This window comes from Poecile atricapillus, chromosome Z (genome assembly GCF_030490865.1).
Source record: "Poecile atricapillus isolate bPoeAtr1 chromosome Z, bPoeAtr1.hap1, whole genome shotgun sequence".
Lineage (NCBI taxonomy): Eukaryota > Metazoa > Chordata > Aves > Passeriformes > Paridae > Poecile > Poecile atricapillus.
Genome location: NC_081289.1, coordinates 100,487,362 through 100,630,262, shown reverse-complemented (window position 1 = coordinate 100,630,262; position 142,901 = coordinate 100,487,362). Strand labels below are relative to the sequence as shown.

Below are 142,901 nucleotides of genomic sequence, written 5' to 3'. Positions count from 1 at the left end.
TCACTCCTGGTGAAGCACTGGGAGATTTTTACAGAGCTATTTCCAGCAGGCAGTTGTGTGGACTCTGCACTGTCAGGAGGCACAGAGACTCGGCTCCGTCTCAAGTCTGCATTCACACGGACACAGTAGAAATGGGAAGGAGGGCAGGGAGGGCTTCCTCATGGTAGGAAGGTGCCAAGGAAAACCAAGGACTAAAATGACTCTTGTTGTGCAAAACCTTGCCCCTGTACTTGCAGAGCCTGTTCATTTGTTCCACGTGTTTCACCGCTGCTGAAACAACTGCGTGGGTGCACTTGAAAGAGTTCAGTTCAGTCAGCCTCCTGGAGGGCTCCCGTCAGCCCTTTCTGAGCCTGCTGTGCTGAGTGCCTGCGTGCTCCTTGGCTGACACAAAGGCAGGAATTTTCATCCCTGAGTTCCTAGCACTTCACGTTACACCGGTCTCCTAAACGGAGCTCACGCAGCGTGGAATAGGCACGGTAGCCCAGACGAGTGGGCCGCAGCAGCCGTGTGCATTCCCTGGGCAGGGCCGGCAGTCCTGGAAGCAGCAGGGCCCTGCGCTGCCCGCCTCCTGCCACGGCGGGGAGCTGGGACAGCGGCCACGGCGCTGCTGCGCAAAGGCACGGAGCGGGCAAAGCACCTCCGCTCCGCCCGACAGCGGGCGAAAGGAGGAGGAGGAGGAGAAGAAGGTGGAGGAGGAAAGTGGAGACTGTGCTAGGGCACTGCGGGAGAGATGAAGGCAGTGGGATGTAGCGCAGCTCCTGTCGGAAAAGGGTGCGTGGAGGAGGAGGGATGGATTAGAGGGGAAAAGGGCGGTCAGGGAGAAGGTGAATGGGTTTTGCGTGGTGTGGCCGGTAAGCAAGCCAGGAGGAAGACGGAGGAGGGCGGACAGAATGTGTGGACAGATGGACGGTTGCCTGCAAACTGTTCCATCTGGCACATGGAAATGTCTGGTGCTGCACAAATTGCTGGTGAGCTGGCTAAAAACAGCTCTGTTCTTGCCCAGTGAAGATGCACATTTTGAGAAGCTGCTAGTGAGGGGAGGCGTCTGCTGCTGGCGAGAACTGAGATCAGAAGGGACCTGAGAAGTGCCAGGGCAAAGATGAGATTCCAGGAGTTCTGTCCTTTCCCACCCCATTTTTGCTTCAGAAACTGTCCCTTACCTCCTAAGGGCAGGTGTTCATCTCTTGGCTTCCTGTGTCATGCCAAATGGTACAAGATGGATTCAGTCCTCCCTTGGGAGCTCTGGGGAGCCTGGCTCTGTCACAAGTTCTGGCACTCCAGGTGGGCTTTCCTTGGCTTCTGGCATATTACCTGCAGGGACCAGGGAAGCTGAGATGGGTTTGGGAGGCAGAAGACACATCTACCTGAAACATGTCTCTTGTTCCATAGCACTGTCTTACCTTTCTTTTCTTCTTCCTGGAGCAAACAAACCCAGGGGTACAGCAAACTCTATTTTGCCTCTTGGTTTTGGAAGCAAAGCCTCACAGTTCTGGTTCAGAGCATCTCCTATCTATGTCCTTCCTCTTCACCATCCTTCTCACTTTAATCCAGGTTTCCCACCCTCTGATTGCCAGCCAGCTCTGTCACCTCCTGGAATCTCTGTTTTCCATGCTTGACTGCATGATGCCTTCAGCATGGCTTAGGACTGTCCATCATAACCCTGAATTTTCAGTTGTTGCTAGCATTAACCATGTGGGCTCAAACTGATGGATTTGTGCCTCTAGGTAGATTTCTCTTTTTCTTTTTCTGGGTGTTTTTGCTGCCTAGAGGGTGAGGCCCAGCTCCATTGTTGTTTGTGCCCAGGCAGTACCTGGCTCTTTGCAGCCTGGAACTGCAGCCTCATATTAATTCCAAATCCCATGTAACCTATGGAAAAGCAAAGATATTTTCTCAAAAGAGGATAGTCACTCAAGTGCTGCCACAAGCTGCCTGCTAATTAATTTGCTATCACAGGGTGGGTGCATCTCATGCTTCATGGTCCATCTGGCAAAATGGAGTATTCATGCATACCTTCCTTTCCAAAATGCTGGAGTGCACAGCTGCATAAAGAGCAGAAAACAACAGGCAAACAGAATTTCATTCTCCAATACTCTCCTCTGGATATCTGATAACTCTGGAAGCCAATGACCAGGCAAACCTGGGTCTTACCTCTAGGCAGTGGGTGATACTTCCCTCTAAGCAACTATCATGTAGTAGCAAAAAGCCTGCTCTTGTAGACAGATAATAAATTAACTCCATTGCCTCAAGGCAGCATGCTAAAGCCCTGTGAAAAACAAGTGTCTCTCATATTGTCTAACAGAGCAATGCCTGAATGCAATCCCAGGCAGTAACTACAATCAGAGGTGTCAGTGGGCAAAGACTTGCAGTCATGAAGCAAAATGATGGATGATGTCTGAGGATGCTGAGTCCTGTACAGGACCACAAACATGATGGAAAGTATGGGGTAATCTGCAGACAGCATTTTAAAGGGGTAATCTTTAAAAAGATTAAAAAAACCCCATTTGTATCAGGCAGAATTATTGTGTTTAGTCACCACTCAGCTTTGTGGCAGACTCAGCAGTGAATGACTGCTGTTCTCTTGAAGATGGTATAAAAAGAGGAGCTTTCCTGTGTACCTCAAGAAGTTGTGTGCTTTTGCCTGGTGTCGATCTAATAGGGAAACTGAGAAGTTACAGCAGCTGGTGTTGAAAGTACACTTCAGTGAAGATGGTCTTTTGGTAGCACTCTTGTTTTTGCATGGCTTTCTGCATCTGAGATGAGGAAAGGTGCAAAAGAAGCCTGCTGCTCCTCTAGTCCTGCTGGGTGACCAGGGGGAGAACTGCAGAGCTAGGAATGGCCCTTGTAGATTTCTGGTGTGTAGTACAGTAGTGGAAAAAGCAAACTTGCTGAGTTGCTGCCAGTGGCCTGCCTGACAGCTAGGGATGAGGTAGGTTGCAAGGCCATAGAAGGATGAGTAAGTGGATAGGACATTACAAGAATGTTACCTGCAGCAGCAATGTGACTTTGAACCATACTTAAATGGCAACTTTTTCATTACAGGAAGCTGAATAATCTGGTAAGATTGTAGCTGCCAGTTATCAATCCTCTGTGAGGACTTTAGATAAGGCAAATCTGAATCACAAAACTTGTTACTGTACCAAAATCTGGGCCTCTGCAAGAAGTGTACCTTGTGTTGCGGCAAAAAAAAACCTAGGCTTCCCATATAAAAGTCAGCAAGCAATTGATTAGCCAGCAAGAAATAATCAAAGCAGGAAGAGTTTGGGGTCTGGGGACAAACTAAAATAATTTTGCCTGCCTCTTCCTTGAACTTGAGAACTTCAGGGGAAAACCTTCTCTTTGGAGAGATATGCCAAAGTAACTCTTATTTGAGAAGAAAACAGAGAAGATCCCAATATCCTTCAGCAGAGGAGTGTCAGGGGGATGGGAAAAGAGGAACCTGCATCCCTTTTGATTATCATCAATTTCTGGTGGTTTCTGAAAGGAGCCTTATATGAGGTGTTACTGGGGAGGACTGACAGAGGTCTGGCTACAGAGAAACTGGCTAAATAATCCTCACTCCCACTGCTAAACACAAGACCCTGGGGCAGCATTCTCTGTTAAGCTGTGCCAGTGGATAGTACTGTGCAAGCATTTCTGTGCTGCTGTCTGTGATGTTTTGTGTATGAGATACAAATTTAGCAATCAGCATCGTTTTCCCACTTGCATCTTGCTGGGCTTTTTTTTTTGTCCCCGAATCCATTTTATGGCTCCAGAATAGCAAGTGTAGCATGAAAAATGAATAAGCTAAGTTAGGTCTATAGAGAGTCTGTCTCTATTATTGGACCAACCAATGCAGCTGGAGCAAACAGATAATCTTGAAGGCATCTGATTTATCTTTGGATCTCAACTGCAGCCTGTTGGTTTGTTGTTTTTTTTTTTTTTTGAGCTGTAATTAGCAGTATCATAAAATATATTTTTCCTCCATAAAAGACTTTCCTCTTGCATACTCCTAGACTGCAGTGCTTATAGCCCTCTAAATACTGCCACAAAGAGAGATCAGTCAGAATTTAGGACCCAGAGTCCTGTTTAAGGCTTACAGGATGAGACAGCTGACTGAAAATCAATGAAGTGTGATTTACCAGGCATCATAATGAGGGCAAGATAAGGCTAGAAAGGTGCTGCCTTGCCTTGCAGACTCAACAGTCTACTTCGATTTTTAACTAGATTGTTTTAGTCCCTGCAAAGATGAGACCAATTTGCATATGAAAAGAGAAGATCAGATTTAAAGGAAAAGCCACGGTGGTGCTCATGCTTTGCCTAGTGCTCTTTGCGCTGTGTCTGAGCCGCTCAGGTAGGTGTGATTTCTTCTTCTTCCAAGCTGAGCTGCAGGTGTTAAAGTTTTTTTTTTCTGCTGGCCAGTTAGCTTCTGTTTTCTGGGATACGGTGAATGCTGGCTTCCCTGGGTCATCCTTTGAACACTGTGTGAGTAGCAGAAGAGGGTTATATCAGTTGCTGCCTTTGTATTGCAGCCATGGTCAGTTTGACAGCTAGGTTCTAATAACTGGTGGTGGGGCAATTGCCGGCTAGAAATTAACAAAAAATCCTAAGCTTGATTTTTGGCTGCTAAATGGAATTAAGAGAAAATTTCTATCACCAAGAGAAAAACTGAAATGCTTCAGATGAATTGATAAAGGGCTAAGTGTCTTGTCTGTACTTATTGGGGTGTTTTGTGCATTTGTTTAGCAGACTTTCCGCCCCAGAACTCCTGCACCCATGGGAAACTGCTACTTGGATAGATCATAGAGAGAGGCAGGAGCTGGAAGGACGGGGGAGATGGCAGATAGTGCTTGACTACTCAAATGCATGTTAACCTGCCAGGGAGCTCCCTAGTTTTTGCCTCTCAGTGTATCATATGGTACATTCAGGGATGTATCTGTCCTATGGCTGCTTCTCCATTTTTTTCCAAGGCAGTGCTACTTAGTTCAATGTTTTCTCCATGGTTTTATCTAGCGTAATCAAAAAGTGGGGCTTGGTCAAAGGATCTGTTAGGCTATTTTCCCATGTGATATTTCTTATTTTCTCATTAATAACTTCTGCTTTTAAACTATCTTTGTACATGTATTGATGCCGTCTTATAGAGGCAACAATTTTCTTCCTTCTGGCTTTCTTCCTTGTGAGACTCCTCAAGTCTTTTTCATGTTTTTGTGGCTTCCTCAGCAGATGAGATTCAACATATCCAGCCCCAAACCCAGCTTTAGTACCTATCTTCTATACCAACTTGGAGCACTAGGTACCTGAACTTTATGTGAGATGTGGGCTGTGAAATGGCACCATTTTCTTTTGAGGGAGGCCATACACACCCACAGACATAGAGGGTGTGTGGCTGCGTATTTGTGTGCAGGATGTTGTACAGAAATAAAAACAGAGCAATGTATTCTGGTATTAAGACAGAGCTGATTTTGATCCTGTGTATTTTGGGGTTATGGATTTTTCTATTCAATGGCTTTTCTGTTAAATTTCCTTTTTTTAACAATCATACACGCCTATGAATCTCTTAAAGGGAAAGCAAAATATCTAGGAGATGAAGTCTCTGCAAAGACTCCTACATGTCAGGGGGTTGGACCTCTGAGGTTATGGGTAGTGAAGTGGGAGAAATATGTTCTTTCTCTTCCTTTGGTTCCAGAGGCAATACCCATCTGCTATGTGTGGAAGCCAATCTAGTTTCCTAGAACAGACCACACTGTCCTTCATTTGCTGTGGCACAGCTAGGGTCAGCTCTGGCATGAGAATAAACCCTGGAACAAGCAGAAGGGACATTTGTGGAAACAGCAGACCTCAAGGGCTTGTGACAAAGTGACAAGACAGAGTGTGGCCTCAGGACCACTGTCAACTGTGCTGACAGCTTCATGAGCCATGCCTGGCTATGGGATGGAGAAGGTGTGGAAAGGAGTGTGAAAGCTCCTTCTGACCAGCCAGTCTCTACCTGCCCAGGGCTTGGTAACCTCACCATACCTCACCACACCTGTATTTCAGCTACAGAGGACAAACACAACTTGTGCTAGAACATCTGACAGTAAAGTTGTTAACCTGTGAGTGAAGCACTAGGTTTCAGAGTTTATAGCTCCTCAAACAGGAGCATCTTGCTGTGGCTAGAAGTGAGGAATAACAGTGTTGCTTGGACCTTGTGCTATCCTGAGAGGATTCAGACAGCATTAAAGAATGATTTTGTCCCATGGAAAGCTCTGTTATGAGAGCAGGTTTTTGCTTTGGGCAGTTCTTCAGCTGTGTTGCTTGCTGCCCTGTCTGCAGCCTCAGACAGACCCTGACCAAGGTGGAGGAGGTTGCACAGTCTGTTGTGCTCAGCAGCTGCTGGGGAAGAGGACATGGGCAGAGATAGTGGTCCATGGTCACATCCTTTCCTCCATATAGGGGCAGAGCACACCCCTCTGCCTCCAGTTTTCTCGCTGGAGGGGCTGCTGAGTTTGAATGCCCTTTTTCTCCATGTGGCACAGAGACCCTGCTGGGGGCTGCCTTGACTCTGATCACTGATGCACATGGTGTATTGACTGTGCCCTCCAGGGCTCTCCCATTGTCAGGTCCTGGCACCATCCATGGGCCATGATGCTCTGCCTGCAGACCCTCCCTGCATTTAATACTTGGCAATCCAGGCACAGATATTCTGCTCCCCCTGGGGCTGGCAGGGCACAAGCTGGGCCCTGGACAGTGGCCTGGGAGGTCCCTATTGCTGCTGACACAGCAATATCAGCTGTGATCCCTGCTGTGTAGGGCCAGTCTTTTTTCCTCCTTGGTGGCTTTGAAGAGAGGCAAAATCCTTCTCACCCTTGACTGCTATGTATGTGCACATGGGAAGAGATGGAGGTCATGTCAGAACTTCAGAATCACTTCAGAATGTGGGGCTGAAGTTTGGGAAAGGATGGAGTGTCTGAACTGCCCCTTTGTGGTGGCAAGGGGAAAGGGGAGCATGGTGTCAGTGATTGTGCAAGTCACAAGTTGTGCAGGAACAGACCATGATGGCTCTGTGCTTGCCTATCACATCTATCCCTGACTCCATCATCCAGCTCCTACTGCTGCCAGATGGGCTCTTTTTGCTTTGACAAAAAGGCCATAGCAAACGTAAACCTAGTACAAAGTCATCATTTCTCTGCTCTGATGATTTTTTTTTTTTTTAATGTGAGTTGGGCTTGGGCTCTATTGCCTTTCCATTCACTTCCCTTGGTTCTGCTGAGAGTCTGTGCATCTGAATTTCTGCAGAATTTGCTGTACAAGACAAGACCTGCCCAGAGGTGAATTTTCCTCACATCATTGCTCTGGCTCACTTCTTCAGGTCATGGCATTTTCTGTGTCTGCTTTCTGTCAGTGCCTCCACTCTGTTGCTCTCTTCCAGATGTGAATGCCTTCAGTTCAGTTGCTGAAAATGAGGATGCACTCCTCAAGCACTTATTTGAAGGCTATCAGAAATGGGTCCGCCCTGTGGAAAGCTCCAATGACACCATCAAAGTCCTTTTTGGGCTAAAGATATCACAGCTTGTGGATGTGGTAAGCAGTGTTCAGTAAAACATCACTTTTATAGATAGTCGTGCCTCCACCTGGGAGGACTGGTAATGTAATTAGAGTTTGCCTCCTGACACAAGAAATGTGCAGTGATGGCTGGGCAGCAAAACACTGAGCATGAAATGGAGATGGTGATAGGAACTTCTTCCCTCATCCCCAACATGGACTGTAGGACTCACTTGTTTTGGAGAAAACCTGAAGGTCCTTTTTTCCCTGCTGTTCTCAGGGAATAAGGTGTAATTTCCATAAGGTTTTAATCAAACAACCCATGCAAGACAGTCTTTGACATCTATGTTGTGATTTAATGACAAGACAGCTACAGGAGAGGACTGAGAAAGAGTAAGAGCTGGTTGTACATTATTCACTCCAAGAAAGCTTGCATTGAGGCCAAAGGTAGTTTAAGTCTTAACCCAGCTGGTCACTAAGATAAAACTCTAGAGTCAAAATAGATAATCCTGTGTTTCTGTCCATGTGGAAGTTTTCCCTTCTCTTTCCACTGCAGTGCACAGTGGAATTTGCACAATGCCCAGAGGTACCCACACAACATATAAGTGTGCTCCTTATATTCCCCAGCCCCTGGTAATGTCCCCTTGTGCTGTGGAAGGCACACTCTAATTTTGTGCTTTATTTAAATATTTAGGACAATATTTGAGCTTGTATCTTTCCAAACTCACTCCAGGTCCAGCAGTGCAGGGAGATGAGCATGCTGAGCCCACAACTCAACTTGCTGGCTGAGCCCTGCTGCATCCTGGGTCTTTGGCATATGATTCCTATGAAATGCCAGACCTCAGTTTTCCAGCCTCAGGGGCTCCCAGTGGTAGCAGGGACAGCACCTAGAAAGTCAGTCGGTTTTCCTCAATGGTGACTGAACAGCCCAAGCCCATGGGGAAGCAGGACCATAGGGATCTCCTCATCTCAGCACAGGGTTGGACTCATAGGGTCTGTTTCTAATGGCTGCTTTGGTATTTCAATCCTCTCTCCCTTCTGTCATTCTAGGATGAGAAGAATCAGCTGATGACAACCAATGTGTGGCTGAAACAGGTAAATTAGAGCATATCAGACCTCCCTTTTCCTCACGTGGAACTGCTGAGCTGAGTGGCCATCTCAGTCTGCTGCCCACTGTGCCACCCATCCCATTTTATGATGCTGAGTGACCAGCACCAAGACACCTAACCTGAAGTTTTTACTTCACTCTTCTCACTTCAGCAAATGTATAGATTCAGAAAGGTGGGCAGATAGGCCTTTAGACCTATCTAGAGGGTACCCTCTTCTCCTGACCTGCACCCCAGCTGTGTGCCCAAGCCAGCTGTATTTCAGGGAGGTGACACAGCTGGTACTGCAGTGGCTGTCCCTGGGATGTTTTATGTACCCTGAGGGACTATCTTGTGTCAGACTTAAAGGTCACACAAGTACTGTCTCCCTTGCCTGAGCCAAGAGTGGTGCCTCAGATAGATTTCTTCATTCCTCAGCATATGTAAAGAGAACGAACAGGCCGGTATGTTACACACACACATACACACACACACCACAGACCTTTTCCCATTAAAAGATGTAGCAAATGAATCTGATTCCTCTATCATAATTGCTTCTGGAACTAACAGTGATTTATGCAAACACAGGACAAGTACAAGTTGAACTGTTAGGTCTCCTTACTTCTTCTTCACTCCTGAAGAACTGTTTTTGGTTTATGTTACATTGCACCAGTTTATTGACCTTGTGACAATTATTTTAAGTCTCTCAGCCTTGTGAGTATCTGTAAAGATGTCAGCTGATCCCAGGCAGAGGACATAAAAAACAAACCGTACTTGAAATCATGCCATGGGGAAAGGTTCTTGGGGGTCACTGGGCTGGTGGATGACAGTGACTCAATTTTTTTCTCAGTCTGGGTCTTGTACTGCTGCAGTGAGATTCTGGCCGGAGCAAGACCTCTAACATCAAAATGGATATTGTGTGTAAAGATGATCTCTCCCTTGAAGAGGGAAAAGCTCAGACTTCCCCTCACTGTGGGGAGATACGATTTTTCCCTTTTGTTGGAGAAATTTCTCTTTGTTCCAAATACAGCTGCTGGGAGCCTGCCCTGAATTATTACAACTTCCCCACCTTCAGCTGCAACTGTAGAGCCCCTTTTGTGTACAAGGCCACATCTTGGCTCCCTTTGAGTATCCACTTGGGCAGACAGCAGAGCCCTTCTGTAAATGGCCCTTATCTGTCCTCTCCCCATTCCAACCCACTCTCCTTACAGGCTGTAGCACCCACCTTCACCTCCAGGTTCAAGCCCTGTGTACTGTAGACACACTGATTTCTCTGGAAGCCTTTGGAACCCTCAGATTTTAGCCAGAGCAGCTCCTCAGCGAAACTCAGGACTGTGATTTCCCAGAACTGGGGTCTCTGGAGTTATTACCATTTCTAATACTGCTTCTCCATCTGATGGGCTGAGAACATCAAGGCACAAGGTAATGCAAAGGGAGTAGAAAATGAGGTACAGGCTGTGGTTTTCACACATGTAAGTGCCCTCAGGAGCTCAGGATGAGCACTAAATACCTGTGCCTGACCCAGGTGTCCTGCTGTGGAAGTTGTGTGGTAATCATTAAGTTTAGCTCCCTCAGCTTTTCCTTGTAAGAGAGATGTAAGAGAGATGCTCCAGTCCCCCCATCATCTTTGCTACCCTCTGCTGGACCTGCTCCAGGAGCTTCATGTCTTCTTTGTCCTGAGGAGCCTAAAACTGTACACAGTATTCCTGATGTGCCTCACCAGGGTGGAGTAGAGGGGCAGGATCACCTCCCTTGACCTGCAGGCAGTGCTCTTCCTAATGCACCGCAGGATCCCATTGGCCTTCTTGGCCCCCAGGACACACTGCTGGCTCATGGACAGCTTGCTGTCCACCAGGACACCCAGGTCCTTCTCCACAGAGCTGCTTCCCAGCAGGTCACCCCCAGCCTCTGATGGTGCCTGGGGTTGTTCCTCCCCAGGTGCAGGATCATGCACCTGTTGAATTTCAGAAGTTTCTTCTCTTCCCATCCCTCCAGCCTGTCAAGTCCTTCTGAAGGGCTGCACAGCCCTCCAGGGTGTTGGTCACTCCTCTGAACTTTGTGTCATCAGTAAACTTGCTGAGGAGGCATCTGCCCCTTCATCCAAGTCTTTGGTGAATAAGTTAAACAACACTGGGCCCAGTATGGAAACTTGGAGGACACCAGAAGTGATAGGCCTCTAACTTGACCCTGTGACACTGATTACAAACTCTTTACGATCTGCCATTCTGCCAGGTCTCCATCCACTCACCCAGTCCAAATGTCCCGAGTTTGCCTACGAGGATATTGTGAGAGAGACAGTGTTGAAAGCCTTGCATGTAGTCAAGGTAGACAACATCTAGTGCTCTCCCCCTGTCCATCCAAGGAGTTGTTTCATTTAGAAGGCAGTCAGGTTGGTCAAGCATGATTTACTTTTAGTGAATTCATGCTGATCGCTCCTGATCAGCTTCATAATTTCTCAGCAAGAGTCTTGCTTCTCTTGGACAAACAAAGCTTAAACCATAAAGCTTTTTTGGTTTTGGTTTTGTTTTTTTTGTTAACTTCAAACATCCTGATGCTTAAGATGGTGGGACTTGATACACAAAGTTCAGAGGAGCCTTTAGTGGTTGCTGAGAGTCTGGATTCAGGCAAGCTATGGGGTCTACTAGCAAGGGTCAAGAATCTGGGTCTAGTGTTTTTTGTTTCACTAGCAGTAGGTTAAACTCTTCAGTGACAGCACAGAAATGAGAATTTGGCAGAGCTGGAGGAAGGAGAGAGTGATTGCAATGTCTAGAGCAACTTGGAAGAAAAGGAGAAGAAAGAGCCTTATGCATCTGCTGCTAGAGTTTGTATTGGCATAGCCCACAGGGAGATTCCTGTTTTAAACTGCTCATCTTCGAAGTTGCACACAGCCTATTTTCTGCTCTAGTAAGAAGACACAACCATTTGCCTTGCAGACACAAAAGAGCACTTTAGATGGGAAAGAAATCAATGCAGGGCAGGGGGAAAGTGAGGAGTATTGCAGATGGAGCAAATAACCCAGGCCAAGGGGCTGATCCAATTCAACTTCAGAGGGATGATTCTATCTCCAGGTGGCTCAGAGGGTACTTGCTGCTCTTGTGTTAATGGAGGCTACAAGGTGACTGTGTTGGTTGCCACTCAGCCCCACTAACTGTCCCCTTGCACAATGTATGTTTCCAGCCTAAGCCCCATTGTACCTATTACAGGAAGTGTCCAGGACATAGGTGAGACTGTGACTGCTTAACAGCCTAGCTTGCTGGGGGCATCTGTTAGATACACATCCTCAGGGAAAAGTTAATGCTAGAAGTGGTATTCTCTGTCCCTGATGCTGAGGCTATGAACAGCAATGGCCCCTCTTGTCTTTCCACACCTGAACAATAACGAATGTCTCTAGGCATAGCTGTGAAAATAGCTATATTCTCTCTCTCTCAGACACAGACAGACAGACAGACAGACAGACACACACACACACACGCACATATTCACTATATTTAGCTTTGATTCCACATGTATAGCATGTGGAATCAAAGAAATGAGAAGGGAACAATATGGAGAATTAATAGACAGTATTTCTATTTTGGTTCATCCTTAAATCATGGAGGAAATTGCCCAGTGGAGGCCGAGACATCCACATCCTTGGAGACCTCTTAGTGCTGCAGTTTCATGGAAACTGGTTCATCTTCCACTTCTTGGTATTGACCACAGTCTACAGCTCTTGCATCATGTTGCTGGTATTTCTGTGGACAAACGAATATCCTCATCAATAATGAACAAAGATCAGAGAGCTGATTTTCCATTGCTTTTCCGTGGAAATCTCCAGGTTGTTGGAGCCACTTTGTTATGATCTCCTTATCTGAAAATCCAAAAAAGGAAAGAAAAATTATTCTAGAGTTCAGCATGATGAAAATGGAGAGGACTCTTCCGTGCTTTTGTAACCTAATTCTTTACAATATCATCATATTCTTTTTCATGCAATAGTCTGCAGGTCTTTCTAATGAAAGATCAATTTTTTTTTTTTTAAATTTTTTTTTATTTTCCAAGTACAGTGTACAGATACTAGGTGTTGTGTTCCATTCACTGAAAAAAGACAGGTCTCCACTGGAACGTGAATTAAAGCCACTTCTACTCATTTGAGTGCTAGTATCCACACCACCTAGTGTCCATGGGGTCTTCCATGGGATCTGTGACAGCCAATATGAGCTTGGGCTGGTTCTCAGAGGGAAAGAGAATTGCTGCACTGAAGGGAAGTGGCTCCTTCCTTCTAGACTACTCTCAGGTGGGCTGTGCAGGGTGGTGAGTGAAGTGAGAATCAAGTGCTTTGCAGGGGTGCTGGCCTTGGGATTGCCAGCCTAGGTATGTGTTCTTGGGTGTCACCTGTGTCTGGAGGAGCAGTGCTTGTGGGGGTTGACACCTCCCAGCCATGCCTGTCTGGCACCCTCTCTGCAGCTGAGCAGCCTCATGCCAGGCTCAGCGCACTGTGCATGCAGTTGTTGAGGCACATGGAGGGGTGAGGAAAGAGGCTTCTGCATATGAGTGGGCAGAGGACTCTGCTGTTCTGTTATAGGAATGGATTGACCACAAGCTCTCCTGGAATCCAGATGAATATGGTGGGATCACTGCTATCCGGGTCCCCTCTGAGTCTCTGTGGCTTCCAGACATCGTTTTGTTTGAAAAGTGAGTAGCATGGCTCCTTGCTCTGGGCTTAGGCCAGAGCTTGGGCAAGGCATGTCAGCTACCAGGAGGCTTGTGTGGGCTTTCAGAAGGCTGCTTCTTTAGGCAGTGTGAATGTTGTGCACCTTGTGCTCCAGGTGAGGGATAGAAAGCAGAGCTGAAATGGGGTAGGACTGGGGCAAACATAGTCTTGAACTTGGTACTGTTTCTTCCTGTGCAATTCCCAGTGCTGACGGACGTTTTGAGGGATCCCTGATGACCAAAGCCATAGTGAAGTACAATGGAGTGGTGACCTGGACACCACCGGCCAGTTATAAGAGCTCCTGCACAATGGATGTGACCTTCTTCCCCTTCGACAGGCAGAACTGCTCCATGAAGTTTGGGTCGTGGACGTATGATGGCAATATGGTGGACTTGATTTTAGTGGATGAAAATGTAGACAGGAAAGACTTCTTTGATAATGGGGAGTGGGAGATCTTAAACGCCAAAGGTATGAAAGGCAACAGGAAGGATGGGCTGTACTCTTACCCATTTGTCACTTATTCCTTTGTTTTGAGGCGCCTTCCATTGTTTTACACTCTTTTCTTAATAATCCCTTGCCTGGGATTATCTTTTCTAACTGTCCTGGTGTTTTACCTACCATCAGATGAAGGAGAAAAGCTTTCATTATCGACATCAGTTCTAGTCTCCCTCACTGTTTTCCTTTTAGTGATTGAGGAAATAATCCCTTCTTCTTCCAAAGTCATCCCTCTGATCGGTGAGTATCTGCTCTTCATCATGATTTTTGTGACCCTCTCTATCATCGTGACTGTGTTTGTTATCAATGTCCACCACCGATCCTCAGCAACTTACCATCCCATGGCTCCCTGGGTTAAAAGGCTCTTTCTCCAGAAGTTGCCTCGTCTGCTCTGCATGAAGGGCCATGTAGATCGCTACTCGTTCTCAGAGACTGAAGAAAAGGGAACCACCTCGAAATCAAAGTTTCTGGGGAAGCAGAAATACAAGCAAGCAAAAGATGGAGAAAAAATTGTTATTGCCTTTCTGGAAAAGGCAGCTGACTCCATTCGGTACATTTCCAGGCACGTTAAAAAGGAGCATTTCATCAGACAGGTAGGTGGAGGGAGGGGAAGGAGGGAATCATAGTTTCCTTCACACCAGTGGCTTCCAAGCTCTTTCCTTTTCTGCATGCTTTTCCCTTTGCCTCTTCCTCCTGCTCTCCTCTGAGACATACTCTTCCTCAGACCTTGAGAAATAATGCATTTTTTGAGACAACAGATAGCTTCAAGGAGAACTGTATTGTTCTGTGGGAGTCTCTGCTCTTCACAGATGCAAGACTCCAGGAGACTCTCCTGGAGAATTCCTGGTTTGGGATTATTTGAATAACCTTGTCCTGTGTAAGTTTGGTATACACATGAATCTAGAAGCCTCTAAACTGTCATATGCTCAAAAAATAAAACTTTTACACTTTAATGCAAGCTCTACGGCATTTGCTAGGTGTCAGTCCTGGCCTCCGAGCACATATTGTGCACTGCATAGCTGCTCTGTTTTGAGTGAATGTCTTCCAGATTTTCACAAAAACCTGTTTAGATTAGCTCCCAGCTGCTATCTTTCACCTCTCAATGAGCCTCCTGGCTTTTAAAATGGCAAATTGCTTTGTTTGCAAACAATGCATCTCATGCAAGGGTAGGACAGCAGAGCAATGCAGCTAGCAGCATTTGGAAAACTTCTGTTAGCACCCTCCTGTCAAGAGCTAGGGCTTTGATCAAACTGCTGAGAGGACTACAGCAGAAAGAAGAGCAGTAAATCAAACATGTAGTATGTGTACACATATTGTGCATGACTGAAACCTGTTTGAAGCTAAAATAATTTTAAGAAAAAAAGGTCCCTTGAATCACCTCAATAAATAGCACTTTTATGTGTGCATTGTTGTGCCAACTTGTCAAAATTCAAAAATTAAAAATTCACAATTCAGAATTTCTCTCCTGAGTGTAGCCAATCTTAGCCAAAAAATCACTTAAGCAAACACAAGTAAATGAAACTGCTTGTACTGGAATCAATGCCTGTGTCCAAGTGCTGTGCCAGAGCTTCATCCTGGCATTTAGAGGGAAATGCAGGTCTGTAAGAAGAAATCTAGTTCACTGTAAAGCCATCTTCAAGGCTAAGTCTGTAAATTTTCATATATGCACTTCACTAAAAGCTTTTGTGCGGGCTGAGGAAGTCTCATCACCATGTGCAGAGAACTGTGGAATTGTTTTGGAGGTTTGAGCGATTTGCAGCTATGAGTGCTGAAAATGTGATCTCTGTTAGTTTTAGGCTACCACATACTACAAATACCTAATTTTAAAACCAGATTTGGGGAGCTGAAATATATGTAGCAGTATACAGGCTTCTTACTAGTGTTTATCCTCCCTCTGTCCTTCCCAGGTTGTACAAGACTGGAAATTTGTAGCTCAAGTCCTGGATCGGATCTTCCTGTGGTTATTTCTGGTGGTGTCGGTGACAGGTTCAGTTCTCATCTTCACCCCTGCATTACGGATGTGGTTGAACAACACTTTGTAGAAGACACTCGCACAGTAAATTACAAGAACAGTGCCAAGGGACAGTGGTGCCTTGGAGCTTGGTCTCTGCTGCACAAGAGGAGAAGCAGCAGTACAAATAAGGAAAGGTGATAGTAACAGTGGGCATTTATTAGTGCTTTCAATCTTCATAATAACTCTACTAGTTACAGATTTTGCTGAAATCAGAGAAGAGCTTGGTGCACAGCCAAGGCATAAAGTGAGCTGGGCTTGCACAACTGGGTTATAATTATTTTATTGTTAGCTTGGTTGTATTACTATAAAAGCCAAGATTATTAGTTAAAATTGGAAATAGAAGGTCTTGTACAATCATTATACTAAAAAGGCTTATCTGTCAGTTAAAATGCTACATTGTAAAAGAAGTTACTGTAGGAACACAAATCTTTAGTCAGTTTATCTGTGTTTACAAGTAAAAACCACTGTCTACATGCTTTATGCATGTGTCAGAACTGGCAATTGCATAGCATGTGCATTAGAAAAAGTATAAATTATTCTTAGATGGGATACTCAAAACCTTGACCCTCTAGCTTCTCTTTGCTGCAGGATCCGCTCAACAAGGGCAGAACCTACCACTGCCCATCTGCTACCAGCCTTTATGGCATGCACAATTTGTCTCTCACCTCAGCCATCAGGAAGCTACAACGTATTGCCCACGTTTCAGTATTACTTGCAGTTTTGCTTGCTGCTCTGTAAGGTACCAGAAAGCTGACAAAGCAAGGATTTTTCCCCATGCTCCACATTTAGAAACTATTATTCCTTCACCTGCTTGTTCACAAGTGGAAGATCACCTAAGCAAAGGTGGCTGTGCTGCTCCATAAGGCAACAGTGATATTCCTGAAGTGTTCAGCTGGAGGGAAGCTGCAGACCTGTCTTTTGGCAGATGAAAATTGTGGTTGTTGCAAGAGTGGGGTTTCTCTGGGTGTCAGGAAGGTACATTTTTGGATATTGGCTTGTCCATGTTTCCTAGGCAGTTCAGAATTTCATTCCTTCAATTCATTTATTATGGGATCCTTTTGCATGATTAGAAACAGCTCTTGAAAGTGTTAAATAAGTGAGATGTGACAGAAAACACCCAGGTGAAACTCTCACAGAAATGAAACTCTTGCCATTTTTGCTGGGGCAGTGTTTTCCAACATGGAAATATTGGAAATCAGATTAGAAAATCCTATTCAGAACTTGCAAGTATTTCCAAGGTTAGCAAGGGTTTTGGAGATCCAACTTTTGACAATCTAAGTATCTGTTAAAGTTTTAGCTAGCCTTGAAACTGTCTCCCTAGAGATGGAGGTTAGAAAGTGTTAAAAATACATAGGGGTGTTCTTATGCTTGGATTGTGCCACCAGACCTCCATGAGTTAATGTAATCTCACCAAGTTGTGTCAATGCAGAAACTTCTGTTCACTTGTGTAATTACTATTAATAAAGATGTATTTAGTAAATGATTCCTGGGGTGTCCATACACTAGGCTTTGCTGTTGATTTGTTGTCAACAAAGCTACACTGTAGCCCATTTTAAAAGTTTTATCCCAAATCTATTCAAACAGAGGGGTTGGCATATTCTTGGAAAGTCCTCATTACTTTTTAGCTCTGTGTGGTGGTTTCACGTTGATTGACATTTGGGAAAAAAGTAAGAAATCACCCATGGAAGTGATTTATTTGATAGAAGCTGCAGGGAGCTTCCTCAGTGCCTGAGATAGGCCAATAGCTGGCTAGTCCTGAGAACTGATAACATTTTGCACCATTGAAAATTAGATCTGCCTCTGTGAGATCCCCATTTTAAAATCCACCAGCCTGGGAAATCTCTCTGCTTCCAGCCTTGAAAGGTAGTGGAGCTCTGGTGAGGCCATGCTCCCCCGTGGCCTGTGCGCCCCGAGGGAGGCAGGGCCGGACCCCAGTGGCTCGCAGGGGGGAATTGGAGGCTGTGGGACCCCAGCCCCAGGCTGGGCCAGGCCACAGCTGCTGACATCTCACTGATACTAAAACCCCTGCGCCCCCAGTCCGCACAGACGACTCCAGGCCAAGCCGGGACACTTTGGCCCCCAGCAGCTGCCGGGTGGAGGGAGGCACCCATCATGGCCTGAAATCCAACACTGTGACTGCTGTGGCCACCAGGCAAGATTTAACCCTTCTGCTAAACAGATGAGACCTGCAGACCTTGCTCCTCTCTCCAGGGAGAGAAAAGGAATGACAACACATAGAAAGACAACATGAAAACACCAAGGTCAGTAAAAGAAGGAGTCAAGCCTCAGATGGAAGGAGAATGAGAAGATGCTCTAATAGGCTGAAATATTCTTTTGGTAGGGCCATGGAGATGGACAATGATACACTGAAATATCTCCTTTAATTCATAAGAGAGTATGGGGGGATAAAGTATTCAAACTGTAGATGTGAGCAGAGGCATCCATTGATGAAACCAAGCAGATGTTGGAGTAGCTGTGATCCCATGAGATGCTTGAACAGAGAGATGAGAGCTGATGAAGACCCTTTGCTCTCAGGGAGAGAAGAAGAAAACCTCTGTTCTCAGAGATGATCACAGAGACAGATGGAGAGAGCCTTTACCATTGAACAACTCATCCTTAAAATAATGCCTCTTGAGTTCATGGCCCATGGACACACCTCTAGGAGGTGTGTGAAATTGGAGGAATTTCATGATACAGAGCTTTTTTGCCTGGGCAGCTGCTAGTCATGGAAATGAAAAGCCATGAGAAAACTATTTCTTGTGGAGAAGTCTCCATGTCATGACAAGAGAAAATTCCTTTCCCTACAAAGACTGATGAAAAGACTATTGTATAGTTGGTACTGCTTTAACATCCCAGGTTTTGTCTCTACGTGGCCATTTGGGAAAGGAAAAAAGTTGGGCAGGGGGAGGAAAGGTGTTCTGGAGGTGTTATTCTGATGCTTCTTGTAGTTCTGTTAATAAAGTTTCTTTATTCATTTTAAGTTTTAAGCCTGTTTTGCCCTTCTACAAATCTGTATCTCACAGCAAGGAATGAGTAAGTGCCCTGGTGATTTGAGGCAGTGCTAAAACCCACTGCACTCTGTATATGAGTCTGAGCAAGAAGCATTCAGATGTGGTTACTATATTGCTGGAATAAACCCATTTAGTTTAGCATATACAGATAGATGCCTTAGCATAAGATACTGGCATAAAACTCATACACATTGACCATTCTATCAGTTGCTCCTCTCGTCTTGCGCAAAGTGCGTTTGTTGCCCTGGACACTACTGTGAAATGTCTGGAACAGATCCAGGCAGCTCCTCTTTCCACTACATCCAGGCTCTTGAGCTCCAGTGAACACTGCTTCCAGGAGGCTGCCTGTTAGCCATGACAGATGACTACCTCCTCTCCTGGGCAACTGACTCAGGTGTCCATCTGACAGATGGTCCTGTCTCCACTATGCAACACTTTGGTTGCCCACCCACAGGCAGCACATGGCTCTGTCTCACACATCTATGTCTGGTGCCAAGCTGCTTTATCTGGCTTATGCTGGTGAAGATCAGCAGAACTCACGTGTTGGAGATGTATGAAAATTGCTCAGGTATGGCTTCTGGCCTCGAGTCTTCCTAGCATTGCATTTGCTACTGCTACATCTGTAGACTCACTACTCATTCCCTTGTGCTGCCTGATCCTGAGCTTCTCTAAATCTCTTTGCTGCTGGCCCACAAAAGCATTCAATGTGTTTCCCACAAAGGTCTGCCACTAAAAACACAACTAGGGAGGACATGTGGGCAGACAGTCTTCCAATGGGGCCTTCCCTCTGCTCCACCTGCTCTGCCTGTGGATGACAACATTGCAAATCACAAATCTTAAAAAAACAGTAACCCTCTGCCTTAATACCGTCTCAAGCTGTACTGCCTCAGTTTCTAGGCACTGGTTTGCTAAGACATTGACACTACTTGGCAAGACCACAAATATCACCCACTCACCAAAAGGTAAATATTAAAAGGTCTTCTGAGCCTTTCAGTGGAGGCATGCTGGAAGAATGGTCTCCCTTGGAAAGAGAATGTAAAGAGATACTGAGCTGTTGAATTGCTTCTGTGCTTTAAAAATTAATTCATAGATGCCATCACTCCCAAGAGGAGGAGAATTCCTGCTGCCAGTGGCACACTCATCACTGAGACAAATTAATAAAGGGGTGTTGCTGATGTGACTTTGGAGGTAGTGGGGTGAGAATAGACCTCTCCTGTGGCTGTGCACAATGTATGACCCAAGTCAACATCTGGGATGGCACCAGCTGTAGTTGTAATTTTTCTTGTTATTTCATTTAGAAAGTCCCCCAATCTTCAACAAGAATTGGAGCAAGCAAAAATGTCATTTTTGTGGGGGCTCTTTCATGTCTGCTTGCAGGGGCACCGCAACTGCAGTCTTGTTCAAGGTGACATGCTGATATGCTTCTTGTATCCCCCATCTCCACTCCATAATCAGTTAAGTACTTTCACAAAACTGGCAGCAGTACATTAGGCTCTCAGTATTGGATGTGCCAAACATGGCTGAGAATCGCGAAAGATGGCTCCAAAAGTTACTGAGTTGGAGAAAGGAAGGGTAAATAGTACACTAAAAAGAGCCAGAAGATGACTTTGTAACTCAGGGATTTTGCTGGTTATTGACCATGGGGTTGTTGTAGCTGTCATGCCTAAAACACCAATGTAACGCACCTTCAGCCACAATAATTTCATGATTTGGATGGTAATAGAGTGTAACAGTGAATGCTGGCAATCAGATGTCTTTTCTGTAGAAAGTTTTGAGGTTTTTAGGCTCAGAATTCAGCTCTCCTCTTCAAATTTCCTTTCTTTCCCCTCACTTTCTTTTTGATTAAAGAGCCAGTATAGTAAATATAATTTAGTAGCATCTATAAACACATTTCACAACAGTAAATCTAAAAAAATACCCAAACCACAAATTCTTCAAGAAGGTGTATCTCAGGAGTGACATTTAATTGACAGGCTGACAAAATAAACCATGCTTTTTCATACAACTGTCAGTCACTACATAATTGAACAACATTCAGGGGGATTACAAAAAATAATCGTTTTCTTCTACTTGTTCTTCTACAATCATGACTGGATAGGTTAAGACAGTTATATTCTTGTCATTCCACCTTTATCTCTAGCATATACACTAGTTCATTCCTATTCTCTTTATTATGAAACATCAGAAAAGAGTAAAAGGCCAGTCAGTGACTTCAGGAACACGGAGTCTTACATTCCAAGGATTGGTGATGTTCAGAGCAGGGACTGATGCATGGCAGACACTGAAAACACTGCATTGACACTGTACAGTTAAATTTAGAGGCTCTTACAAGACAGAAGGGCTTTGTATTCTTGGAACCATTTGGTTTAATTGTAGTGGTGCCTTTTAAAGAAGAACCTTTCAGCACAAAACTTACAGGAATATAAACAAATGATGGACTTAAGGGCAAACCATCCACATTTTATAGAAACTACATCAGGAACATGTCTGCTAAGTGTTTCAGGAGGAAGCACACTAGGACTGGGACCTGGTTACAGAGCAGCAACCTCAGCCCCAAAGGACATGGCCTTACAGTTACAGGTTTGCACACACAGCACAGACCCACAAGGAGCCAGGAAACAGCACCGCTGAACAGCTGTTTGAAACAAGATGCTCAGCTTTGCACAGGAATCATGGTATCCAGCCTTCTTCTGCTAGGATGTGCATAATCTAGGTTGGTCTTGGGTTTTAAAAACACAAAACCTCTGATCAATCCAGTGCTGTCAAACTAATTCTGTCTATGACAAGTAGTTACTCAGGGACAAACCCTTCTCTGCTGGGTTTATGTCCAAGCATAAGCAAGCAAGAGTTTTCAGAGCAGAACCTGTGGACTAGGACCACTGTTAACCTGACGAGAGATGTGGTTTGGAAATCCTACTGAAGCTCATCAAGGTCTTGGTACTCACTATCAGGCCGTAAAGGGGACTTTGGTCCCATGGAAAGGTAAGTGCCCGATCAAACTAATTTTAAAAGATTTTAGAAGCACATAGTTTTCAAATGTGTATGCCTCACATGGTAACCACGTTCTAAAGTTTAGTCTGTTTGTCTTCAAATATGATTAAATGCTTAAGGTCTGTCTGATTTCAAACATAAATGTAAACACATACTTTATTGTTCTGGGACCCTCTGTGGCTGAGTGCTGACAAGGTGGTGAGCAGAGGAGTTATGTTAGAGGAGAGAAATAGATGGTAAATTTCTGAAACGAAACTGAAACAAGAGCAAAAGCAATGGATTGAGTTACATCTCTGCCATTAGTGGCTGGATAAAGAGCCCTACAGTCCCAAACACACAAAGGATTATAAACACCCAGAGAAATACTCTGTCTATCACCATAGCTACGTATTTCCAATCATCTTCCACCTGCAAGAGAATAAAAAAAGAGAAGGATAAATTACATGTAATGTCACATACAAATGTGAGTTGACATTGTGCCATAGAAATGCCCCTTGTGCTTTTGAATGTGAGGAAGAACACACATGCAAGTCAGGAATGTTGCTTGTCATGTTTATAGTTGCTGCAGTTTTCAAATCTCTTCAGAGAGGGCTGATTTCCTAATGGTGTTTTACCACTTTTGGCTGAGAACATATAACACTGTCCTTGTTTGCTGAATTATTCTAAATATTTGAATCTGAGGGCAGCCCATCCAGGGCTGTGATGCTGATATTAACAAATAAGACCTGATCATGGATGCAGAGTGGAGTGGTTTAACAGCAGGCGCAGACATCATGGCTACACATTACTAAACCCTGTTGAAGGATTCATCCTGACAGCCCGCACAAGACAGAGTTTGCTATTCTGGTCTGATTTGAAACACTGTCTCCCCAATCAAGCCCCACTGATTTCAGGAAACTGGACACATGGACTATGGCAAAGCAAAGGTTCCAACTGAGCAAATGTCTTGTGCTAAGCAGGACAGAGTGGATTTTGTATGGCTGAGAGACAGACCTTAGAACAACATTCAGTGAAGTTGCTGTCCTTTAAACCATACCTTTAAACGTGTACTGCACAGGAAACACTGCCTCGAAATGTTCACTCATATAAACTAGTGATTAGTTAAGAGCTCTCTGCTGAGGAATCTTCCACTTGTTTTCCCAACTTGATTATATTTTGTTCCAAGAAAATATTAGATTTAGGATTTTGATTGTGTTTAGGGTGAGGAATTCAGCAGCGGATATTGGGGAGAATAAGCAAAATTTAATAGGGTAGTGTGAAGTTGCAAACTGTGATAATGGCAACTCAGCCCAGGTGGGAAACAGACAAATAAGGTAAGACTTTTCAAGTTAGATAGTATTTTGTTTAATTCTATCTAACCTCCCAGGGCTACTGAGAGGATAGTTGTAATAGTCATTAGTGTAGGGTTGAGTGATAGGGATGTTATGAAAAAGAGGGCGGTCATGATAATAACATGACCATGGAGAGGAACATGCTGGTAGTTAGGGAGGAACCTTGGAGGACTTCTGAAAATCAGAAATGGAAGCTGTACTTTTCATGAAAGGACATGCAGGAAGAACTCCCAACAGCTGTAAATGTTTCTACGATTTTTAAAGGGCTTTTATTTATATAAGACTAGTACATAATACCACCCATATTGCTTTGTGTATCTGGCTGAAGCCGAAGCAGCCTCTAGAATAGTTTTTCTCAGTGCTTGCCTGAGAACAAATCCTGTTTTTTCCCTGAAAAGAGGATTTTTGTAAATGAAAAATCATGCTTCCCATCTCCAGTATGTTCTGAAAGGTAAGATACAAAGCTGCTCATGAACACAGTGGACTAAGAATAAAATTTCATGTGTCAGGAGAGATTTGCAAAATGCAAACCAGCAAAACTAGCACAGGAGGACTTCTCCTGAACTGTATAATCAAGACAGCAAGTTATTTGGATGACTGCATGCAAAACTTATTTTGGGAGGAGCATCAGAGAAAACAGCTGAATCAGTACATCGGTATGTTTTATGCAGCTGGTGTGATAATGAAAGCAGGGCTGAAATGTTTGGTTTAAGCAAAGCACTAAGGCCATAGGTACTAAGCAGGGCTCAGCTTAATCCCCATCCTCCTCCACGGTGATAGAGTCCTGTCTTTTGCTTCAGGCTGGCATGTACTATATGCTCACTCTATGAATTCAGCTTAACTCTACTCCTTTATTCAGAAATCTATAGATTTTGCTTTCAGATTAAAATTTTCTGTAGGGCATAAATAAAGGGGGAATTATGGTGATCTTTAGGTTTTTCGAAGTTGTATGAATTTCAACAAAATATTCTGATAGAAAGCAGGCATTCCAACATTTCCCTTATAAAGTTTTTGTGACTTTCAATATAAATACAGCAGTATTTAGTTTTAAAATGGATTTAACCATCATAGAACATCTAAAAAAACTTCAAAACCAAAACCAAAAATTCCATGACAGATCAAAGATATATGTTTCATTAGGTTCACTTCTAAAAATGTCTTGAAGTGTCAGAGAATTTCTGCTCCTTGTGAGTTCTTGGTGTCAGAAAATACTTTTGTGGCTTTTTTAGTTGCTTGTGTTCACACATGAAGATGTGGCAACAGTATCCTTTAAATTCCAATATGCACCATTTTCTAAGACAGCAATCCCAAATAGGAAAAAAAATTATGACTTCACACGAGCAAGTGGTCTTCTTCCCCAGCAACTTATCTTACTGCTTCTTTACCTTTAGGATTTCCTTCTTAAACCACATCCAGCCTTCATGGATTCCTTTGACCTTCAGGCTTCACTCCAAAGGGAGCCTGGCAATCGATTTCCTAAACAGGACAAAGCCTAGCTGCTGGAGATCTAGTTCTGCTGGCACCCCTCATAACTTTACCCCAAATTGAAAACTCTACCACTCTGTGGTTGCTGTGCCAATGGCCTCCAGCTGTCACATCTCCCACTAGCCCTTCTCTGCTCACAAACAATGAGGCCAGTGGGGCACCTTCCCTGGTTGGCTTGCTTCCTGTGTCAGGAAATTATCTTCCACACACTCCATAAACCTCCTAGACTGATTCTTCTCTGCTTAGAAGTGTTACACTTCCAGCAGCTTCCTGGCAAGTTGAAGTCCCTCATGAAAACAAGGGCTGGTGATCATGATACTTCTTCCAGCCTACTGTACCCATCATCCATCATATCCTCCATCATCTGCCTGTTCATCCTGCCTAGGTGGTCTCTAACAGACTCCTACCAGTGTTCTGCTAATCTAGTCCCTGATCTTTACACAGGCCCTCCACCTTGTCATCACCAATTATTTCAATACAATCAAAACAAGCCCTAATGGGATGGTTTCTCCCTTACCTCTTTGGTTTCATTTTGAGATCTCATGTTCTCTGCAATGAACTGGACATTGCTAATGACATCCTTCACCTCTGGGGAGTACTCCATGTGCTCTGCCATCCATTTCAGTGACTGATGGCTCAGCTGTCTTTTGGTAGTAGAGAGTTCAGTTGCCTTATCACAGTGACTGCAGCGCTTCTCCTTGTGCAATTTGGTGTCTTTGTGTTTGCTGTGCTTTGACTTTCCCAACTTACTGTCTGATATTTTCTTGTTTTTTCTGGAAGTGGTTTTTTTCAGCTGTTCTAGTGGCCTCTGCATCAACAGGACTTTGGGGAGCAGGCTAAGAAAGACAGTTTTTACCCATTTGGGCATTGTGTGTGTCGTTGGAGTCCTGTAATGTATATTGAGGACAAACACTGTGATAACAATTGACAGAGTCACAAATATCATTGTGAAGAGTAAATATTCACCAACTAGGGGAATTACTAAAGAGGTGGATGGGATTGTTTCTGTGATCACCAGTAAAAATACAGTCAAAGAAAGAAGCACAGAGATGCAAAGAGTAACTTTCTCTCCACAGTCAGATGGCAGGTAAAAAACTAACACAGTCAGGAAGGAGATGAAAAGACAGGGAATGATCAGATTTATGGTGTAGAACATTGGCAGCCTTCGAATATAAAAGGAATATGTTATGTCTGTGTAGATCTCTTCACAGCAGTTATATTTGATATCATGTTTGTAGCCAGAAGCATCAACTATTTCCCATTCACTATTTTCCCAAAAGTCATTCATATCTACTTTGGATCCAATGATCAGAAGATCAATTTTGGCTTTGTCATAGGTCCATGAGCCAAATTTGAGTGAACAGTTCTGATGATCAAATGGGAAAAAGGTAATATCCATTGGACAGGAGCTTTTAAAAATAGCTGGTGGGGTCCAGGTGATCATTCCATCGTAGCGAAGGAGCGCTTTGGTCTTGCCTTCAACTTGAAAATCTCCCACAGCACTGGAAAGACAAATTAGGCAAAGACAAAACACTTACCATGAAAGTAAAATGTAATGGGTGATTTCATAGGTGCTGCAAGGGGATATTTTTGAGAGAAAGGTTTAAAAGAATCAGTAAAATGGGTAAAATGAATCATCATACTTATTATACAAGACAATATCTGGTTTCCAAATTTTATCTGCTGGTACCCGAACAAATTCAATGCCATCATATTGTCTGGGATCCCATCGTAGTTTGTAGTCATTCCAAATCTGGAAGAAGAATGGATAAATATTATAGAACCTTAAATTATCAACAAATATCTGTTTCTCAGATCTTCCTGTAAAATGACAGACTGTGATAAAGGGTAGCATGTGGAGAAGGGGACAATGTTCCAAAAGACAGCAAGGCCATGACCTGGACGAACACTGGATGTGTGTGAATACTGCTGCCACTGACTTCTGTGATGGGATGGGGTGCCAATTGCTATGAACTGCTGGCATGCTGAGATCTCCTCTCTCTTGTGACATCAGCAGGGAGCCTTGTCTGTGAAAGGTTACCCCCCACTGCTGAGAGAAAATAGGGGCCTTGCTGCAGCACCCCACAGGTGAGAAGAGGACAGAACCCTATGTTTGGCCCGCCTGCACACGAACAGGCAGCTGCTGCCAGAAGATAGTATTGGTTCCACAGGAGTACTGAAGTACCAGGTCAGGGCAGCAAGGGATGTACAGCAGCTCCCTTGCATTGCTGTCTATTGCTCTATCATGGGGCCATGCCCCATGGTCTCTCACCTATCGTAAGTACAGTATCTTTTACAGATTGTGTGGACCACAATCAGTGCCTGAAAAAAATGGTGGAAGTTAGCTATATTTTCTCAGCAGTTTAGGTCCTCTAAGGATCCTTATCTATGTAAAACCACTAAAACTATCAGTAATAATGGAGGCATGTTCTTTTTCCTAATAAATATTTTGGTGAGGATGACCTGGCACTACAGAGCTGCATATTTAATCACCCTTTGAGGAGTACATCCAGCTAGATTTTTCAGAAGAAAACAAATCATCATGAAGCTGGAGAAGAATGTATCCCACAGGAAAGAAAGAAGACGTAACTTCTAGGTAAAAAGAACAAAGAAATTACTTTTTCAATTGTGGAGCTTCTCCTTATTAATTTTTAAAAATCCTTGTTATAACCCAAAAACTTAACTTATAGATGTAACTTACAAGTAAAACACATTTTATCATTTTGATGCAAAATGCATGAGAAATGCAACACAGTCACTTACGTGTCTTAGCCACAAATTTGTTTCCATAATTTGATTGACCTCATCCTATAAAGAAACACAGGCATAAATCATTATAGCATCCAGAGATGGCTAAAAACATAGCCCATAAAACTGGAAAATAGGATTTCACATTCACTGATAGCAGATTTTTTCTAGCATCTTTCAAGAGGTTTACACATTGTACACTGTTGTGTACAACCCTACTGAAAAAATTTAATAAAACTTTACTGAAAAATCATGCTCCATAAATATCAGATACACAGAAAGCTGCACTGTTTTGCCAGGCATTTGAGTATCTGGAGAGTACATAACCTAGAATTGCTCTGACCTGTACCAGAGGAATAAGGTTCTTCTTGTGGCTGTGTATTTTGTTGGATTCAGTGCTTAAAAAGTGCTGATTACACAGTACAGAACTGGTTGTGATTCAAGGAAAATGGCATGTGTATCACAGTGTTTTGAATTTCTGTGCAAACCTCTAGAGCAGATGCACTTGACCAGCACTAAATTAGGTAACTGTTATACAGAGACCTTATTTTTGCAGTCACTTATTGGAATTGACAATCAGTCATGAATCAGAAAGGTGACGTTTTACTTCTCCACATTGCCTCTGTCCTGCCCAGCATGTTTGCCCCACACCTGTTTGCATTCCAAAACACGCAACATTCATTCATCCCCACCTCCATGCCTTACAGCACCACTCTTCCACTTGCCACACTTTCCCCTTTACGTCATTTTGAAACAAATAGATTGGAAAAAAAAACCCAAAAAACCAACACATGCAAAAAAGGAGATTTTTTTCCCCTCAGGACTACTGGGAAATGACAGTAGTCCCACAGGTCACATGCTACACACAACATGGACACACCAGGTGTCTCTGGAGTGGGCTATCCCTGTGAAGAGTGGGTTTGAACATCCAGTACTTCTGCCCTGGACTCTGGAGGCTGCTACTTGAAGCAGAAGGTTTGATGCTACGGAGTAAGGAAATTAATCTGTGTCATTCAAACCACTTGTTCAAGCAACTGGAACAACTCAACTAACTGAGAGAACAGCAAAGGTCTCAGCATGTGCACTTAGATACACATGAAATGAAAGGTAAGAGAGTTGTGGGTGTGTGCAGCCATCACAATCACATCTCCGGCTTCAGTGATTTGCATGTGTTTACAACCATCCCCAAAGCTCAGCAATGTTCTGTAGTGAGTCTTACCACATTTGTAAGCTGGGTAATGGCCAGTTCAAAATACACTGTTACAGGATCAGACACATTTTCCACCGGCCTAATGAACTGGTTGTACTGGGAGAAGAGTTTGTGAAATAGCCGTTCCTCTGATTCACAGGCTGTGGTATCTGTATTGGTAAAGATAAAGAACAGCTAAGCCAGAGGTAAGAAGAAGGGGAAAAGGGCGCTGGAAAACATACTAGTTTGTGTTATATTTCTGGATCATGTGCTTGTGACCATGTTTAAAGCCACCATAGCACAGAGAGGAGAGGTTGCCAGAATGCTGTCAGTTGAAAGCATCCTCCTGCAGAATGTTGGTGCTCCTTGTTTCCTCAAATAGTAAGGTAATGGCTACAGTGGTTGTGTCCCCTAAGCTGGATTTAGCCTTTGAGCCTCCATTTGGCCCACCCTGGTATCACACAAAAGTAGAATAAGGTGGTGTGAAATATGAGAAGTAGAAATGTGACAGATTTAATCTTTGTGAGTCTTCATGGTAAAACAAGGTGTTTATGAAAAGCATAGCTACTTAGGAATTAAAAGCTCAAGGCTACAAACTACTCAAATCAAAATCTCTATCAGGTGATTAGTAGACAGCAATGATGCCTCCTAATCTTAAACATTATAGCTGCATTTTATCCTCAAAATTGATATTTCCACTCATTAGATAGCACAATTTTTCTTTGCAGAAAGTTCATTTATTAAGTTCTATGGACAAGAAAACAGTGGAAATATTAACATTTCTTACAGAATAGCACACATCTATGTAATACAGAACTGTTCTTTGGGAACAAGCAGATCACAGCTGTAACCCCTCATTAATGAAGAACAAACCAGATGGCTTAGAAGAAACAAGGTATGTGACAGGCATTGAGCTGACTCACTGCAGAGTTAAGAAGAATGCTCCTAACCTGTTACACATAGTCTAAACTTGAAACAGTTATTTTCACAGTGGTAAAGGCTATACACTTTGATTTCAAAAGGAAAATATTAAATTTTATTTGCTCTGGTAACATCAGATCAGAAGAACAATTTTCTTGAATAACTTTGCTATAACAATACATTACGGTACTTCACCACCTAAAATAGAAATACTTTATAAGGCCAAGATTTAGAATTCCTTTCTCATGCTGTACACAGCTGTGTTACTAAAACTATATGATGATCCTAAAAATATTACTGATACAACTGAGAAAACATTGTTTCCAGACTCATTGTCGTAAGTTTTTTGCATTAGTCTCAGACTGCACTAGAACACATCAGACAAGCAACCATGATAGGCCTTTATGATTGCAAATATTAAACCTAGAAGAGGTTTGTGCTAGGTAGCATGGTCTCTGGCACAGCACAGGACATAAATTTACAATTTACATATCCTTCAGTGAACACAAGGGCCTGTGGATGTGCAGGGAGACATTTGGTCTCAGTACGCTGCACTTTCATGATTTTACTCTCCTTCCCCTGCTGTTGAAAAAGACATTTCACCTCTAAGGTGATACAAAGCATCCTGAAATTTCAGGGGATTATCATTACTGCAAGATAAAATGTTGGCTACTGGTCACTTCCATGTATGGAAAGAAAGTAAAATTCAAAAACTTGATGTTTTATTTCATCGTTTCAGCATCATTCAGAGAAGACACATGGATGTCTATAAAGTTTGGATGCATTTATATTACGTATTGTTCCATTCAAAAAAGAACTAAAAAAATTCTTTTCAAATTTCATCATTACCACCCATAGCATTGTGATTAGAAGTACACTACTGTGGGAACATGAAGTCTAATGACTAAAGTAAATGCATCTAAAATCATGTTTCATTTGAGATTTTTCCACTTGCTTCTTAATAGACACATGCTTTAAAATAAAGTAACAAAACCAAGTATTTAGGTCTTATCTCATGGTGCTGCTTTAAGATAATTTCTTATGCTTTGCTAAGACAAGCACTATATTTAATACATATCTTGATCATCCACAGAAGTGAGACGTTCAAAATAAATGTGTCCTAAAAGCAAAAAATCCTACTAAACTCAGTGAGAGTTGTGAACAGAAATGACTGTGGCATATTTAAAACACAGATCATAAACAACAGTGAAGAACAATAGATTAAGTTCTCACTTTTGAAAGTGTGAGTACTGACCACACACATCCATAGCCTGCATTATTTAAATATTTGCAAATTCAAGCACCAAATGAAATTACTAGGACCTCTAATCCATTTCTATTGTTTTCTAGAAACAGTTCTTCATTAGTTATCAAACAAAAATGAAGAGTTTTACGTTGTAAATCTAGTAATGCTTTAGCTCTTTTCAAATACTGTTGAAATGTTAAAGATTTCAGGTTAGAAATAGCTGGTGGAAGCTTTACATTGAGTTTATTCAAGAAAATAGAAGCAGAGACAGTAACTAGAAAGTATTCTAGAAACTGGTATCAAAGAGAGCCTACCTTTAATCAAGGGTGCGAACACGAATGCCCACACACAGAAAGCAGGGCAACATAGCCACGTCTCAGGATGCATTGCTAGCAGCAGAATAGAACTTCCTTTTCAGAACAGAGGTTTGAGGGGAGAAATAAGATGCAAGAAGACATATAAACCTCCTGATGGTAAATAGGCTGTTGAAGGATGGATTTCTGTTTTGCATGTGCAGCAAACTCTGCAGCCTGCTGAGCAGAGCAAAGCCTTGCAGAGTTTCTTTCACTACCACTAGGCAAGGAGAGCTTATGCCGTGCAGAGCAGAGGGAGTCAGGCAGCATCCTATCAGGTGGCTTCACATCTCCAGTCACCCGCACCCCTGCCTCGGGGAATGTGTAAGAGCGCAGGAGAGAGAGGGAAGGCAAGACACAGGACAGCCATCATGGAGCAGGGGGAGCATTCACTCAGCTCTTCACCCAAGGGTTAACAACTCTCATCATGCTAAAGCAGCTGCTTTAGTTATTGTCCAGTAATTACCTGAGTGAGTCACTCAGAATAGGCAGAGGTGAAAGAGCTTCAGTTTCTTAGCTGAGGACTGATTCTTCAGGTGATAGGAATGGAAGTTATATGGTTTTAACACGTCTACCAGAAGCCATACAAACCTTGAAATAAGCACAGCATCAAGTGATAGAATTGCTTGATAGTATTCTCAGTGAATGAATCCAAGACAAATAGACTTATTATTGCCATCTGACAGGAGCAACAAAGCATGCTAAGTTCTTTCCTGACAGTCAAATCAGCTTACAACATCAATTCTTCTAACTTTTTTTTGCCTTGTGTGTGCAGTCTCCTGTACCAGTATGCTAGTGTGGAAATGGAGGAGCAGAATAAAGAAAAAAACCCACCAGGTACTGTTACAGGCCAAGTTCTCTGCAACAGGGTGTTATTTTTGATCACAGAATTTTAAAAAAAACTGATCTCATGATCCTTTAGCAGTTGATGCATGCTCCCTCCTCAGGTGTTCAGTACGCATGTCCTTGCAACAGGAATGCCTGAAAAGAATCTGTAGGAAAAGGATCTGAGAAACTGAGGGTCCTGTTTAGCTGCAGTGGGGTGGAAGGCACCACAGGGTACTTGGTACCATCCGGTCCCCAAGAAAGCAGCTCAGACAGGGACTCTGCTTTATGTGTGCTCAATCCAGCATGAACAAGTCCGAGTGACTGCATGAATGATTTGATCAAAACAGAAATGCTGCTGCATTTTCAGGCACTGATGTCATTGTGTAAGTGTAGAGAGAAGAAAAAAAAAGCCAGAAAATGAAAAAAGGATGCCCTTCATACTACAAAATGCAGAGGCAAAGCTGCAATGTAGAATAAGAAAGTAATTTGTCATTTATACAAATTGTTAAAGTATGGATAGGATGGAAGAGGACAGTCTGGAAGAAAAAGACTTAGGAATGAGTTGACTGTATAAGGAAAATCCCTGAAGTGGGCCAAGGTGCCAATGACAAGTTTTGAGGGATGAAAAGTAAATCTTGAAGGATTACAGGCACCAGCCTTACTCCAGAGCTCACTAGAGAGATGGTGCCTTCTGCACAGAGATGAGAAAGCAAAAGAAACAAAACTGTGAGTATTTGGAAGTCTGGGAGTCATTTTACCCTCTCAAAAGCAGCAGTGTAAATGTAGACCACAAGGCATGGCTATGAGGCTTCTCTAAACTGAAGTTAGATATGAATTCTCCTTACAAATAATTTTAAGATGAAAATGTGGGTTTCAGCATGGTGATTTTTCTTTTAAATTTCCATTTTGGCAACATTTTCCTGGGAGAAAAGTAAAAACCACAAAAAAAATCTGCTTTATGCCAGATTTTCCCAAGATGCAATGTTTATTAGAATGGTGTTAACATAAACTTGTTGTTTCCTCACCTTACCAAATGAAGTTCATGCTTTCTTCTTGAGCTGATGTGGCTGTGGTGCCCTTGGCTAACAGAGTTTCACAGCCATACCGCATCAAAGGACGCCTGTGGCTGGCTGCAGTCATGGCATATGTACTCCTGTTAAAGTCCAGCCCTTCTAGAAGGATGACATACGATAAGATAGTCAGATATGATTTGAAAAAAAATTCACCCCAGCTTAAAATGCTTTGACATTTTCAAACTTTTTGTTCTTTCAAAAAATGTACCAGGCCAGGGAATCAGGCGGTAGAAGTTACCAGATCTGCACATGCATGTCTGCAGACTGAAAGGTCTTCAGAGGTGAGGGCAATGAGTGTGCTTCCCCTCCAGAGAGACGGAGAGCAAGGCCAGCTGGCAAAGATGATCCTTATTGCCACACTTGCAGGAAAGAAGTCCTTTGTTATGGGGAGCAAGGAACTGGGGAAGGAGGCTGAATTTGGAGGCAGTACGAGTCATTCAGTTAGCAGATGGCAGGAGGGATTGTGCTACTGAGACCCTGCTAGAGTGGGTGCTACCTTTGGGAAAGTCTGAAGAGGAAGGCAAAGTTCAAACTGAGCTGAAGTGGCTGATGAGTCATCCAGATGGAGAATGCAGAGAGACCAGCTGAGCTACTGCCCCAGCACAAGGATGCCAGCTGGAAGCAGAGCAAAAAGTTGTGAATCATTGCTGCTTTGGAAGGTACCTAGTTTAATCTAATATGAACTGGCCAAAAGAGGTGTCAAAATGGCTCAAAAAGAAAACATATATTCACAGGCTTTCATCTTTCTTTCGCCCTCTAAATGTGGGAGAAGAGGCTGATTTAGTCCTTTCACATGTACTTTTACCCTCCAAGCATATATTCACCCAGGAGAAAAACTCTGGTTTCTTTTCTTCAGGTAAAGTGGCTCAGGAAAAAGAGGGCAAGCTACTTGAAGGGAAGCACAAAATGTGCCCACCAGAAAGGTTTCTAGCACATAGATGCACTCCACAACTGGAGCTTGATGTTGTAAAAGCTGCATGGTATTGATAGTGAAAAAAAACCAAGAGGACCCATTTGAAGGGTTGCCTATGCACCCAGGAGCTGAAGGCATGCACCCTGCTGTTATGTGCAATCTTACTGACAGATCATTTGGAGTCAGGCTCAGGTTTGAATGACTGATTTCCTCCTCTAGAGTCAAGCAGTCCTTTGTTGAAGAGCTGTATCTGAATTGTTTATAGGATTTGACAATGCAGTGTCTTAACCGGCAGTGGGACAGTTAGAAACAGCTCTGTGACAAACACCTTCTCAATCATGAGACACTCAGGTCCTGATCATCTAATGAGAAGCCCCTGCATCCGTTGGAGAAGTTCACAGTCTGTCAACTCTTTGCTAACTACCACTAGCCAAGTGACTTTGCACTAGGGGCACTTTTCACCCTTTGCTGCTATGGAAGCACTGGGGGGATCTGAGCTGGTTTCTTGCTCAGGGCCACCTAAACATTTGCTTGTGGTGCCTGCCCTGAGACTGCTGAGTGGGAGCCCAGCAGCATTTAATTTTATGTCAACTCTGCTACTTACTGGTTCTGCAAGCAGACAGCTACTAAGGAATCAACCAACTCTCCTAGAGCTTGGTCCTCTTCACATATTCACACACAGTGCTTCCTTGAGCATGGGACACCTTCTGCTAGTGAAAAGGGACACCAGCAGAAGGAAACTGTAATGGAATACTGAAAGAATCAGTCAAGTCCTGCCATCTGACTGACAGTACTGTAGTCAGCCTTGGATAGCTTGTGCATTAGCTAAATTAAGGTAAACAGGAAACTCACTAAAGCTCACAGTGTGGAGATTTCTGAGAATGGGAGATAGTTAAATTGGGGAGGCAATTGAAGGAAAATCTCTAAAGGCTGGAACATGAAGCTCCTTAGGTTCTGAGCGATGTCAGAATAGTTTAGTTTAAAAAGTTTATATGGACTAGTGCTTTTTCCATGTCTGTGCTGCATGGGCAATTCATCAGCATAATGAAACTGATATTTTACCTTTAAATGCTGTGTTCTAATTCATGGCATTTGGATACCATCACGTTCCAGATCTTTCAAGACAGTTGACTGTAGAAATAAAGCAGATCAGTCAAGGCTTTGCATTAAGCAGGGAGAAAGAGACCACCTGCGACAACCCTCTGAAGGAAGTGTTTGATCTCAGCAAGCACTGGGCTCAAAGTAGGACTCCCCAAGAGACATTTTTCACACAAGTAGATGGGCAAAAGGGTCACAAAGATTTACACCTTCTGGAGGCAAAATCAGAATTCTATTCTTTTGTGTTTTCAGAGTTATCCTTCACTAACAAGTGTGCATCTATTATGAAGACAGAAAAAAATCTATGTTCTCCCATCTGACATCACCCAGACACTTTCTCAGCTGTTTTTCTTGGTTAGTCCTGCTCTGTTTCTGAACTGCATTCTCCCAGTCCTATCCCTTCTCTCCCACTTCACTAGGCAAATGATTTTCTGATGGGCTCTTGGTCTATGCTCCTCTCGTTTCCCTCACACAGTATCATTTCCTACAGCTTCATAGAAGCAATACTGACAGCAGCTGTACCTGCCTCATATGTGACAACTGCAGTCTCATACAGGTAAAATATTGCTGTTAATCTGTGTTAGCCCTGCTGCTGTTGGGATCCACTGTTTTGTTTCAACTTCTGGTATTACTACAATAAATCAGGCTAATAAAGCATTCATCAGAAAAATATTAGGAATCCAGCTATCACTGCCTTGTTGGAAGCCATTCAACTACCACATAAGCCCCTCAAGGACACTATCCTTTGCTAAAGCGTTATTACAGTCAAGCTTGCCTAGTGTCACACGCTGAGCTGTATGTTCACACACCCTGCAGCAAAAACTAGATCTCACTTGTGTAATTCCTGGCCTTTGGCCTCTCTCCTGCTCTGGGACCTTATATGCCAACAATGTTTGCTCTCTGACCCACCAGACACTGACCAGTGACTTCCAGTGTGCAGGAGATGTGAAGCATGAGTGAAGACAGAACTTCAATGGCTACTGTATGCAGAATACTGTGCTCATGCTTCAGGATCTTTTAATTTAAAGTCTTTTCGGTTTTTTTTCAGTAGTCAGATTTTAGATGATGTGTGGGAAGAGGCCTTGAAGCTTGCGTTGATTAGGGCATTTCCACAAACCGAGCACAGGATTTCTTCAGTTCAGTAACTTGCTTTGCAATGAAATCCTTTCTTAATTTTTCTTTTCTATTAAAGAGATTGAACCACAGCATCTCTATGAGTCTGCCCCTGCTGCCCCAGCTATGAAGTGGGCAGTCAGTAAGTCAGGCAGTCAATATGCACGGAGTAGCCAAGCACAAGAACGGGAATGCCTATTCCCCTGATCCTGTCTGCTAAGCAGATTCAGTAATCAGAGTAATACACAAAGATTCATCTTTTATAAGCTAAAGCGTCACTGGTAGCAACATCCCCAAAGCACCATCCATTATACTAACAGCATCATTTATTTTTACCCTCACTGATCTTCAACTCTTTTTGTAACTTGATGAAGATTATATAGGCTGAAAAAACCTCATCCATTTCAAGGAACTAAACTTCAAACCAATCACCTCTGTTCAGCTTTTTAGAAATTCTCTACTAAAGCACACAGTTCACAGGAGTAGGTTTTGAACATGTAATATATGTTTCTATACTTCCCTAATGTAAATACCTTTCTTTGCTGCAAGCATACTTTGACGCTGTAGGGAGGGTGCATTGGATATTTATGTACCCTCTTTTGAGCTCCTCGCCATAGATACCATTTTCTCCTCAATCCCAAAATGGGATCAACTCTAAAGAGCTATAACAGAGAGAGGCTGGCAGAAATCTCTAGCTTTATGCACACAGTTGTGCTAGAAGACCACACAAGCTTGAATAGAATCTTGTGGAAGCCACCAAATTCTATACTGACATATGCATAGCCTCTAGGGATGCTAGTATAGCCAACATTTTATTTCTAAGACATTTAGCATTTCTTAAGTAGGAAAATAACCAAATCAAGCAGAAGTGTAAATACAAATGCTTAAAGGGATGCTATTGATGCCTTGAGAAGGCTGACCTAGAACAGAGACTAGACAGAGTTAAGAATAAAGTAGGTATTTATTGAAAGGCCTTAAAGGATACACCTTGGGCAGTACAAGAGCCTAACCAGGGCTACACTCAGGGACCTAAAACCGGTCACAAAAATGGACAACTGGTCATGAAGTCTCACATTTTTGTAAGTCTTGGTCCATCTGCATATTGAGGTTAATTGTCCAGTCACTGCTTCAGGTTATGAAGTCCCACCCTTCTTGTTTTCTCTCTTCAGTCCACCGTTGTTTATGCTTTTGGAACTGAAACTTGTAATGATTGTCCTTGCCATCAAGCCAGAAAAGGAATTGTTTTGTCTACCTCCTCTGTGAAGAGAGCTCACTAACAATATGAAGCCCACAACTATACACATAGGGAAAAATATGAAAGCTTAAACTTAAGCACATCGCTATGAGGTAATACTATAATACTATATAATACTATAATAAATAATCTTGAAAATGTTGGATACAGTGACTGTGGATGGGGGGGTCTCCTCATGTCCTTTTCCTGTAGTGAAAGTGTAGTGAGGATAATGGATGTAGCAGCAATATTGTTAGGGAAAATACAATAGCAATGAGTGTGGTACATGGAAAGAATAGGGATCTTTAACAAAAGGTACAGGGCCAGACTGAGCTAGTGAATGATGGGAATACGATTGTAGTAAAGAGCTCTAGACTGAATGTCTGAAGCTGCCTAACCTAAAAGGGACTAGGATGCAAATGCCCAGTTTTAGCCTGTATGAAATAACAAACCATTGGAAAGAGCAAGTAACTTAAGCATCATGTGAATAGAGCACACTTAACAGTGCTCTTGTTTATCTGACAGTTCAGGCTGTGATCATACCCTGGCTGAATAACTACTCTGAGGCTGTGTTCTAGTGGACTGAGATTTAACCTTAACAACATTTTAGCAAATCTGTGGGTGTGTTCTAAAGAAATAATAAAATCCATGGAGAACTTGGTGGTTGGGGAAAGAAAAAAATGAGGAGGGGGGGAAGAGTCTTTACTTTGTGTGGAAAAAATCCAACATTTGAAAAAGAAGAACCATAGTTGTCATTAGAGAAATGGGCTGGTCAATGAGCTGGAGGAGTGATGGAACCTTATTTTTGTATATGCATCTTTTCCCTCCAAACTTCCAGTATCTCAACAGCTCTTGCTCAGTTTTAGATCCCTAAGGAGTACAAAGCAATATGTGTAGAAGCTAGGCAGGAGCTATATGTATGTATGGTGATTAGTGAACTAATATATATATGCTGACTAACCATGTGACTTCTACCAGATGAAATATATAGTCTCTCTGTTGTTTCTTCAGATGGGACAAATCTCATTTGAGTTGTTCCCTTAATGCAGTTTTTGACTCACAACAAATTTACAGAAACTTTATTTGTTTTAAAATTTGTTAAAAATTGACCTTTGGAAGGGTCAGCAAGTAGACAGAAAAATATGTGGTGAAAAAATATTGTTTGAGCAGGAAGCAGGGGTGGAATAAAGAACAGTTCTATTCTTGCTTTACTCATTAACAACATATATAGAAAACAAAACCATCAGACGGGAAATAAGTTAAATACAGTACCTGTCCTAATTTTTATCCAAAATCTGGAGTAGGAAGAACACCAGCTTGAAGACGAAGGATAAATCTTTTCAAAGAAGGTTTATCCCCTGGAATATTTTGGGCCCCAACATATCCAAGAGCAGCAGAAATAACAAATGTTTGACAGCATGGTGATAAACACTGTATCCATTTATATAATTAAATGTCAGATTCTACCTGGGATAAAAACCTCAGAAACACACCATGTCTAGACCAGGAAACTTGACATTCTTCTGTCACTACTCTTCTGTCAGAGGACAGAACTTAAGAGAAGCTACGGGGGAAGGGTTTGTCACGTTGGATAATGAAGTAAACCCGTTTACCTTGCTGATGATGGAGGAAAGCCTTAGCAATGTGTTGGTAATCTGAAAGTTGAGCTCACAGCAGGCACCCCATCCAGTAAAAAAAAACTGTACCGTTTGAGAGAATTTGTAAACATACAAGGTAAATAATCCAAGCCTGTAGGAATTCTGTTCATGTCTCAGATTTCCCCTGTATGAAACTAATTAATATTCCTTTGAAAATATCTATGGTACCTTGGACTGAAATCTGAAACACTTTCCCAGAGGATGAAAAGGTTGAAGGACACAGCTTCTACACATATCAAAAAGAGGTTGAAACCTTTGTTTGAAACTTCTCAGGACTTCAGCCCTTACTCTATATTTTGGAACATTGAAATGATCTACTAAGGTTTCTCTTAAAAATTCTTCATATCTAAATCTCCAACATTTCCCAGGACACTACCACGTTTTATGGACACTGCAAGGATGTTTGCACATGGCAAAAAGGACTCAATATGTTCAAGACATAGTCAAAATTTTGTGTGGGAACTTGCCTTATTAAATGCAAACAAATGGGAGAAAAACTGAATTGGGGCTGGGAGTTTAAGTAATCCTGTTCATTTCAGAGTCTGGGAGATGCTTTTATCCTTAGTGTCCTGTAGATTTTGAAGAAAAAGTCTTGTTTGGGATTATCTGTGCTTGGTTTTGTCAGTAGTGTCAATCCGTTGTGATTGGTGAGCTTGTTACTCTTATTAACTTAGCTTATTCCGTTTTTTGCTCCTGAAGTCTGTATCAGCACTTTGGAACAAGAAAAGTAGTAGTAAAAATGATTGTGTCTGACAGAACCCAGTATTTCCCTGTTCTCTGCCTGTTTTCCCAACCTATCCCAAAGGTTTCTGGAGTTCCTTAATGCCAGTGGGAAGTGAGGATGTAGTCATGTAATGGCTGGGCAGCCAAATTTCAGTGTCAAAAAAGTTCCGATGTCAAAAAGATTTACTTTGCAAGAGCTCTGCACAAACACACTGACAGGCAGACAATCTTCAGAGATGTCAATTTCTAAACTGGCATGAGAGGCAAGGCAAGGAGGAAAGCAGGAGCTCAGCGGTCACATGAACAACTGGAACAGTCAGCACTGAGCAATCAGGGGAGTTGACAAAAATTGAATATGAAAATGTGGGCTTCAATGCACTAACCACTTACAGATACTTTCTGGACAATCAGACATATTCACAATCATAACTTCATCTGAAAATAAACCTATTTTTCTGTTTTTCATCAGATTTCACTGGAAATTGGTCAGGGGGAACCCTTCTGGCAAAAATTATAGACACAAGTTCTTGAAAAATTTTAGAGCAAAATCAACAACAGAAACAGGCAGGAACTTAGTCAGTCAGAACTCAATAGTCCTGCAAAGATTCCATGTGGAACTGTGAAACTGTGTAAATGTTTTTCTTTAGACTCTGTGAAAACCAGTCATAGCACAAAGATTTAGAGCAGCACTGATATCAGATCCTTAACATGCAATAAAGCACATAAAGTGTGCTTGGATTTCCCACCAGCTGAGACTTTTGTCAGAATTCTTCACAAAGGACATCTTTCCCCTCCAGAAGGAACTGGTGCAATTCTCTGAAGAATTTTGATCTCTTTGAAAAAGAAAATTGTTATCTCAGTGCTAAAAATAAGTCTGTACTGTGCCATAGGACTTGTACTCAGATTGTGCCGACATGCCTTAGTAGTGCGGTTTTAAATAACCCCAAACTACTTACCTGAGCCATCCTACAGTTTTTAAGAAAATCATGCAGATTCTCACAAGAAATTTTAATTTCCTTTTAGGCAAATTGCAAAAAATTAACTAAAGGAGTATTTGACCAAACCTAAACTTCCCCAACAGAGCTTCTGGTGAGGGGAAGCATGCTATGACTGCAGTGACATACAAGACTCTCAGAAGAGCAAGCAGCCAAGTGACATCTCCCATGAAATCTCATCATGACATATCGCCTCTGCAAAATATTTCAACTGCCAGTTAATTTATATGAGGGACAGGGAGTGGACTCTTTTATCCTTAGAAAATGGTGCCATCCTTCTATAAGAAGAACCAGTCAGACAAAAAAACCATTTCCTTAGCAGAGAATAATTTTAATCCTTTTAAAAACTAATTTCTGAACCCCTTAACTCTCATCCTTCTTAACTCATGGCTCTCAAATGAAGTATGCTGAGGAAAAGACTGCTATGGGACTGACAGAATTTTAATCAGCAGCAGCATAAAGAACAAAGACACTGCAGTATAAGTGACCAAAGCTCCAGAGGTCCTGAAACACAATTTTTTAACCTTTCAGGGCTGGCTTAAGTTTGCATCTGGAAGGAGAGCACTTCAAGTCTGCCAAAGGAGACTAGCAGCCCATTCCAATTTAAATGGATAATGAATTAAGATCCAAACCTTCTGGTAATTCAGAAAGAAAAAAGTAACACCTCTTCCTCTGTTATGTAAAGAGAAATCCTGCTAAGAAAACAGTAATTTTGTAACTGAAGGCACAAATGGAAGCATTTAAATTAACAAGAGCTAAGTGGCAAGATTCTGCCTCTGGTAGGTCAGTGGACTCGTCCATCTCTCCTTATGGATAATTTTGAATTAGTGAAGGAGGCAGGAGGCCATCAGCAAAGTTGACTGACTCTTCTTTATATAGCAAAGCTTTATTTTTGTTCAATTACTGTCTGACAGCTACAGAGTTCCGTACACTTCATTTAATGCATGGCTTTGTGAACTTCATGCGTTCTGACATTTCTGGGACAGGCTAAGCCATCAATACCTCTTCTGCCTCTGGCCAAAAAGTGTAAGAGAAAGCCTGATGTCATTATGGTCAGAAACCATCTTTTCTTTTGTGCTCTGTCTGAAAAAGCTTTTGGAAGGAATATCAGCAACATCATAATTGGAATTGTGACTGAGAGAGGGAGAAGATGGAAAAATTAATTTAAAACATAATCTGCTTTAGTTACAGAAATATTGCCACTGGATATTATCCCGAAAGGCTGTGCCTAAAGGGGAAAGGCCTCAAGTTTTGTATACAGCCTTAGGATTAGACCAGGAGTGTTTGGTGATCTGATGCCAATGCACAGTCTTTGTGACAAAATTTTAGGTTTAGGCAGAGCTGAGATATTCCTGCCTTTGCTTCAGGCAGAAGTAGATCATCTGATTAATGGGGATTCATTCCATCTAGCTCTAGCTGTACAGAAATGAGGCATCCATTTCAAGGCTTTCTTTGCTATCAGTAGAAGATTTGCTGCTGCAGAGACTTCAAAGACATCTCAGAGCCTGTTCTGCAGGGACTAGCTAACTCTGCCTTCTGGACGGTTCAGGTTGGGCTAGCTAGATTCCATCCTTTTTACCCTCATTTTTTCACGTGGCACAAGAAGATAACTAAGTTTTGCATCTCAAATCTTCTCTAGGCTCTGAGAATGGCACAGAATCCATTCTCTGTATGCTTGTACCACCCAACACCCTCTAAAATTTGAAACGTAGGCAGTAACAAGAAAGATGTTCAGATGGATAATGATCAGGGTAGACTTACATGAATAATGAGAATAATATGCTTGATTTTATGGACAAAATTGGGTGACAGAAGTGAGGAAAAAAAATGACAATTCCTTTGCAGGCCTCCAGAGGCTGTGCAGCAGGTTCTATGTCAACTTTATATGACAGATGCCTTAAGGCATTGTACCAGTAATACTGTACATCTATGGTGTTTGAGGTCATGACTCATCTATATCAGTATCTCATGAAGCAAAACTGGTGCAAAATATATGATAACAATCACCAATAGAGTTGGGCAGCTGAGTGCTGAAACTAAGTATTGGGATTTGTTTTTTGTCAGAGCACACAGTAATACATTATTAAAAGCATCTTAAATCATCCTGCATTACCTGCTTAAGGAAGGATGCAAATATGAAGATATAATTGAAGCCAGAGCATGTGTTGAGATGGAATGTGCATAAAAAGGCAAGTTTCAACTGTCATTCATTTGTACTGTGGAACATGAAGCAGTTTTGAATCAAAAGTGGAGAAGGTAAATGAAAATTGGCAGGACACCCCTTGGATTCAGGGTGCAAATTCAGTTAAAATGTTCCAGGGCCATAAAGGCGAACATTAGAGGGAAGGCATGATGAAGAGGAAAAACTGACACACAGTGTCAACTGGGCATCACAGCATGTTGGTGCCATGTCAAACATCAGCACCAAGACAAGCAAGAGTGGGTCACTGATTGTCTGACATATTTACATTGTCATTGAGCTGCAGCTTGACAAGGAAGAGCAAAGGGTGAAATTCCCTGAGCAGACCATGAGAAGTGAGCAGCAATGACAGCTAACATCTGCTGGAACTAAAGTGTTGATAGCTCAGCCAACAGGATCCCATTGTTTAGAGATGGCTAGAAGCCTTGCAATTCAGAAAAGATCAAAGTTTGCAAGATGGCAGAAAATTTAATGAAACACATTTTTTGCAAAGAGCACCTAATTTTTCTTGGTTACCTCTGTGGCCAGCAGAAATTTTTCAGATAAAATAATTTGCGTTTAAATTCTAATTTGATGGGTTTTTTGAAGTTAGATCTCTTTAAAAGAAAAGTTTGGTTTAGGAAGGGAAAACTATTAAAATTCAAAGCCACAGATAAACACCCTCTAGATTTTACTGCCTTGGTAGTCTGTACCCACAGAATACTTTGTTACTTCTTACATAATTAGCAATCAAAGATATTTATCAGTTCTATTTTGTTTCTCTTGTTACTATAGTTTGTTTCATCCTTCCACATTCAACCAAAAAAATCCAACAACTGTGAAGAAATTTTTATCAGTATGGTGGAAGTTTGCAAAACAAAAGTGAAAGAAGAGGATCTGGTTTGGAAAATAAAAGGTTTAGTCAGATGGAAACCTGGGAGCAGCAAAATATACCTCATAAAGGAAAATGAAGCCACCATGTAGAAAAAGGATAATGTAGGATGTCACCACTCTAAGGAGACCTGTTTGCAGACAGTAACCGCTCATTGACAGGAAGCTGAGAGTTGACTCTCTTGGTAAGAGTTTTGTGTTTGTGTCTCTGCATGCATATACATTTTTACATGTATCATTTTGATAGATAGAGAAGGTTAAGTGTGAGGACTACTTGAAATGGATGCACTGTGTTAATCCCATCCCTCCAGTAGTGCTGTTCTCTCCAGATCAGGCTGCACCACAGAATGTAATGGTACAGATGCATATATCCATAAAATTCCAAATGAGTGTGCAATGCTCATATCTGCTGAGCTGCTAAATGTGCTTTGGGCTCTGGAGGAAAGCAGTTATGCTCCAGTTCAATGAGTTTACTAGTCCATTTTCAGAAAGAGGTAAAACTAGGAATTCTAACTGTGCAGAACAATTCACATTTCTGTGTGGGAAGCAGCTGCAAAGCCCTGAAGCTGAATGACCTTGTGGTCTCCTTTATTATGTTGTGTGATCTTCAAAACCAGCCTATTTTAACATGCATTATTTTAAGAGTTCTTTTCTCTGAAAAAAAAAAAAAAATACTCAGTTAACTTAAGCACACCCACTCCGCCACTGTGCAAATGTGAAAACCTTACATGGGAAGATTTCCCATTAATTATCTACCCACAATTATAACCTACACCTTCTCCTTGAATGGAAACGCGTGGGCAAACACAGCAACAATCTTTCAAGCCATGCAACAAGTCCACCTTACTTTAGCTTGGGTACCATTGTGCCCACATAATTTCAGGATTACTTGTTTTGTCACTCTGCATCAGGCTAAGCATGGCCATAAGGCTGAGGTACAAACCCTGGGGTTTTCACATGACAGTACTGTGCGCTTTAGCAGACTCCTGCCATTACAGAAAGCCTGTAGGAAGCACTGCATAAAATAGTGAAGCAGCTGGCAAGAGGGTGTTGCCCTGGGACTGGTCATTGCTCCTGTAGAAGAATGGGCTTCATGGGGAAGCTGTATGAAACTCTGGCCATGAATATTCTGCACTATCATTTGCAATGGCAATGAAATGGGAGTGTTAGCACAAACTGTCACCATTTATTAACGGCTCATGTAAAACTGTGAGCACAGATAAATTGATCAATATACGAGGTCTGTTATGAGTCTAAGACAGGTAGTGCAGGGGAGGATATATACCAAAGAATCAAGTACCTAAAGGAGATGCAAAGCCATATCACAGACAGCTTGAGATTGCCCAGCTCTGGAGGGCTTAGGTCACAGATTTGTTCTGGTACTGCAAGGCAATGCACCTGCAGAGTTGCCCAACAGCTGAAGTTGTTAACGTCTCTTCCTTTCTCCCTTCTGGTGCCTTATTGATGCCCCAAACACTGGGAGAGCACAGAAAGGGTTTTACCAGCCTCTCACAGCACACTGCCAAGGCCACGCTAAGACCGCAGAGATATCTGTCATCCTGTAGACACCTTCAGAGACCTGACAGTTAGTGCTACTTCTTGATGGAGAGAACTGTGTAAACCCATGGAACAAAAATATTGCAAGTTCTGCACTGCTGAGAAGATATCTCTGAAGCACAGCTCCTCTTCTACTACACTAGCATTAAACCTTTGCAAAACAACTAAAACGACTTAACAAATTATTAGGAAAAGTATTTCCAGTGGCTTTCCTGAACTTTATTCCTTCAGTTCCTAAGTATCACTTAGTGGCCTGTTCCCCTGCTCTGTTCTGCAGTTCACGACTAAAATAGAAAGGCTGCAAAGCTACAGGGAAGATACTGATGGACAGCACTGCAAATTGTTCCAGCTGAACCATAAAACTGTCAAACAAATGATACATATTAGTTGTGATGGCCCCGTGCCTCCCAGAAATAAAGTGAATCCTTAATGGAAGACTTTAGTAAGGAATTAAACATTAATTAGGGCTTATATGAGATAGACATAAAAGGGATTAGAGACAAACCACAGGTTTGCTGTAGCTCTGGTAGAATGAAAGAGCCCTTCTTTCTGAACTTTGGTGGACTGGTTATAAGCAATAAAGCTGAGAAGGCAGAGGAAAACATCTTTAGTCCTTGTTTCGAAAGGGGTAGTGCCCCAATGCCTTTAGTTTTCTTCACCTGCTTCACAAGCACAGTGCTGCAAAAGTACTTATGTTCTCAGTTATTGGCATGGTTCATAACTATAAAAGCTTCTAATAGGTTGACTCACAAGCTCATGTCTTAGCCACAGGAAGTCTAATATAGAAATCATGGCTAGACTTGGTGTCAAAGTGGCAAATAGCTTTGTAAAGGAGATATAATTTTAACTGAGTACATCTGAGTTGGCTTGATTTGACAAAAGTGCCAACTTAAGCTTTCCGGAGGACTCAGAGAGTGCCCATTCTGATTTTTCTAGAGATTTGTTATTATTTTTGCCTCTGCCTCTCCACAGCCCACACAAAACATCAGTTACAATCCATGTCCTATGGAACAAACAAGTCAGGATGTGTACATCCTGTGCTTTTCCATTTTGGGGGCAGACTTCCAAACGAGTATTTATTAATTGTTGACTGGCATCTAACCTGTTCCATCCATGAGTCATCCTTTCTACTAGCACAACAAGCATCACAGATTTCCAAAACTTGCTTTTAGACTGAATACAGAGGATAAAAAAAAAAGGAAGTCTCTTGGATTCTATTTACAGAGCATTATGGTAAATGATAAGTTAAGTGATCAACTAAAACAAGATATATAAATAATAAATATTCCCATCTGGACCAGCTGCAAAATAAAAGCTGGCATGCATGGCTTGTAGCATTTGGGAGTACCTGAAAACTGTAACCATAGATGCTCCAGCTACCAGTGGCTGATCACAACCTCACTTTACCATGAAGTATAATGTCTCTAAGAAAGCGTTAAAATGGCTAATGTTCTTTGCATGGTAGTTGCTGAACCACTGAATTTGAAAGTTTCCCTTCTGGTGTTCAGCTATTCCCAATTATGAAGAAGAAAGGTGCTGGGATAGGATATAATAAAGGTGCTGATATAGGATAAAATAGATCCACTAGCCCTTCTCATCCAGACCCAGTGCACATAAGGTATCAGAGAGTTGCAGGCAGTGTATACCCTTGATCTTTGAGAAGCCATGGTGATCAGGAGAGCTGTCTGAGGACCGGAAGAAAGGAAATGTCACCTCAGTCCTCATAAAGAGCTAGAAGAAGAACCCAGGGAACTACTGACCAGTCAGCCTTACCTCAGTCCCTGAAAAGGTGATGGAGAGCACCTCATTCAGAAATGAGGCCATCTCTATCCACATGTATGACAAGAAGGTGGTCAGGAGTAGTCAGCATGGATTCACTAAAGGGAAATCATGCTTGACCAACCTGACTGCCTTCAGCAATGAATGGATGAACAAGGGAAGAGCAGTTGATGTTGTCTACCTTGGCTTCTTTTGAAATGAGCTTGGCAGAGCAAGCCGTGGAAATCAACTCCCCATGCTCTGTCCACTGATGCCACTTCTAGTAGCAAAGACAGTATCAAAGACTATTGGGGTTTGAGGGACAAATCTGTTCTTCCCTCCACAATCAGCCTCCCTTCCTCAAAACAAGAGGTGGAACATGCTCTGGCCATAGGTAAATACATGCAACTCTTCATTCCATCCAGGGACCTAAAGGAGTTGTAAAATAAATTATTATGTAGGGTGCCACACAAATACATGGCAATTTTTACCGGGTGGAGCTGATGCAGCCAAAGAGGGAACTGAGGAGAAAAGGTGGCTTGTTAGAAGGATGCAAGGCAGTGTATCACCCTCAACTAACCAACATAGTGCTGCCTTGCTTCTACCTGACTCCATTCATAACAGATATGATTGCCATTAACATCAATGCCATTCTCTCTGGTATCTCAACAATGCTCTTCCTACATTCTAAAATGAATTTTGCTATGGGCAAAAGGGAATACAGATTATACATGGAGCTCAGAATTTATTATTAGTTTAATTAGGGTCTCCACAGTCTAACTAAAATACAGGAGGTCACTATCTTTGTTTCAGTTACAGTAAAACCAACACTATGAAAATAAGAGTGAGACTGATACAAATTAAATTCCTACTATCTATCCTTTTTCTCTATCCTTAAGTTTAGCCCGCCATTGTCTTTCTGAGTCCTCAAACTTAGGGAGGACACAAGCTCTCCCCAGGCAGAAAGTGGGTATCACACAGAGTCCTTGGCATGCCAATTTCTTCATCAAATGTAGGCTCTTGGTCATTGTAGTGTGGTTGCCTGAGCCCCATTTAGGGCTATTTTGGATGTTTTGTTAATAAAATCTGTTCTGCTTTCAGCAGTTCCCATCTAAACTTTGACACTCAGTGTTCCTCTTTATTCAGGGACAGTGGAGGAAATCCAGAACTTTACAACTTGTAGTAAAATATTTCAGATTTATTTCCCCCCAAGTTAAGTGTAGATGCAATACATACTAGTCTCAAGCCCAATGCCCCAATCCTCCTGAAGGGGAGGAGCTGGTACTTAACCCATTATAGGAAGAACACTGCAACTTTACGGTAGTCCTTTCTATCTATGAGAACTAAATACTGTCATTGTTTGCAACACAACCTTTCCCTTTCAGCCCAGAAGCCCCATCCCAGAGGGGTTTAAACCCCTATCCAAGCTATTTTGCACAAGTGCTGATCTCAGCACTGCCTACACCTGGCCACAGATCTTTGATCTAGACTGACTGATTCATAGACTGACTTCTCAGCTTGGCTCCAGACTTGTCCTGTTACAATACTTGCCTGGTCCAATTTAATGACCTGGCCTCTGGGCTGACCCCATTTGTCATTCAGCCCCTGCCTTGCTCCTCAGTTCAGAAGCAGTGGATGGGGCTGGTGATAAGGATCCAGTTTCCTCTGGCAGGGGATAAGCTAGCCCTTGCTGAGGCCTGTCACATTTTACCCTGGATGCTATTCACTGAGCCAAGCTGAAAAAATTTAGGAAGCAGTCACACAACTATAAAACAGTCCTTACCACAGCTAAAACAATCTCAGGCCAAGACAAGCCCTAAGACTTGTCAGGCTGATGTGAAGCCCTCAGCCTAACAGTCATAATGTCAGAATTAGATGTCTGATGCCAAAAATAGTTGTACAGTGCAGCAAAACAACGCCCTTGAGTCATGTTCAAACATGGTGGAATGGAAGGTGACATCTGGGTGATAAGGTACATGTCCCTGGAAAAATGAGAGAGCATTTAACAAATAACCCTAGGCTACATGCACTGGATGAAGTATACTGAGGTATCATAAAAGCAAGGAGATGTCAAATCCTGGCCTTGAATGTAGCCAGCTTTGGGACATTAGAGCTATGTACATGGATGGTGTCTAGAATTTCAAGTATTCACATAATAATTGTTAAATTTGTTGTATTCAGCAGAGGTGATAAGAAGACTTCCTAATCACCTCTTAGGCAAACTAAGTATGATGAGGAAAGCACTTGTAAAGAGCTGCAAAGTATTTTCATCACTCTGAGTCTGTTTGCATCTTCCCAGACTATGTTGTATACCAGCACTTGGTCTCCTCAGGGCACAGAACAACTCTGCCTTAGCTATGAAGCCTAGAAAGTCCACTGAAAAACCCATGAAGCACTTCTTAACTTGTCAGAATTGTATCTAGACCAAAAGTGGGAGTTGGAAAAAAAAATAGATGGCATCACACCAGGAAAGAAGCAGAAACTAAAAAATCTGAAGCCTTTGGGAGCAAACAGCACACCACACTGTACAACAGAGTAACGCACCCTCTTTCTCTCCTATACAACTGATCAACCCTCAGTAATCCCATGCAACTCTACCATGATATGTCCCGGGAACCTTCAAGCATTCAAGCTCCCTCAGTAGTGCACCCCTGTGCCTCTTCTGTCTGGGGCTGACCACTGCAAGAAAAGCAAGTCCAGCACAGGCAATCACCACCATGGAGCAGGTATTATGTCTGTCTGCAACTTGCACAGCCTGAAACTGTGGCAGAAACTTAGTGCTAGAGGTACTGCATGTCTCGAGGCAGCATAGCACTGCCCCACCAAGGGGAAAGGCAACAGATAGCTGCAGGCCACATCCAGTTCAACAACATCCCAAAGGCTGGAAATAAATGGAGGAAGTAGGAAATCTTGAGGCTCACAAAGGCCACCAGATCATAGGTAAAAGCTGCAACATTGTCATAAGCTGAGCTTTGAAAACAAGCTGTCCATAAGAAAAGCAGGACTAAGATCCATGCCATGTTGCTGGTAAGACTCCCAATGTGAGATATGTATGTCTCATACCTTTAGTATGTTACAGAAATATTATGAATGCAGCAGCAGTTTGGTGATTGAGATGGGTGTATCGAACTGCTAGGCTCCTGCAAGAAACAGGATCATTTCAGAGTTACATTTTACAAGGCTGACCATTCTGTGGAAGCCATGAAGATGCAAGAGTTGGAGCACAATTTCATACTATGCCTTCTCTAGCCTATCAGCAGGCAGTTCAGTCAGGGCCAGTCTCATTCTCTCCTGCCTCTGTCCCTGTGCTTCCTCTGTCATGGACTACCAAGCTTCATGGTGTCATGTCTCTGCAGTTTACCAGAAAAAAAACAGTGCACCAGAAAACAAACCGACTCAAAAAAAGGAGATGCTGCCTAGGCAGTCAGCTGGATGAATTATCCTCCTTGGAGCTTCCTTGGTATTGGACCTGACATATGGGAAACAGCAGAACAGGCAAGCAGTGGCAGGGAAGAAGAGCAGGACAGAAGTCCCAATTACACTGGATTAGATGTAACATGAAACTTGAGACTATTCAGCCAAGTGCATCTGCCCAAAGACCAGCTGCTACCATGTGGGAATGTGTAGTCATTAAAGAAGCAAGGGCTGTCATAAACCTTGGAAGGCCTCACCAGTACTTAGTTACTTACAACAGCAGTTAGTCATTACAAAAATATCCAGATAACTCCAGATGATTTTCTAGACTTCAAGTTTCATATGCTACAGTAAAAGTCTTGTTCCTGCCACGTGGCATGAGATGGCTGTGTTACAAAGCCATCTTGGCATTTGCAGGGATGGTCTTTAAAGCCAAGCTTGTAATTCAATTAGGTACTAAATTAGCTGGAGGCATCTGAACAGAAAAGCACACACACACATTCACAACTCACACACACACACAACACACCTCAACACATACACCCAAATTTCCAGTGCATAGTGCAGGTATCTCTTCACAAAGAAAGAAAATGCAGCAGGAAGTTACCAACTCCTTGACATGTCTGAAGGAGCCTGGAACATCTATATTCTCAGAACATCTGCAGGGATGCTGCAGGGAGAGCTGATGGGACTAAATGCCTTAAGCACTCTTTCTCAGAGGAATGACTCAGCTCAGGAGTAACAGATTTTACATCTCTCATCTACCCAGTTTGAGACACTGGATTTTAAGCTGGCCAGACAGCTGGGAAGGGTCAGCCTCAATAGACTGGAAAGGGCTAGTGAAGAGTGCTGCTCTCCATTCCCAGTACCTGTGTGCCTCCTCAGGAATGCCTCAGTACAGGAAGAGCTCTCACTCAGTCTTTGCAGGGAGATGGGAAGAGGCTGTGGTAAAATCCTCTGTGTACTTTGGGAGGGAGTGTCAGGTGTGGGAAAACTCCCTGGTAAAATGCTACACAGAAAAAACTGCTGCTGGACACTTCCCAGCCCTTGGAGGAGCAGAAAGTCAAAGGAAAAAGGAGAATGTCCCCTTGACCAAGGTTCTTATCATGGCTCTGCCTGATAATCTCTAGAACCATGCTCACAGAAACCTAAGCATACAGGTTTAACACTGAATCAGATTTTTAAACCTGGCAAACTGTTTTTTTACCTCAGATTACCTCCTGTTACTCAGGAGGTAATCTGAGGTAGTCTTGGCATCTGTGCTGCCCCTGGAAGAAGAGGACTGGGAGGATTGCAGAACAGACAACTGAGCTTCACCAGCATAGTCTGGCATCTGACCTGCAAATGCTGCCAGAACATGTTGATCCAGTTAACTATCTTGATTGGGAAAAAACAAGCCATACGCTCCCAGCTGCTCTCTCTGTAGCAGCCTTCAGATGTTTTAGGAACAGAGGTGTATTGGGCTCCTTCATGGGGTAAAGATGACTCTGATAGATTTTCCTTCTCTGGCAGGAGGCACCAGAGCAGCTGTGGTTCTCTCTGTGAGAAAAGATTTCCTCTGGGCAATTGCAGTTCTTCAGAAGTACCTTAAAAAATCTTGTTAGCTGCTTTTTTAGACATGGAAGAGAAACCTGTGGGTGATAGAGCCTTTTGTTGAGTCTCTCCTCTAGCAGGGGTTTTGACTTCTCTTTTGTCTACCAAGTTCAGGCCTGGTGTGGCTGGTGTGCTACATGTAGGACTTTCCCATCCATTGGGATAAGCTGCATAAACCAAGGGAGGCATTCTCTTTAGCCCCTACCCCAATCTCTGAGAAGTGCTCTGGAGGTCATGTTCTTGTCAGACTCCCAGGGAAGAGACTTTCATGGAGCTCTGAGAGAGACTTCTCTGAAATAGTAATGGAGCACCATTTTACATCCATTGCTCTGTGGTGTTTCAGGACTTTCTACAACATGCCTGAGGACAGACAAAGTTTCCTGGCCAAAAAGAAGTTTTGGTATTGGTTTTGGTTTCACACCTTGTCTTCCAGATGGGACATCAAAATCAGCCAAGCTGAATGCAACAGTTCTGTTTTAGCAGTCTCTGAGGAAAAGTCAGCTTGGTCTCCAAGGGTCAAGCCTTCCTGATGTCAGTGGGAATGGTCTGTGGTAGAACCTCGGGGAATTCAGGAGAATTCTCCCTTGAAAACAACTTTTTGCTGAAATTTGTGGACAAGTCTTTGACGGGGGTCTGAGCTGTTGGCTCCTCTGCAAAGGATAGTTTCCATGTTCATCACAGCTAGGTGCTGGAACTGCTGGCATCTTGTGCTGGCACTATAATGAACCTTCCACACTTAAAGACAGAGAGGTTCAGGGCTGGTGTTAGTAAGGCAAAGATCACAGTATGGTGTTTGGTTGTCAGATGTTCATCTCCTCCAATCTAGCCCTCTGAAGGGAAAGCTAACAAAAGAGGTGGCTTAAGTTGGTGCAAGGTCCTTCTCTCACAGATTGCCCTCTCCAACTGGCAAAATGCCATCAGCCCTCACTGAAGCCCAAGCAGCAGAAGTCACCCAAAGGCAGCTGTTGTCCCAACTCAGGGTGCAGCTAGTGTAGAACTGGACTCCCTGCCTGGAAGCCTTGACAAGATTCCTGAAGGCACAGCAACAGGTAAACAAGAATGATCCTGAAGACAAGAGTGACACCCGATGGAAAACCAACTCCTCAGGTATTCATGGTAACAAACAAGCATTTAGAGAATCAAGCTGCAGGCTGTGTGTGATAAAACACATTTAAAGCTCTCCATAAAGTCATGGTATTACATAGAATGTTAAAGTTTGGAAGGGACCTTCGGGATCATCTAGTCCAAACATCCCCTTGCCATGGGCAGAGACACATCACTCTAGACTGGGTTGCTCAAGACCTTATCCAGCCTGGGGGCATCCACAACCTCCCTGGGCAACCTGCTCCAACATCTCATCACCTCCACAGTAAAGAACTTCTTCCCAATAACTAAGCTACACTTTTCTTTCAGTTTGTATCCGTTATTCTCTAGGACTGAACAGCCCCGACTTTCTTAGCCTGTCTTTGTAGGGGAAGTTCTTTCAGTCCCCTTATAAACTTCACGGCCCTTTTCTGGAGTTGCTCCAACACGTCCACGTCCTTCCTGTAGTGGATCCCAGAGCCGGATGCAGGGTTCCAGGTGGGGGTCTCACCAGAGCAGAGCAGAGGGGCAGAATTCCCTCCCTCGCCCTGCTGCCCACACTGCTTTGCATGCAGACCAGCATGCGGTTGCCTTTCTGGGCTGGGAGTGCACGCTCCTCTTTGACAAGCTGAGATCAATAAATTGGTTAACACGTAGCCAGCGGACACAGCTCCCACCCTGTCCCTACGCTTTTCCGGGGAAGGAGGGCGGTTCCGCTCCGTCAGTGCGGCCTTCCCGGCCTGGCAGAGGGAGCGCGGGCGTGGCGGTGCGCACCGCCCCCGTGTGGGGCGCGGGAGAGCCGCAGCCGCTGCCGCCCGCCCCGCGGCACCGCCGGGGGGAGAGTCCCGGCAGCCGGCGGCGCCGGGGCAGCGGTCACAGCGCTGCGAGTCGTGAGCAGCGCGGCGGGCAAGCGGTCCCCCTCGGCCGCGGGGCTCCGGGGGCGGGGGCCCCTCGGCCCCTGGGCGTGCCCTGGCGCGTCGGCAGCGGACGGCGGTGGGGCCCCGCTCCCCGGCCCCGCGGCCCTCGCGGCGCCATGGGGCCGCTGCTGTGGCTGCTGCTGGTGCCGCTGGGCGCGGGCTCTGCGGCGTACGAGGTGTACGTGGATGCCCGGCGAGCCGAGCGGCCCCTGCAGCACTTTTGGAAGAGCACTGGCTTCTGGTAAGCGCGCACCGCCCGGTCCCGGGCCCCCAGCCGCTGGGCAGAGGCTCTTCGGCCCTCGCCTCGGCTGCGTCCCGCCCTTTCGATCCCCAGGGCGTGCGGACGCTGCCTTCCCGGAGGAACCGAGGCTCTCCCGGCCTTGCTGCTATGGGATCAGAGAACCCTTGCTGCCTCTTGCTGCTTAGCCTGGTGTTGGACCAGCTCCACAGTGTAGGGTGGGATGTGGGATGTGGTCAGTTAATATGAACTGGCCAAAAAAATAGGCCTAATCGACATTCCTTCCCCTTCTCTGACTTGCTTACTTGCCCCTTCGAACATACAAAGTCCATCTTCTTTCCCAGCACAGTACATATGTTCATACTCAGAACTAATTTCCCTGTACTTTTCAGTGTTTCCATTGCCAAGGCCCCTAAAGGGCCCCAGGAAAAAGTTCTGATAGTTCTAGTACTACCAAACAAAAGACTGATAGTTTTAGGAATTTGTTCTTCTCGACAGACGTTTTCCAGATGCACCACCGGATACAGCCAGTGGGTCAAGCTGACCCAAGTTTGGGGGAAGGCAGTGACCATGCAGAAATCCCTGTATTCTGGTCATGCCTTCCTGGAGAAAGCCTGGTCTTGCTCAGCTAACTGGGGTTGGAAGAGCCTTTAAGTTTTGTGAGACTACTGAAAGCTTCTAGCAGGCTTGAAAGCAAGAGATAGTATATTCCACTGCTATGCTTGTATCTTACTTTAAAGTGATTATGATCTCCATTTAGGCATACAGTGGGTTAAATAACACTTACATGGAAAAGACTTGCAATAGGGATGGAATGAGCGTGTGCTTTGGAAAAAGGAATGTGTGCACTTTTTTTGTATAATGCATAAAAGTCCCCTAAAAAAAAAAAAACTTGCAAGATTTTTCTTTCGTTTTCTTGGTGGGGAGGTGGGGAACAAAACAGGATTAAAATACATTCTGATGAAGAGAAGTGTTTGGGCATTCAGGTTTGGTTTTGGTTTTTTGTTTGTGTTTTTTATTTCGTTTTTTTTGTCTTGTTTGTTTGTTTTTGTTTTGTTTTAAATTTTTCTTGCAATATTAGGAAACAGTAATGAAAATCTGCTTTAAATAAAGTCCATATAAAGAGTTTAGTCCATTTAAACTGCAGCCTATGAAGCAGTCCTAGTTTTAATCGTGTGACAAACTTTGGAAAGCTGCAAACATGAAAGATGTGTAAAGGAAAGATGGAGGAACAGGAGCAGAAGCAGAGGCTATCCCTGGGTCAGCAGCTACTCTTTTATAACACCTGGCCATCACTAGGGATTTCTGAAAATCCCTTGAAAGCTCATGCAGTGGCACAACTGAGTTCCAGCTGCTAAAGCTTCTTTTCTGGGCAAGTGCCCAGCTGTGGATCGGCAGCTGAGAAAAGCTGGGACAAGGCTTGAAGTTCTCTTGGATGGGCACTTTGCACTCGGAACAGGAAAGGATGGATACTGATAGCACCACTAACAAAACCCGCTGTTCTGTCAGCTTTTTTTTTGTATCCCGTCATGATTTCTGTAAGATTTCTCTTAGAAGGTGTGAATTTCAGAGTATTTATTCAGCGTGGACTAAGGAAAAATAATTGTCTTTGCCACTGTTGAATGGAAGCCAGTTTGAATTTCAGAGTAGTAGTAAAGCACTCTATCAGATCTGATCGTTACCATTGTCCTTTTTCACTGGAACAATTAAAAAGACCCAAATGGCCGATACATTTTTAGTATGAGTGTAGCTGATAATTTCTCAATGTCACTTGAATGACTTGAATCTATTTTATGGAGATGGTTTTCAAGTGCCTTGTATGCTGGTGAAACTGCAGAGAGGGGCTCACATATATCGGCTGATTTGTCATAGGCGTTACAAAGTGGTTTGTGGAAAGACTTGAACTTTCAGGTAAGGATACAGGAGATGGGGTAATAGATAGGCAGCCTCAGCTGTGTCAAGTTCTTGTCCAGGTGGGGTCAGGTGTTTCTCCCTTTGTAGACAGATGGTTATACAGTAGCAGATTCATTGGGCAGGGCCCTTGGTGGCAGAATGATTATATAGATGGGTACAGAGTAAACAAGGATGACATAAATTACTCCTCCCAGCAGAGGAACAGTCAGCAAAAATCTGGCCAACATCATAGGAGTCAGACTACAACAGGCAAGGCATAGACTGGAACAGTTCTTAACAGTTTGTATATAGTATGTAGTTAGAGCACAAGTCGTCTCTTGCTGCAGTGTAAAGACATTTGGATGTATTTTACTAAGTCTGAGGGACAGTGTTGTTTTATCCTTCTTGTCATACAAATGTTTATCATTCATAGTGTGCTTGATACGAGGAGGCTTAATCAAAGTCCTTAAGGATGCCCAGACCCAGTGAACTGTGCAGCATTCTAAGTTGCTGACTTGTGAAGGCTGGAATTGAAATCTCCATCTTGCAGTATTTTTCTGTGGAGATAGGAACGACAGAATTTTGCCACAGTGTAATGTTAATTTCAGTGGAATAAGTAGACATCAAAGTTGATATGATTGTTGCTGTATAGGCATGAGCCTGTTAAACTGTTTGCAGAATCAAGCATAGAAACCTCAAACTGCACATTCCTGTGCTTTCTAATGCTTAAGAGCTAGCTGAACATGGCTGAAGAATGTGAAGGCTCTAATTCTGCTTCTAAAAAGTGTAGTAGCTTCCACAGCAGAGAAAGAATTGATGTCATTACATGAATTTCAGCAGGAAGGTCAAGCCCACCTTCTTACTGCAAATGTCAGCAAGTCTGACTGCCACTGTAAAGCCTGAAAGACAGTGAACTCATTTATGATTAGTTACTCAGAGACAAGGCAATTGTCACTATTAGGTTTCATCTGGCTGCTGTTAGATAAGATCATTGTCTGTGCAGCAGTGACTGCTGGCAAGGTTTTCCTTTGAGCGTGGCACTGAGGTTAGCGTTCTACTTTGCCAAACAACAATGTATAGCCAGTTGGCCTCAAATAATCTGCAACTCCATTTTGCTTTCATCTCATTGTAGGCAGTGCTCCTCATGCCATGTAGGAACATGTGGTGGTGTATGGATGTAACATAGGCATATTTGCATGCCCAGAGGAGCTGTTATTTAATATTTCAATGTGTTTCTTTTCTGTCCATGTTTTCCTGAAGCCCTCCTTTACCTCACAGCCGTGCTGACCTGTTTGACCTGAGCAAAGATCAAGAGCTGAACCTTGCCTACATTTCTTCTGTTCCACATGGAGGCATTGAACAAGTTCGGATTCACTGGTTACTGGAATTAGTTGCTCTTAGGTAAGCAAACACCTCAAGCTGAGGTCTAGGAAAATGTGACACATTAAAGGGTCCAACAGATGCTCACTTTGATGTTTATCTTAGCTGAATTGCAAGCTGGGCATATCTTTGCTCCTGTAGAAGTCAGCTAAGTTCCAACAGATGGGAGTCATTCTGAAATTTTAAGAGATGAAGAAAGACACTGTTTCTACTGAGAAGCTGAGGGACTTGAAAGGTGGCTTACTTTTTAGTTCTTTAATGTAGGAAACATGATACAGAAAAAAAAGTCCAACAAAGGTAGACACAAGCCTGAGAGGTCCAAATGAAAGCTGCCACTACTCCTGCCTATATTAGGAATTACTTTTTGCTTCCTGAAGCCACCTGTGCACTGCATTAATTGACAGGTAGTGAGAATTAAAACAGGGTGGATTCAGGTAATACCAGTTAATACCCTGTTCCAAAAGGTTTCATATACAAAAACTTTTAGTTTTAGGGAAATATGTGTCAGGGTTTAGGAGAAAACTTAGAATTCATTGCCTTTCAAGTCCCTTTTAACTCATCTTGAACACACTCTTATTAAGATGCCCAGTGGAAACAGCCAAATAGCCAGATGCCTAGAGGAGGAGCAATTGGTCTATGAAGCAAGACAAACAATAAAAACCCCATGAAAAATTGTAATAGCTCTTGAAAGTTCTGCCTGGCTTAGGCTCTTGCTGAGCTGAGCATATTTACAATCCACATCATTGTTGCATCTACTATCCCAGACACAGAAGAATGGGAATTTACCACCGTGGGGAAGCAACAGGGAAGGAGAGCTCAGGCTCTGAAAATGGCGTGTGAGCAGAGGAGTAGGGAATTTCATAATGTGCATTAAGAACAGAACTTTTCTTTCTCAGTATTAAGATATGCCTGTGTATGTCAGTTTTTTAGGAAGGTGGTCATAAGTCCTGCATCAGTACTCTAGGATGGCCTCTGATAGTCCATCTGTGAATATAGCAGGTAACAGAGCTCCTCACTCTCGTATTTCCCTGTGGAAGTTTCCATTAAACACCCTTTCCTCTCTATGTTTCCCTCTTTTACTGGGCTGTGGAATATGTACTCTTGGAGTGAACCAGTGTCAGGGACAACTGTCACTGCTCACCACTTCCAGAGTCTCTGTCTTAGAGATTTCTCCTGGGAGATGTATTGAGTCTTCCAGATTTCTGTAACCAACTCACTTAGGGAAAATCAGTAAGTACCTTTGGAAAGAAAGCAGCCACACCTACACTTGGAGCCCAGAATCCCTTCTGGCAGCCTGTCTTAGCTGTGCCATTGTGTTGAATTGGGCTTTCCACATGACTGAGGGAGAGGAATGCATCTGTCATGGATTCTGCTTAGCCTTTGTGGACACTGAGCCACGGAGTCTTTTAAAAAAAGTGGGATACAATCCTTGATATGATCAAAATTCCAGGACTGTGGAAATATAGCAACCAATCAAGAAGTCCCCAAAAAAGCTGTAGTGTTTCAAAGGTAGGATGCTAAACTACTAATCTCAATCTTTAGCCCATCTTTGACATGTAAAAATTAGAAACTGGTGCTGTTTGGAACTGAGCTAAAATGTCTCATTTTGTGAAAAAAATGTGCATTTGTCAAGGACAAGAAGACATTTAAGTTGTGGGAGAGCAACCAGTGCACTAAGTGTCAGCAGTTTTGAAAGGGGAAGGAGCATGGAGCCTGCAGACAAACACTGGGACTGAAAAAAACAATAGGAGTGGGAATGCAAGTCTGAGCAGAGTTCAGTGCTGATGCTTAATTTTGTGCATGTATAAATCTCTTTCTGAACCAGTGATTTCCAAAAGGATGTAAAGAGGCTTTGAGTGCAACCATCTGATTGCAGTACTGGATTATATCATGGGGTTGGTGAGTAGAGAACAATCCTTGGAATGTGGAGATGGGCACTTGACTGAGGAAGAGAACTTAGAAAAAACAGAGGACCTCTGTGAAAATCTAACAGAGGCTTTGCTTTTCTTCATAGTTGCTTCTGTCTGTAAAAAAGGTGACACAAATGCTTCTGCCAAGTAGATGTGCTCAAATAAAAGACTGCCACCTTCCCCTTCTCATTTCTGTCATGGTCTTTCTCATTGTTTTCTAATCCCCCAATATCAAGTGCATCTCTTTATTTTAACATTTCCTAGTAAGAAAGTGTCCCTCTTTGTCTTTATTCAGAGTCAGCCCATTATTTTGCCACCTGTGAAAGGATACCATAAGGCAAACTGTTTCCAAAGAACTCCTAGTTTTATTTTCCAGCCAATAGCACGCATTTGTCTCTTAGTCTTGGTCTTGTGACACAGGAATATTCATGATTGTGGGGAAATCCAGGGTGTCATTCATAGACTGGACAGTTCCCAGTAAATAGAGCTATTTTGACACTTAGACCACACATTCTGGCCATGCTTCACTAGTCAACAAGACGGACACTTTGAGCTGAAAACTCTGGCTCTTTGCCAAGTTCCAATGGACACACACAGTCCACAAGTTAAGAATTCTTTCCCATTCTTATGTAGCATTACTAAGATCTGTTGGATACATGATACATGGTAAATCACAAGGCATCACAGTGAACAAAAATAGTCAACCTACATGAAGCATTTAACATTTCCTAAAAGGCATATAATGGTTTTTACTTCAATATTAGTATTAACCTAGTTGGAATTACAAGCCTATGCCCAGCTCCTTTCCAAGACATGATAGCTAATTTCTGATGGATTAGGAGAGAAGAGAATCAGCAGTTTTTGTTAATTTTCAATCTTTGTATCTTTAATCTTAGTATAACTCAGTATAGCAAACATAGAGGTACCAGAAAAAGGCTTGCTTTTTTAGTTACCTTTTACATACTCCTTAGAAATAATTCAGTCTGCCAACATCCCTACATCATAGTGCTGAAGCTGTTTCCATGCTTTGTTCGACAATGTCCAACACAGTAGATGGTGAACCAGCTCTGCCAGTAAAACCAAAACAGGAAACTGTTCTTACAGTTTCTTCTGACCGATAGTTTCTTTCTTCATAGTGTAAGTTCTAAAGTTTACCTTCTGTCTTATGTGTAGTTAAGTTTCTTTACTTAGGTATCCTTTGCTACCACACTTAAAATAAGTATGGTGAAAAGGAGACTTCCCACTCTTACTTTCTTATCCTCTTCATTATTCTCCAGAGACTCTTGCAAGGATACACCTTCCATTGGAATTTCTCTTTTTTTTTTTTTTCTTTTTTGTCTTTTAAAATGAGATTAATCTAGAGTTAAGGTTATCTTTCCTGGTTTTTTCTTTGTGTTGTATGTTGGTAGCTGGATCCATAAAGCTAAAAAAAAGTGTAGATTGGTAGGGTGTTTCGTTTGACTTCCAATGACAACTTGCTTTAGCACAGTGGCCAAAGAGTGTCTATATTGAATACTGTCTGGTTGTAACCCTTCTAAACCCACTTGTCTTGCTAGCCCAAACAGGACCTTAAAAGAGGTATTCCCTGATCAAGGAATGGTTACAAACAAAAGCAGGTACAAAGCAGTTTTTGTCCTTGGGCCCCACTCACTTCCTTTTACAACTGAAAGAAGCTAATCATACCAATTCAGCAATTTAAATAGTAATGTGGATTGTTTTATGACAGGAAAATACTGCTAATGATCAATCCTTTAATCTCATGTCAGATGTTGCTGTCAGGTTTTGCTGCTTTTAGCCTAACAGTGTGCAGCTGATAGGCTTCTTTTGTAATGAGAGCATGAGGCATCAGCCTTGAATAACCTAATACTGTGCTAGTCCTAGTCCCTGTGAAGATACTTTTTGTCTTTTAGAAGTGCACTGCTTTTCCTCTAAGAAAATATTTGTTTCTGAGAGCCAGATGGGACACTTGGAGAACCTCAGTTTGTTTATTCTTTCATTCAGTGACCTAAAAAGTTGAAATGAGCAAGTCATATGATGTGTTGACTTCATTTTTTTTTTTTTTAAATGGGACAAGAAATGGCTTCTGCATATATGGAACATGTTTCTAGAGTCTGTTAGTTGTGAGATACAGCTGTGATAGAATTTCCTTCCGTGCTTGGTGATGTCTGAACCTGACGTGAAAAAGGAGAGAGAGTGAGCACAGCTGTCTTACCTTCTGTGCAGGTAATTATAAACTTGAGTATGAAACAGAACATTCTGCCCATGCCATGGGCCAGAACAGTGAATACTGCATTACAATCAAAACCCAAGTATATTCTTTTTTGTGAAGAGAGATACGCATATACAGCAATACAATTGATGACATAAAGCATAATGAACAGCAGTTAATGCAAATTATTATAGAAAGTAACCAGTCCCAGAAAATATGGTCTAGTAGACCTCAAACCAGAGATTAATATGATAGGAAAAAAATGCCAAACAAACAAAACCCACACAACATCTGTAGTATGTACAATCAGTGGTGAAAGTTTTTCAGCATAGAGGGATACACAAGTTACAAAGCATTGCTCCATTTACTTGACCCATGTATGTTACTTGTAATACTTTATTAGCATTGCGTCAGAGAAGACCAGCCAGGCAGTTCTGACTGATCCATCAATCCCCTTCAAGAAAACTCAACAGATTTACCTTCCCACCCTACCCTTATTTTCTCTTGTTTTTCTTTGAACTCAGGCAGGCATTTGTAGGAAGATAGTGATGTGCTGCATCACAGCTCTGAGGTTTTATGTTTGATGGTCCTTACGTATCCCTGAATTAGAGTTGCATCTGCCCACCAGAGGCAACTTATTTTACAGGGTGGTACAACTAGCTAGATAGCTGCCAGTTGAAGCCATTCATTTTTCTTAATCCTGTTTATCCTTTTACTAGTTAAAAAGTTGTGCATCAGAGTCATATTTATTCCAGCATAATTAGGGGTATTACAGTAACTAATTACGACAGATTTAATCCAGTAGAACAGATGACTCCTGTGACTCCAAAGCCAGCAATTTTTGGAAATGGTAATTTTGAGAGGAACCTGAAATGGATCATGTTTTCTTCTCCTGTGGCAGGTTATACTGTTAGGCTTGTGTGATCAAGGAGGGGAGATATTCTACATTCCACAATATTTTATACATTTTATTTTTATGCTAACAGTGGGGACTTGTTTTGGTGTACACCTAGAATGATTGGAAGGGGCAGGGCCTTGCAAGCCACAGTTTAAACCATTATGTGTCCAGAATGCCATATTGATTGCATTTTCATGGAAGTGGCTTAGCCTTCTTACTACAAACCAGACATTAAATCACTGGGAGAGCAACTGGGAGAGCAGGCCTTCCACCACAACAATTCCCTGACATCCGTGCTGGGTCACAAATGATCATGGTATCATGGACAAGTTAATCCAAACTGCCTTTGCCTGCATTTTAAAGTGAAGGTGGAAGTCTAACCTTTCCATGCTTGTCCTAGGCTGCCTCCCCAGTGGCTGCTCTTCATGGCATATGATATAAAGTGGAACACTTCGCGGGGAATGGCTTTACAAAGCCAACAGTATGTCTGATAATTTACTTGTTGCAAACTACCCCTCTCCATCTGTCACTTTGTAGTGAATCATACCAGAAGACACAGGGTTAAACTGAACAGTCTGCTGGAAGCTTTTGGTCTTTTGCAAACAGCACAGCATTATGTATACTGTAGAATAGCATTTCCTGCATACATCCAAAATCCTTTCCAAAGTAACCTCCCCTTTTCAGAGAGTCTATCACTGAGGGATTGCAGCAAGCCAAGAGAACAGAAATGTTTAAATTCTTGTAGTCTTTCAGGATTTCCTTTAAAGTATTAACTCCAGTGGTGTCCAAAAATGAGATGGAAGAGCAATCTACAACAAGGGCTTGGAACTCAATTTGCTTAGGAACTAGTTGCAAAGTGGTTTCTCCGATGCCCAGTCCGTTAGGAGTCCTGTGATTTCCCTTTTTCAGATGCTGCTTTTCTTTCTTCTCATATTTCTTCCTCCTAGCAGCTTCTAGGTTAGGATCTAAATTGGTCAATCTGTATAGAGACTTCAGGAAGTAATTTCTATTTGCATAGTAAAGTGGGGCCTCAAACCGAAATATTTTTACCTTTGGAACAGTAGAGAGATTTTCATATTCTAAGTCATCCTCATAAAAGCTTGTGTCTTGGATCTGAGCAAGCAGGGCTGTCCGTGGCCGCTGAGTCCGAACAATGATGCATAGCATGGAGAAAACAATGCCAACCAACAGCCCTATTTCTGTGCTGACCAAGGCAGAGGCAGACATGGTAACTACCCAAACAAGTGTGTCCACCTTATTCACATGGTATCGTGCTGGCACATCTCGGAACTTCCTCAGGGCTCCCCGAAGGCTGACAATGATAATACAAGCCAGGACACACTTCTGCAAGGAGTAGAAGAGAGGTGCCAGGAAGAGCAGCACCAACAAAACCACCATTGCACTAATTACTCCAGAGATTTGAGTCTGGCAGCCTGTAGATGTTTTGACGAGTGTTTTTGCCAGAGCTGCACTGGTTGCAAAAGAGTGGAAGAAAGAAGGAATGATGTTGCAGAACCCCACAGCAAACATTTCCTGATTGGCTCGGATGGTGTAAGCATATTTCTTTGCAAACATTTCAGAAAGGGATACAGTGAAGACAAAACTGACTATGGCAAGAGGCAAAGCATCTAGAGCAACTCGGAGCATTAAGTTGAACTCTGGTACCTTTGGAGGGATAAATCCTGTTGGAATAGCTCCAGAAACACTGGATGCATACACTTCATTTAGCTTACCATAGTGTGACACTAACGTTGCCACAACAATAACTACCAGCTCTGTGGGAAGAGGAAATTTCAGTTTATGCTTATACCGATCTCCGAGTTCCTTAGCAGTGACCAGCACTACAATACAAATGGCACTTGTGATGACATCACAAAGGTTAGCCTGAGAAATGTTCCGGAAAATGTTAATCCAGGTAATAACAAGCATCCCATGCCCTTGGCTACGTGGAATTTTTATTCCAATCAGATACTTCACTTGAGCTGTTAAAATGGTTAAGGAAGCACCAGTTGCAAAGCCATCTAGTACGGACTCAGATAGGTACATAGATACGAAACCCAGACGGAAGATCCCCATTAGAACCTGAGGAAACAGAAGAGGAAAAATAAACCATAAGCTGTAACCATTATTGCAAATAATTAGGTTCAGATGGGGGAGAACTAGCTGAAAGCCAATATTGGCTAATGGCTATTTCTTGAAACAGGAATTATCATTTTTTGTTTCCAGTCTGTTTTAAAAAGTGATGCCTTTTACTGTTGTGGAATGCTACAAACCCAAGAGGTGAATGAGGAGTTTGAGATAGGGTGGTCAATGAAACATATGTCTGGAGTGATTCACTGAATTGGCTTGCCTGATTTTTATTCCCCATGCAAAAAAAGAGTGGGTCCAAAATACTTCTGTTATACCAAAGTCAATTTTCATTTTTTTCTGTCTTAAAGTGAATAAAGTTAAAATGTATGGCCCATTCTGTGTAAACAAAACTTGAGTGACAACAAATAAGATTCCTACTTTAGCTTTTGTATTAAAGAGCTTTTAATTTGAGCCCTGTGGACAGAGGGAAGAATGGAGCACAGATGGTCTTTGTGGCATGCATAAGATCAGAAATGGCATAACAGCCCACAAAGTCCACAATTTTTTCCTTAACTAGTTGATTCCCCTTCCTTAGGTGGCTTTGAAGAACCCAGCTTCACAAGGGGATTTTTTGTTCCTATATGTAACCTGAAATTTCTTACTACAACAGGGAGATAGCTAGCTCTTTCTGCATTCATACGTACATACATACACACAGAGTTAATAGATAAGTATGTTCATGATGCTTCCCTCTGTGCTCTCTTGATACCGTTGTGATGGCAGCATGTTGATAAGTGTCAAGCACAGCCATTTTCTGAAAAGTAGGTTAGTCGGTCTATTTCTCGTCCTTTCTTCAAATTATCTTTAGGACAGTAGTTAGCACCCCCTAGCAAAACACTGAACCACATATTCTGAACATGTAGAAGTAGTTGAGTAAGTGTACACCTCTATTAAAATATTAAGGGAAAGAGAGATGTTTCTTCATTGTTAAGGTCAAAGCTGCATGGGAATTTCCTACATCTGTATTGGGCCTCATTGTCCCATGAAAGCAACAAGGCCAAGAAGCGGAAGAGTATCAAAACAATGTTAATGTTTTTTCCAAAGACTCGTTTTACCTGTGTTTGCTAGCAACTAAGAAAACTGCATGCCTTACGCTGTCTCTGAGTTGCCTACAGTTAGACTTCCTGGAGAAAATATGTCCAAGGTACATTCAAATTAACTAATGATGTATCTCATTGAAAGACAGTCAAAGCTTAGGACATGCAAAAAAGCTTTAGGAGCTTCATACCTTGCCTCTGGATGTCAGCAACCACTTACCTGATACACTCCAGCCATGAATGTCAAGGCTGTAGCAATGCCAATAGCGTAGCACTCTTTCCCACACTCGGCATTTATCCCCACAATGGTAAGGTTGAAGGCAGTTGTGTTGGACAGATTGTCATTCTGCAGTGAACCATCACCTGAGGCTGGTGAGGCATCATCATTCAAGTCAAATCCAGCCAAGAGAAGTTCTCGGTCCACAACTTGTCCCACCATTAAGCTTATCAGGCTGAAAATGCCAACTGAGACATGACGGGATGTGCCCATTAAGAAGTAGATGATGTTGGCAAAGAATGATGTGTAAAGGCTATAAATGGGCTTCAGACCTGCCAGCAGTGAATATGCTATTGCTTGAGGCACCAAAATGATCCCAATAACTAACCCAGACATAACATCCCCCCAAATGTACTCTTTGCATCGGTACTTGGGAAGCCACCGTAAAACGGGAAAGAAGTCCATAAGAAAGTTCTTCAGCTTCTGTGGTGTGCAGGTGCAGCTCTTTCTCAGCTTAGCTAGCATGACTTCTTTCCGGTTAGTCTTGACATGAGTCTTTCTTTCCATGAGAAAGCAGGGTGAAGTGTTGTTTTCCATTCTGGTAGCCTCAAGTGGTCTTTCCATTTACCCAGTGTTTACTTCATTTATGTGTTCCTGCAAAGTGAAGAGAATCTCCATCAGTCTGCAGTTCATGAAGGTTTTTTTAGCACAGTTCCTTAACACTAAAAGTTTGTCACCTGATTTTGCTCTTAAGGGAGCATCATCCAACAAAACACTCTCACAGGGCTCCATAAGGCATCACATCCATAAGTGATGCATAAGGCTAAAAAATAAATCTGCCCTTTCTTGCACACATTAAGGAGTACTTTCAATTGAATCCAGTTCGTTCTAATAAAGAAAAATGGGGTTAAATTAGTAATTTTTTTTGTATGACAAAGATTTCTGTCATCTGTTCTAAATGTTCTGTCATAAAGGTCTTTTTGACCAGAGGCAGCGCTTGATGGTGTGCAATAAACATGCACTAGTGAGGTAGGCTGTAATGTTTTTGTATAGCGAGTACATCTTGTAGTCATTGATTAGTAACTCTCATGGGGTATAATGATCTGTCACTGCAGTTGTCATCAGTGCAAAGGAGAAAAATGTTTCTGGTAGGACCTGTAAAGCAGAGTTTTCTGGAGAGCAACAGTTTAGTCATACACAAAAGATATGTACATAAACCATTGATGGACTCTTTGTACCTGCTGTGTAACATGAACTTGTTTGTAGATTCTGGATTGTTTTGATGTGCAGCTTCTGGTAGTTACAAATACCACCATATTGGCAACATACGGACCGAGCACCATGACATTACCACGTTGGAAGAGTGCTACATGCTATTATTTTCAGGTTTAAACCCATAGTTACCCAACTTTGTTATCCCAATAATGAGATATAACAAATAATTATATGTACAGCAGAACAAACACAGCAGTGTTTCCTATGGTTCTCCTAATTGTTTTCTAATATCTGATGGATGAGGTTATTTGTATTCCCCTGATGGGGGTGCTTTTGATGTCTCTTGCCTCAATGGACACAACTGTTTTCACCAAACTCGACATTAACAGCCAGGGTCTCTGCATCAGAGCTGTTTGGTGCCAGGAGTGGCACTGCAATAGTGTCAAAGCTTGTCTTCACTTAAAAGTAAAGCTTTTTTTTTTTACTTAAAAGTAAAAGCTGTTTCTTTCCTCTTTCAGTGTTTAGAGGCAGACTCTGTACCCATCAGTTTCATAAAACTTGAAGTAAACTTACTGGCACAGTATTCTGTTGGTAAATTTTATTGGATTTAGCAGTTAATACACAGTTTAGGTGCTGCTGACAGAATTCTCTGTAAATTTCATAGGATTTTTTTGTTGTTAAGAAGAACGTTTTGATTTGTTAATGTTTGGTCACAGCCTGTTAAGGTGTAAAATTCTGAATTTAAAAAAAAGCATTAATGAATCCAACCTGGAAACATAATTTAAAAGCAAAAGAACAGATTATCAATAGCCTGTAAGCTTTTGACCTGGAGCAGTCCAAACAGAGAGTGGCCTACTAGAAAGTCTTTCGCCTATCCTGCTTAGAAGGAGTTTTCAAGATTTTAATAATTGTGTTTTGCCACCAGATTGAAAATAAGAAGATATGTATCTGTAATTAGTGCAGAACTTTAAAACAAGTTCCCAGGTATTATGATACAGCATACAGATAAGTGATACAGCATGATTTCAAAGGCTATTCAAAGTTTAACCACAATTCAAAGCAGCATTTTCATGTGTTATAGGTAATTTATAATGTGGTAAAAGGCAGAGCAGAGATTCTTGTCAGAAAGGACCTGCATAGTAGTCCAAATATATTTTAAAAAATCAATAGATTTTTATCCATCCCAATTACATAAACCCATTTTTAGCTCCCATTATATACATTTTTTTGTGTGCGTAAGTAAGGTTTATTTTCATCAAAAGGGAACACTAATTGCAATTTAATGTTATTATTTATAAAGATCCATGTCTATTTTTTTATCAGTGCTAAGTTTGCTTTAGACCCTAATATACTGCATAGTTATGCTAATCAAGATCTGCTTGGACAGGAAAATAGATTGGATCTAGTCTTTGTTAGAATGCAAAGGTGACAGAAAAGATAAATGAAGTTGCAGCACCAGGTGAAGTACTTAAGAGCATATTAATAAAGTTTACCAAATACAGAATGCTAGCAAGTTTAATAAAGACACTAATTTTTAAAAGGCAAAATCCCAGTACTTCCTGTCTTACCTAAATTAGTTTGGAGAATGAGAGAATTGTAGTATTGTGCATGAGGACAGCAAGTCTTTATTCAAATGCCACTCACTTCTTACAGCCAAGTGAATTCAGCCAGCCAGGAAATAAATATTGTGCCCTTGCTCTTCCTACTTAAAAGCTAGTGGGCAGTGCAATATCCAATAAGTGCTTTTTATAGGCTACATCAAAGAGATTGCATCAGCTTCTGTACACTAGGCTCATATATTTAATAGCATAGTTGCTGTTCTCTAATCTCATACAATTTACCTGGAAGTAATTTGCTATTTACCAAAAAAACCCCATTACAATTCAGATGTGTGTATTGTTTGTGCAACTCCCTGAGGGATAGTAGAGATTTTTAATGCATAGAATGATTGGAACATAATTTCTTCGGAAATCTATTAAGAGATCTTGTGTTTGAATAATAGTTTAGTAATATATATATAGCTGTGCTGGCTTACTGGATAATCAAAATAATAGTTTTTTGTAAAAAACAACTAAGCCTCCCTGCCTCCCCCCACTCCTCCCCAAAAAAAAAAAAAAAAAAAAAAAAAGAAGTACAGTAAAGTATGTCTCTTCTGTGTTCAAACTGATAGGAAGTAATTTTCTTCAGGTTTTTTTTTTCCTGAACATAAGGGTTTCCTTCATGTAACTTACTGTTTATTCTGCTATATGTGCTTTCAAATTCCATGTCAAATGAACATGGTAGCTATTAAGCAGTCAGCTCTCAACCTAGATTGGTATGCAGATGCTGTTAATATTTAAAGTTTCCTTGTTGCTTTTAGAATGCCGTAAAGCCACACCAGATAAGGGAAGGGGCATTGTTATCAACAAGCCATTTTTCAGCTGTGTAACCCAGTAATTGTCAGGCTGTGACGCCTGTAATTCATTGCTTCACCTGAAGGAAGTGGGGTTCCACCCCAGATGTGTGCTATCCCCTTACACAGCCTAACAGAGCTTGGAGCTTCCAGGGTTCTTGCTATCTCCAAAGACAGAATGGAGGAGAGATCTGTCTGCTGTTGTGCATGTGAGCAGACTCCAGCCTTCTGCTTCTGGCACTGAGAGACAACACCATCCTTCCAAAGTGGTAATACTTTAGCAGTATGCAGGAGCCCTAGCGGGGTCAGGTTACTGGTTCACCAAATGACCCATTTACAGCTTAGGCTACACTAACAAATGGAAACCCACTGTTCCTCCCTTTCTTCCTCCAGAGCTCCACAGAGCATAATGTTTGCATTTTGTTCAAGTCATCATTTGCTGAAAGAGCTGTTCTTAACAGGGCTGCACAGATGAAGCAACACATAGCAAAAACATGTTAGCTTGTTGCATTTGACTTCAGTATTGGAACAACTGTTTAAAACAAGTGAAAGTTTACTTGTGTGCACATTCGTGTATATGTGTAACATTCACATAATTACAACAGAAAGTAGTCTTGGTTATTTTTAATTGTACTTCTATGTTTGAAATCTTCACAGTGAAATTTTTTCAAGTTTCCCTTGACTATGTAAGCAAATGTAATTCAGCAGAAACTTGTCTGAACCATTTATTCTTCCAGGTTAAATGAACTGACTCATTTTATTTTGTGAAAAAGAGAAACAAGGGAAGGAGCCATTCAAGCCAAACAAACTGCTGACTTGCCTTAGTCCCACCTTCCTGTCTTTCCATCATGCCTGTCGCCTGACAAAATGTCTCTTTAGGGGAAGAAACATTCATCACAGTATGTTCATGTGGAGTTTCTCTTTGCAGATTCTTCAGCCGCAGATTGCTGCTGCTGTTGCCTGTATCACCATTCTGGATGGATGAATTGTTCTTTGTGAAACAGCACAACCCCCAAAAACTTTATTCTTTTGCATCCTTTTGCCTCCCCATCCTGACTGTCCACCAAAAAGTCTGAAGCTGTATCTCTAAAAAGCCCAGGAGGAGTAGCAAGGGTGAGCCTGTCTCCCTCTGCTGAGATATTTTAAATGCTTTATTTAGAGCAGAAGTCAGATGGTATCACAGCTCTGCAGTGAAATTGCTCGCTTGCTGAAATAGTGATTTCAAGTGTAAGTTAGGATAGAGACATTTAAAGAGTTTGAGCCAAGTGATGTTTGCTGTTTTCTTCACATTTGAACTATGAAAAATCCACTAAAAGCTAATATGGTTAGGGTGGATTTTGAATTTATTTGTTGCATAACTCACTAAAAAACATGAGAGACATCAGTCTCGTTAAACATTTGATTGGAAACACAGATGTTGAAACAAATTAAATTGTTCATATTGCTCATCTTTCATATCAGACACCTTTTCTGTCTCATAGAAACCTTTCTTGGCTCTAATGGCTATGATTACATTGCTGTTCTGGTTCTGAGCAATGACACAGTTTTGAAAAAGCTCCTTGGTTAGTCTCATGGTGCATAGATTCAATGTACAGGGGTGTGTTATTCTTGTAAACTGGGGTTTTTTTCAGAGGGAGGTACCTAGAAACTATGCCCCAGTGCTCTTTGACCCTTTATGGTGGCATAAAAACCTAAGCCAGCAATTGGTGCTTTGGACATATTTGAACAGATGTGGGGAGTACATTTAGTTTGTGAGAACTGACTAGTCTGAAATAAAGTCCACTGAGCTGCATGTACTATAAGGCAATACTGCTTTAGCACCTACTGCTTTGATTTATTAATCTGCTTTTGTTTGCAGGGTTTCTTAGATATGTCAATATAACCTAAAAGTTTTAGAAGTCATGAGGTGCTAAAACAGAACAAGTGAGATGTATATTTCTTTCTATCTTGCAATAACTATTGTATTTTTGTCTTTAGAACTAAGATATACTTGGAAGCAGAGTTAAGCAAGGTGCCAACAACCAAAACCATTTATTTACACAATGACCTAGCAAGCTGTCAAAATACAGGCACAGAACATGGCAATGCCTTTTAGGAAAATCATGTGAAACTTGATAGGCTTGGTTAGTTTTTCACTATGTTGGGATAAAATATTGTTGCTTCAAAGCGTTTTTATGTTGAGTTTCAGTGTTACACTAAATCAAATGTGAAAGAGGAAATAGGATTCCAGCTTAGTGGTTTCTACAAGTGAGGAAAGCCAGATCATGTCCTCTACAAATTAAACTGCTATACTAAGGAGAGTTTTATTCTGAGAGTCTTTTAGATTTGTGTATTTCAAATTAAAATCTCCAATTCATAATTTTTATTTCCAACTGTAAATTGGTTTAGGATTTTCCAGGCAAGTTATCTCTTTATTAAATGCCTGCATTCACCAGCAGCTGTGGTTCAAGTCTTGTTTTCCCAAGGATTCTCAGTTCCATATTCCAGTGAGTAAGTTGACAGCCACTGACAGGTAACAATCCTAGAACTGATAAGCAGGCTGGAGCAGTGGAACTCATACAGTCAGCCAGCACCTGTTCTTAAGGCTAGCCCATCAAGATCATCTTTGGGAATGATCATACATGCAAATACAGATCAAGTAGTTTAACTCGTTCTGCAGAGACAGATTTTGTTCAAGGATTCCAGAACATGCTGGTCTAACTATTGACATGCTCTTGAAGGCAAGACAGCATTATTCTTCTGGAGAGTCCTAGGACATGACCACTAAAAAGGCATTTCCTGTGGATTCAAAAAACATTCCTGAAAATCTGATTCCATGTTTTTGGGAAAGTAGCTGTTTCAAAGTGAAAGTCTGTTATTTAAATAAAAAGTCTTTCAAGATAGCTTTTCAGGACCCTAGTCATCATTCATAAAGTTGAATACTAAGCTCTGTTTTGTGCCCTGTGATTTTGCTGGGCATTGTATAGCCATACTAAGCTGTCACAGAGAAAACCAAATTGATAGTCCGTTCTCATGGTTTTTCCTGTTGTTTTCTGTGGCATCTTGTGTTTACTACATGCAATAAAGATAGTATTTTGGAAACACTCTTTTTTTGGGAAAGACTGTATATAAGCCCTAAGAAAGTGCTCTCAGTTTCAATATCAATGTAGTACTTTAAGAAACAATGTAGTACTTTAAGATAAGCCTAGTATATGCCATTTTCTTAAATCGAAATAAAAACTAACCAAATGGTTGAACTCCTGGTTGAGGGTCTCAGGAAAGATAATTGCTGTACCATTTACAGCTGACTATATGTTTTACAGACTTTTGCTCAGTGTCTACCTTATAAGCAATACTTATGAACAACAACATAATGATAAACCAAAAAACAATAGCATTAGCAAATAAGTGAAAAGAGGCAATTTTGCGTCTTTGAAAACAGGCAAAGAACAAATTAACCTGAATTCAGAGGCACAGGAAGGGAGACAAATCTCTTACCTGGATAGCTTTTAGACAGGAATGTACCAGCTCTGTTTTTGCACGTTGGAATGAATGGAAGTCTTCAGCCAGACATTTCTCTATTTGCATAAAGGATAATTATTAGCTAAATATTCCTCAAGGTAAGAATGGGTAGTTTTGGAATCTTGAGTTTGCTGTTTGGTAGTGTATTGTCACTTGTATCAATTTGTAAAGCTGGATATATATGTAGCACTAACTGAGGATTTGAGTTTAAATAATGCATAAGATTATTAATTAACTAGCACTGATCCAAAAATTGTGCTGAGTTCAGGCCAGCACATCTCTGACCTTTGAAGCTGCTTCTCATATGAGATTTGATTTGGTTTTTGCATCCTCATGTAACATTAGCTTTTGATTTTACTTGTTCAAGATGTATGAATAGAACATCTGTCTTGCTTGAGAATTATGTCCTTTGCAGGCTGGATTAAGTCCTGTTCTGCTCAGTGCGTAGGATGAGAGAGCTGGAGGTCAGAGTTCTGTTTCTACATGTCAGCACATTCAGATCACAATATTTTTTGCTTCTGTGTAAACCGAAGACTGTATAATGTAGGCAGATCAGCAGGACAAAGATATACTTCTGTTGAAAGTCTACTTCATTCTTGTGAGGTATATAAATGACCAAGTTCCCCCTCGGTTATCTTAGATCTTTGTGTAAGTGCAGACCTATCCAAGTGATAAATAAACATCCATCTCCTCCCCTTGACAAAGGTGATAGGTAATAGGTGATAGGTTACTAAGCAGTGCAGATTAACAGGTTGGGCACAAGGCCATGACTTGTATGAGCTGTATTCAGCTGGCCTACAAGCTAAGGGATGAGGAGATGTGTGTATTTCTCAGCCAAGGAAGAACACGAGCTGGCATGCAGTAAGAATCTGAGATGGTAGTTGCAATGCCACAAAAAGACTGTGTTGCTGGCACACAAGCATGACTAGAGAGGGCCAGTTTCCAGCATTGTCTTTTATCACTGTGCAAAAAGTTGTTTGCTGCTCTTTCAAAGTAAGCAGGAAACATAAAAATTATGTAAATGAAAGTCAAAACTTAGATGAGGGAGGAATAGAAAGGGAAGCATCTTACAACTCACTAATGTGATGTTAAGCTGGTCATGTATTCTTAAAACTACTGGCTACTGCCAGGAGTTTAGACTTGGTGGTAGTAGCTGTGATTTTCTAAACCCAAAATCTAAAGGTAATTTCAGTCTTGCTAAAATCCTGTTTCTTGCTTCTTTGTAACAGAAAGCCTTGTCAACCACTCCTATCCCCTTCCCCTTTGATAAAGTACCTGTTATTAAAACTGGGATGCAGTAATACACCTTATCTGCATAGCGAATTTTGCACACTGGTTACAAAGATAGTGTTTCTTTGATTTGTGCTCTACAGAATAGAAGATTTCACTGCTTCTGTTAATTTGATTTTAGCCTTGCAATATTACTTCATTAAAAATAAAGTGACTTAAACTCAAGTCTCTCAAATTCATCCTTTCATCCATTTTATTGTCTAATTCTTAGAACTATCTAGCGACCTCCTAAAATGTGTGTGCCATCTGCCTCGGTACCTAAGTAAGTTTGTTCTCCTTTTCAGTGTGTCCAGTATTTGGAAACTCTGTTACTTCTGGTATTTGCAGCCTTGAAATTTGCAGAATAATTGGGGTTTTCCCAACTTAACAATTTTGTTGACAGAGACCTTTCTGCATTTCTCTCCAATAGCACTTTTCCCCATATCAGGCTCCTAAGACAAAGGAGGATATTATTGTATCATTATCACTTAACCCCTTCCATATAAAGTTGTAATTTTGTTTTGCTTCAAGCTATATACTTGAAGCAAAAATATATACTACAAGCAAAAATAACACTTTTCCTTAAGTCTAAAAGAAAGAAATTTCAAATAATAATTTTGAATATATTTTTCAGTACGGGACAGTACCAGTGAGGCTAAATATCTCTGGACAGGACAGTTCCACACAGGAAAAAAGAGACAAAATAAAGCTATCTCTGTAGAAATTTTGAAAATTACATAATTTTGACAGAACTGTGTTTTATGATGAACAAGTTTTACTTAACATACAAATACAGTGACAACAGAAGGTTCATTAGTAGATTGTGGAGATGAGAGTTCATACTCCATTACATGAAGTCATTCATCAAGGCTTCAGTCCAGCAATAATTCTGAGTGGGCTGGCCCTGGCATCCTGGTTGAATTCTACTGACACTAACAAAAAGGACTCAGTTCTAAAAGTGCTGTCTTTCCTTGTCAGCTGCTGAGTTGTGGAACAGTGGTAACTGGCCAAAATAGGTATTACAATGAAATACCTATCTCTAAGAATAGGAACTACAGTAGAAAAGAACAATGATCATTGACCAGTAATTTTGAGTTTACAGGTGATTTTCCTTTGTGTGACGTACTATTTATGAAGAGATGCACAGTTTCAATTGGTTTAAAAACTGTAAAGGATTAAGAGCAGAATTGAACAGAAGTACTTATGAAATAAATGATGTAAAGATATAAAATGTATTTTACTCTGTTGACACGTTTACTTGAGGATTTTCAGATATTTCAGAAAAATCCATGGCATTGCTGTGTACAATTCATATGTGGTAATCTAACTATTAAAAAAGTTAATGCGAAATTAGTCACATATGGATGGTTACTCTTAGAATCACAGAATCATGAAATCTTCAAAAGTACATAGTCCAAATGCAATAACTATGTTCTTCTTTCTGTGCAAGTGTTTGAAGTTCAAAAATTCAGTGAATTAAAAACACTCTTAAGCCTAATGCCTGCATTGTTTGAAGTGCCCTCGAGCCTCAGTTACTCTGTAATTTACCTTTATATCATAGCAACCAGGTGATGTGCCTAAAAAGGACCCATTTGGTTGCAACTTAATAGGAAAGATGGTGCACTGAAAGTAAGCATCCACTGCCTTCCAATTCCCTATGCACTGCATCAGACATTCCTTCTCTAGCTGTGAGAAATGACTGGTGCAGCTGAAAATTATTTATATATATATGCAGAGAGTCATGTTATTGATTTTTTTAAATGAAAAAATCTGTAGTTCCTGTTGTAGGTGAATGCAAATTTGTATATTCAAAATTGAGGAAGGCTGTCATTCAGCATGCAAGCCCCTTTCTACTTCCCACTACAAAACCAATGGATTAGCACTTACCAAAGGCACAACGTAGCTGCAGTAGTTCCACAATAGTTTTTTATCAGCACCCAGTAGCACAGTACCTCAGGATCACAGCTTTCTATAAGAATAGATTAGAAATTGTATCATGATGTAGTGTGGGCCTTGCCAATTGGGTATTGCTCTCTCATAATGTTTACAGTGAGATAATATAAATAAACACTAGCACTGGAAAAATCTTTGTCCTGTAGAGTGTAATCACAGGTAAAAGGTAAACTTTCAATCATTACGTTACAGAAGCTGGTAACCTCTGACTTCTTACTCATCTCTGCTATTCTGCTTTAATAGATGCTGTTACACTGTGTGGAGTTCAAATACAATTGCAGTCCTGACACAGCTTTTTACAGTCTTTTTAACAGTATCAGGGGTTTTATATACTTAATTCAATTAGATGAAAAAATACTCTTAATGTGTTAAATGAGATTAGGGCAGGAAATGTGTGGAACTATCCATACACTTAGTGCTTCATTGTCAATGGTCACTAATCGAGATTTGTCCTTTGAAAAAGGATTTTTATTAAAATAAATCATGAGGGGGGTCTAGCTGATAATCTTATATATAGGATGAATTTACGTAAATCAGCTGACACTGAGTGTGAAATGTCTGAGCTTTCCTGCCTTTTAAAAAAATCCTGCCTGTTTCATCCCCAAACAGCCAGACCTGTAGAAACAAAACCTGCTTGATGAAGAAGAATGTTTCTACTGATATTTGTATATCTTAGAGGGAAGTTTAATGTAGCAAGGATGGTCTCTCTAGAATTCTGAAGCTTGTTCACTCATTCCTTGAAATTTTGTATAATCTTAACTGGATATTGAAAACCTATTTCTGGGTGCAAAGAAAACAGATGATTTCTTACTGCATTGTGAAGTAAATTTTCATATTTCATAAACACAGAGTGTAATGCATCTTTATATTGAAAGGGGTGATAATTTTCATATTAATGGAAGATTTTTAGGTTGGGGGAAGAATGAAGGAAAAAAGGTAATACATGAACATGAAGATCATGGAATGTAAGAGCTATCATACTATATTTAATAACACACCACTAGTCTCACTTATAACATCAAACCCAGGTTCAGAATAGAATTATCAGATCTCAATTTGTACACACTTGTAGGTTTGCATCTCTTAGAAAACTGTCTATAAATCCAAGTGGCTAGTTTTAACTCCTTAATTATAAGAGGTTTATTGTATTTATATCCAAGAGTGAAGAGCAGACACTGGCATGCCATTTAAAAGCTGCTCTTTCCAGATTGGCTTATAGTGGTTGTCAGTAATACTCAGAAACCACTCATCACAAAAATTCTTCAGGATTTAGAACAAGACATGGAAGGTATATTCATTGTGCCTTTTCACCATCAGAAGTTACTAAACACCAGAAAGTTGGAAAATAAACTCAGTATCGTTTTGAAAACAAGTGACATATTCAAGTTAGATATAAAGTTGCCCATGGGGGATCAAGGATTGATACAGAAAGATACACCTGAAACTATATCTGATATGCAAATAGGTCCAGCAGGTGCTGGACTTCATCAGACACCGTGTGCTATCTGTATACATCAGCTGAGAAATCTAGCTGGAAATCTTCACACCTTCAATATTTACCTCCATGTCCATTACATGCTCCTTAGTACATATCTTGACAAGTGAAAACAAGTTTTGAGAACATGAGATGGAAAAAGTTAAAATCCTGGTAAAAGTAACACATTGTGCATTAATGCAAAATTTCAGGTCCAGTTACAGTATGTGCATGAGGAACCAAAGTGCTTGCAAGAGCACACTAAGTAAAGCATTGCTAAATTTGGTTTTTGTTGCATATTTGGCAGCAGGGAGGGTGGTTATTCCCTCAATATTATGATTTATACAACAGTAAATAAGCTATGTTCTGTGATACAGTTGGAGTCACATACTTTTGGACTGTGTGCTTTCTCATACAGCTAGCAGGCAAAATAATGGAGCACAAACAGTAAATAAAGATATGAACATGAAGGAGTAATAATAACAGAACTGTGAAATGAAAACAGTTAGTCAAATATGTACCATGGAGGCTCATTTCAGAAGGTGCAGTATTGTGTGTACTTGAATTAGAATGCTGGATGCATACAGAGAACTGTTCTGTCACTACTGGAGAAGAAAAGTTCAGTGACAGCTTTCCAAGGCAGTGCCAAAAGGAGTTACGTGTTTAAAGTAAGCTAGTTTTAGCATTTGGTTTCTCTTCCTTGCACATCTTTAGTCTTCATTATTGATGAATAATCCCTGCCACCCCATTTCAAAACTTTTGCTTATAGGTGACATTATTTGGATTTCCATCATCAAGGGCAGCATCAAACCACAACGAAAATATTACTTGTAGCCAAGTGTTGTGCAGAAGTAAATCTGATTTGTACAACAAACTCAATCAGAAAGGTATCCTCTATCAGTCATCTCACATACAGTGACTGAGCCTTTCAGTCACTTGCAAAACCTTTAAATTTGTAGTGAAGAATCAGCTGAAAGCATTTTCTGCTATTTCACCTTATTATTTAATTGTTCCCTTTGCAAATGAATGTGAACGTAACAAACCTGAACAAGGGATCACAAGGTCTCACAACACTGAATTATCCATATCTAGGTGATCTGATTGGCTATCTTCACATGTCTAGAGAGGTCAGGTAGTAAAATAGCATATGCCTTTTCCTAAATTGCTACGATAGCCTGTTTCCTCTTTTACATCTGGAATTTGTTTTAAAGGGGAAGAGGGATATGGGGGGGGAGAAGAGACAGAACAGTCTAACATTATTTTCCGAGGCTAACTCACCTCAGCACAGGAAGCTGTTGGTGCTTTGTCTGCCTCTCTCTTCCCCTCACACACAGCACGCTCACTGCTGAAAGAAGGGTTGAGACTATGCTCACAAAAGCAGGCTGAGTAAGAAATGGAAAATCATAGGCCGTGATTAGCATCAGATTGAAAACATCCATTGTTTGCTTGCACTTCTGTGCCTGTGAATTTCAGCCAGATCACAGCAAGGATTTTGTGAGCTGCTTTGCAAGGTGAAGCTCAAATACTGCTGATTTCAAAGAGCAAAGACGCTTATTAAGATAAATCAAAGTAAATTCTATTTTTATGTATTTTTAAAAAAATAAAAGATTCAGCTGAATGCACAGCCTCTTGGCTGGCTTGTAGAAGAGACAGTGATTTCCAGTAAATAACAGCTGATGCATTCTCCATATTTGAAGCAGTTTATTCCTAAGTCATAGAGATTCATTCCCATCCTTCTTTTTGCGCATGTACCGCACTGGTTGGTTGTGTGGATGGATTAACTGTGACAAGCTGTGACATCAGCAAAGGCTGGATGCTGCCTGGCTCTGTGATTTTGTAGTGCAGCCTCCCATTACTGCTGGGCTGACTCATTCCTGCTATAGGGTGAGCCAGCACTGACTGAAGTGTTGAGCAGTGTGCTTCTGTGCAGAAGCTGTACCATAATTGTAAAGCAAGCAGATTTTCTAACCCTGCTTACACAAATGATAGAGCTGAGAAGCAAATTCAGAAGAAATGTTAATACTAATAGACACAGAAGTGGTAAAATATATGAGTTATTTAGTGCAGTAGTCATTGGCCTTTTAAAAAGCCTCTGAATTAGGTTTTTGGTCTGCAAAGCCTGTGAAAAGCACAGGCTTTGTTTTGCTTGGGAACCACCACGGAGGAAGAATCAGTGTTCATCAGACTGAAAACCAGCAAGTTATCATGGTATTTTGGATTATGGGGATTTCGTGAACAGGAGCCAATTTACTTTACCTGTAATGATCACAGAAGTGAGAGTGAGTGGAACAAGAACATGGTGGAAACAGCTCTAGTGTGAATGAGTACTATATTGCTAGCTTCCACTCAGTTCAGGAGGGGTAAGTGTTGTTTATTAATAACACAGGAGTCTACCAATTTCTTAGTTATTGATCTTGTACTTAAACCTGAAAAAACAAACTAGTAGGGTTTTTGGTTGACACTGAAGAGACCTGGAGAGAACTGCTGAGAATTCAGCCTCTGGAAAGGTGGATGCTAATGAGTGCTATTCTGCCCTTTGTATACTCTGAGGTATCATTTCTGTAGTGCTCACAGTCCCTTAGGATCTGGTTTTTAAGGTCCAGAGGTTTTTTAAGTACTCAGCAGAACAAGAAGCTTATGTAGACAATTGGCTGGTTTGGAGCAAACAGTGTCTTTGTGAAAACCTGACCTTTAAGCTGGCTTCATTTCATTCCTCATAGCTGCAAAAAGTAATTAGAAAAACCAAGGAGGCAGGATCCTTTTGTGTTGTAAGAGGCACTTGGGGGGGCAACAAGTTTCCCTTCTGAAAAAAATAAACTTGCTGACATTTTCTGTCCAGAGCTTTTCACCTTCATCTTGTAGATGCTCTCCTCTTAAGCTTACATGCCTCCCTGTCCATTTAACAGCCTGTTCTGGTTAAAAACCAAGATGGGTACTTCTGAAGACCATTCCTTCTGGAGGACCTTGTAGCAGGAGGAGTTTGAAATGGCATAGATTACTGTTGTTTGTTCTGTCAGCAGTTACCATTGTGGGAACATTTGGAAGTTTGTTGTTTCCTTCCAATGAACAGCTTGACTTTGGACACTAAATTCCTTTCTAGGGTAGATGGACACTTGTGTGTGTTCTGGAGTTTTATGATGCCTAAAATGGCATCTATGAAATGGATTCTAGAAAGGTGGCAAGCAATTTCTTGGGACACTGTATCTACAGATGCTCCTTACAGTAGTCACTTGCTTCAAGAATTGTTTTCACTTCATTTAATCTTGAGAGGGGGAATTTAATTACCATACATGTTTACACTCATCAAGAACAATAGTGATGGTGTTACCATTGGTCCACATCCTGGACCTGGACACTGTGGACAAGAATGTGTGATTGCAGGAACCCCCTTACAAGGGTGGGCAAAGATGGTCTGGCACACAGCTAAGGATCTTTATCAAATTAATAGTGGTATGTAATATGATTATCTCAGCAGAGATACTAGATACTGCTGTAGCAGGGTAGTCTCTTAGCCTGCATGTTGCTTCTCTAAGATTGTAATGCAGAAAACCTTCAATGGAGAAAAGGTTTTTTTAGGTGGCTCTTTCATGGAGTTCACCTTCCAAGTGTGAGGTTGGCAATAGTCTGCTGAACAATTTTACAGGCGTGAGTTGCATTTCTCCTCTGCTAACACCTTGTGCCAGTTTTCTGTCCCTTCCTCTTGGTTACATTTGCAACTAGATGAGCAATCTTTCAAAGAAGAAGCTCCTAATCAGGATGTAAACAGGCTATGCTGCTGTGGGAGTGGTGTTAGCCTGCCACTATGGCTAATCTGCCCAAAGAAAAGCTGTTCTCAGATATTGATGGGAGCAAGCTAGATAGTGTCATCTTTTGGTGTGTGTAGTAATTGTGTTTACCAGAAATGCAAAAGGGAGACCACACTAGCTGAGTGAGAATGTCAGGATGAGGACAAGTACTATTCTAGTATATTGGTATTTCCCAACCTTGATCCTAGGCTCTCTTCAACAGAGTATCTCTGTTGATGGTTACCATACATGGTACATTTGAATTCCTAAATGGGCTGTGACCTACTCACGGGGGTCAGCCACAAGGCTTCCTATCCCAGGAGATACAGTTCAGTACATTACAGTAAAGTGTGATAAAGTTATCTTGATGTGTTATCAGAGATTCAGTACTTGGCTGAAGATCACCTGGAACGGAAACACTCCCTGCCTGTGGTTTTTGTTCTCTCTTCTCTGTAGATAAGATATTTGGTCCAATGTCTGTATGTGCACATGTTTTCCAGGACATGCAACTATATTCCTGGAAGGATCAGCGCAGGGCTGAAGAGAAGCAACAGATGCTGTGATGCTGGTCACGGGAGGGAAGCAATAGGTATAGGCTAAGGAGTAGTGTCTGCAGCTGTGCTAGCTGGAGTAGATCTGGCTATGATGCAATGTGTCATCAGCTAAAGCTATCTTACCTCTGGCCTCCCAAGGGATTCAGTTTGTGAATGGGAGCAGGCTGAAAGTGGCATGGATAAGAAGCGCAACATGACTGTCTTACCACAGTTTGGCAAGCTATCTAGTGCTACCTGTGCACCTGTAAATAATTTCCCTCCATTCTTGAAAAAACTTTACTTCAGTAATAGGAAGTAGTTTAAAGCTGTTAAGATGGGCCTGTAGTCTTTGATTCAGCAAAGGATTACCCACAAAGCAAACCTTTCCAAGGAAGGGAGCAACCAGATTTTGTGTCAACCAGCAGACACCCCTCTGTACTCATCACTGCTCTTCAAATTCACAGTATGTGTTGCTCCCAAGAGGCAGCACATGGATCTGGAACTGAGACCATGATACAGACTGGGAAGATTCCTCACTAGCAGGCATCAGTCTCTGGAACATAGCAGCCTCAGGCCTGGTGCTTCCATGGGCCTTGGTGCTACTATGCCAGTAAGTGTGCTTTAGTGTAGTTGTTTATAATGACTGAAGATGAAGAAGGTCTATCTGGCAAGCTTCCCAGAAAAATCCCAGCTGAGAAACATTTGAAAGCCAGGCACAGACACGACAGTGATTGCTGCTCGACCTTCAAAATACCTGACAACAAACAATGAACAGTCCCAGTCTTGAAAGCATTCAATGAAATGAGTACAGAACCTTCTGAGCATTTATAAATGTGGTGTCTAGAAACCACGACAGAAAGATTGGAAGAAGAGCAGGCAAAAACTTGACTGTAAAATTCTGTGAGCTTGAAACTAAGAGCTCAATCATAGTTACACGATGTTCCATAAACAGTTTAGATGTAGAAAGATGTTTTGAACAACTTTGGCAACGTAACGTGGATTTATTATCCTCTGCCATGGATTTACCTTGTCATGTGCCCATAACAGTTTTGATCTGGTCTTCAGTGTCCTAAAATTGTCTTCAGAGCACTCCTAGCAAGGGCCTGGCAGTTGAGCCAATCTTGTCCATGCAGAACTTGTGTAAATAGTACCAGTTTCTGTGCCTCAAGTGCAACAGTCAGCATGGCTTCCAGTCACTACATGGCAGGCAACCATGCAACCCAGATTCTAGTGGTACTGTGTATGCTGTAAAAAAATGCATTGATCTCACATCAGAAATGTAGTATAGGTAAGGATAAGATCAAAATCTGATGAAGTGTCAATCTGTCAGTCAAGCAATCATTTTATTAATGGAAGCATACTGTCTGGTCCACTTGGGAGGAAGAAGAGATTCTTATAAAGTGACAGGTCAGCCAAAGAAAGTAAGTGCCTCTACACCTACACACATAACACAAGATCTCATGTATCATCACTCAGTCATGGTTGTCAATGGCATTCTGTTTTAAATGTGTTACTTAATTGGTGCAGTAGGAAAAATGTAAATGTCCTTGGATCTTAAGTGTACAGGCATCAAATAAAAGGTGTCATTTATGCATATTTTTTCACATAATACTGTGTAGACCTTAGACTGAAGTCAAGAAGATGCGAGTTCCTTTGTTTCTATCTGTATGGCATTACTAACTTTTTAGAAGAATGTAGTTAATCATTCTTATACACACTGACTGTAAGTGTGCATGTAAGCAAATATTTCAATAGAACACAGAGTACAACTGGAAATAGTTAATGGATCTCAGGGAGCAGAACTAGTTTTAGCAAAAAAAAAAAAAAGTCTTTGAACTTTAGAGTAGGACTTTTTTTTTTTTTTTACTCTCTGCGTCAGCAAAAAAAACCCAAAAAAACAAAACTGGCTCCAAATGGCCATTCTTTAGTTCAACAGTGACTTTTAAAATACTTTTAAGTATTTTAAAAATCAAATAAATTTCTTTCTGCTATTTGCTTCTTTTACAGCTGCACCATTTGACTCGACCAGGAATCCTAAACTCAATGACTGCATACATTACTATATCTGTCATGGTAGTAGGACACACTTTAAAAATAAAAACCTGCTTCAGGTCTTTGGTAAATGAGTATGACCAGGCTGGGGCTAAGATTGTGTGCTTTGTTCCATAACACATGGAGCTGGCATAGTGGATATGGCCTATGTTACACTTTGCCTGCCTTGTCTTCCTCTTCTGGATCCTGATCAGAGAGTTTTCTTCTTCATGTTGCACAGTTCCCTTGTTTATTCCCTAGGCAATTCTGTCAGCCTTTCTTAATTCTCTGAGAATTTGGAACTGCTATTACAGTTTCTTCACTGAAACCTCTCCTTGATGAGAAAGCACAGAGGAAGAGCCTCCATGAAAGAAGCTCAGAAATGCATGGGGAGGCACAGAAAGAAAAAAGTTGTGACTCTCAGCACAGAACCCATGATTGATATAAGAGCTCTGTTGATGGCCCCCCTTTTCATGTCTAATCCTATTTGCTTGTCATACTATGCTGGCACTGATCAGTTGCAAGAACTGTGATTGTCTCTCCCCCTTCCGTTGTACTGGCAGCATTTGCATCTGTAGTGCACTTGTGTAGCTTTCCACCCAAGCAAAGGCAAAGTGCCTAAGAAAGAGCAGGCAAGACTTCAGGAGAAGTGGTCAGGCTGCACTGGACCAGAAAAATTAATTGTACCCTGGCATGGCTGAAGAAATCAGCTTTGAGAGGGGTTGCCAAGGCTTCACTCAGTGCCACTGTGACCAGGGCTGGACTCATGTCAAGGGTGCTTAAAAAGCCTTTTGCTGAGGTTGTCCTGAGGCCAGAATTTGGCCGTCAGGCCAAGGCTGTTTCTTGGGCCAAACAGCAGTAAGTCACACTAACAGAATGTTCTCAACAGAGGTTTGTTGTTAATTCCTATTTGGCACTTCATACTGGCAAAAAAAAAATCCATTCCTTTCAGATTTCAGTAAATCAGGCCATAAGTTCAGAAGTTGTGGGAAGTTGACCCACATAGTACCCTGCATTTGTTTCTACTGGATACCAGGCAAGAAAAGCCTTTCAGGAGTTTAAAGCAAATCTTCTAGTGTATCACATGTAAATTGCAAATGCCATTTTTCATCCCCTGGGTAAAAGAATTCCTGTGTTCCCATCCACATGCATGTCCCCATTTTGGTACCTGGGTTCCTGCAAGATTCCCTGACACAAAGGAATGCATCCTAGTGTGCTAAGTCTTCAGATGCATATATTCAAAGGTGGATGAAAGATTTGCAGCCTGAGATCCTTGGAATACTGGAGAAATACTAAGCAAATGCTTACAATGAGGTAAAAATTACAGATATTGTGTGTATAAATTCAGCATTCTTTGAAGGATACAAAGTTATTTTTCATCTGAACCGAAATCCATAAGGAGTGCTTCTAAATAATCTATATTCTGCAGATTAGGAGTACATTAAGAAAGACTGCATATGAGGTAGTGTGAAAAGAAGTTGGCCCAGCAGTGGGTAATCCAGTGGAAACTGAATAAACAGCTTAAGCAAAAAAACAAAATCTGTGTAAGTTTTACTTCAATAGAGAGTTAGAAATCCTAATATTCTGTGAAAAATCAGAATTCAGCAAGAAGACCCATTATATTGCTGCTGAAAAAGAAGAAGGTCATGGATTTGTCAAGAGTCATGGCTTGCTTATGGTGAACACCTGTTACTTTAGGGGAAGGAAGTTTGTATACAATTCCAATAACCCAAGTTTCATGTAAATTTTGAGAAGGAAGCCTGACTTGTTATCTATTAATCAAGTCCTATCTTTCCTATAATATTTGCAGTTGTAATTTTTATTACCTCTGTTCTTCAGAGTGGTGAATGGCAAAGTTAACTATGATTTTACTGCCTTGGATAACCTTATGGATCACCTGTGGGAAAATAAGCTGATTCCAGGTAAGAGCAGTTCCCTGCCTCCACAGCTTGGTATATCTGTTTGTCCATATTGTACAATCATTAGAATATTCTTAAAGAGCTTTTCCAAAGCTGGTTTTGATAAAAATTGCCTTTACATCATGTCCACGTCCATCTCCAATGTGTGAGCAAAATGGTATTACAGCAGTTAACACAAATGGTTTTACATTGCCTTTGAAGGCAGTTTCAGATGGTTGAACTTGTAAATGAGATCTCTTGAAGAGAGGATTGTACCCATTGACATATGCGTAAAAGGGCCTGAGAAGCAGATACTTCAGATATAATTTCCCATACATTTATGCAAACATCCGCTGTTTTAAGTTTCCTCTGAGCCCTGTATTTATGTTGACATAAATTTTATGCTCTGACTACTATAGTCGCTGACAAGTAACAAGTAAACAACCTCAAATCTGAAATTGGGTGGGAACATGTGGAAACAGGAAAGAGAACCCATTTAAGGATGCTTCTTCATTAACAAGTGTGTTTCAGATGATGTGATAACCCCTTCATTAATAAAAATGAGATAACATTCACTAAAAAAGGAGACCAATTTCTAATGTCTTTTTTAGGATTTGAATTGATGGGGAATCCATCAGGTTATTTTTTAGATTTTGAAGATAAAGAACGTGTAGTACAATGGAGAAACTTAATTACTGTTCTGGCCAGGAGATACATAGGTAAGTTATAAAATAAAAGCCTTGTTATTTATTCTGTTGTAATCCATTCTAGCTGCTTCAAATAGTTTTGTGTAATATGATCAATTTCAAGACCCTGGATTTCAACACAAAACCAGGAAACAAACATTCCAGAAACAGACCATGGAGACCATGGGATAATAGTCCCTCTTTTTACTGATCTGTGGCCAGCATCCAGCATGAGTAGAGTGTTCTGGGTATTACATTTGACCTGGCTCAAAGGACTGACTTTTAACCTTGTTATATTGTTGTGGTTGTAAACTGCCAGCTTTCACTGGAGCATGATAACCTGAATACTTCTCATATGCCAGCTTCAAATATTTCTAACAATACAGAAGAGTTAGAATTAAGGGCAGGTGAGTGACTTAATCACAAAGCTGTAAGTCATCTCCCTCTCACCTTCCATCTTTTTCAAGCATTTGTGCATTTCATTAAAAATGAGAAATCATTTTAGAACTCACAAATTACATTTCCCTCATTATTAAAAATAATGAGGAAAATTATATCATGGTCGTTCTGGGTGATGAGCCTCACCTGCTGGCTGAACTAATAGAGTTGTGTGTATAATACACTTATTGATAGTATTGTCTGGATATGCAGCTCACTGATAAATGAGGCCTCTCCTACAGATAGGTATGGATTGGAGCATGTTGCTAAATGGAATTTTGAGACATGGAATGAACCAGACCACCACGACTTTGACAATGTGTCTATGACAGTAAAAGGTGAGCATGTTTTGGAGCACTTTAGAGTGTGGTGAGGTGAGACAGGTGTGTGGGGTGAGCAGAGGGGTGAGATTTAAGTTATACTGATAAAGAAGTAAGATAGACAGGCGTAATAATGAATGTGGACAGGTACACCAAATGTGTTTTGCTAAGGTCCTGTTACTGATTGCTCTTTATTCCCTACTTGGATACTTCCCTATATGGGGTAGTGGCACAGAAGAAACAAAACGGGAGTTACACTAAGAAGATGCAATTCATTAATTGGATATAAGGTGTAGTTAGTAGCAGTAAAGGAGTGAAGGGTGGAATAAGAGGAAAACTCATTGAAGTTGCATGCTTCCATGCTCATGCAAGACCTTTAGAAGAACCTTGTGAAGGCAGCTTAGGTTTTGATGTCTTCTTGTGTTGTCAGTACATAGGAAAGGGTAGTCCCAGTTTGTGAGGTCTTGCCAATAAATTAAATAATAGGATTATAACATCTTGTAGTTTTAGATCCAGTTTCTGTTTTAAGGTACTGTCTTTGATATATTCATCTGCTTGGACTTTAGGGTTTCTCAACTATTATGATGCTTGTTCAGAAGGATTAAGAGCAGCCAGTCCTTTTCTAAAATTTGGAGGGCCTGGGGATTCCTTCCATCCCTTACCCAAATCGCCCATGTGCTGGAGTCTTCTGTGTCATTGCTACAATGGGACCAACTTCTTCACAGGGGAGACTGGTGTAAGGCTGGATTACATCTCTCTCCATAAGAAGGTTAGTCAGAGATTTCAGTTTAAAGCCATTTTTTCAATTGGTTCAATCAAAGTTACATTTTATTCTGATTTACAAAGATGGTGATGATGATGAGTGTCCAACCTATAGAAGGAGGCATGGCTACCTATTCTTGCAAAACTTTGAAGATGTTCAGTTATAAAACTTCAACTCAAAGCAAATTTGTCTTTGCCTAATTCCCAAAAGGAAGCAATTCTTCTACTTACCTGTTTTATATTCTATGAGGAGTTCATGCGAATAGCACATGCTGTAGTAGATGAGGTAAAAATACTAATTTTGTTGGTGCACAACTTTTTTCACAGTTGAAAGAAAGCACAGCAGCTTGGTGACCAAGGACTGTGTTTTCAGAATATGTTTTATGTTTATGACTCTAGGTTATGTCTGTATGTTTACCACTGTTTTCTCACTGCCACTAAGCAGATGTGAAATATTGTTGCAGGGAGATGGGAATTCTCTCTACATCTTGCAACAAGAAGTGGAAGCAGTTCAACAAATTCAGAAGCTGTTTCCAAGTTTTTCTTCTGTTGCCATATATAACGATGAAGCAGATCCAATGGTTGGATGGTCCATTCCACAACTCTGGCGAGCTGACGTGACCTATGCAGCTATGGTTGTAAAGGTGACAGTTCCTTGGTAGTTTTGGCACAGTAGTGTCCCCTGATGTATAATGCAGTAGAAAAAACAGACTTAACAATTAACTTTTAAACAGCTACTCAAGCTAATAGATGCTAAAAATGGAGATCTCCCTTCTGATACAGCGGGGGTTTCCCTGAATAGTCTGGTTTTAGTAGCTTGATTTATTTTGTATTACTTTTCTTCATCTTTCCTGAAAAAAAAAAGTCCAACCCAGAACCAAACTGAGAACCTGTCAGAGTAGTGCTAGAGAACTGAGTTGGAGAATGTATACAGTCCCCCAGTTAGACCCATCTGGTAAGATTACTGCCACACATGCCCCCTCCATGTTATACTGCTCTGGTGTCAGTACTGCTGGCTGTCACCTCACATATGTGAAAATTATTTCCCAGTTCCTTCATAAGTTTATCTCATCAAGAGATGTCAGGTATAATAAAGAAGTTCCTTGAGCTCTCAACATACTCCATTGTTTGGTTTGAGGTACTGGCTATACACATCATCTTATTAATTACTGCTAGTAATTACTGATGTTGACCAGAAAAGCAGAAGGAGAAGAGAATGCTCAACATTCCCACCTCTGCAGTAATTGCACCTTGGCCCCAGAGCAAGCTCAGCTCTTCCCCTGCATAGCAATAATTTCCACTGCGGGCCTGGTGCTTTATGAGCCACTACCTTAAACAGCACATAGAGTCCAAGGGTTTTTGTGCAAAGGAGTAATACCAAAATACAGGAGCATGTATGTCACCCAGAAAAAAGATGCATCTTATCAACTGCTCCTGATTAGACAAAAGGCTCCCAGTTGTCTAAGACTGCATATACAAGGAGTCTTCTCTAAGGCAACAAGTCATTGACTGCATCACAGAGAATTTGCAAGACAAAACAACAGTGTTTATAGTGATGTGGTGATAAGAAGGGAGAAAGAAAGTCACATCCAATGGAAAAATTAACACTTGGTTGTATAGAAGCTGAAGCACTGTGTTCCTTCAGAGACACAACTGTGAGACTGTTCAGTTGTCAGTCTTTTGAAGTTCTGCTTAATTCTGATACTCAGGCACAATCTAATAAACAGAGAACTTGGGAACTTTGGTGTTTTGCAGGAGAGCAGTATAGCAACCAATGAAACACCAGGAGAATTAATTCCAAGTTAGCACCAAGTGGGAAAAATTACCAGTTGACAAACAGAATCCAGGACCAGCTCACAGACACTAAGGCAGTGGGTATAAAGTAACTCCAGGTTTGAGAACCATTTAGATTTAATTCAGATTGTAAATCCTGTTTAATAATTAAGTATTCAAGACAGAGGAACATCATTTGTAGTAATAGACAAGGAAATAGCAATAGCAATAGACAAGGAAATGTGTTCATTATTTATGAAGAGTACTAGTAATAATTATTTCAGAGACTTACTTCTAGCAAAACTATGCAGGTACTTCAGATTTTACAATGATTATTATATCACCTAAAGTACAGTCTTTCCAAGACTTATGATAACAATTATTTTCTTCAGTCTTTTTTAAATGGCAGAGTGACAGTTCTTTGCAGAATTCTGTAAACATTAAAAAAAAAAAATACAGAGACTGCATGTTTGTTGGCTGTTCTCCAAGGTGAATGTTCATTTTCTCTATGACTTTGCAGGTAATCATCCAGCACCAAAACCTGCTCATTTCCAAAGCCAACAACACCATCAACTACTCGTTGCTGAGTAATGACAATGCCTTCTTGAGCTACTACCCCCATTACTTCACCCAGCGGACTCTGACAGCACGTTTTCAGATGAACAATACAAAGCCACCTCATGTCCAGATGGTGCGGAAACCAGTGCTGACTGCCATGGGCTTGCTGGCACTGCTAGGTATAGTAACCACTGATTAAAGAGCACATCAATAAGTCATCCTACCTAGAAGCTTCCAGTCTAAGAAAGATGGTTCCAGCTATCTCACTATTCATAAAAGCATGAGTTCTCCTAGCTGTTTTAACTAGCTGTGTTAAGAAAATGAAACGTAATTTCCTCAGAGAGATTGATAGCTCAGAAAATATTCCTGAGGGTCTGTTATCCTTTTGATTTAACTTACTGCTTTGTTTATATCCTCTGTGTGCCAACCACTCACTTTTTGTTGACTGGTACTTCCCTCTTGTGATGCAGGGGGTACATCCCATCAGGCTGCAACTGTCTTTAAGAAATCCCTGCAGCTGGAAGACTCATGCAGCATATTACAGGGAGAACCTCATTCACTGTCACCTGTTTGCATGTTGCTAGGTGAACTGCTAAGCATAAGAACTGCTGTAGTTGTAAAATAGATCTGACTGAAGGCTGCAACTGGTAAAATAAGTCAGAGCATAGCTCAACCTATGCTCTATCCATTTGCATGCTTTGACCCTGCAGCTTCTGACATAGGACTGACTAACAGTGATGCTTACAGTTGTCATGTTTTTTAAAGGAGAAGAGCAGATTTTTGCAGAAGTGAAGATCAATGGATATGAAAGCGCTCAAAACAGCACAGTTGGTGTGTTGGCATCTGTGCACACCCCAAGTGAGACACAGCCCTCAGACAGCTGGCAAGCTACAGTACTGATGTATTCAAGTGAGGATAACAGGACTTCATCCAACGTCAGCACTGTCACAGTGAATGCTACCCACTTCACCAAACTTGGAGGTAAAGAAATATCATGTAGACAGCTCATGTTAAGTGATTGTTAAGACAGAATATCAGCTGGAAAACTTCTTCTGAGTCACCTTTCATTGCAAGAGTGCATTTAATTTCCTAACTTCTTTTCTCATCTTTTGTGCACTCCTAGATTTTCAGAGGTATGATGGTGTTCTTCTTTGAAAGGTTCATTCCTAATGCCTACACTTCGATCCTGGCTTATTTGGCGGCTGCCAAGTGCTATCTTTTTGGAAAACTACTGATCTCAGGGTACTTGGCAGGATATTGCCAGGGAGCAATTCCCTTAATGAGATGACTCTGACAGCCAACACACAAGCATAGAATTGTACAGCTGATGCAGCTACCCAACAAATGCCTGCAGCACCTGTGCAAAAAGAGTGTTTCAATTCTGGTTGTGGATGTAATAGTTTTAAGTGTAAACTTGGCAAATGTAAATTGTAGAACCTCATGAGAATGCTAGCCATGGGGCTTTCCAGTGGAAGTCAGGCTCCAAAGTGCTGAAATCACTTTTGAAAAGGTAGACTTACACACCTGATAAATTTATTCTTGTTTATCTTTAAATCCAGGTGAAGAGTTTACTTTCTTTTGTTTCTGTTCCTACAGAGCTGGTGTATGTGACATACTACATGGATAACAACCAAACCAATCCCTATCTGAAGTGGAAAGACCTAGGAAGCCCTGATTTTCCTTCTCCAGAACAGTTCCAGCAAATAAGGGATGCTGAGGTATGATTATGTGTTTGCTTGGAGTGTTGTACAAGTTAAGTTCTTGTGAAAAAGACAAGTAATCATGCCCATAGTCAAAATTTCCTTAGCCCACAGTCATTCACTTTTTATATACATACAAAAATTCACTTGCAGTCCTGCAGGTAAGTATAACTCATACACAACTTACACCTTTGTGTTTATGTTGTACAACCTCTTTGCTCTGGGCCTACCCATAAAATAAGAGGAACAGCTGCTCCTGGGGAAGTTCTGCCTTCTCTCAGAATCTTGAGTGAGTTTTGGACTCTTTCTGTTCTATTTCCCCAAGTAAGTCACATTGCCCTGTGTATATTACAGAATGGCCAAATTCCTGCATTAGAGAGTTGAAGTGAACCTCCTTAGAGAACAAACACCTCCCTGAGGTGAAAACTACCCAGTGCAAGTTCAGAAAACCGTGAGGGGCTCACAGGGAGACCGACAGTTTTCCCTCATCCTCACTAGTGCTGAATGCACCATAGAGATAATGAAGGAGTAAGTCTTCCCTGAGAACTCCTTTCCCTGTGGATTAAAGTCATGTGGAGATTATTTACTGTATGGGAGCATATGTGAGCATATGTCACTTCAGTTCCCCCTACCATAGTCTCCCCTATGCATTCAGACTTCCAGGTTAAAAAGAAGAGGTCATCTTTATTCCCTTCAGGGTCCACATGTAGTACTTGCTTTCTGACTTTGGTCAGCAAATGTCAAAAAAAGACATACAGTACTGTGTCTTCTCTTCCCGGTCACCCAAGTGACCAAGTGACTATTGCTAAGGCCCATTAGATACTGTAGGAGACATCAGCTCTTCCTTGAAAAGGACAGCAGCAAGATTTTAGATGCTCTTGCCTGTCTGGTGCAGCCTCATCCCCAGTAACCAGCTGTGTGGGTGTCATAGCATGCTCTCTACACTGGGAAGAGATGGGGCCATGGTTTGTAAAGACCTCTAGCCTGAAAGACATCCATGGGAGGTTACAGAAGTGACAGATTGCTCCTAATGGCACCTCTGTTTCCTGAAGAGCTGGAAAACAGGTGAGTATAAAGTCTCCCAGTGTGGAGAACTTTGATGCCTGTAAGCATTAGCAGTACCAACTCTATTGGAAATTTAGAGTCCTAAAGTAAATACACAGGCACTTTACACTGGTTTAACAGTTGGTCTTTAGGTGCTATAATGAAAGATTTTTCACTACGCTATTCTTTGGCTCCACAGGATCCACTGGTAACAGGCCCATTCCCATTTCCTGAAGCTGGCATCATGACACTGAAGCAAGACTTCCCCATTCCCTCAGTCTTTCTTATTCACATCTGTGCAAGACCCAGATCAGCTCCTGATCAAGTATGTGTTGTATTCTACCATTAGATACATCAAAACTGAAACTGCTTCCTGCCTTAAGTCTTAGAAGAAGACCATTTGAGTTAACTTTTTGTTAAAAGTACCGTGTAAGAATTAGTAAATAAACAACTCTTCTCTCTTTTGATGAGAAGGCTCTCAAAGATATAATTCAAGATACATAGCAAGTGATAGGAGCAGTCACTGAGATGAATGGAAGTTCCCATGGTGGGAAATTAGTAATGCAGTACTGAAAAATGTAGTATCTCTTTAAAAACCACATGGTATGCTACAAGGATTGACATCTCTTCAGTTTATAATTGACAGCTCAAGCTAAAATGGAATCATGGCTTCCATATTAGATGTCTGTATCTGCTCATTCAGTCTTACCCATGTTCATAGTGGTACCCAGAGCCTCAGAAGGTCCTCTGCAAGGTTGATGAGTGGGAGACGTAGGCTGCAAAAAGCTACAGAGCCAAGAATTTTGTTTTTACACCTGATCTCAATGGAAAAAAAAAATCAAAGTAAATATTTAGTAAATATTTACTTAATTAGTAAATATTTAGGATGGACACAGAAATTTGACCTGGCTGATTGGTTTGTACAGTTTTCTTACATGGGCTTGTGTCTTTGGACAGGTGACTGGTGTTCGTTTGATCCCTCTCACAAAGGGGCAGGTCATTGTGCTGTGGGATGATGACTGTGTAAAGTCAAAGTAAGTAGCTTTAAAATAAAATGGATACAAGTGAGTTACCAACATACTATTCCCTAAGTTTCCACAAGCCCTACAGTTCACAAACAAGTTCACAAATGAATTAATTGTTGCTCCTTGATAGATGGTACACTGCATTTGTCTGACAAAATGAACTGTAGGACCTGTGTGCACAAATTGTGAAGAGCAACCCTGCCTAATTTGCTGCCTGATCAAAGGAATCTGCCTGTTGCTCACCAACATTCAATGGCATTTCTGAGGGAATTTTATTCAGCATAGCAGACAGATTCATGATAAAAGTTATATTATCAGCAGATGCCGAAGTGGGATCTTGCACATCTCTGTAAGGGATGTGAACTGAAAGAGAAAACCTCCCACTGCTTGCTTCAGCAAGCTGGACTCGACTGGAAACCCTCTGTAGGTGAACTCTGAAAGGTTATGCAGTGTACAACTAGATTGCCTCAGGAAGCAGTGACTTAGCTACTTTTCAAGCCAGTCTTCCTAGATTCTTCATTCTTGATAACCCTGGAGTCTGAAAAATGTGTGACATTTTGTGATCCTGCACATACCCAAAGCAGCAAGTCTGGGTGTTTTTCTGTGGGCTGTTGGAGCCTGGTTCTTCCTAATAGTGGCAATTCATGCCACCTTACATTTGGTAGGAATGAATCAACTGAACATTTCTTATTTTTGTCCTTCATATTGAAATAGCCCTGAGACTAGTATTTGATAGTTCACACATTATCAGTTGTATTTACAAACCTCTCTGGTTCTCTTTTCTAGGTGTATAAAGACATTTGAAGTGGAATTCTCATCAGATGGAAAAGCATACCAGCGAATTAATGCCAAAGACACAATATTCACTCTCTGGGTCTACAGTCCAGGTATGGCAAGAATACTCACATTAGGTAATATCATGTGATATTGCCACCCATGAGTATGTGAACCATTGTTTAGTTACTACTGAAGGTAGGTAACTTGCTAGTAAAATACAGTCCCTCACAAATAAGAGCACATCCCTTCCTTTAGGGTCATATTCTTCGTAAGACCTTTATTTTCAAGAACAGTGATCAACAAGTAGGACAATGAGGACATTATTAGTAATATGCCATGGGTGATTCCTTGTCACAAAAGCCAGTCTCTGAGCTGCAGCCCTGGCAAGGTCCCTGAGGAGTTAAGGAGCACTTTTGTAGCTGGTATAGAAATATGCAAAAACGATAACAAAAAAAAAAAACAACAAAAAAGCATGACTACACCTTCCAATAGAAGCCTACTCAGATGAAACATCCAAGTGAAGAAAGATAGTGATGTTTTATTCGGGTATTTTTTTTTGTTTATCTGCATGTGGAGGGTGGTGGCTGTTGAGGTTTTATGTTTGGTTGTTTTTTCTTTTTTAAGCAAATGCAGTCTAGTCTGCAACATGACCATCCAACAAGTATTGATAATAAGCACTGGTGAGAGCTGGGTGAAACACAGAAAAACCTTGCCTTATAGTGATACAATAAAAAAGCAGTTGAGAGATGTTTTTGGTAGAAACAAGGGCTTATCTTAACCTGAGAAAGTCTTAACATCAGCAGTGGTTTCATAAAAGTTCAGAGCTATTATTGCAATGCAAGAGTTACACAAGCAAGCAAAGACTGTGAATCATGGCTATGACAAATCTCTGAAATTATTATTCACTATTATATTATAATATTATATACCAGTTTTAATAGTTTGTTTCAAAACCAACAGCAACCAAAAAGACTGCTTGAAAAAATAACACGTCTTAGCAGTCCTTATTGCTAGGAACTTCTTCCTCACCCATTATTTCTAGCATTCTTTTTTTTCTAGAATAAAAACACTAAAACAGACATAGAAATCAATTAATTAGATAAAATACCCCCAAACATTGCTTGTGTGTTCAAAGATTCTGCTAGGGAAAGCTCTGTTCTTTGAACTGGATCAAGGATAAAAAGCAGTAGAACCACAGAAGATCAGCTCACATACCTTTAAAGTAAGTGTTGCTGCTTCCCGAGTAAAGCAGAGGATTTTCAGTCAGCCTCTGTGCTTCTTGTTCTGTTTCTTTGTTGAACCTGTCCCCACATGACCTGTTCCAAAGACAAAATTCAGGCAGAAAAGTTGGGAAAAAAGGAAATTACTAATTGTGTGTTGCAGATGCCACAGCCTTCTTCCAAAGGAGCTGCTAGGAAAGCATTCCTGTAGCTGTACTTGCAGATCCTAGTAAGGAGAGAGGATATCCTTGGTGAAACAAGATAAAAAAGCCAGTACTTGGCCATGAGGAATTTGTTATAATTTTTAATCAGACAGGCACAGGCACATGTAGGGTGCAGAACTGATTTCCCCAGCCCATTCCACAAACCTACATATTACAGGAGTAGTGCCTGCTTCACATTTTCCCAGTACCACAGATGTTACCATTTTATAGTGACCATTTCTAACCTTTTCATTTGCAGGAAGCTCAGTCTCCGGCTTTTACAGAGTGCGTGCCGTTGACTACTGGGGGAAGGCAGGCCTGTCCTCTCTTCCTGTGGGGTACGTTGAAGCTTTCAAGTGACACTGAAGAGTGGTGCCTGGCTTGGTGTCAGAGGGATGTATGTTCCTTGCAAATGACAACTCCCCAGAAAAAGAAACTCCTCCCAAGCTGAGGAGGGCGTATGGAGACGACCTGATGAAGTTAGGAACGAAAGTTAGAAGCAACTGCCCCTGTTAACTCTTCACAGCACAAAAGACAGCTTTATCAAACAATCACAACTACCAACCCAACTGGTAAGAGGCTACCGTAGGACAGGGATTCAGCCTGCTAACTAGGAATTATGGGAATAAATATTTATTATTCCCCATTTTTCACTGAGCTAATGGCTAGGGCAAACTAAGATTTATAGAGGTCACAAACTGTAGCAGGAACAGAACCATTGCTTCACTGTGTGAGTGAGGATAGTAGCAAAAGCACATGGAGGACCTGCCTTAGCTGACAGGCTTAAGGGTTAAAGGTTAGCTGCCTTGACTTAAGGGTTTGATGGAAAAGTGCACAGCAACCAGACACATTCAGAGCATGAAGTAAAGGATCCCTTATTCCCTGCTGGCTAGTCACAGTGGGTTATTTCAGAACACTTGCCATGTTTTCAGGTGTATGAGGAGGTTTTTCACTCTCTCACAGAGGGGTTTCCATCCAGCTCTCTCAGTATTTGTGACCATTACATGGATGCCAGAGCTACAGGCAAAGGAAGGAGTATCAACTCATTCTCGGAGGGGAGAAGGCACAGAAAGCCCTAGCCTCCAGATTCCCTGCCTTTTCTCTTTTTTGTTTTTGGCCAAGTCACCTGTTTTCTCTTGGTCAGCTGCTGCCTCTTTGAGGTGGAATCTCTAACCCTGAAAGTCCTTTGTCTCCATTGCTGGAGACAAAGCAGTGGAGAAAGCAATGGAGAAAGCTTGGTGTCCTTTAGCCCTTACAACTGATACCTCCCCTCACAGACTGTAAGTGGCCACTCAGCTGTGCGTGGCCAGGTGAAAGCTGAAACACTAGTTAGAGCCTTTTGCGTTTTCATATGACAGATCAGCACACTCTTGAACGTAGCAGGGCTGCTACTTATGACACTTAGGAAATTAAAAAAGAACAGTTTGAGCTCCTGTGCTTTGCAAAGCATGTGCACGAGCGTGTGATAGATAGCCCTAGATCACGGGCTACAGATCACCACTGGCTGTGCTTGCAGCTGCCAAACACTTTATGTAAACAGCAAAATTCCCTAAAATTGCAGGGGTGCTCCTTTATTCTTCCCTTTTCACAACTGGCACAGTTTGAGCTGTGCCTTTAACAGGCTTGCAGAGAGAAGGATAATGCCAATGAAAACAGCTGGAGTGTTTTCCATAAGAGGAGTGACTTTGTCACACAAACATCCCCTACTGCTCTCTTTGCTGACATCAGCCACCTCACCTACATAACAACAGAAAGTGCATATTTGATGAAACATTCAGGTCTCAGAGAAAAAGAAGTGCCTAAGTTTGCGCAGTAGGAGAGAGCTGAACTACCTCAAATACCCTCAACTTTTACAGCACAGAAAAGAAACATATGCAAAAAATCAGTGCACATGAGATGTGGCCTTGTATCTCCTTACTTGTTGGTTATTGTTCATGTGCTTGTAGTGAAAGTTAGCCTTAAAAGATTTATTGTGTCACAAAATTCAGATGAAATACTTCTTCCCTCATTTAAGTTTCAATAAGGGGCCCTTGTCACATCCTACTCCTCCAATTCTTTGTCCATACAGGCAGAACAGAAAAGGGCCATGGGTCCTACTGAATTGAAAACCATCTCAATTTAAGAAAAGCTACTGAGACATTCTACTTGGCTGGAGATAGTAAAAATACATTTTAAACTTGTAATAATTGCCCCTGAGTGAAGAACCAGTGTACGCTGCTAAGTAAAATCTAGCAGTTAACACATGTTGTTTTGCTAGTATGAGGTGGAACCACAAATAAAATGATTTAGAGAAAAATTAAGTATAGGGTCTTGAGAGATTTTAGTGTGTCTGAAGCAGGGGAAGATGTATGAGCTTGAGTGGAAAGTTTAGTGTGTTAGGATGTCCTACCTGAGTAGCCCTTCTGCTTTAAAATTTTACCACCCTGGCAATCAGACTATAGCAGTTTTTATCAAACCAAGGACTATGTACTAGTTACAGGTGTATTAAAAAAAGAAAAGAGAAAAAAAAAAGAAAAAGAAAAAAGAAAAAACATAACTGTAGTGAATAGTATTGATTTTGTTATGCAGGGATGAAAATTTATAGATGTGCAAACCATGAGAAATAGAAGATTTCTTCTGAAAATCTTCTTTGCTGCTATGATATAAACTCATTCCTTTAAGAAATGAGCATGTATTAACAATTCCAGAGAGAAAAGAAGTTGGTATTTCCAGGTATGAGTTTATTTCTAACAAATCATAAAAGTTTTGAAATGGCGTTTTCTTTTTTTATCATTTAATGTCTACAGAAAAACGCTATTTAGTACTTGAAACCTGAGATTTCTGTAACCATATGTTGCTGACTCTGATAGTGTTTCCAAAATAGCATGTTTAACTAATCTCCTCTGTTACATGTAGTGATCAGCCCCCCATTACAGTTTTCAGAAGTGCCAATTATCCATAGCACCAGGTGTGAATAGCAGGTGCTTAGTAGTTCCGTAGTATCATAACCAAAGCAAGGCTGCAGAGCACTCATGTATGTCTTTTGCTGTTCATTAATCCAAATAAGAATATGTAACTGCAACTACAATGTGGGATTATTTGCCTGCGCTTCAAACAAAAGCTTGTGAGGCTGTATAACCATTTTGCAACTTAAAGAACCTTTCAACTGAGTATTTTACATTGCCTAATTGTGTATATGCTACATTTGTTACCATCTTTTGTGAGAGCAAATAAAACAGTTTTTAATCTTTCACATGAACCCTGTAAAAACAGGATCTGGTCATTGTGTTCTAGAAACTACTTTACAACTCTTATGTCACCAACTTAATCTTGGAAAGTAAAAACTATTCTCTAGGACTGTCATGTTTTAACTCCAGCCAGCAACCAAGTACCACACAGCTGCTTACAGTGGCTACTAGCACAAGGGGTAAAAGGTGGCTTGGACTTGTGGAAGTTCCAACATTACATAAAATTGAAGCATGAAGGGAACCTTACCATTAAAAATGTCAAGGCTGAAGTAGAAACCTAAATGCATTGATTGCCTCAGTTACCACAGCCCAGGGAAAGCTGTTCAAACTCAGTGTGGTATCTTAGTTTCTGATCTCAGGACTTGCAGTGTCCTTGCTGGAGGAGGTTCACTGGTGTGTGAAGGACAATATCCTTGCAGGGTCCCTCCTGCTGTTGCGCAGTCATAGTCTTCCTGCCAGCACTGAAGGACCTTCTGAGGACAAAACAACAGTCCTTTTAATGCATAAACAATTTTTTTATTTTGTCTTGTTAGTGGAAAGTTTGTGCAGGACAGAGATTATGACTTGGGACCTATACGCACACTTAAAACCCAGGAATAATAGACTGATTTTCATCAGACAGCTCAAGCAACAGACAGATGTCTGCCTCTAGATATACCTGAGATGTTTCATGTTGAACTCAGCAGAATTTCAGGAGAAGTGTAAATCTCATCAGAATACACTCATGACCACCTGCCCTATTCTGCCTTGTCTTTAACATTTCCTGCAGTCATTGAAGACAAATGGATACAATGTAACTCCCATCTGCTCATTAATTTACCACATCATACAATGAGGCTTTGCTTGTGGTCCTGATGGAAACATGCTCCCATGACTACAATTCCTGGGTCATGTGAGCTCTATGGTGTATTCAGCTAGAGTCGTCACTATATTTCTGTTATCCTGCAGGCTTTGCCTTACGTGGCTGAGGAGGGATTTTACGGCTTGTCTCCACTGGACAGATTACACCAAGCACAGTGAGGATGCACTGGGTCCTGCATATTGATTATCTCTTGCTACAACTCTCATCTGCTCTGGTCATACAATTGGTACAACCACAGACATTTAAAATCCCACTTCTCTAAGACTGGTAGTATTGGTCTGACGATTTTGGCCAAAGGCCACTCTCCTTCAGCTAAGGGTTAGCATTGTCTAATCAGTTGTTATACAAGTCCTAAGGTCACAGATTCCACCCCAATACTTCCTGCTGGGAGAAGGGTGGAAGTGGAGAACATTCAATCAATACACTGACCTTGCACTTAGTTCAGCAGAAAAGACTGATATTTTTTCAACACTCAGTAGTTCTCTGTGTGGGGTTTTGTTGGCATTGCCTGATAGTATTCCTCTGTTTCTGTCCTTAGCTTTAGGTGGTAGCTCACACCTTGTTCCCTGTCAGGATAGCTTTCCCTTGACCTGAAGAGCAAAGATGCCTTTGTTCAAGCAGGCTGAGAGCCTTACGAGTATTGCCAGGAAATGCTGGGAAATAAAAGTTTGAAAGACTTCACTGCATCCCTGAAGTGGTCCTGGTCCTGGACAATGTCTCTGGTCTTTGGTTTCTATGTTCTTTCTGGTTACTGTTGGTAAGATTGTGCAAGCATCTTGCAGAAGCTGTTTAACAGTGTAGTGCTCTGAAGGTCTTCAATCAACATTAGCCTTGTTCCACACACCTTTTGGAAGCCTTAGGAGTTGGGGCTGTTCAGCTTGGTCTTACCTCTGTGCTGGGTGATTATAACTTGTAAAAATTTGTGTAGTTGACAAACTGCAGGGTTCAGCAGGATGCTGGGGTGTTCTAGACTGGTATTTTTATAATTAGGAAACACAAAGTGAATGTGATTTTACTAAAAGCAGTGGGAAATACATGTCAATAATGCTGACTCGGGTTACCCTTTTTCTACACGGACATTTCTAGGTACTTTTCTTCTGGTTTTGTCTATCTATGAAATTATTTGCCATAACCCAGTCTGTTCTATATCATTCAGTTCTACACTTTTCAGATACTGAAAACTGGATTATGAATGCAGAGGGGAGCAAATTACTGGTAATGCCATTAGAAATGCAAGCACGTACTCATTTAAAGTAATGTCCAGTGTTATTGAAAGTAGCATCTGCTTTATTGCATTTATAGTTTTCCCCTTGGGAACCTTGCTGCAGATACCTCTGCCTCAGACATGTTCCTGAGTCCTGTTTTTGGCTGGAGCCATCTCACTGATGTGCCTGTACCCTGCCCTGTGCCTTGCCCTCTTGCTGGCTGAACTTTCTAGGTGAATCCCAGAATTGCCCTGTCACCATGCTCTTGTCTGATGATAGCACTGTCAGGGGATGTGCCCTGCTCACCATCCTTGCCCTGCCCTCCGTGTTCAGTGCTGGGGAGTGACACTGCCTTGCCTGTGCTGGGAACACCGTGGCTGCTGTCTCACTGCTCCTCACTGAGCATCTTCAGTCCTTCTACTCCCCAACAGATAGGACAGCAGGCAATAGAAACCAGTTCCAGAGGTGACTTTTTTTCAAAAACATTTATTGACAAATGCCACATTAGGTATTTCCTTGAAAATTCAAATATCACTATTATATTGCACACTGTTTAAAGATCCCCCAATATTTTCATGTGTTTTTCAGGAAAAACACACTATTCCATACTATGATTTTTTTTATTATTATTAGTTGAGTGGCAACTTCAAGACCAAGATGTCTGGTTTCTGTGCTTAAGGATAGGATCAGAAGCATACTTTTAGCAGGCCCCTGGAAAGAAAGAAAAGTAAACTTTAGTCTGTGGAAGTAAATTTGCAAAGTGCTTTAACAGCTTTTAAGTCTCCAGTGAATCTATAACTACAACCTTTCTAGATACTTCTGAATCACAGTAAAAGACTAGGATGCTGGGTGCAAAAGTTGCTGCTTGCATTTCTCTGTGTCTATTGGCAGAGACACAGGGCAGTCTTTCCCAGCTAGCCATGGGCTTTTGGCTTTCCTGAGCACCCAGCCATGACCCTGCAAACCAGCTGCCTTCCCTCTGCTACAGAGAGCAGCACAGAGGGGTATGGGGCAGAGATGCCCATGCCATGCTCACAGCCTTGGGTGATGCGAGTACCTGCTCTGTAGTGGAGGACTGGCTGACCTGAGAATGTGCTGTTCAGGAGGTTTTTGCTGCCATTCCTTGTCCACAATGCAGAACATGGGTGTTACATGGCTTAGTGAAAGGTCAACTTCCAGGCAGGGCAGTGAGGTTGTGAAGGGTGTGAGTGCTCAACTGCCGGCAAAGAGGAATTTCTGCCTCCTGCATAGCCCTAAAAAAGTACGTGCCTATTTCATGGACTGCATTTGAACTAGAAGATCAATTCCTGTACCTTCAGAAAAATATTCTTGAAATGGGCTTTAGACATGGTCTGTTTGCATGTATGTGGTTCAACTGCTGACTCCCAGTGCCAGCAGATGCTGTCAAAAATACTACTCAGACCCCCTCATCCCTGCTGCTCAGACCACACAGGACACAAGTCGTGATGGAACTAAGGAGGCACCTCTCATCTCTTCCTGTGGGACACTGCACAGCCCCAAGGTAAGATGCTATTATGCAAGTAGCCAAGGCAAGCATTTCCAAGTGCAGAGATACTGGCTTGTTGCATCCATCCCTGTCCTGTCTACTACAGTAACAAAGCTACAGTAACAGTACTACTTCTGGTAGTGTACCAGTTTCAACACTCAGGATTCCTGTAAGTAACAATCTTAAGGCTGCAGAACCAGCCTGTAGCAGGCTCTTGTCCTTGCATGGATTTCCTTTTGTAGCTCTAGATTAGATCTAACATGACGAAAAGGTTGCTAAAAAAGAACAACTGAGTTTGCTGTGGTTCTGTCACATTAACAGCAAAGGCAATCACCTATCGTACAACTCAGTGAGTTTGCTAATTAGCCCGAAGTACCTGACTGAAGCACAGGCTGGAACTGGCCAGACATGCAGATTTCTTCCTGCTTCTGGCGCACAATGCGTTGGATGGCTGGGGGGAGGCCACGGGGGTTGCGCGAGAAGATCAGGGAGTAGCCATCATCACAGGAGCCATCCTCCTTCAGGCTGCGGCAGGCGTAAGTGATGGCATAGTTATCATAGTCAGTGTCAATCACCCAGTAGTTGTCCCCTGAAACATCAGAATCCATGTTTGTCACAGTGGGCACAACAGGGCAGAGGTGGATCCTTCAGCAGGGAGATGGCAAACTTCACATGGCAGGGATAGCTTTACAAAGGTTCTATAATCACGTCACACATCCAGCTTATCTCCACACCATGAGGGGAAGAACTGGGACAAACACAGGGCATCTTGGAACCATGATTTTCCCCACCATGCTCAGTGCATTTTCACCTTTTGTTTCTTAGGCTAGAAGCATTAGGAGGACTAGGATTTTCTAGGTTTTCAATGACAAAATATCTCACGTTGCTTGCTCAAGCATGGTTGAAGGAAGGACATACAGTACAGATTACAATTCCTATACAGGAAGCCTTAGTAAAAAATTTGTCCTGCTTTCTAGCCTTGGTCAACTAAGTTCTTTTTGGTGTGGCTTATCTGCCAGTACTAAGGAAATGTACTTCTTTCTTACACATTAGAAGTCCTCCCAACTTCCACAGCTGGAGAACCGCAGCTATGGGAGGCTCAGGCACAAAGGATGGACTTTGAAGGGCAAGTAACTGAGGTTCAGCATGAGCAGTTTCTGAAAAGGGGACTTGAGTTAACAGCTGCATTTATTTGAGTCCAGCTGTATCTATCTGAGGAGAAATGTGTCTTGTTGCTGGGGTGCAGCTGTGGATCCACATGTCTCCTTTGTTTTGATATGAGGAGTACTAGGATGACAGACCTCAGCACTTCTAAAATGCCCACAATGGGCCCCAGGATGTATGGCTTCCCTAGGTTCAACACCACACTTGGCTGTACGAAACCCATTGTGTGTGGCCCAATACCTCTAAGCCTCCTTGTTAACATATACGGTGTATAAGAGGGATCTCTGGGAAGTCTCTGGATACTGCCCTTTCTGTGGAGATAAAATACACTGCTTGGATAAAGCATGACCCCCAAAAGGGATGTTTTGTCTTCACTTGGAGCAACCTGAGCTGAATTGTTTTCCCTTCTTATGTGTGGAAACACATGTCTGGACAGCTGTAAGCAGTTGTGTCAGGGGGCTGGAGAATTTAACTCACCACCACTGGAGAGATAGCTGGCCAGTCCCTGGTAGGTCATATACATTTTTGCTGGAGTGGTTGGGTCAGGTACTGTGTACTGAGCAGCCATGTCAGCACAGATCACCCAGAAACTGCAACGAGATCCACAAGATTGAAGGTACAACCTGCCAGCATGAGGGCTTGAAATGGGTGTCCTTCACTCAGGACTTGGGCACGACTGCCTCAGGCATGGGCATGGTCTTTCTTAAGGCAAAGTCACTGTCATTAAGTAAGGCAAATCTGTGGCACCCCCCAAACACTACCAGTGATTGCTGCTGCTGTCTGGTCCCCAGCTCTGCTGTATGGCTACGCTGTGGCTGGGGCAGTGCCCTGACCCTCCTTCAGTTCCAGTAAGCTTTTTGCTACCCATTTCTGTACAAGCAGACAGCCACCAAGCACAATAATCAACATTGTTTATTGGATCCCTGCTAGCAGTCTGCATTTGGGCTCTTTTGTGGTCAGTAGCTGTCCCCAGGAAGAGGCAGGGAGTTGGCTCTCCCCTGTCTATCCCTTCCCAGCAATATGGGCACAGGAATGTCTGTTACAAGCACAGTAATAGTTACAGCCCCTCTACCAAGCTGGTGAAAAGCTGTCACAGCCTTTGAGAGCCCTGTGGGACACCTGTGGGTGTCCATTTGTTCCATGCCTCTCTCTGTTTGGTATCTGTTTGGTTTGAACACCACCTACATTTCAACACTGTTTGTCAAGCATTACTGGATTTGTGAAACAGTGGAAGGGTCTTCATTCCCTTCCTTTCTCAGGCTGTGGTTCCCCTTATTCTGCCTCTGCAGAAATAAAATATGCAGCAGCCTTGAGACCCCACCTGTTTTCTGAAGAGTCCTTTCAGGCATCTTCCCCCTTGCACAGTATGGCATGCCTGCCAAACCTCCTTTGCCATTCCCAAAATATTGTGGAATGCTGCACTGTGAAGGTGCATAGCCACCTGCTACTGCTAGCATACGGGAAGCCACAGATTTTCTCTTCTACTCTCAGAAAACTATTTAATCTCTTTACATGCTGTAATTCCTTGTAGTAATCATGACCAACAGGCAAAACTCTAAGCTTCCTGCCATCTGTCCATTCAGGCATTGCAATTACATCTAAGACTTAACCACAGGTTTTCCTCAGAAATCTGTCCAACACTGTATTGTGACATCTGTGGAAGGAATGCTCCTCTCCTTCCCCTGAACGCCTCAGTGAAATGAGAGTTGTCCTGCCCTGAGAACTGTCCTGTCCTGTCGCAGGCCCACAGCCTTCACTTGTTCCTTTACTTGATTGCAATTAATTTATCTAACCATTCCATCAATCAAGATTTTACTTAATAATTGACTTTATGCAGTAGTTTCGTGATGGACCCAAACCAGAGCCAGGTATGAAGAAACTCAGGACTCAAAAGTGTCTAACCTCTAGTTTCTAATCTAATACTTTGGCTGAACTTCTCTTTTTGATGAAGAAAACCCAGCCATGCTGTGTGTTCAGGATAGATTATCATCCATGTCCCCCTCATCCAGTATTTTATGACAGCAACTAGAACTGAAAGTCAGGAGAGCTCACCCGAAAAGCTTCACTCGTCCTTTGGAGGATGCTGTCATTGTGCCATCTTCCTCCACAGTGTATTCAGCAGAGATGTTGTCCTGAAGGAAAAGGCCTTCTGGATCCTTCTTGGCCAGGGCATACCATTTCCCTGCATACTGTCATGAAAGTGTATTGATATCTGGTTTAGCCACCATCACAAGAAACAAAAACAATTTTGTGATCCAAGTGCCTTTCTAACTCTCCACTGCCTGATAATTGCCAGTCTGAGCTCGGGAGGGAATGTAGAGCACATATCCTGCAGTGCTGCCTGATGAACCCTTGCCTCTGTCAGGATCTGGGCCTAGCAGCTCTGCACTGCTGAGTGCATGTAGTCCTTGTCAAGTGAGACATTCCTGTCACCATGACCCCACACCAAAAGCATCTCCCATCCTAAGATGTCTTCTGAGGGTCAGACTGGTTCTTCCCTGATCAAGCCTCTCCCCTTCTGTTCCACGGAATACCATACCAAATCCAAGACTATCAAATGCAGGCATGAAGACTGTAGCAATCTGGCTGGAAGCAATCATTGTGGCTTCCACTAGCCACAGTTGATCTCTGATGGGGTAAAAGGTCTACCCAGCAAGGCAGAAAGTGATGACTACATGCTCAAAACAAGGAGAGGGTGTGTTGGGGACAGTAACAGCAGAGGGAAATGGAATGAGATTAAGGAAAGAATATGGCCATATGAAAAAAATGGGCCGCTGAAAATGTGCAGGAAGTATCTAGTAAAATAAAAACAAGATCTTAACAGGTGACTGAGAGGAAGACCCTTAAAAGTTAGCACTATCAGTAGAAATACTGAGAAGAGCAGGAGCTAGCTGTGTTAAATCTGATTCTGCAGTGAAGCTAATGACAGCTGTTAGGCAAGCTATGTGCTTAAGCCTGCAAGGCCACAATTCCCAAACACAGGTGCCTGAGTGAAAACTTTGACTTTTAAAAACTGGGATATTCCCAAAGCTCTCCCCAGACATGTTTTGTTTTCAGCAAAGCCAATCCTACAGAGAAAGTGCTTGCCACATCCCAGTTACCTCTGGAATTGTGTTTGCTGACCATTAGTTAAAATAGGTACTGACACATGTCTGGACCTTTCCAGCAGCAGGCTAGTCCTCCTTTTCTCCTCAGAAGCACAAATGATGTTTAAACAGGAGTCATTGTTCAGCATCCCAGACTAGGTAACATTTCCGTTTACTGTCACTCTCAAGAATGAGTAGTGGTGGATGCAAGTACCCTAGGGCATCTGCTTGAGCTTCCTCTCTGATATGGGTCTAAACTGCTCCTTTCACAGAACTGCTCAAAGCTCAGAGTTGTGCCAAGCTAACAGAAGATGAGCTCTAGTAATATCCCTGGCTTTCAAGGCCAGTTTTACCATAATGTTCAGGAGATTAAACAGTACTGAGAAAAGAAAACTACAGGAAGAAGCATTGGCAAGAATATGAAAGAAGTTAACTTTTTGGTGAAGAACCCCTTTAGATGAACAAAACTCATAACCTGGAGAAACATTTTATAGGTAAAGCTTCTTCCCATGTACTATTGAAGTAAATTTAATTACCCTTTTTGGATCAAAATTGTCTTTTACAGAGAAAGACTCCACTGCACAGGTCTGAGCTAGGCTATATTCAACAGTGTAGAACACCGAGGCCAGGAAAACATACTGTGCGTATTTCATTCTGCAAGACAAAAGCAAACATGGGAGTTTATTTCATGCAGCAGATGTAGTGCTTCCATCATTCCAAAACTGGTTTCTTCTCATATTAATCAGACAATCAACTCCTCCACTGATACTGAGTCATTGTGGTGCCTAAATTCAGACAAAACTGAACATCAAAGGCAATTGCTTTGGAAGAGTATTTTGCTTTCCAATAGTAGGAATGTAGTTCATTGTATTTTTGTATTATAAATCAAGCCAGACTATGAACTGTAAATCCATAATCTATGGACCAGCCAGTAAGAATTGCTAAAAAATTGAAACATTTTGAATTTTGTTTTCACAGGAATAAAGATGTTCTGATGAAATATTCTGGTAAAGCATTGTATATTGTAAAGATGTTTCAAATTATTTCACAGTGTCTACTTTACTTTCAGGCCAGCAAAACGGTGTTCTTTGTCACCAGTTCTCCTCACCAAAACAGGCCTTTCCTACGTGCCTACTCTAACACTATAATACACCTTGGTATTGGCTTCTCTCTGACCATTCCTTCAACAAACATGGCAAATAATATTGATTTTCCAGAGGCTTGATCTGTCATTGCAGCACAACCACTTGGTACCCATGACTGTTTTTCTCCTTGGGTATCCCAGCTCATCCATATCCCAGTACATTTATTTCTCAAACTTTGGAAACAGAGAACTTTCATGATATATTCTTGCAGAGTATTTGACACCGAATACCTGTCCTGATGCCAAAACTAAAACAGTTATCTAATGCTTATCAGCACCATCCAAGCTGAGCTATCAACCCAGAGCCCAAACAGCCATGCAGCTACACTAGCCTGTTCCTAGCTGCTGCCATGCAAGCTGCATTTCCCTGCTGCAAGAGATGCCAGTCTGATCCACCTCTGCTGAAGGGAGACCTACCTGCTGAGTAGAGATGTTGGAGATCCTTGAGACTCCTCTGCTTCAGTCTTTGTGCTGCAGGTAGCAGGAGAGTTTTGTGTCACTTGCCCTCCAGCTCCCTTTAAATAAGGAATCTGCAAAGTCACTAATTGGTTATTGTTACTCGTGTGCCTGAATAAAACACTTAATCTTGGATAATCCATTATGTAAAAACCTACTGTAATCCTCACACTGCTGGGTCTGACTGCTATAGTAATACAAACACAGCTTTTACATAATGGAAAAAGCTGCCCAGAAAGCTAATAAATCTGATGATTTGATTGTACCACTGCTTTGTCTCATTGAAGCCTCTCTGCTTCTAACACATGTTAGGAGAATAAGCACAGAGCATTAATTAGAGAAGCACTTGGACTATACACACGCATCTGCATAGGCACGTGTTCAAGTTTGACAACTTGCATGAAGCAGGTACAAAATTAGCTGTTCTCATACCTGCATCATCAAATTAAGGTGATTCTTTCAAAAGTAGGAAGACATCATGCATTACCCACATGCGGGAGAGGACAAAAATGTGCAAAAATGCAGTTTGGCCTCTATGTTCATATCAAAATCTTGGAGTCCTCAGTTCTCCTGTGCATTTTTTTGCATTCTTTCTTTTATGCACGTTCTTTCTAGCTAATTTTGTCAATATTTCCAGTTACATAAATACTGCAGGTCTCTCTTCCCAAAATGTTCCCTCTAGTAGCCTTTCATGGGAATACAATACATCAGAAAAAGACAAGAAGGCAGAAATTGCTAGAAGAGTTCTTATGGCAGCAAACCATGCCTGCCATTCTCCAGCACCCAAAGAATTTCCCTAACTGCAAAGGCTGCTCCTGAACTCTTATTCCCAGGCTCACCTGGGAGATCTAAGACTTCAGACATTCAGATAGGAGTTGGCTGTACTAGCAGTTATTCCTCACACTGGCTGCTAAGTGCTGGGGAGCCTTGGACATAACCATTAGGGACAACCCTGTAATTCCTATGGAGTCAGCCCAGGAAGTCCTGAAGCTTTTGATTCTGATACAACAGTCTGGACTTCTAGAGTAAAGCTAAAGCCTCTGGATGTCTTTGGCTTGCTCCAGTGATAACTTGCTGCCGCTTGCCCAGGACTTTGTGAAGAGAAGCACACAGCTTTGCCCTGTACCTGGTGTGAGCTCTCTTGCTTTCCAGGCAGCTTGTTTAAGGCTGCCCATTACCTGGAAAAAGCTGTCCTTGCCTGCTGCCTGCAGCTTTGATTTGGCCTCTGTGCAGCTTCCATTTACACTTGAGAGGGAGGCCGTGGTGCTTTGCATGCAGCGTGGTGACTGAGCCTGTCCTCATTCATGCCATCTGCACATCTTCAGAGGCAGCCTGGGCAAGTCCACACAGGAATGAGCTCGTGGTAACTGGAACTGCTTGGCCACTGAGAGTTACATACAAAGTAATTTCTTAAACTGCACTTCAGTGCTAGATGCCCATTAGGTTTTAAAGGGACTGACACCAAATATGAGATATGCTATTTCACCCTGACATGGGGATTTGACAGAGAATGAATTGAAGTGTTTTCTGTCAATTAGAAGGCTTCCAAACTCTTATCACTTCATCTGGTTCCAACAAAAGAGATTAGTTTATGTCCATGTGAGACATAGGTGACACTCGAAGCCATGCTTAGATGAACCACTTAATCCCCCAGGGATTAGACGCATGCTAATAATAGCTAATCACAGCATAAGATTTTGCTTGGTGAGCATAACATATGTCACTACATTACATGCTGTTTAGAGCAAGAAGAAAACAAAATCAAATTTGCCTTAATTTCTGCAGTATTATGGCCATTTTTGCTGGGCATAGGGAAAAAATAGGGAGGAATCAAAGCATTGAAACATATTCCTGGGAGTGTTGAATTTGATGTAACATGGAAGAAATTTTATAAAAAAAGAAAATGTCCTGCATTGCTAGAGAACATACATCCCAGCTCCAGGTTTGCCAAGGGTTGAGAGGATGGTGACAGTCTGCTCCACTCCTTTGTTGAGGCAGGATGCAGGAGAAGTAAGGCTTCCCCACAATGGAATGCCAGAATTAGGTTGTGAACATAGAGTTTCTGTGATTTCTGCTCAGAAACATGAATCTTTTCCAAGGAAGTGAGTGGTGCAATACAGATGAAGAGGAAATTGTTTGAAGTTTGTTCTCCTGTGGTTCAAGGGTAAGATTCTTGGGTGTGTTATATAATCAGGTTAAAAAGGCATCATAAATCACTGCTTTAGGACTTTCAAGGCAATATTCGAATACCTCACAGTTTTAAATGACAGAAACTGAGAGACACCTTTCCCTTCTCAAAAATGATAATGTAATTCTTGCTGAAAGTATTGACTGACAATTGGCAGAGCAGGGCCTCACATGCTCCTGTGCACACAACACACCTCAGAAAAAGGCACACACTTGTCACCCTGTTTTCAAGTGAAAGAGGGGGCTGCTGAAAGCAAGAGGGGTCAAGAAGCCTCAGCCTCTCTGTCATGATGGGCAGTCAGCCTGTGGGAAACGGTTTTCTGAGAGCCATTGACAAGAGCTTGCCAGAAAAATTAAGTTCCAGCTTCTCTTCCAAGCCCTTCCACATCTTGCTGCCTTGGTAGAACAAACTGAATGCAGAGCTGGCTAAAATCTCTCTTTCAGTGGTATTTTACCACACAGTGATCTGCTGGCCGAAGAAGCATATTTAAGGTTTTGTGCCACCTGCTGGTTTCTGCACAACCATGTGGATGATGGTTGCAGCTTGATCAGTGAGCTGCTGGATTTCCTCTCCAACCATGGCAGTTTCCCAAATGGCCTGTTGCTAATCTCTTCCAAAAGACCATTCAGGCCTGAGGCAACCTCATGAAAAAGAGACTATTTGGGGCCATCAGATAAAAAGACGAATTTTTATCATTTTCTAGTACTTACTGTAAGGCATATTGTTGACATACCTCTATACATATATAAGATTTACTGCTACTGAACTGATCCATTTCCAGACATTGGCAGGTTTATTCATTTTAGTTGCAGCATCTGTTTAAAGATACAATATTTGCCTTTTTCATGCCAAGCTGCCAGGTCCTGGAGGGCAAAGCCCAGCCATTTCAGCACAACAAGACTGGAGAGTCTGCCATTTCACTGTGGACAAGGAGGGAGTTGTCTGGAAGCAGGAAGGGAGCTCAGTTCTCTGGAGATAAGGTCTTTACACTTGAAAAGATCTCTGATATATCTCTATGGCCTGATCCCATTCTTCTCTTGGGGGAAGGTGAGAGGAAGGAGATGGTTTCCTTCGGGCAGGAGTAGCCTATCCCACATATCGAAATGATGTAACAGACTGCAGTTAATTTAATCTCTGGTGTTATTCCCAGGATGCCTTCCAAAAAGCAGGAGGCCTTCACAGAAGTCATGTGAATATTCCTGAAGGTATAAACCACACATAGCATATGTGGTATAAACCACATGTAGCATTCTCTTTCCTTTTCTGTTCATGCAGCAGAAACAGCTTAGTGCAAAAAGTGCAGGAATAAATCTATAGGCTGTAACTGGTTGCAAAGGATGATGTAACAGGAGACCATATGTTTACACATTTCAGACAGCAGACAGTAAATTCTGCCTCCAGATTATTGCACCAGATTACTCCAATGGGATATATACAGCTCCTTACGTAGCACGCATCCCAAGGTGCTTTACAAAAGTGATACTGCTGGCACAGAGCTTGAGTAGTTACGGGTAAGCCAGGATGTCCATGCCAGCCCTGATGATGGATTTAAAAGCTAAAACCAGAAGCACAAATTACAAAAGCCAAGGAAATCTGTATGTGCACGCAGTCAAAAGCCATTAGCTGGAAACCTGTCCTTAGTAGGTGTTAGAGGATGCAGTTTCCATGTGCAACAGAAGGTGCAAGGAGGGAAGGTTTAGGTCAGAACACCTTTCTGCACTCCAAAGGGAGGGCAGCTGTGAACACAAGGCTGATTAGTGAGTCACTGAGCTAAGAGAATAAGCAAAGGCTTTCACATACAACTGCACTTCAGATTTCTGTATCTGCTTCTTCTGCTGGGGAAATGGATGGAAGCATGGAATGTGGGGAAAGAGAGGAGTTTTCTAAAATTCCAAAAATGATAGAATGATTTTTTTTCTTTTTTCATCAAGGATTTTTTTGTTTGTTTCATGCTTTAAGCAGCTGATCTTTAAAGCTGCAAGACCTTAGATAGCCTAAGTCTTCCAGGGACATGTTTTCACCATGGCACGCTTCTCACCATTTACACAGAAATATTATTAATATTACAGACAAGCCCAGAAGTTCCAGTCAAATCTCAGTCCCAAAGTGTCACCACCTCTGTAAATTTACAGCCAGAATACTGAACCTGAAGATCAAGATTACATCTGCTTCAGACTGAGCTACAAGCTGGAAACACTGAAATTTGCACGGTTGCCTCAAAGAGAGAGGCCCATTAAAATACTACCACACCAGCCACCTCTGGTGTAGGAACTGGACACTAAGCATCCCTCTGCCCACAAGAAGGGAAGGAAGAGGAGACACGTCACATTGTGGCCCAACATCACCAAAATCACTGCAGTTCTGTGCCTGCAGGCCTAGCATGGGGAGCTATGGCCACTCCTGCTAGGACAAGTGAAACTCCTGTAAGACCACTCCTGCTTCTGGTCTCTGGAAAAGGAGAACCTGCTTCCTCCTTGCAGAAGCCTTGTGTCTGCCAATGCTGCAAACCTCTTTATACTGTTCTGACAGGTGAACTGAGACTACACTGACACTGCCAGCTTCTTCTTGTGATTTTTTGGATTGAATTCTTCTTACCTGTAGTGGCTATGCTTGCTCCTTCTGGTTCCACCAGAAGGTGGCTTTTTATTGTCTCAGTAGCCCTTTTTAATTCCTCATTACTTGCTCTTCCATTACTTATGAAGCTAGTAATTTTCTCAGCTCCTTTCTTTTTCTGCTAACCATCTTGCTGTCTTTTTTCCCCCATTATGGGTGGTCCTATTTCCCACAAATCACTGCCCACATGTGTCATGCTGTCCTCTTGTTCTGCAAACTTCTGCAAATCCTTCCTTAGAGCGTCTTCTCTTTTCTTCATTGTTTCTTCGTGACACTGCATAAGCAAACTTATTTCTGGGTACATCTCAAAACATCTTTTTTGTCATTCTAAGAGTTTTCATATGTCCTACACCACTGTGCTTTCCTTAATTCCATGTCCAGAGCATTTTGGGAAGAAACTTAGGAAGGAAGTGTTTTATGCACATGGCTTAGTGTGAGAAGAGTTTAAAGATCTTTTTAGTCCTTCAGCTTCACAGAACATTTGATGAATGAAGTAATCTTATTATTCAAGGTCCAGTGATTTGTGCTAAGAGCTTTGGATACAATCTGTCAGTTGAAACACAATAAACTTACGTAGGCTTAGAAGTCTACATGACATGCAGGAATTGCCACGCATACAATATATTTTATTTAAAAATATTATATATAAAAATATTGCAATATTTTTTAACAGAGCCATCTCTCCATGAAATTAAGAATTAGAGAATCTGTGCATATTTGCAACATATGGAAGGAGGAGGAAGTTAAGAAGGCACATCCAGCCTGTGGTGACTTACAGACTCAGGTGCATTTCCAGTCTTCTGGCATGGCAGAGGTACATTTCCTCAAAAATATCCCTCAAAATGGTAACAATCACACTTAACAACAAACACACTTAACACTGACCCATGTGCTTTCAGAAACTCATCTCCCTTCAACAAGAACAATTCAGATGGAAATCTCTAACTCCTGCAATTTACCAATGCAATACAAAAAGCTGTATACTATTTTTAAGGTAATTTTCCAAAGGAATGAATAAACTGAGGGCTGATGTTCCTTCGTCATGACAAGGTGAAGTGGACATTCTGGCTAAAATGCATATGACAAAGTGCTTCCCCTTTGCAACTGGACTGCCAGCAGCACTTTGTCCTGTACACAAAAGTGCAAGGGATTTATACATGCAAGGAAATGCAGCTCTAGCATGCCCAGCTCCGGCTCAACTGCATTTTCTGCAGGCCTAGAGTCTGCTGCTGTGCTCCTGTGTGTGAGTCAGATTGCTGTACTTCTGTGTGATAGGTTGATAGCACTAAAACAAATACATCTCAAGCTGTGCTCATGCAGATGTCCCAGCTGACAGCTGTCCCCATGGCTGCCCCCCTGCACCGAGCACTGAGGGCAGGACTCGGTGTTTGCCCAGGCTGGAGGAGGTTCTCCAGCCCCTGAGCTGGTGATGAAGGGTGGCCCTGACCCCCACACCTGCAAGCTCGGTGCCATCCCCAGACTGGCCCAGGTGCACTCTGTCCCAGTCCAGCCCAAATCACCTTGACCACGTGTGTAGACAGGGAAGCTGCGGCAGTATCCCACCCACTGGTGGCTGCACTAGCTGGGACCACAGGCCAGGACTAGGGCCCAGCAGAGTCAGGTGGAAAGGTTGTGCTGTGGTGGCATCTAAAGGTGTCTGGAGAGCCACAGAGTGGAAGGACAGGGGGAGGATGCTGAGCAAGAGCCATAAGGTTTTGCATGCTAACCCTCCACGTGACAAGTGACAATCCATGTGCAGCTGAAGGAGGAGGCCATACTCTGGGGGACAGAAGAAGACCCTGGCCCAGGAGGGATGAAAGACATGGCTCTGATCCTCACTGGGCTCCCCTGGCTGCAGGCAGGAAAGCTTATTCTTGTATACAAGCAGGTGGCATGAGAATATTATGTGGTAAATCAGATAAGCTGCAATCTTGTTATGCCAACAGATGAGTGGGTCAGAAAGGTTTGGGTATAGCTGTCAATACAGCACCCTGTAAGGATAATGTCTAATCAAATTAGCTTAAACATTTGCAGCTCCCATACCCACAGCTTCTTGGCTGGGGGAAAAACAATGTTCCCATGAAGGAGGAGCATAAAGCATCTTAGGAGCCCAAACACACCCAGCACGTACCATCTCTCTTTCTGCTTTCCAGGCAGTGTCTGCACCCACTGCTTTGGACACAGTCCCATAAATGGCCCTAAAATTACTGCGTTTCCTGGGCAGTATGTTTTGCACCACATCAGCCAGATGATTTTACTCCACAGATTTTCAGTAGTTTTCATGCTAGGACTAGGGAGAGGCTGTCATATGTGTTTTTGGGAGGGGAGGAATTTTATTCCCAGAAACTCCACCTTGTTTTCCTAGCTACCAGCCAAGCCCTCAGGAGATCTTAAATATTTGACTTTTCCAGTTGGAACACTGTTTAAATGGCATCTACCAACATGCAGTAAAGAAGGGGTCTTATGCCAATTCTGCAATTTGAGTTTAAAGCTATTGGAAACAAGTTTGTGCAACCACACATGTTCACACGTTATTATGCTGTGTGACAGCCTAGCACAAGTTTCCTAAAATAGCAGCCTCATCCTCCTCCAAAATCCTCCATTGTCTGCCTAAGGCCATTCAAATAACATTATCCTATTGCAAGCTTAGGCTATATCCACCTCAGTTATCATTGTTATGCCAGCAATGAATATCCCTGAGAGCCTAGGGAGCACGTATGCCTCTTTGCGTCACGCTTGTAATTCTGAGTACATCAGCCCACCAAAGGGGTTGCTCTGGCTCTGCTGGCTCCATTTGCAAAGTGGATTTAGATTTCCACCTGCCTTTCCCACATGGTTTCAATTGCACAGCAATTACACGGCCCTGGTTTGCCTCAGTTTCTCCACTTCTGCAGTCATGAACATCAGTATGTTAGGACCTTCAGTCTTCCTCCTTGTTAAGAGGAAATGTTCTTGCTAAATTTCGAAACCTTAGTGCAGAAACAGGAACTGAGCTAAAATATTTCATATTTGGAGCCTGGAGTATAGCTGTTCAACACAGCTTTTCTTACGAATGTTTTGAAACAAAAGCATTTATCTTCAAATGAACATAACCTTTCATACCAAATCAAATATGAATATCTGTAAGGTTTGGATCCAAAAGAGTGCCAATTTTGATTCAATATGAATAATTCATGCTTTTGCATATTTTCAGCTCTGAAATCACAGCTAAAAAGTACATACAACAATTTTCATAACCCTTAGTGCATCCACAAAACCTTTCTTTAGGTCAAGGAAACACCACATGTTACCAAGCCCAAAGGACCTTCTGTCCAGATGTAGGACATCCTGAATACATCCTCTAAGTGCATAGCTCTGTCCTGTGACATCCACTTCATATAATTGCTGGACATTTGATCACTCATATGATTCTTGGACTTTTAAACATTTCTGAGAGCTCCCAGGAGACTTTCTCTTCCGCAAATTTCCCCTGGTATGAGGAGGATCCAATGGATTGTAAAAACTTCCAGGCAACAGTATGCTGGACTGTAAGAAGAGCTAAACTTCACTTCAGACTTTCTTCCAAGACCTGGTGAGAGTAAATTTCATTCCTTTGGGATACCAGAATCCAAAATGTGTTTCCTTGAAAGAGATTCAATTTGTTTTACTTTACCCTTTTTCTTCACTGTCACTGTGGGATGAAACAAGGCTTGTATTTTACCGTGCACTGGAATGGCCCAGATTGCAGCTGGAGTTGCAGAGACATTGAAAGGTAGAAGGCAGCCTCCAGCTTTCCTTGTGTTAACCATAAATAAAATCACTCCAATCACTGGGAGATTTACACAGTTGCAAATGAAGTTCTTACTGGTGTACAAGCAATGGTTTCCTTACATATAACTGGCCTGATAGGCCATGGGCAGGAAGGCTGGACCCACAGAAAAATATGTTTCCCTCCAGTTCTAAGAAGTTGTTTGTCTCTATCAGTTCCAACTGGTTGGTATCATTACGTGTGCATCTCTTCTGACTCGAAATGCTTCCAGGAAAAAGGATGACACCCTGATTTCTAGGGGTATCTAAGATAAGGTGGGAGAAATCTCTTCCCACTATTTTGGAAGACTTTTATCTGCAGGTCTAAAATCTACTGTCCTATACGGTTATGGAGAACAGACTGTTCCTTTTTTCTTAGCCACAGCCTTTTATACAGTTGGGGATGATTTTAAAGAGATGACTCAATAAGAGACACGAGAAACCTCAGTCTTTCCTCAAAGGTCACATTTTCCCACTGTATTCCAGGTGAGACATCTGTTTAGAACAATGTGGCATAATCTCTTGTGCAAGAGCAAGTTCATCCTAATGGATGTACACCTCCTTCTGCCAGGAAGTCTTGACACATTGTGCAGCCTTCATTAAGCTGAGGTAGTGACTCATCCCCATGAATTCACCAGGTGACTGTTCTCCATGTAAGTAGGACTTCCCATGCCTCCTTGGTGAATTCTAGTCCTCTTCTGAAAACATATGTCTGCAATTTAGTTTTAAGATGGTGCTCAAACACATTTACAGACACCTGACCATGGCTTACTCACTGGCTTAATATTTTTACACCTATCAGTGGAAATACTGAGATATTCTACATCTGTTGCAGCCTCCACAGAGAATCCTACTCAAAAAAATCCTACATTTCATTAGTGGGCTATTAAAACAAACTCTTCAGCTTTAAAAAGCATTTGCCACCACCTTCTAACTATCTCCTCTAAGCCCTCACTATAAGACACAAAATATCTATTGTGTTACTTCCTCGTCAGTCAAGAGCTGTGACAGTCATTACTTTCCTTCTGTCCAGAGACTTCTGACTCTGCCGTAGAGGAAATTCCACTCTACACAGTTTGCTCTTGATAAAGTCACACTGGCTGCTATTTCTCTCCTCCAGTTATGTACATAAACAGGTTTCTTTCTGTATTTTCTTAGAAGCCAAACTTTAAAAATTATCTGTTGTAGAATTCCCCAGTCCTTTCTTTTTCCTATTCTGCTGAAAGGATCACTACATCTACTTTTTCCCAGACTTTCAAAACCTCAGAAGATCCTCCATTAGCTGTCAGAAAAAGTCATTAAGGGTTTAGAGGTTACTTTACACTCTTAAAGCTTAATTTCTTCAGTACTTTTCTTGCTATTCTTGCTCTTCACTCTTTATTATTATCATAATAAACAGAGAATTTTCATTGCTTTTCATTTTACCTTTTAAATTGCTGTACATTGCTGTACTGTACGTTGCTTTTAATTTAACGTCATGTTCGATCTTGAGTTTTCTGACTTTTTATTTTTACTTGTTCATGGTATTTTTATACACATTTTCAATAATTTTGCCACACTTATACATATTCTGCCTGTTTTTCTCTTGTTTAAGATCAACAGGAACACATAATCTACAAAAAAGGCTGTTTTCTCCAGATTGAAATTTTAATTTCATGGTCTCACTCATCTGAACTGTCTTTTACCTTCATTTCTCAGCTAGTTCTTGCTGTTGCCTCTACTCAAAGTCAAAGAAAATTGCCTCTTGCTCTTTCTGCCCCCTTTTTTACCCAGAAAACTGCTGCAGCATATGAAACCTTGCTGAAAAAGCTGCAGCCTGAAGCGCTGCCATCCCTAAATTCCCTAAAACTAAAATTCCTTGTTGCCCCCAAGCCCTGTGCCTGGGACAGTCCTGTTTGTTGCTCACAAAAAGGCTTTGTTCACCCCAGACTGGAGGCCTGGAGCAGCACCCCACCATGCCAGAGCTGAGCAGGACCTTGTTCCTCTGCTAGAACATTGTTGTGGAAGGCAGTGTGGCACACATCACCTCCTCCACCTCTTCTTGAACAATAATTCTATTTTAATATCCTGACTGAATATTACCACAACAAGCCACCTTCCTCACAAGCCACCTTCCTCACAGGCATCCACATTCACTTTTGGGTTGGATTGAACCACTTCTGGCAGAAGTGACAATACTCATAGACACAGGTAACCTGGACCCTTAGATCCTTACTCCTTGAGGAGGTGAGCCTTGCTTATTTTCCAGCAATGTAGTAGATGGGATTCACCCTTGCTCTCCAGTAATGAAATCTCCTGTGCATTGTTTAATTTCTCTGAAGTGTAATGGACTCTGTAGCACTTTGCCTCCCAGCATCACACTGACCCAAACCTGCTGTTTGCAGCGTTGTGGCTTCATTGATGTGATACAACTCCTGTTTCTCACACCTTTAATTCTCATAGTGATGAGGGAAATATTTCTACCTTCCCAGTTTGTTTGGGTTTTGTTTGGTGCGTGTTTTTGATTTTGTCTGCAGGGCTTCCCACATTTCCTCAGAGTGCATCAATTCAGCAATTCCAAACAGAAACTCTCCAGATTCCTTCCTATATGGGTACCACTAAGAGGCGTGTTTTCCTGTCGTGGCTCTTACTAGCAAGAAACAAAGACCTTATACCTTGCTGGTTCAGTTCAAACCCTGAACTAAAACATCCAGGATTGCTGGTTCCCTTAGAGAACAGCTCTTATAAGAGCTGCTATAGACCAATGTAGTAGTAGAGAGAGACCTACCATTTTGAGCAGCTTTACCTCATTATTTTTGTTTTGGCCACCGAGTCCTTTGCGAATAATGCACTTCTGCTAGTGCTGGGAGCTGGGAGAGCAGAAATAATAAGATGGTCACCTTGTTAGCCAAGGATTAGGCCCAAGCAGTATATATTTAATTAGACTTTAAAGAGCTTATTTCAATGTTAGGAGATGCACTCCTTCCCTGTTGCTGCTGCCTCAATAGAATTGCTTCAGTTCTGTTTATCAAGAGAAAGGAGAGTGTTTTCAGACACTGTGAGTACTCAGTTTTTGTTTGCAGTTAGATTAAGAAGAGGAAAGTTGACCCAAAGCTCTTGTAGAGGTCATCTAATCTCTTTGGTTGAGAAGATCTGTCCTCCCACAGACTCACCTTCAGCATTATAAAGGAATACATCTTCCTGATGACAAGCCCTTCTTTGCAGAGATACCTCAAACTTGGTTAATCCAGAAGCAGAATCTTCTATTACAAAAATTTAAGAGACTCATGAGAAATTAGAGTGCTGCTTGCACATCTTTGGACTACTACTTACCCACAAGATCCAGGGCATTCACAATGAGCATTAGTGAAGACGATGTGGAGAAGTTTCTTGATGGCAACCCTGCTTTTGCCAAGCAGTATTTTGAGAAGAAACTAAAAGCAGAGTCCTGGGATAACAATGAGAGTGAAATACTGTTTGAATTGATCCAAGACATGCAAGAAAGCATCAACATGGAGAAAGTTGTTTTCAAGACTTTGAGAAGAATCAGGTCCCTTATTCATGCTGACCGCTGCAGTCTCTTCATGTACAGGCAGAGAAATGGCACTCCTGAACTGGCAACAAGGCTTTTCAACATCCAAGAAGGAAGTACTCTGGAGGAATGCCTGGTCTCCCCAGACTGTGAGATTGTCTATCCACTGGACATAGGCATTGTGGGCCATGTTGCTCAGACCAAGAAAACCATGAACATCAAGGATGTCCGTGAGGTACGTTTTCCACTATTATCTGGGTAGAAGAGAGGCTCACTGGGGTTAAGAGGCAGCAGCACATCACAGTGCTTGGTCAAAGCTCGTGTGGTGTAGTAGCTGTGTACTGGAAACTAGCAGCAAGTCTGAAAGTTCCTTCCAATTTCATTTATGGGGTGAGGTGAAACTAAGCACATTGATTACACTAGGTCTTAATGCCTGCAAACAGTGCACTGCTACACTTTGCCTGTCTAACTAAAAAAAAAAAAAATCACGTCTAACCTGGCAGAAGAGAGTGCAGTAGTCAGACCTGCACTGAATGCACATGGAATTTTCCACGCAATTTTATATTCTATGAGTAAATGGCAAAGACATAGATATTCTTTACAGTGAGTTCAAAGAGGTTTTTCCAACACAGAACTTCGAAAATGTTTTCTGTGATAAAGGTTTAGCTAAGGGCATTTAGAGGCGTTATTATCAGAGGGGGGACCCCAGAGTAACCTGTGTATGGATGATATTCATCAGAAGCAGCAAGAGACAATCTTACTTAAAATCTTACAAAATCTTAAAAATCTTACAAAAAAACTCAGCAAAAACTTCAGCTGCAGTATCGGAGCAATTTTAATGTTTTGTGTTTATGCCTTCATGACAGTATTTGCTCCCCATACTTCTGGTTCAATCATCCAGACCTGGGTGGTGGGAATAACAATCTGCTTGTTCTAATCATAGGTATAAAACTAAAATCCATGTGACCCAAATATGGCATTTGGGATTACTCCATCTATTGTTTGCTAGTTACAAAGAGACCATCTGTTTATTCATTCATTTGTTGCTCAGCACTGGCATATCCCAACCCTCCAGCAAAACCTTCCTTGTCTTCCACAGAACATACTGAGATGCTGTTTTAGTTCTGCAGCCTGGGTTTTTGGGGTTTTTTCTGGGGGTATTGTTGGTTTTGGGAGAAACATCAGAATAGGACTTAAATTTTAAAGTTTTTTGGTTTCTGGTGTTTCTCCAAATACACGGGGCGATTTCAGATCTGTAAGCTAAGTGCTGCAATGCAACTCCAGTGGTTTTAGATATTGCCATAGTACAATTTCTTTGAAGAAAACCCAGGGACTAAATGCTTGGTCTACCTCTTTTGGCAGAAAAGGCCAGCAATGGGGAAGCTGTGGGGAGAAGATTCATTAGGGAGTGATCATTCTTTCTAATGCAAACTTCTGAATATGATCATAGTTGTGCTGCTTTTTCTAACCCAAACAGAACGACTTACAGATGGCAATTCATTCACCTGAGCAGGGACAATATCTTTGGTCAGCAAGACCATCCCTGCACTCCCCGTGGCAGGTGATGATAGTATCAATATGACCCCTGTGCAGGTGAAGTGATTGGCCACCTGCTTTCCCTGGACTTTCCTTTCTCTGCTTTTCAAGAGAAACTAAGGGTAGATGCTGCAAGCTGACAACAAGCTTCACGGTAAAAGCAGAAGAAAAATGAGGGTGGGTGAACTTGCCACTGACTGCCTTGGTTTATACCCTGTGGCTATGCGGTGCTGTCTGGCTCTACCTACTCTCCAGTGCGAACAAGAAGTCAGAGGAAAGGATGGAGGAGGTCCCATGAAGAATGCCATTGATCTGAGAATAACCCATGGAGAGCCCCCCTGTTCTAAGAGAGCTTGACATATTAAAGGTTATGATTGGCAAGATCTTCACAGAAAGTTAAACACGCACATGTTGCAGTCAAAAGCCACACCTGCTCTTGATATTAGATTTATCACCTGTGCATGGTTCGATTTTTCTGCTAACCCATTTCTTTTCCTCACTAATTTTTAAACAAAACTTTCTTCAGGCAGCTTACTTGAAGGGGCTGTGCTTGGACTTGGTTTCAAGACAAGTTGTGAAAAATGCTTATTTGTAAATTCTCTATTAAACAGTGTTCCCAGTTCAGCCCATTTGTTGATGAGCTCACTGACTACACTACAAAAAGCATCCTTGCGACACCCATCTTGAATGGCAAAGACTTGGTTGCTGTCATTGTGGCTATAAATAAGCTGAACGGCCCACACTTCACCACCTCTGATGAAACAGTAAGTGGTCAATAGCTGAATTCCTGTCAAAGAGCTGCTACTTTTGTTGTGTAACAGAGATCCCTTTACGCTAGTGATGCCTGCTTTAGTGAAGATCCACTGGTGTGAGTTTCCCTAAAGAGCACTCACACTCTCATAGAAGAGGCTTACAATGAGGATGCTTATCTTAGATCTTTCAGGGAAGATACAGTGGGATAAGCCTCATGTCATGGCAGTGCAAAGCGAAGCATTTATCCTGGGAAATTACCTTGACGCTTTAAAAGCAGTGTTATGAAATACCGTACACATGAAGTTGCTACTGCATTCAGTGGAATCTCACAATTTGCCTTTTCAGCTTTTTCTGAAGTATCTGAATTTTGCATCGTTGAACTTGAAAATTTATCACTTGAGTTATCTTCACAACTGTGAGACTCGAAGAGGCCAGGTAAGAGCGAAAATGCAGATTGGCTATCTCAAAATAAAATCAATACAATCTTCTGATTTAAAGGGTGAATCTGGTCTTCAGAGATTTGTTACTGAAGAGCAGAAAGAAAGATGCCTTCAACTGCTTTCAGCTACTGCTTCTTTCCCAGAGTCCTTCATCATTCCCTCTTTCTTATGCTATTGGCAAAACTGCAGGACCTGATACAATGGCACCAGTTTCAGCAGGATTGACCTCTAGATGTTTTGTTGGCTTGAGGCTGTGAAGCACTCTTGGATCATTTAATCATTTCAGACAGCAGCACCAAGAGATTTTCTGAAACACTTAAGAATGTGATATTTTTCCCCTATCTGCTCATTAAAAAGTGCTATTAAATTTCCTCTTAGAGCCAGTAAAATTGTCATATGCATATTGTATTGGCCTCCATCAGTAGAAAAGAACCTATATTAGGGGTTGAGGATATTCTGGATTGAAAGTCAGGCACCATTCTTTTCCATTAGATGGGTTGTAGTAGGACTCTCAGATTTATTGGGATGGATGTGGATCCCTGCAACCACTTTGTGCAGGAGGCAATAGTTGTCACTCAAGAGGACATGGAATTGCACCTGTGCTTCATGGCAGCCACGCTCTGCTCTCCAGTGGGCCTGCCATGGAGACTAAATGCCTATGTTAGCAAAATGGATGCAGAATGAATGTTTGTTTTGAAGCTTTGGAACAGCACTTATGCTTTCTAATTAATCTATTATGCTTTGCCTAATTTTTTTTTTGTTTATCAAAAACATGGATGATGGTCCAGTGATACAGACACCAGCAATGCTAAATAGTTGACTAAAGTGGAGCCAGCGAAGGTTTATTCCTGGTGGGAGTTTAGCAGCAGAACTAGTCAGGGTAGGAAAGGGGCTAGAGGACAAAGTGGAGACCCATAAGGTGGAGGGCCTAATGGACCTAGTCTGGGACTGAACCCAGGAGTCCTTGTTCATGTATTACTGCTGTCTGAGCAGGTCCCACACAAAGGGAGGAAAGCAAGAACAAGATGCAGGACACACTGCTCTAGGTCTGCCAATGACTCAGTTGTCAAACCTCTGACTAATATAGGTCTTAGGGGCTGTGTGAAAGTTATTACAGTTCATTGTGTTAGAATTTAAAGTACTGAAGTACAGAGTGAGCAAATGACATTCTCAAAAGTGGTCTAGAATTTTAATATTCCAAATCCCAACAGCAAAGACTTGGTGATACTGTGAGTAAAATGGCTTGTGCAAAACCAGGTTAGTCTGCTTGTGCTCAGATACTGTGTTAAAGTCTTATTAGAAAACCATACAGTACATTTTTACCAACTTCTTTACATCATTCCTTGACTTAGACATTTTTCAGCTGTTTCTCTCAGTCCTCACCAGGCTTGTGGCTATCAGTACTCATTGCATGCTGTAAGGTGCCAAAAAGCTAGACTGCTGCTCATTTTCATCTAATGGTTTGTGCAGCTCAGAACTGCTCAAAAACATCTACTAGTGCCCAGTGAAGAGGTGAGGCACACTTTTTCTGGTTGTGGCCATGTAACAGTACTTCTTGTTCAAAGTACAGGTCCAGTCTGCTTCAGGTGGCAACTCTCATGCAGAGAGCATCATTCAGAAGCATGGCTCCTCATATCTCCTGGGCTCAGAAAGCCAGACACACACCTTGGATACAGGCACGCATGCACTAACTAAGCCAACCAAGAGTGTAGATGATTTCCTTACCATTTCAGAGCAGTATTTGGGTAACATCTGCTTTCACAAGTGAAATGGGGAAACGGATCATAGGCTGATGCACATACAAAAACCAGCTGCTCAAACACTTTGAGGAAAGTTTCAAACACCAACCTCTGGAACTTACAATGCGTTTGGAGTTAACTGGTTTTGGATGCAACATTTTACTGATGGGTATGAAATTTAAGTGGGGACAGCTTTTTGCCTGACACTACTACATTTTTTTGTGCTGTATTGGTAGCATTTGATTCCTACATAACACTATGATGGCCTGACTCTTTCTCCCTAGTAATTCCCAGTGTGAACAAGTGGTATAGATTTCCTGCATTTTTCAGGAACTGTAACCAACATTTGGGAAGCCCATCTCTGAGAAAGGCTGTGCTTACATTTTGATTTTACCCTGCAGGTGCTGTTGTGGTCAGCTAATAAGGTTTTTGAGGAGCTGACGGACATTGAGAGGCAGTTCCACAAGGCTTTTTATACAGTGAGAGCATACCTGAACTGTGACCGATACTCGGTCGGCCTCCTGGACATGACAAAGCAGAAGGTGAGTGTTCACATGCGTGCTGTGCATCTTTCTGATTGCTATTACCCACTGAGGGGTGATGCATGCAGGTGAGATTTACTGAGGTGGTAAAAGCGTGAGCTAACTTTGAGCCACTATTCCTGCTTTGGTTAGCATATTTTTACTGTGCAAAGATTAAGGTTAATGAAATCAGAGGAAAGGGGAAGAGCTTATCACTGGAATGGGACTGTCGGAGGCTGGGAAGACAGAGGAGGGGAAGATGAGTCTGACTTTGGCAATCCTGGTCAAAACCTGCAGACAAACCTCACAAAGTCTGTGGGTATCGGAAGCACAGTGAGACACCTGTAGAACCATCAGCAAACAAGCCACCTTCCTCAAGGACTCATTCACGCTCACAATATGAAATTCGGCTTCATGGAAACAAGCTGACAGAATCAAAGTTACCTCTGATTTGTGCTGATGGTTTACACCTTTGGCAAACTTTATGTGAGGGTTACACAGCATCCTTGCCAGTCTTTGCCCTCTTTGTCCCGTGGTCAGGCTGACTGTCTTGTTGACAGAGCTCTTGTAGCATATTGCCTTGTGAAGAGGTGTATTAAAAGATCATTAGTGTAAGCTAAAGACACTTTGATCAACATTACAATGTACCATAAGAAAAGAAAGTAAAACAAGAATTTCACTTCTTCAGTCTGGCAAGTAATAGGTCAGGCAATAATCACACTTTAGAAAATGAAGAACACAAAGACATTGTCATAGCTGTTTGCTCTGGGTACAGCCCGTGCTCACTGTTCACTGAATGAATCAGTGCTCTGTGTATAGGCAGTATATGGTAATAAGCAGCCATATAAATGCACCTGACACTTCCAGATTTGGATATTTGGGTATCATTCTGCTGCCTAGTATTGCATTAGTTTTATTATTTCATGCCTTGTTTACACAACACCAAAACCAGCAAGGTAGAGCAATGGTTACTTTGAGGCTTGAGATGGAATTAACTTTTCTACTCTAAAAATGTTTTTTTAATTTTAAAACCAGGAATTTTTTGACCTGTGGCCAGTCCTGTTGGGAGAAGTACCTCCCTACTCAGGACCTCGAACCCCGGATGGCAGGGTATGTGAAAACAAGATCTCTTTAACTCTCTCCTCTCTGGATGGATTGCTTCACCACTCATTTTAACACCACTCTTTTTTTTACTTGTAGGAAATAGTCTTTTACAAGGTCATTGATTATATATTACATGGAAAAGAAGACATTAAAGTCATCCCGTAAGTGCCAAGTCCCTGAATGCTAGGTACTGACACAGGGTGTAGCTAAAAACAAGGTTCCCCACGTTTTAAAGACACCCATGTGGAGAAATGTAAAGGACTGATAGAGGATCGAGAGTCAGAATGTAAGTTGGTAATTCAACTCTCATTTCTGCAGGATAAACATTTCCTCAAGGGCAATGGGATCCTAACTTGGAAGTCAGGCTCCAAAATTCACTTCAACCAGTGAATCTTTCTAGATGCAGAAGTGAGCTGCCGTGATTGCCTGCAGTTTTCTGCTCTCCTTGCCAGGCAGAGGCATCACTCTCCTCTATGCCTTCCCTGTGTCAGTGGCTGAGCCTCATCCAGGATGCCCTTGTGATGAGGTTTCCTTGCTTCTCTCCAATCCTTCTATCACCCCATCTTAAGGCTACCTCTGGCCTGTTCTCCCCTCCTGACACACTGGGACTCCCTCTTTCTAAGAAATGCCCTCTCTTCTTGCCACTGAATTTTTCAGAGGAGTCTTGGGCAGCTTAGGCAAATCGGGCATAAGTGAGGTTTCCCCCAGTTCTGGTAACACTGCTTTACATTAGTCATGTGCTGCAAGAAAGGCCCTCATTTGTTGGGTACAGCAGTGTTCAAAGTTCAGGCTGGCAGACATCCTCAGCCAGGAATCTCCTTTTATCTTTCTTTGTGTTGAAGGTCTGAAACATGGCCTTCACTCCCAGGAGTGACTCTTTACAAAGTCACTACAAACTGATATTTTATCAGGTATTTTGTTTTAAATCCTTGAAAGGAAAGTATTTACTTATGTGGAAAATTTTTGCTTGTGCATATGGATCCTTTGAAAGTAACAGGACCATTTATGGACTGGGGGTTCCAGGTCTAAACCTGGATTATACAATCAGCTGAACACACTTCATCTCCATGATCTTTTTTCAGTAAACATATACCTTTAATTTCCTTTATCCATCTTTCTTTTGTTAGAAATCCTACCCCAGATCACTGGGCACTAGTTACTGGACTGCCAGCCTATGTAGCTGAAAGTGGATTTGTAAGTACTTAACCTAGGATTCCTCGAGTCTGTCTAAGATGAAAAATACTTGTGCTGCCTTCTCAGCAATTCAGTCCTTTGTTTTGGCAGTTAAACTTCTCATTGCCCATATTGTAATACTTTTTTCTTCTGTATGATCCCCTAGATTTGCAACATTATGAATGCTGCTGCAGATGAGATGTTTAACTTTCAGGTATTGTGAAAATTTCCAATTCTATCTAGGATTCAACTTTATTTCTTTGCAATGTAATGTAAAGTCAATATTAGGCATATAAATACTTCTTTTGCCTATAGTCTGAGTGTAACACTGGAGTGCTTATGTATTTAGAAAACATATTAAGTACATGATGTCTTTCTCCTTGCTGTTGCTTCAAGGAAGGTCCTCTAGATGAATCAGGATGGACTATCAAAAATGTTCTCTCCATGCCAATAGTGAATAAAAGGGAAGAAATTGTTGGTGTTGTCACATTTTATAACAGAAAAGATGGGAAACCATTTGATGAGCAGGATGAAACCCTCATGGAGGTATAGTTTCTTGCTGGAAGAAATTCATATAGTTGAAGGGGTCACTATTGTTCCGTGTACACTTGCAAAGCATCCTGAGTGCTTTGCATTTAAGTGGGTATCTTCGTTGATTAAAGGGTGTTATACATCAGAGGTGTTATAGAGACTGAAAATTTTTGGATTTTGAAAGCAACTGTTTGAAATACTGGGGGAGTTAGGTATGGGAAACCCGGCTATGTTTTTGTGATGCTTTTTCAGCGTTCTTGGGTTGTACACCTAGCCATGAGCAGCTACTGTGTGCCAACGCTACCATTCTGACCTGTGTCCACATACCTGACAGCTGGCTCTCACTAGCTGGGCAAGTCCCTTGAAAAATTACACAGAAATTGTCTGTGTAGCTAGAATAAAAATGGAGGCCAGCTATTATATCTATCAGCAGTGGCTGTGATTTAAGACCTTGCTCCTTGGAAATGCTCCTATACTAGTTTCCATGAAATATAAGTATTCAGCTCTTGTCACCTGTTGTCAATCAGGACATTTCCTGAAATAGACTTTTCTTATCAAACAAAAATGTCACAGGGAAAAAAATCTGTTTGAATTGGCCACTGGAGAGCAAACAAGTTGAAAGCAAGCACAGGATGTGAGTAAATACATGTGAAAGGTGATGAGACCACCTTGCTCTCCTTTAATGTGAGAGCTCCTGACCTGTTGTCACCATTGTGACAGAAGGTCACATTGTGGCCTTTCCACAGGCATGAAGACACCTGCAGCAACACAGAAATAGTCTTCTGTACCCTGAACTGGATAGAGGGTCCTTCAGCCTCCACAGCGTGGGTGGTCTCAAGGCCTGGGCAGATTCAACAGGAGGGGAGCTGCTTTGCTGAGGAGCAAGTCACAGTTGGGAGCAAAGATGTGGTTGCTCATTGCTAGAATTTTGGCCAAAGTTGAGTTTGTCTTTCTTTAAAAATATATCGTCCAGTGTCATATATCTGTGTCTTTGAGGAACACATGTTATGGCTATCTCACTGTTTCCTTCCCTTCCCCCTAACAAGTCCTTGACACAGTTCCTGGGTTGGTCTGTACTCAACACGGACACATATGATAAGATGAACAAGTTGGAGAACCGTAAGGACATTGCCCAGGACATGGTGCTCTACCACGTGAAATGTGACAAGGATGAAATCCAGGAAATTCTGGTAATGCCTCACAACGTGAAGCTCACACCCAGGTGTACTGGCCTGGCCCATGACTTATGGCACAGACACAGGTCTTCCACTTCACAGAGATGCTTCCAGCCACCATGACATGGTGGCAGCACCTGAGCCCTAGTAACTGCACAGGGGCAGAATGAGTCTTTCTTTTGGTTCTATGGTCTGCCCTCCACTGTGGCACACTGCACCACTAAGCTCTCTCTAACTTCCTCAGCAAAGCCAGCCTTGGAGGTGCTACTCAGGGCAAGGCTGTAGGAGTGGAACAGAAATTGATTTATTGCTCAAAATCCCCTTAGTGCTGAGGAGGTGAAGTTAGAGGACCCAGTGATGACATTGGCTCTAGGGGGACATCTGCAAGTGAGGGAAACAAAACAAAATCAAAGAGAGGGAGAACACTACCAGGAGAAATGTGTTGGAAGATAAGAAATTGAAGTAAGGTGCAGGAAAGAAGCACAATTTGCATATGACAGCTGCCCTAGATTGCCCCAAAGCTGCCCGTGCAAAGTCCAGTGGGGTTCAGTTTTCTCCTTAACACGCCCCTGTTTTTTACAGCCGACACGGGAAAAACTGGGGAAGGAGCCAAGTGAGTGTGACGAAGAGGAGCTGACAAGCATTCTGGTAAGAGCAATGTACTGCTGGAAAGAACAGCCCTGGCAAGCAAATATCGTCTGCATAGATGTAGGGAAGAGTTCCCAGTGTTGGCATGCTGTTACCTGGTGAAGGGTGAAGGCAAAGCATACCCTGCCCTCCTTTGCTGCATGATTTTGAGATTATCATTAGTGTGTGTCAGCAAGTGCCTTCTGCAGCTCCTGGGGAGTCCCTCCTCTCTGCCTCTTTATCTTAAGGGGTTCAAAGTCCATCTGGAAACACGTCAGCCACATTGGCTTGTCATGCATTTTATTTTTCAGAGTAACTAACGAGGGCTGTAACTCTTACCCCATTTTGAATCTTCAAATTATAACAAATCAAATGTTTAACAGGAAACAAACAATATTTCCTGCACAAAACTGCCCTCCCTCTTCCTCCACTAATGGGCTTATTATGAAAAGCTTCATTTCAGTCTATTTATGTGCTATATTCTAAAAGAAAAGCAGCATCAGACTGATAAAGTTTTTATTTAGCAAAGCTTAGGAATGATATAAGCAGCACAGCAATAAACCAGCCTACCTCTCTTACAGAAAGAAGAACTCCCGGGGCCCACTAAGTTTGAAATCTATGAGTTCAGGTTCTCTGATTTTGACTGCACTGAGCTAGAGCTGGTGAAGTGTGGCATTCAGATGTACTACGAGCTTGGCGTGGTGAAAAAGTTCCAGATCCCACAGGAGGTATGAGCTGGCAAAAGCTAGGATCTCCTGCCTTGGATGTACAGCAGACTGGCCCATGCTGCGGCTGGCACTGAGGTCCCTGTGCGCGCCCAGCCCAGCTCGCAGAACAGCCACAGGACTGGGTTCACGGGGGCTTGCAGGGAGGGGGTCGCGGGTCCTGGGCCCCCTCACCCTGCTGAAGACAGGGAACAGTCTCTCCTGTGGGACTGGAGCATAAAGTTAGCCTCTTCTGCTCTCTTCCGCTCCTCGCTGCCTGCCACAGGTGTGGGCTTGCTGTGAGGTCTCTGTGGGTGAGCGGTGGACTCTGGAAAAGGCTGTTTGCACATTCTGTATCCAATGCCACTCACAGCCGCCGTGCTAAAACAGTTCCCAGGAGCGACAGGCGGACTGCCTGTGTGCCTTTTCCTTGGCTAGAGTAGGTACCCTGCCGCTTCAGCCACGATATGCTGACAGCCACTCTGGCAAGCCCTTTTGTTTTTCATCTCCATGCAAACATGGACGTGCCTTCATTTGGCGCAGTTGGCACCAACCTGTCGACAGGAAAGGTGTGACCCCACGGGAACAAGGACCCCATAAGCCCTGACTTGCGAACTCACGACTTCTGCAGTTCAAAACCCGACAGGAATTGTGAACCTGGCATTTCAGCAGCTCTGCTGCTCCCGAAGGGATTTCTCTGCGCATCATGTGAGGTCGATTTCCATCTAGTGGGATCTGGGGGTAACTGCAGGAAGAATTTTCTCACCCTGGAAAGGCAGGATGGCAATCGGGAGAGAAGTGAAGGGGCTTCTTACCTCTGTGCTTCTTACACGCAGAATGTCAGTGTCAAAAATATTCAAAATATCTACTCCGGAACAGCTAAGCCCTGGAAGATGTGTGAAGAGCAGTGATCCTTATAGTTGAGATTTTAAGAAATGAATTTGCTCTTTAATGAGAAAACCTGCATAGTTGCAAGAGGGAGTACACTTGGAGAAGTAGACTGCAGAGGAAAACAAAATAATTTTCTGTTTAATGCCCTATATTGTAATACTTTAGGTGATGTAAATATCATTCATCTCTACAGCTGTGGATCCATATCTCTTGAAGAGAGTGATCAGTATTAATCAATCACAAGACAAAGGGAAAAATCTTATAAGTGACAACCTAGAGAAACAGAAAAATGCAATAAATTCACAACCAGTGAGATTAAATAGTTTTTCCTTTAGGCAGTACTGATTCTTGTTTATTCCAGAGGCATCTCTGGTATTTTATTTTTCTTACCAAAAAAAAAAAAAAAAAAAAAAAAAAGAAAAAAGAGGGAGAAAAAACAGCTAAATTTTAGTGTCCACTTTTGCTCTCCACTAGGCTTTACTCTATCAACATTGATAGACTCTATCAATATCTGATGATATTACAACTTCTGATCCCTTCCTGGGCCCAGCTCTGTAGAGCTGGTTTGAAGCTCATCCACGATTTCTGTACATGACCCTTATTGGAAGATGAGCAGGCAGCAGCTTCATCACCCACACTAACATCCTCTTCCCCACTGGCAGGTTCTGGTAAGGTTTGTGTACTCTGTCAGCAAAGGCTACCGGAAGATAACTTACCACAACTGGCGGCACGGTTTCAATGTTGCACAGACCATGTTCACGCTCCTGACGGTAAGGTCACACCACCCTGGTGAATTCCACAGCACACCTTTTTTACAGCAGGTCTTCTGTCACACCTGAGAAACACGCAGGGCTCCCTTCCAACCATGGTGTAGGAAAAAAGGTTTGTCACTCCTCTACCAGCACAGGTCCTGCTAAGCAAGGTCTCCATTTGCCTGAAGTGACAGTGACTGCATTACATGTGAAGAAAGCTTTGGTCAATACTGGCCAATGAATGGAGAGCTCTAATTCTCATAGATACAGATGTGTATGGTGTATGTGAATAGATTTCAGATTAGATCCTTCTGCAGAGTAGAGGAGAGAGGCTACAGGACTTCCACTCTTCAAGTAGATTCTGACAGTAAGAGCCAGACTGAAGTCAGCTGGCTGACTGGGATGGGATGGAAGCAAACTCTTGCTTTCAAGTTCCATCCAGAACAGACACAGGTGGAGGTCTAATTGCTGGTGTGAGCATGGCATGTGTAATTTCTCACAGGTCCTCAGGGCAACAGGTGCCTCAGCTAGGATGGCAGGTGTCAGACTGCTGCTCCACATGAGGGATTGACCAGCCAGGAGCCAATTAAGATGGTTCCACACAGCTGTCACAAATCTGTCCACACACCTGGCAGCAGACTTATGCCTACCACCCCTGGACAATCCTTCAGGTGATTCAGCTTGACAACCACATTACCCAGAAAGGTGCAGAGCCTTTTCATGGAGTACTTTACATCCATTGACTGGGAGGGGTGCTTATGACAGCCTGGGTGAATCCTAGGGCCAAGGCTTCTATAGCAGTGGGCAGTCAACCCTGCACATGTGCATCAAACACATAAACACTACAGATGTGCCTGCCTGGGTCTGAAATATTTTATTACCAGCTGATTCCCTGTTTTAACCTAAGTCAACTGTGTACTGTGTTTCAGTTCACAAATATTTTCAGTTCTTCTGGACTGTCCCAGGGCATCCCCAGCACAGAGCAGTCACCATTCAGTACCTTTTCCTGTCAGAAATGGTAACGTATGGAATATAAATTCTCTTCCCTCCAGACTGGCAAACTAAAGCGTTACTACACTGACCTTGAAGCCCTTGCAATGGTAACTGCTGCTCTGTGCCATGATATCGACCACAGGGGAACCAACAACCTCTACCAAATGAAGTAAGCATTTTCTCACCACTTCAAACTATTTTCTGTTGCTTCTGCTTGGAGTGGAATCAGGCTGGAATCACACCAAACTCTAGTACAGCTCTGTTTAATACACAAGGGTGTCAACCTTTTTTTACAAGTTAGCACGCTTTTCAGCTTGCTGCAGTGTTTGAGCTTATGCTTTGGCCAGTGGGGAAAATTTGCAGTACTCTCTGGGCCTTTCTTTACCTCCTAGAAAACCTCCCTTGGTTAAAGCAGAACTCTACGTCACCATTACAGTGTAGAACAGGTGCAGAGCAGGCACTCAGTATCCTGAGCATTACAGGAGACTTAGGATGCCAACAGAAGCATTCTGGACATAAGGTGACAATTTTTTTCTGTATCTATGGAGAAAGCACTATGCTCGGCATTGCCCTCACTACCTACAGAAACAAAACATCTACTGAGCAACAAAAAATGTTGCTCTCGGTAGTCATTAGCTACAGATAAACAATTGCATAATTTCATTACCTAGTCAAGGCTCTGTTGCTCACTTAAAGTAGTCAAACCACAGCTCTTCTGCAATGCTTGCTGGCTATATTGCCTTATATTTCCTGAAGCTTTGGAAAAATGTTAAATGAAGCTGTTTTGTGTTTTTGACACCTTTTCAGCAAGGTGTCCAACAATTGCAGGTGTCCTTGCTGTTCAGGAGGTGTCCAGGGATTGTAGGTGTCCTTGCTTTTCAAAGGTGTCCAAGGATCGCAGGTTTTTCTGTTCCTATTATCAGATATCAACATGTAGTTATTCAGGAATTAAACAAATTTACTAAGCTGAGTAATTATATTCCAGTCATAAACATATTTGGAGTGAAGTCTGTAATTGGAAGACTGTTTTACACAGTGTCCAAAGAGTTATAAGCGATGTCATTAGAGTTTTCTATCAGACTGAAGTCATTACCCATTAAAAAGTTCTACTCATAAGCCTTTTAAAAAGAATTAACTTATGTGTATGACAGAAATTAAATACAAAATTAGACACCTCTTTTCATTTCTAAGTGCTGCACTAATATCTTCAATTTTTCCTTTATACAAACAGATCTCAAAATCCTTTGGCTAAACTTCATGGATCCTCTATTTTAGAGAGACATCACTTGGAATTCGGAAAATTCTTGCTCTCTGAGGAGGTTGGTAATGAGCTGTAGTGTAAGGGCATGAATAATTTCCTTTTAGGGAAGTTTTTCAGTACAACAGAATTGTCAGCACAAGGCTTTTCTCTGGCTTGGATGCCAAGAAACTGCAGCTGCCTCATTTCCAAAGGGCTCTATGCTCACCCAGGACCAAAGCACATCGACTTCCTAAATGCATGTCTTGGTTTCTTCACAAGCCTCATGATTATCCCCATATGAATATGTTAAATGCAGGGCTGTTCTCCTGTGCCCCCTCTGACAGGTCCAAGGCTGACACATTCCCACAGCCAACTCTTAATTTCAGGCAAATTTGCGGTGGAGTCAGGGGACAGGGTTCGTGTAGACACTGTGTAACAAACAACCTTCCCCGTTCATTAAACGAGAAATGGCACAGCACTCAGTGAACCGGCCCTCGCCCCTCCCACCCAAGAGGAGCAACATGAGCCATGGAAAGAAAAGTGAACATATCTGGGAAAGGGAGGTGGCCCAGAGGTCATAACAACATAGAGCTTGGATTTTTCAATGCCCTTTTCTTTTCAGTCACTGAATATATGTCAGAACCTCAACCGCAGACAGCATGAGCATGTGATTCACCTGATGGAAATTGCCATTATAGCAACAGACCTGGCACTCTACTTCAAGTAAGTTGGTCATGTACACCATGTGTGAAAGGCAGAAAGCAGCTGGCACTGTACAAAGGCCAAATGTGATGCTTTGCTCTGGAAGCTCCCCACCCATGCATCAGCTCTCATCACAGATGCTCTAGGAGGCTGCCTTTAATACTGACCTCAGACTTGGTGAGAGAACTCAAATCATTCAAAAGTATTTTGAACTTCTACTCAATTAAATCATATATATGACTTTTTAACCCTCTATTGCCAACAACGCAGGGCTATGTGTTTCCCCTATGGGAAGAAATGTCAGGATTTTTTTGTTTGTTTGTTTTTACCTAGCATTTCAGCTCTGAAAATACCCATAAATGGTAAATGGACTTGCCAGGACTATACTAACTTCTCTGTGAGAGCGGAATGAGACAAGAAACAAGTAGTTCATTGTAGGTGAATGTCCAGCTCATAGTCTATTTTACACCCAAGGGCCAAAAAAATCAAAGTCTCAGAGCAGTGCCTGCTAATTTTCTGGGACACAAGGCTGAAACTCAATGACATACAACTTCCTAATTAGCAAGAAGCTTTCAAAATGTGTTTCAAAACACTGTGTCAAGCCCAGAGACTGCTTTGCACTGCAGTATAATTACAAATAGTTTAAACAGTCAAATAAAAAGGAATTTGAGGGAGGTTGGAGTCCCCAGAACACTTACTCTGGAGATACAATACCTATATGGCACTTTCTATCTATATACCACCGCTTCCTCACCAGTTGGGAATAAACTGGTCCTTGCCCTCCTTCGTCCATGAACCACAAGCAAAGACTTGGCTAAGCTAAGACACAGGATTATTGATGATAGAACACATGCACAAGTCACTTTGTGATATGGCCTAACTCTTTTCTCTGCTAATATGGAAACCTCAGATTTCTCCAGCTCTCCAGCCCCTCCAGACAAGGGTGTATTGTGTATAAATCATTCATCAGAATTCCCTGTATATATTTAGATTATTTAATCAAGGTTAACAATGCCAGACTAAATATATAAAGCCAGGTAGCTTTAAAAATACTCCAGCTAGCTCTAGGTTTCTGCAGTTTGCTTAACATTTAAAGAAAAAGACTTCTTGTAGTGCCAACAAAGGTGGAAGCATTTCTCACAGACAAAACTTGCAGTATCTTTTACCTTCAAGGACCTGCTCATATCTCACCACTATACTAATTCCTAAGGCATTTGTAATAATTAAGGGAGTAGATGATGGTGCTTGGTTTTGTGTCAGGACAGCAACTGCTGGAAACACTTCTGGCAGAGTTACCAATACCAGAAGCAGCCACCTGTTTTGGCATGTTTGTTTCCTTGTTTCACGTATTTTTCTTTTTTCTTTTTTTAAATTTTTTTTTAACCTTCCACCCTGCCCCTCCCCCCCTCCTCCCCACCTCCCCCACCCCTCCAAAAAAAAAAAAAAAAAAAAAAGAAAGAGAACAATGTTTCAAAAGATCGTTGATGAGTCTAAGACATACGACAGCGTGACTGCCTGGACTGAGTATCTGTCTCTCGAGACAACAAAGAAGGAGGTTGTCATGTGAGTAATTGGCTCTGGGGAAAGGCTGGTGATGTGGACACCTGGTGAGAGCTCCAGGATATGCTTTGTTCAGCCCAGTAAAGCAGCAACCATCTTAATGTCTTAGTACCAGAAGCAAGTAGTTCCCCATAATAATTCCATTTTAATCAAGAGAGCAGCCTATGATGAGTGTCCCAGTCAGAACCAAGGCTGTTACTGCAACACATCTATCAATTCAGAAGGGGCCAGGGGGTACCTTATACAGTACTGGGGTATGAGGGTCCTGAGCCTGAAAAAATAGGGAATAAATTATCTTATTTCCTTCTTTCTTGTTTTTAGGGCCATGATGATGACTGCCTGTGACTTGTCAGCTATCACAAAGCCTTGGGAAGTCCAGAGTAAGGTCAGGTGCTTGACATCCTTGTGGATTTCTATAGCTTATACTTCAAAGCAATGCAATTTCTAAGCTGCCTAGAAGCTAAATCAAAGTCTCCTACCAAAATTACCAAAAGGAATAGCTGTGGTTTTAATGTATTAACCAATCTTTCAAATTGTGGTTTTGTGTTCTGTACAAAATTCATGTTTACAAAAAAAACCAAAAAACAACAGAAACAAAACCAAACCTCCCAGCTACACAGATTTTTTGGGTCACAGTGAGATTTTTTTACATGTTACATATGCACTGGCTTTATTTTAGCAATACCTACCTGCAGTTTGCTCTGTTGTTTGATTTCCTTTAGGAGTCCATTCCTGAACTGTACTTGAGCAATTGCTAAATAATAAACACTAAAATTTAAAGGAGGGTAAAAGAAATAAAACCTACCTTCCTGTTCAGCATGAAAAAAGATCAACAGAAAAAAAAAATAAATTTTTTTTTTTTTGCCTACTGGCAAGCAGCAGGCAAATCCTCGAGGGGAATGCATTGGAAATGTTTCTCATTAGATGATCAGTGACCCGATGAGATCCAGTGCAATGTGACTTTTGAGCTGTCACTAGACAGGTGCAAGCCTATTGCCACAGCTGCTCTTCCTGGCAGAAAGAGTGAGGCTATGACTGGACAAGAAGAAACAGAAGGATAAGAAGTGAATTTGCTTCAGAATGGAGACATGAAGTGCATCTAGTTATGAGGCTGAAGTTGATGCTAATTTTTTTTTTCCCTCTGTGTCAATGTAGGTAGCTCTACTGGTAGCAGCTGAGTTCTGGGAGCAAGGAGATTTGGAAATAAGCGTCCTTCAGCAACAGCCCATTGTAAGTTCCATGCAAGAACCGGCGGTTCTGCTCTGAGAAGTCTCAGCAGAGACTTAATACAAGCAGTGCTGCTCTGAGTGCTCTTTGTCTGCCTGAAATCACAGTGCTGGCCAAAATCCTTTAGAAAAGTGTATTCTGAGATAGTGAAGAATATCCCTGACAGTGAAAAGTGCCTCTTGTTCTAGATGGGTACAGTGGCTGTGAACCATCAAGTGATGATTCCCTCTGGAGATTTTGTGCAGGTCCCTTACGGAAAAATGAAAAAATAGCTAGATAAGTCACAAAAGAAAGGAGAGGTTCTAGCAAATAAAAAAACCTGCAAACAGAGATTTCATAGAGTCAAGGAATTATTAGTAAATGGAAGGGCATTTCTAACATTTTTTTCACTACATGAATTTGACATTTAAAGAGCCAGGAGTCATTCCTTAAAGTGGCCTCCACCTGTGTGCTTTGGGGATTTTTAAAGTAGGCTTTCATGCACTCCCTCTACCTACAGTGGCATCACAAATTATATAGTAATTAACAAGATCTTGTAAGAATATAATTTCTTGTTCAGGCATGTTTTAGACAATGTAAAACCTCTTCAACACTTTACCACATGAACCTTTTCTGTTATCTGTTTGAGAGGCACAGGGGAAAAACCTGTTCTCCTCCCCATCCACAGACACTTCAAATGCTGCCTAAAATTTCTGCTAAAATAGCAGTGGAAATGTGCCCGCTTCACTCCTCTGCAGCTAAGGAAGAGGACTGTGAGGGAGAGTCTTTAGGACAGCAAACAGAACTGCCAGACTGACACAACAAGACAATTTTGGGGAGAAAACAGAGGTGTGTTTTTCAATTAAATGTTCTCATAAATCATGGTGAATTTGTGTCCTCCCACAGCCCATGATGGACCGAAGGAAAGCTGCTGAGCTTCCAAAGCTTCAAGTGGGTTTCATTGACTTTGTGTGCACATTTGTCTATAAGGTAAGTAAAGTGCACCCTTACACACCCCACCCTTATCAACAGGGGTTCAAATCCCAGTTCACTGTGTCCTGGTGCAGCAGTACCATTCCTGGGAAGAAGAACAGGTAGACAAGTGAAAATCTGCCCTTTTCAGGAACATTGAAACATGGTGCCTCTTTCTGCCATTGGTGCTTTCTTCAAAGCATCAGCTTTCTTCAAAGCATCATCTTTGTGAGATGTCAGGCTTTTTCCCGGGGTATGATGGACAAGCGTTCCCTCTGCACTGCATTGTACTGAGAGGTGTGTTTTGATTAGGAATTCTCCCGTTTCCATGAGGAAATACAGCCTATGCTTGATGGGCTGCTGAACAACAGAAATGAGTGGAAGACCCGTGCTGATGAGTATGATGCAAAAATTAAAGCTCTAGAGGAAGAAAAGAAAAAAGAGGAAGAGAGAATGGCTGCAAAGAGAGGTCAGAAAAAGTAATTAGCTTTTCATTCCTTACTCAAAAACATGCTTATGAATACTCTCACAGATTACAGTGAGCTTTGCTGACACAGCAGAGTAAGATGGCCAGAAAAAATTTCATACATTTGGCTCCACTAGCAAGGCTGAAAACACCTTGCCTTCAAAACTGACACTGTGACAGGCTGTCAAAAAGGCCACCAGTTTACAAACCCAAGCACTATTATCTGAGAAACCGGTGAGAATACATTCAGCATGAATTTCCATGCAGCTGGAGACAGCACAATGTCATGTCCCTGGGAAAGAGTAGGTAAACATCCGTTTTGCTGATCTGCTGTCCCACAGGTCATGAAGCAGAAGCCAAGAAAAGTTAAAACTAAGCCCTAAAGTCCTAGGAGAATATTTAAAAAATAATGGTTCATCCCATTTCTAGCCCAGATTAGGTATTACCTAGGAGCAAGCAGTAGTGGCAGTACCCAGTAGCAATTTATTTTGGTTGAACGTGGTTTTCTTCTTCTGTGGGCCCAGCCTATATAGTACTGAAAACCATCAGCAGTAGTGGGCACTGGTTGTAAGTCTTTCAGATAGCCTGAGGATTTCTTTGACTCTCAAAAAGGCAGAAGCATGAGGTTCTCCAGGCCTCTCCCAAATGTCTGATCAAATATCTGCCACAACTGGGTGCCTTCACTCCACAGAGATTGTATCTGAGCAATTTTGTTCCAAACCGGACCAAAATTTCAACAGCCAATGGTGTAGACATTGCTCAAATGACACAGTTTAGAAACTATTAGACTGTCTAGATGTTTTATCTCAGTTTAATTCACAGTAGTTAACTTAAAATATCAAAAGTAAGTATTTTAACTGTGATTTAGAAGATCTCTGAAGAATTGTTTCCTGAAAAAGTAATTGATATTCAAGCAAGGAAAATTTCCACTAACTCTACAATATTCTTTCCAAACAGCCTTACATGTACAATTATTTTGCACAGCAGACAGCTGTAGATAGGGTGTTATAGGTATGACCTATGCTGATCATTGAATAACATAAAAGTTTTTAAAAACTCCTGCAATGACTAAAAAGGAAATTTATGACTGTGCCTCTAATTCTGTGTTTCTTTTTATATGGCAGGTGAAATAACCTGTAATGGAGGAACAGCTCCAGCTTCCAAAACCTGTAGCATACTTTAGACCTATTCCCACTGCAATATATGCCACCCAAAATAAGAATGCCCACAATTTAAAAAAAACAAACAAAAACAAACAAAAACAAAAAACCAAACCAAAACCAAAACCAAAACAACAAACAAACAAACAAAAATGGTATACAAATACATTCCTGACTGGACTATTCTGATAATTTATTAGGCTTGTCATCAACCAGGGAAGGACTAGATCTTGTCTGCCTTAATTGTATCTCTTCCTGATGGTAGGAAGCTAATTCCGGCCTGTCTCCTGTTCCTCTATTTAATGCACCTGATGTCAGATGGCATGTGACAAGTCAGAACAACATTTGACCCAATAAATCAGGTTGCAAGATTATGGAAAAGCATTTTTCCTGCACTGAAACACTTCTTATCCCAAAGCTGGTGGGGATAGTCCTGCTCCATGCAACCTCATGAGACTGACAGAGAATGCAATCATAGCCTGCACAGTGGGAAAAATGAAGAAGAGATAAAGTTACCATATCTAAGTCTGTATCTGCCAGGATATCAGAAGGAAACCTGAGGGTAAGGATAAAGCATGAAAACTGACCACAGTAAACTTCTGAACTGCTCTAAAATGTTATGATTCCATGTAAATCCAAGAAACACTCTGACAAATAATAGATCTGCATTCACTTCAAGAATCTGGATAGGTTGCTATCCCAAAGCATGGAGCCATTCATGCAACACACAGTAGCTGCCTTCTCTGGGAGCAGGATCCACTCTGTGTGCTAATTGAAGATTCATTCCTTCATGTGTCATGTTAAGATGATAGTGTTATCATTACCCATTACAGTTCCTCTTACAATTAACCAAGTAACCTGAGTAGTGACATCTCATAAAATTGTTCTGTTTTGCCTCATAATGCCAGTTAACACAATTGATGAGAACCAGCTGTCCTTCCTTTCCTCCTCGTGCTCTGAGATGTCTGGTTTTTAGATTATACTCCAGACTTGTGACTCTTATTTCAGATGAAAGTTACTTTTCATGTTTATTCATGCAAAAATAGAACACTCAATTACTCAATTTTGCAGTAGTAGAGACACCCTCATGTCCTGCTTTCCTCCCCTCCCCCCCTTTCTTTCTAAAAATTGTTTGGAGATCTGTTTTGTTGGGGATTTTCTTCTTCTATTACTCCTGCTACCTTCAGGGTTTTACCCTTCAGTGTATTGTTTTGCATTAAAAATACTACAAGTAAAAAGAAAATTAGAGCTGTGGTGGTACTGGTGATCATTTACCTGTTTTGGTGTAGTAAGCAAGATGTCATCCTCAATCACTATGCAGCAATTCTGTGAGAGGCAATTTGTCTTTCAGGAAA

General features: G+C 41.9%; 6 protein-coding genes across 8 annotated transcripts in view; 3 read left to right on the top strand and 3 right to left on the bottom strand.

Annotated features, from left to right (window-relative positions):
• CHRNB3 (cholinergic receptor nicotinic beta 3 subunit) overlaps positions 1-17,204 on the top strand; it is a 24,172-nt gene extending 6,968 nt beyond the window's left edge. Inside the window, exons 2-6 of the mRNA XM_058827895.1 lie at positions 7,385-7,536; positions 8,548-8,592; positions 13,144-13,253; positions 13,478-14,360; positions 15,675-17,204. Of these exons, the coding sequence (XP_058683878.1) occupies positions 8,566-8,592; positions 13,144-13,253; positions 13,478-14,360; positions 15,675-15,809 (1,155 nt within the window). The 5' untranslated portion in view covers positions 7,385-7,536; positions 8,548-8,565 and the 3' untranslated portion in view covers positions 15,810-17,204. The remainder of the gene's footprint in view (positions 1-7,384; positions 7,537-8,547; positions 8,593-13,143; positions 13,254-13,477; positions 14,361-15,674) is intronic.
• A 4,772-nt stretch (positions 17,205-21,976) lies between these two features.
• Positions 21,977-31,382, bottom strand: CHRNA6 (cholinergic receptor nicotinic alpha 6 subunit). The gene is made up of 6 exons (XM_058826153.1): positions 31,018-31,382; positions 28,567-28,706; positions 27,363-27,407; positions 26,243-26,352; positions 25,117-26,101; positions 21,977-22,191 (listed from the first exon to the last, which is right to left on the bottom strand). The coding sequence occupies exons 1-6, from the start codon at positions 31,088-31,090 to the stop codon at positions 22,069-22,071; spliced, it is 1,476 nt and encodes a 491-aa protein (XP_058682136.1). The 5' UTR covers positions 31,091-31,382; the 3' UTR covers positions 21,977-22,068.
• A 22,564-nt stretch (positions 31,383-53,946) lies between these two features.
• On the top strand, positions 53,947-99,784 carry IDUA (alpha-L-iduronidase). Of its 2 annotated transcripts, none has more exons than XM_058864900.1 (14): positions 53,947-54,324; positions 57,493-57,615; positions 85,988-86,070; positions 86,658-86,765; positions 87,413-87,508; positions 88,057-88,259; positions 88,717-88,896; positions 90,546-90,762; positions 91,349-91,564; positions 92,180-92,301; positions 93,527-93,652; positions 94,285-94,361; positions 95,139-95,239; positions 96,812-99,784. In XM_058864900.1, the coding sequence occupies exons 1-14, from the start codon at positions 54,200-54,202 to the stop codon at positions 96,910-96,912; spliced, it is 1,878 nt and encodes a 625-aa protein (XP_058720883.1). In that variant the 5' UTR covers positions 53,947-54,199; the 3' UTR covers positions 96,913-99,784. The 2 variants fall into 2 exon arrangements, with proteins under 2 accessions (XP_058720883.1, XP_058720882.1); XM_058864899.1 differs by having other exon boundaries at positions 57,475-57,615.
• On the bottom strand, positions 59,830-74,542 carry SLC26A1 (solute carrier family 26 member 1). Of its 2 annotated transcripts, none has more exons than XM_058864897.1 (3): positions 73,080-74,542; positions 65,999-66,649; positions 59,830-64,693 (listed from the first exon to the last, which is right to left on the bottom strand). In XM_058864897.1, the coding sequence occupies exons 2-3, from the start codon at positions 66,617-66,619 to the stop codon at positions 63,173-63,175; spliced, it is 2,142 nt and encodes a 713-aa protein (XP_058720880.1). In that variant the 5' UTR covers positions 66,620-66,649; positions 73,080-74,542; the 3' UTR covers positions 59,830-63,172. The 2 variants fall into 2 exon arrangements, with proteins under 2 accessions (XP_058720880.1, XP_058720881.1); XM_058864898.1 differs by lacking the exon at positions 73,080-74,542 and adding an exon at positions 68,779-68,799.
• A 2,534-nt stretch (positions 99,785-102,318) lies between the features above and the next one.
• On the bottom strand, positions 102,319-109,242 carry LOC131572921 (purpurin). The gene is made up of 6 exons (XM_058826367.1): positions 109,165-109,242; positions 108,140-108,257; positions 106,570-106,706; positions 104,995-105,107; positions 103,730-103,942; positions 102,319-102,557 (listed from the first exon to the last, which is right to left on the bottom strand). Exons 2-6 carry the CDS (start codon positions 108,254-108,256, stop codon positions 102,547-102,549), a joined length of 591 nt encoding a protein of 196 aa, XP_058682350.1. The 5' UTR covers position 108,257; positions 109,165-109,242; the 3' UTR covers positions 102,319-102,546.
• An 11,730-nt stretch (positions 109,243-120,972) lies between these two features.
• PDE6B (phosphodiesterase 6B) lies at positions 120,973-142,684 on the top strand. Its single transcript, XM_058826155.1, has 22 exons — positions 120,973-121,536; positions 123,449-123,601; positions 123,936-124,025; positions 126,171-126,311; positions 127,326-127,400; positions 127,491-127,555; positions 128,522-128,588; positions 128,734-128,781; positions 128,964-129,113; positions 130,145-130,288; positions 130,856-130,921; positions 131,482-131,628; positions 133,158-133,265; positions 134,300-134,409; positions 135,472-135,559; positions 136,103-136,203; positions 137,638-137,745; positions 138,064-138,127; positions 138,898-138,972; positions 139,855-139,938; positions 140,233-140,389; positions 141,511-142,684. Exons 1-22 carry the CDS (start codon positions 121,126-121,128, stop codon positions 141,567-141,569), a joined length of 2,511 nt encoding a protein of 836 aa, XP_058682138.1. The 5' UTR covers positions 120,973-121,125; the 3' UTR covers positions 141,570-142,684.
• Positions 142,685-142,901: the final 217 nt, after the last annotated feature.

Bases quoted from the DNA above. Each gene is read 5' to 3' on its own strand.
- IDUA (XM_058864899.1), top strand. From the start codon at position 54,200: ATGGGGCCGCTGCTGTGGCTGCTGCTGGTGCCGCTGGGCGCGGGCTCT. The intron at 54,325-57,474 runs GTAAGCGCGCAC...GTTTTCCTGAAG, and splicing joins TGGAAGAGCACTGGCTTCTG to CCCTCCTTTACCTCACAGCC. The intron at 88,260-88,716 runs GTTAGTCAGAGA...ATATTGTTGCAG, and splicing joins ACATCTCTCTCCATAAGAAG to GGAGATGGGAATTCTCTCTA.
- SLC26A1 (XM_058864897.1), bottom strand. From the start codon at position 66,619: ATGGAAAGACCACTTGAGGCTACCAGAATGGAAAACAACACTTCACCC. The intron at 64,694-65,998 runs GTAAGTGGTTGC...CTGTTTCCTCAG, and splicing joins TCATGGCTGGAGTGTATCAG to GTTCTAATGGGGATCTTCCG.
- LOC131572921 (XM_058826367.1), bottom strand. From the start codon at position 108,256: ATGAAATACGCACAGTATGTTTTCCTGGCCTCGGTGTTCTACACTGTT. The intron at 105,108-106,569 runs GTGAGCTCTCCT...ATCTCGTTGCAG, and splicing joins GGACGAGTGAAGCTTTTCGG to TTTCTGGGTGATCTGTGCTG. The intron at 103,943-104,994 runs GTGAGTTAAATT...CTGATGTTTCAG, and splicing joins CAGCTATCTCTCCAGTGGTG to GGGACAACTACTGGGTGATT.
- CHRNA6 (XM_058826153.1), bottom strand. From the start codon at position 31,090: ATGCATCCTGAGACGTGGCTATGTTGCCCTGCTTTCTGTGTGTGGGCA. The intron at 28,707-31,017 runs GTAGGCTCTCTT...TTACCAATACAG, and splicing joins GTTCGCACCCTTGATTAAAG to ATACCACAGCCTGTGAATCA. The intron at 26,102-26,242 runs GTATGATGATTC...TTGTCTTTCCAG, and splicing joins GATATTGTCTTGTATAATAA to TGCTGTGGGAGATTTTCAAG.
- PDE6B (XM_058826155.1), top strand. From the start codon at position 121,126: ATGAGCATTAGTGAAGACGATGTGGAGAAGTTTCTTGATGGCAACCCT. The intron at 130,289-130,855 runs GTAATGCCTCAC...TGTTTTTTACAG, and splicing joins ATGAAATCCAGGAAATTCTG to CCGACACGGGAAAAACTGGG. The intron at 131,629-133,157 runs GTATGAGCTGGC...CCCCACTGGCAG, and splicing joins AGTTCCAGATCCCACAGGAG to GTTCTGGTAAGGTTTGTGTA.